This window comes from Nipponia nippon, unplaced genomic scaffold, assembly GCF_047370975.1.
Source record: "Nipponia nippon isolate SJK-2023a ecotype South Korea unplaced genomic scaffold, ASM4737097v1 scaffold_12, whole genome shotgun sequence".
Classification (NCBI taxonomy): Eukaryota; Metazoa; Chordata; class Aves; order Pelecaniformes; family Threskiornithidae; genus Nipponia; species Nipponia nippon.
In genome coordinates this window covers 15,677,874-15,785,695 of record NW_028262313.1, presented here as the reverse complement: position 1 = coordinate 15,785,695, position 107,822 = coordinate 15,677,874, and the positions used below count along the sequence as shown (strand labels likewise).

General features: G+C 46.6%; 3 protein-coding genes, 1 long non-coding RNA gene and 1 other non-coding gene across 17 annotated transcripts in view; 4 read left to right on the top strand and 1 right to left on the bottom strand.

The window, feature by feature from the left end:
• The first annotated feature begins 1,261 nt into the window (after positions 1-1,261).
• Positions 1,262-22,717, top strand: MOSPD1 (motile sperm domain containing 1). 5 transcript variants are annotated; one of them, XM_087749031.1, is made up of 7 exons: positions 1,309-1,430; positions 6,646-6,902; positions 7,077-7,152; positions 10,383-10,609; positions 12,489-12,650; positions 13,225-13,328; positions 15,059-15,597. In XM_087749031.1, exons 2-6 carry the CDS (start codon positions 6,749-6,751, stop codon positions 13,302-13,304), a joined length of 699 nt encoding a protein of 232 aa, XP_087605157.1. In that variant the 5' UTR covers positions 1,309-1,430; positions 6,646-6,748; the 3' UTR covers positions 13,305-13,328; positions 15,059-15,597. The 5 variants fall into 5 exon arrangements, with proteins under 5 accessions (XP_087605159.1, XP_087605157.1, XP_087605160.1 ...); XM_087749032.1 differs by lacking the exon at positions 1,309-1,430 and adding an exon at positions 2,197-2,368; XM_087749033.1 differs by lacking the exon at positions 6,646-6,902 and having other exon boundaries at positions 1,262-1,430.
• A 136-nt stretch (positions 22,718-22,853) lies between these two features.
• On the bottom strand, positions 22,854-40,891 carry LOC104012878 (P2R1A-PPP2R2A-interacting phosphatase regulator 1). 6 transcript variants are annotated; one of them, XM_087749027.1, is made up of 12 exons: positions 39,104-39,201; positions 37,381-37,481; positions 36,358-36,436; positions 34,050-34,178; positions 31,676-31,765; positions 29,557-29,600; positions 29,423-29,477; positions 28,871-28,963; positions 28,234-28,322; positions 27,365-27,426; positions 26,178-26,274; positions 22,854-25,007 (listed from the first exon to the last, which is right to left on the bottom strand). In XM_087749027.1, the coding sequence occupies exons 3-12, from the start codon at positions 36,373-36,375 to the stop codon at positions 24,848-24,850; spliced, it is 837 nt and encodes a 278-aa protein (XP_087605153.1). In that variant the 5' UTR covers positions 36,376-36,436; positions 37,381-37,481; positions 39,104-39,201; the 3' UTR covers positions 22,854-24,847. The 6 variants fall into 6 exon arrangements, 5 of the variants coding, with proteins under 5 accessions (XP_087605153.1, XP_087605149.1, XP_087605150.1 ...); XM_087749023.1 differs by lacking the exons at positions 37,381-37,481; positions 39,104-39,201 and adding an exon at positions 40,095-40,891; XM_087749024.1 differs by lacking the exons at positions 37,381-37,481; positions 39,104-39,201 and adding an exon at positions 40,095-40,891 and having other exon boundaries at positions 31,676-31,732.
• Positions 40,892-43,837: 2,946 nt separating this feature from the next.
• Positions 43,838-56,740, top strand: PABIR2 (PABIR family member 2). 2 transcript variants are annotated; one of them, XM_087749029.1, is made up of 10 exons: positions 43,838-44,312; positions 44,789-44,867; positions 46,191-46,247; positions 46,615-46,658; positions 46,739-46,793; positions 47,018-47,119; positions 48,446-48,534; positions 49,109-49,170; positions 51,550-51,646; positions 52,747-56,740. In XM_087749029.1, the coding sequence occupies exons 1-10, from the start codon at positions 44,197-44,199 to the stop codon at positions 52,895-52,897; spliced, it is 852 nt and encodes a 283-aa protein (XP_087605155.1). In that variant the 5' UTR covers positions 43,838-44,196; the 3' UTR covers positions 52,898-56,740. The 2 variants fall into 2 exon arrangements, with proteins under 2 accessions (XP_087605155.1, XP_087605154.1); XM_087749028.1 differs by having other exon boundaries at positions 43,844-44,312; positions 49,106-49,170.
• LOC148056723 (small nucleolar RNA U109) lies at positions 52,516-52,662 on the top strand. The gene has a single exon (XR_015702822.1). It is a non-coding gene; the product is annotated as a small nucleolar RNA U109 (small nucleolar RNA).
• A 45,008-nt stretch (positions 56,741-101,748) lies between the features above and the next one.
• Positions 101,749-107,822, top strand: part of LOC148056722 (uncharacterized) — a 6,971-nt gene continuing 897 nt past the window's right edge. Inside the window, exons 1-4 of one of the 3 annotated variants that reach the window (XR_015702694.1) lie at positions 101,749-101,847; positions 103,522-103,689; positions 106,108-106,182; positions 106,277-107,822. The exon at positions 106,277-107,822 is cut by the window's right edge and continues 897 nt beyond it. This is a non-coding gene — a long non-coding RNA (uncharacterized LOC148056722). Of the gene's footprint in view, positions 101,848-103,521; positions 103,690-103,865; positions 103,937-106,107 lie in introns of all 3 variants that reach the window. The other 2 variants (XR_015702693.1, XR_015702692.1) reach the window with 2 other exon arrangements.

Genomic DNA, 107,822 nt, shown 5'->3' with positions numbered 1-107,822 from the left:
TTTCTATATATAATAACTTTAGTACTATGATGTGATTTGTGGCTGTAAGACTGAAACTGTTGAACTACTGGCAACTATGAGACCTGCAGAAGGAAGCATTTGGAAAAAGATGAGTGCTAACACACGCGTCTTGGCTAAGTTACAAAATGAAGTTTTTGGTGGTTTTTTTTTTTTATGTAATGTCTTCCATGATTTTAAATAGCCAAAATACGTTACTTCCTGGCCTGGATTGTTTCACGATGTTATTGTGAAATACTAATGGCTGCTGTGTTTATTTCACCGTAGAAGTGCGTTCATTTCACTGGTGGGTAAAGTCTGGTAATGGGAAAAAGATTTTGTAATCCCGCAGACTGGATGGCTTAATGTAAATCTTAATTATTCACCTGACTTGGAGCAAAAATATTTTGCTGCATTAACAATCTTAAAGTTGCGAATGATCTTAGGTGGTGATTATGCTGCTGCATTTTTTTTTTATTACACAGGGCTTAAAAGCCCAAATCTGAAAAAAAAAAAGAGAGAGGTGATAGCGGATACTGCAGAAAGTGAGTTAAAAGTCCACAAATAGTTTAATTTAATAAAAACACATTAAGTAAATAATAGGAATATAGAACCAAGGTAAGAGGAAGAGGAGCGGTTTACAGAAGAGACACCGCGCACCATCGAAGCCGTGCTACGGTGTGGCGACAGGGTCGCCAACGCAGGCGGGAGCCGGTACCAGCTTTATTCTGCAGTCGGTACCAGCCTTATTCTGGAGCCGGTACCAGCTCTCTCTTTCTGCCCTCCGAGCGGGTCGGACACCCTGGTCCCGGCCGCCGGAGGATCTGAGTGACCGGCGCGATCGCTCCCAGGCCACGGCTGAGGCCGGGTTCGGGAACCCGCACGCCGCGACCCGCCGCAGCCCCCAGGTCACTGGCAATGAGAGCCAGGAGGGGCCAGGCACGCTTTCGGGAAGGGGTCCGGTCTCAGAAACCATTACATGAGGTAAATTGTTCTTAGAAAGCCCATTCCCCGTTGAGAGGAGAGCCGGGCCGGCTGCACAACGCCCCCGGGCCTCCCCTCCTCCCGCTGCCGGGGGAGCGCAGGCCGGCGGCGCCGGGATCCCCCGCAGGGCGGCCCGGCCTGGGCTGCCCGCCGGGGAAGGGAAGCCGCCCTGCCCTCTTCCCGCAGGGAGCGGGCGGCAGCGAGGACCGATCCCGCAGCCCCCCCGGCCCCTCGCCGCCCGCCTGAGGCGACATGGCGGCGCGGCGGGAGGGGCGCGCTGGCGCCCGGGGGGCGGGGCCCGCGACGCCTCGCGATGGCTGGGCGGCGGCGGGAGGGAGTCCGCCGCGATCCCGGCAGCCATAGCGACGACGCTACCTGCAGCGAGGGGAGCAGGCGGGGGGGGCGGACAAAGGCCGCCGCGCCAGCCCGCAGCACCGGCCCCGCGGGGGGTGAGTTCGGGGCGGGGGGCGCCGCGGGACACCCCCGGGACGGGGCAAGGGCGGGCAGCGAGACACCCCCGCCGCCCCGGTCACCGGGGCCGGGCAGCGAGGGGCCCTGACAGGCCGGGCCTCCCCTCCCCGCGGCGGGGAGCGCCGGGCGCTGTCCCGGCGCCGTCAGCCCTCGCCGTGCCGGCTGCGGCGCGAGCGCTGGCGGAGCGCGGCCCCCGCCGCCCTTTCCCTCGCAGGGCCGTGAGGAGGAGCGGGGCGGCGGCCGCGCTCTGAGGCCCCGGCGGCGCGGCGCCGCCTGCCCGGCCCGGGCCCCCCCTCACCCGCGGGGCTCCGGGGCGGGAGCCGGGCTGAGCCGGCCCGCGGGGGCCGGGGCCGGGCCGGGCCGGGCCGGGCGGGGAGCGCGGCCCGGCCGTCGGTGGGGACGGGGCTCCCTCGGAGCTTGCTCCGAGCTGTCGCCGGGGAAGGAGCGGGAGCCGGTGCGGAGGGGCCGGCTGCCTTATCGGGAGGGCAGGGCGCCGGCGGTGGGGAGAGGCCGTTAGAGCTGCGCAGATGCCTCGGCCTTTATCTCTGCGGCTCGTTGTTGGAGAACAAAGAGGATCAATTAAGCGTGTGCAATTATTGCTCTTTCTCTGCCTTCGCTAGGTGCGCTTTGAGAGTCAAACCGGAATGCCTTTCTCCCCGTAGCTCTCCGAGTGTTCTCCCCAGTTAATCTGTGGCATCTTGGCGTTTGGGCTGAGTACTTGAACCTGGTCTGAGACGGGGAAAAAGGCCGCGTAGCACTGACGAGCGCAATACACGTTTAAAAACCAGCCGGTTTAGTGCGTTAAACACAACCTGAAAGCGAGAAAATAGAGACTACAGCAGATGTGCCCTTGAAAGTCTTCCATAGGATTCTTTTCAGCGGTATAGTAGAATGGATCGGAAGCGATGCACAGCTGGTATTTTGTTTTGCCCTGCTTTTGCATGTCTCTCGGTTGCATTTGAATAATTGTTTTTGTTACTGTCACCTTTTCAGCATTTGAAAAAATAAAGGAAAAAAATAACGTGGCCCTAATAAATTCTGCTGTCAGTATCAGCATGATTGATGCATGTTGTAGTCATCCGTGCTAATAGGTAATGCTCTGAGACTATTTCATTTTACAGCATCCTGGAGACAGTTAGTAATTAAATTTCTCATCAGCCTGTAAAGAGGTAAACAGTAGCACGTTTCTGCCCAGGCTTTGCGAAGTGTCAGGGTAGTTCTGCCAGTTTAAATGTGACTGTCCACCTACTTAAATACTTTGCAGAGTATGTGCCTTCGTAGATTAGCAAATTGAGGTGAGGTTAACCAACTTGCTCAAGGTCATGGAGTGTCAGTGACAGAGTTAGCAATAATGGAATCCAGCCATCCTGGCTGCTGGGTCTCTGCTCTAATCATTAGATGACTCTCACAAATAATTGCAGGTAGTTTAAACATTGGTTTGCGTAAGCGCGTGTTAAGGCCTTCAGAAACTTTTGGAGAAAATAAATGTTGATAGATCTGCTTCAGTCAGATCTTAGGCTGTGTTTGCCTGCAGCTTAAAGTAATTGCGACTGCTTGACATAGGAGGGATTTTTGAATAAGACTTGGTGGCTTATTTTGTAAATATGTGCTCAAAAGGCATCAATTTTATCGAGTATATGGTGTAGAAAGGCTTATTGTGTAGATTTAGAGGGTAGATCATGAGATATAACAAAAATAGATCACACTGTAATTAAGACAATATTTAAAAGGAGAACGTGGAGACTGTGACTGTAAAGAGGTTATCTTCTGAATAAAGTGTTTACCAAATGACATTCTGTAGAGTTATTTGCAGTTGTTAGGAAAAAAAACCCACCCAACCAACAAATGCACTCGGAAGCCATGGTGATGAGGCTGTTGGAAGTTAAAATGGGAACAAAAAACTTCCTCACTTGATTTACTTTTTCAGCAGATACTTGTTAAGTAAAAACAAATCACCATCGGTGTTATTTCTGACCCTAGGGAGAAGTTATGTTTCACTTTGTGTTTTTCTCTGTCGAGTTAAATTTATGAAGAAAGGGATTTCAAAGGAAACGCTGGCAGATCTGTGCTATTGTGACACCAGCAGTATATATTTAGTAACTTCAGGGGGGAAAGATCCTTATTGTGCTAAAAAAAAATATCGGTGACAATTGTTTGTCTGGACTTCAAAGAGCATTGGAAAGCAAGCTGGCGTTGTTCAGGTGTTACGCTTTGGCCCGTGTCCTGTCGTGAGCATTACATTTGACAGATTCCTGCACCTGCGGGGGGGTTCGTTGGCGGTACTAGGAGCAGCCCATCTGCGCAGTGCAAGTCACAGACTTGAGACTGCAGTTCTTGGGTTTGTACGGATTTGTTTGTGCTTATCTTTACATTCCCCGAGTAGTCGTGGTGACTGTTGACTCTAAAATTCAGTGGCCGTGGTGAGGATCTGCTGCGCTGCAGCGCACAGCGTAGAAGAGCGGCAGCCAGCTTTCTTTTAAATGAAGTGGCTGCGGTGCCGAAGGCAGCCAGCTGCGTAGCCGCCTTCTGAACATATACAGGAGTGCTGCTTTAGGGTTAATCTGTGCGGAGAACTTCTGATGATACAGACTTTCTCTCTAAAAGTCTTAACAGTTTGTTGTTGACAAGTGCTGTGTGAAACGTATGCTGTTATTAATGCTAAACCATCAAATCTCCCCAGCGTATGTATAGTTTATAATGCGGTCTTTGGGAAAAGTACTTTTACTGATATTACTTGGTGAGATAGCCCAGCAAGGTGACTTCTAAGCCAAAGTGGTTGTCTCAAAAAGGATGCTGGTTGCTTGCTTAGAAACCCAGAAATTTATATCCTGAATGACACTGCAGTGTCAGAAAACGTGTCTACTGTAGGCCTGGGTTTGCCAGACCTACTTTTGCCAGTTTGAGCCATAACTTCTCATCCAGCCAAGTTAAATAAGAAAAGGAAGCAATAACGGGGTATACGTTTTTAAGATTGGCGGCCTTCTGCCTGCAAGTTGTGGAATCCTGGGAGGTTTGCGCACTGTGTTTTCAACGGATGCATAAGAAAAACGAGCCTGCTAATAGGCTTAGTGATCCATACCTCAACTGATGTCGTGATTTGTGGGTTTTCTGGATACCTAAGCACTTGTCACTGGCCGAGCTGAAGAAACTGGAGTTGTAGTATGATGCCAGGAATCAGAATGAAGCCTGTGCAGTGTTTAAATAAAACCCCAAAGCATCAAAATAATATTAATTATTATAAATAATATTTTAAAAATTTTATTAAATATAGTCACTTAAAAATATCTAGCCGTAGTTTGATATTGGTTGTGTGGTAGTTTAAAACATTTATTAGGGAAAAAAACATTTTGTTAACTTCAAAGACTGCCTATATTTCTGTTACACATAATGTATGCAGTATAGATATATATGAGAACCAAAGGTTCTCCCATATGCTTACTGCTTACTGCGTACTGCATTGAGCTAACTTGTGTAAGTAGAAAAAATTTAAAAAATAAAATTCTTAATTCTTAAGAAATAATGCTTACACTTGCTGCACAAAGTGATTCCGGAGTTTGTTAATTCTTCCGAAACAAAAGGGATTGACCGAAACTCTAAGAAGCACTTGGAACCCAAAGTGCCACTTACAGAGCCATTTCTTTTTCTAGACTCTTCTTAATAAGGTAGCAGAACATCAACTTGGAACACTGTCGTTGGGGATTTGTTTTCAGAATATTATTAGTAGCATTTCAGTGAAGTGGAAACAAACCTGTGCTCTGAAAAGAAACTGGATCTTGGGGAAGTACATTCCAGTAAGAGCCATGAATTTAAATTTTACAGGGATCACTTGCTATTTTAAAAAATAAATAAATTTAAAAGCTTAGTTTGTGAATAAGAATCAGAACCTGTAAATCTGAAGATGTGACAGATCTAGTAAACACCTAAACTTGTGTCATGTTTCAAGTATGAAACATGTATCTGGTGGTTGGAAATGTGAGCATCGTGATGTTTAGAATGTAAAAATAAGCATTTGTTTTTGATTGTTCATAATGCTAGGGCTGTTTCCTGCTAGAAAGTTCAGAAACTAAATTTCTCAAGGTGCAAGCAAATCAGTTTATTAGACTGGAGAACAGCTGAAATGGACGTTGTTTTATAAAGCTTCATTGGAAGTGGAAATTACAGCTAATGAGTCAGTAGGAACTTTTGTTCTTTAATATTTTCTACTACAGAATAAAGTTAAGCCTCAAGGGACACCTTCAGTTTGATAATTAACCTATAGGAGCTGCAGTAAAATATGACGTTCTTGGGGGGGGGGAAAAATGTACGTAGCTGCTTCGCTTTGTTCTGTCTGTAGTGTGTAAAGTCAATGGTATGTGTGCTGAAGAGTCTGGCCTTAATTTTATTTTATTAAATATGTTTGGGATTGTTGCTTGATTGGGTCACGGGTTCTGGTTTTAGTTCTGGAATGTCACTCAAAATAAAACAAAACTGAGGGGCAGCAGAGGGAGAATTGCGATGGTTGTACTTTGGTTAGAGACAGTGGTGGTAGAAAACCTGTCTTATTTTTTAATCAAATAGTAAATCCCAAATCTGTTTGGTATTATTCCTCCCAGTTATTTTTCAATTTGTTGTCTGCAACTACCATGCAATTGTAACAAGAGTTTAGTTTAAACAAGGCATGAAGGTGTTCCCCATTCTTTTGTTCTGAATCTCTGGGATTTGACATACCTCAGTGCCTATGTGAGCAGATACCTAAGGTGTTACACCTCATCCGGGAAGGTCAGCACTGCAGAGAGATTCCTGCCTAAATGGTGACTACTGCTGCCTTACGTCTTTGTGTTTCCTCATTTCTCTGGTTTTTTTCAAGTGTTAGTGTTCTGAGGCAAGGATGGGATATCTTTTTGTTGTTGTTTGGTTTGTGTTGCAAAGACCCAGCAGAAGCAGCCCTTGTCATGGAGTGGGACCCCAAAATGCTGCCATGATACGCTGAAGGAATGCTTATCTATTTATTTTATAGCAGTTTGTTAAATAGATGGAAACCCGATGCGAATATTTTTTCTATTTCCATATTTTTGAAAGAACTTAAGTAAAAGTAGATTCATAACCAAGCATCAAGTTCTGTATTTTTACACCTTTGTTGACTGCCTCAGTTTAGTATAGACTTATGGAAATAATCTTCTTGCCTTTTCTCTTTTTTCCCCTTTTTTCCTTTAGAATTGCCAAAATGCTTTGGAATTCTTAAACGATTCAAAAACTGAAGTCTCTGAGGATACAAAATCATAAGAACACAAGAAGCAGCAAGGAGGATTCAGTGCCAATGCAGCAACAAAAAAGACAGCCAGAGTTAGTGGAAGGAAATCTTCCTGTTTTTGTTTTTCCTACAGAACTTATATTTTATGCAGATGACCAGTCAACACACAAGCAGGTGTTGACTCTATATAACCCCTATGAGTTTGCCTTAAAATTCAAAGGTGGGTTTCTTAGGTTAAGTTTTATTTAAGGGTTAGTTGAACAGTCCAATTATAATTCATGTAACAAATCATATTTGTGACAAAACCAAACTCGTGTCTTTACATATATCTGTTGATGAAGTTGGTGAGGTATTAATTCATGATTTGTTACCACTACTGTCCTTTTCGTTGCAGTTCTTTGTACAACTCCAAATAAATATGCGGTGGTTGATGCTACTGGTGCAGTGAAGCCTCAGTGCTGTGTTGATATGTAAGTAAAAGTTTGTTGTTTTTTTTTAATAATGTATGACACTTGATTACCTTAATTTCTTTTATTATTTAAGATGTAGTAAATGACAGCATGCATGGTATCAACTAAGTTGGATAAAGATATAATATTTTCCTAATCTGTTGTATTCTTGTGGCCATCTGGTCTTTGCTATTCTTTCACTCTAGGGCAGAGATATTACAATATTGGAGATATTCCCTTCTTTAATTTTGTCTTTAGGCATAAATAAAATGCTAGGAAATGCATCCTGTAGTATAGCTTGTAAACCAGCAGTGAGAGTAATATGAGCCTCCTCTGAGTACTTTTTTGTTATTTCTAACAAGAAAAGCAAGGTCCCCAGGATTGGGGTTTCTTTGTGAGAAACATTTGTTTGCAGATGGGCAAAATGAAAATGCATGCAGTTCTACTGAGCACACTTTCCTGGGCTACGTTTTACAAAGGTGCTTTTGCCTACCTTTCACCCCAACCACCTGTCTCATTCTCAGGTATCTCGGTCTCCCCTTTACTTGTTTCTCCTGTCAGGTCCCAACCCAATAACAGAGAAAAAGATGAAGGCCAGTTAAGTGACCCCAGTAATGTATAGGGTCTGTAGGCTGCTATAATTCAACGTAGAGTAGATACATAAGCTACAATAGCTCAACTTTTTTCATCTGCCATTTGCCACATTATTTCTGTGCTGATGTACAGATACAGCTAAAGAAAGAATGAAGTACCTAAAAGAGCAGACTGAGCTTTCTGACTAGAAATTCGCAAACTGTAAAACAGCTTCTGGAATCTCTGGCTAAAAACCCTGCTTTTGAATGATCCGTCTTTTGTCAGATAAATAATACCGTGCTTGGGGAATGGCTCTTTCCTGTAGACTGTTTTCTTTAGGTGTAATTTGGAAAATTCCAAGAACTCGCCAAATAGAAAGAAATTTTAAAACACGGAACTAAAATTTTCAGTGGGCAGGGGCAACGATCCTAAAAATGGAACAAAACAGGTCAGAATATACCAGAATATCAGCGAGCTATTCCAGTCTTTAGCAGACATTTACGTAAGCCTGATTACATTTGGTTCATCTTAAACAAATGTCTTTTAATAAATAAAGGAAAATAAGACCATATGCATGTTTCCAAGGGAATTTTTTGTGCAGCAAACCCCCCATCCCATTCCCATGGTTGCTGTCTAAGGGCAGTGTTTACTGCTAGGATATGAGCAGTACTATGCGAGTATGGCCATTTGCCAGATAAACAGATATTCTACAGAGCTTCCAATTATGCAATGGTCTCTAAAAAGAAACAGGAGAATGTATCTGTTTATAAGGGTCTGCAGAAAACATCTCTTTGCTTGGCAGCAGACACATGTTCTCATAGCACAGTGTTATGTAAAGATTCTGTTTAGGTTGGTAGTTAGTACCGTGGTACTAAGAGTAGAAACAAAAATTTAAAAGGAAGTGTTAAAGGAAGAAATAAGAGTTGAATCTGCTGTTCCAATTTGCTGAGAGTTGTATGAATTAGGATTGTCAGGGGGAAAAAGCCTTTTGTTTTAGTGAAGGCAGTTGCCCAGCCAACACTCAGCTTGCTGAAAGCCTGTCATAAGCCCACTCTTTTGCCTCTAAAGTGACTTAAAACTGTGTACATTCCCGCTTGGGGGATGACTTAGTCTCTGTTTCCTTGTTGAATAGTCTGTTCAAACTAGATACCAGTTACAAGCACTGGCTATGTGTTAATGCCTATAGGTATCTTGATGTGATGTAGTTCCTTTAAATGAAGACTGAAACACAAAAATCTGTTTCTTGCAGCAGTTTAACATATATATTATCACAAAGATAGGTTTCTTGAAGCAATTTTAAGACCGCTATCCTGTATTACTAAGGGTAGAATAATTTTTTTCCCCTCAGGAGATGACAGCCTTCTTGAAGCCAAATCACTTACATGTAGGTATTTTTTCAGATTAGCTATTGTTATCTTAGAAATTTAGAATAGCCTTTCACAAAAGAAGTTTTCCACTTTGGAAAGTAATTAATATCCGTATGAACCCTGATATGACTTCAAAACCTAAATGTTACAGCTTTTTAATGCTAGATATGTATTTTCATAATGAATCATAAATGCAGAGAGGAGGCAGTTGAGCAGAGCACTGCTCAGAGGTCTGTATCGCCTTTGATCAGTGTTATTTTAAAACTGTGCTTTTTGTAGGTCCCACATACAATTTTTTCCATTAAATGCCATAAAACTAGAAGGAATGCAACAACTATCACCCCGTCTTACTGTTGAAGCCATCTTGGTCAAGGTATTCAAAACAGCAGAGCAACAGAGTGGCTGCTGGACAGTGAGAAGGCTTACTGAGAAAATAACTGACTCTCTAGCTATGATTCAGAGAGTATGTCTATGCTGCAGTCTGAGTTGTGATTGCAGCTTGTGTAGCTACACCAGGTCTAGCTCTTGGTAGCTAGTGAAGTATCTGCAGCATCATGCATTTCAGTGCAGGCTACGAAATCTGCTCGAGATAGCTAGATAGGTGAGCAAAGCTCTGGCAGCACAGAGCTTTACTATTGATACCCAGATTTACTCACTGCAAGACAGGTGAGAAATGTTTATGTAGATACATAGTTGTCATTTTTACTGCACTGCTACATGCTCTTAATGGTGGGCTTCTGATTTTGAAAATCCCTTTACATCTAGCTGAGTCTTGACTGTAGAGGGAATGAGTTTTGCTTCTGAGAAAGTACAATTGTAAAGCTCTCAGCCTGGTTTCCTCAAAAAGCTAGACTTTTGTCATCATCTGTCCAAGCGTTTGGCAGTCTTCCTTTTCTTCTTTCCTTCCCTGTCCACTCCAGACCCCCCCCATACCTTTTAAAATCATTGGCCAGCATCAAACAACTTCGATAAAGAAGGCATCTTTCAGATAATTGATGTTTCATGCAAACTGGCAGTTAGGCCGCAGATTGAGGCGAAGGTGTGCTTGAGATAAATAATTAGCTGTTCTTTTTGGCCAGCCAGTTGGAGCAGATATATTTGAGAACCAAAGCGAACAGAGGGAGAGGAGAGAGAAGGCAAGATCAAATCTTCAAGAACGTTGAGTGATGGAGGAGGGAATGGGGATCTGTACTATTGCGGTGTATCTGTGTATGGGGAAAAGAGGGGAAACATCGGGATGTAGGGCGCAATTCCACAGGAGACATGCTTTTTATTAGTTCTGCTGTCTGAAAATGTTGTTTTCCTCCACAGTGTGATTCGTCACAGAGATGTTCGGGCTTCTTACTACGGCGTGATAGATAAATTCCGTCTACAAGTGTCTGAGCAAAGCCAGAGGAAAGCATTAGGGAAAAAGGAGATTATTGCTACTCTACTTCCATCTGCAAAGGAACAACAACAACAAAAGGAAGAGGAGGAAAAACGAATAAAAGAACACCTGGCTGAAAGTGTCTTTTTTGAGCAGACTTTGTGTCAACCAGGTAGCTGAAATCTTTTACCCCTCCTGTCTTCTGAATCTCTTACGAATAGCTCGAGTGACTAGAAAGCCTAGACTAAAATAAATTTTAAAGTAATTCTTTTTACTTACCTGTAAGACTGCTGTCTTTATCACTGGGGAATGGTAGTGCTCAAGAACCCAAACTAGGGCTGTTCTGCTTATGCTGTCCTGATTAATCAAGACCCTTTGCTGCCCCAGGTTTGCATGTCATACCTCAGAGAGTACATCCCCTGTTCCTCTGGTGCAGAGTTCTGTTACAGCCAGTGGAAATTCATCTGCAAAAGGATGGTAGTTATTTTTTCCCTTGGGCTCTTTCAGAACATATGCCCCTTCCGACTTTGTTCCAAACCCTTAATCCTCCATTTCCTGATGAGCAGGAAATATTGCCAAAACATCTTCTAAAGTGCTCCTTGTTCTGCGCCATCTCGTTTGTCTGTCTCACGAGTACCGAAAGGCACAGTTGCTAGCTAAAAACTCTTTGCACGTTTCATACGTGAGGAAGTGAATCAACAGTCTTGGGCAAAACCTGGACCGAACAGTTAAATTGAAGCAGTAGGGGGAGATATAAAAAGTACCAAATTTTACTGAACTGAATCTAAACTGATTCTTGACTTCGCAGTCTACGTTCTTGTCACTTTTACTGATTTATACTGTAGTATTCTTGCCACTGTTTTATTTTTCATGACAAGAACAAAAATCAATTCCAGAAAACGGATGAACCTGCTTGAGAGTGTTCCTCTTGTTAAAACCAAACTGTTTCAGTATTTATACATAGCTTGTTGGCTGGTGAAATACCTGTTACTAAGAAAACCCTCAAGATAGGTATTAGTGGGCTACATGGCTAAAGCACACCTACAGGATCTCTGGGCTCACAGAACAAAATGTTACTATGATAGTTGTTCTGGTACACAGGGTTTGCGCCATCCTGAACAATCTGATACTGGTCTTAATCCAAATGCTATTTCTCTGCCTCAGAGCCTTGTTGACTACATTGTATGGCTTGCTTACAGAAAAACAGTAAACAAAGCACCTACAGTCTTTGCATATAACCTGCAACCTAGAAAGAACAGATTTATGGAATTAAAATAGGACACATATTGCTAGTCACTGAGGATAGAAAAACTCGATAAAAACATTGGCTAATTTCCAAGGGGCCTTAAGAATTTGGTTAGAGGTATTCAACTAACATGTTAACAGCTCTTTTCAAAGATTACACAGCCTGCCTTTGAGTAGCTTCCAGCTGTTAAACTGCAGCGCAATAAAGAGCATGAAGGACAGTTCGTCTATCATTTGCATTTCCTTATTCTGGTGATATTGGACTGTCAGAATGGTTCACTCTCACAGTTTTTAAAGTAAGATTCAAATATTACAAATTTGTGGCATATAAACTAGTTCTGGCAGGTGCAGCCCTTGAATCCTCTAAAGAAGGAAGGAGAATGCATCTGGCCTGCGAACCTTTAGGTGCTCTTTCCTAATTGATTGCTAATCACTGAAGGAAGATATCAGGGAATGGAGTCAGGATGCATGGTGAAACCTCAAGCGTTGCTGAGACATCCAGCTGTCACGAGTGTGTATATATAGCTACTGGGCCTGGCAGGCGCTGTTCCTCCAGAAGGGAGGGGTTTGGGAAGTCGTGTGAAAACAAGTTCCTGCATCAGAACAGGGAGCAGCCTCCTCCACTGCACAATGCTGCAGAAGGTTTGGGGGGGGGGGGGGGTTTAAGAGTTGTTTTCCACCCCCTCCAAAGGGAAAAGAAACTCTCAGGATATTGCAGCTCCAATGTACCGCAGACATTTTTGCAGAGTATTTAACATTCATATTGGGTAGGTATTCCTTACAACCGGTGCCATCTTGTTTTTCAGAAAACAGAACTGCCTCGTCGGGACCTAGTTTACTAACAGTCTTCCTAGGAATAGTGTGTATCGCAGCACTAATGCTACCTACGTTGGGGGAAATGGAATCCCTGGTGCCTCTCTACCTCCACTTAAGTGTGAATCAAAAGTTAGTAGCTGCTTATGTTTTAGGTAAGTATTGTGGATTTTGTAAATGTTGTCTTGCAACTTCTGTGATTTGGGAAACTTCTCCTGTGTTTGCCAGTGGCTTCAGGAAACTTGATGGAGACAGAGCACCACACTACATTTTGTTTTGCATCTCCACTTTTAGTCATAGGGATATCAGTGTAAATTAGTTACTGCAAGTATTTTAGACCAGATTGTAGTCGATATTTATTATATACAGGCCCCTACATGTTAATTTCACCTTCATTTGATGACTGGCCAACTGTAGTCCTCTGCCAACACAAGTGACTGGAGTGTGCTGTTTCTCACTCTTATATCGAAATAAGAGTTACTCTACTGCAGAACCTAGAATCTCTTCTGTTATTTTATTTCTCCAGCCCAGATGAGCTGGTCTGAAAGGCTCCATTCACTGCCTTGTTGATAAGCAGCTGAAATGCATAGAAATAAGTTGTTGTAAACCCTTCCTAAGAGACCGCTACCATCCACAATTCTTCCTGATTTGTAACTTGCTCCTAAATTAGCAAGCATAGATAAGTTGCACATTTCATTTGTTATGACTATTTTTGTATAACTATTTCAGATTTGAAGAACAGTCACTCTAAACTCAATTCTCCTGTCCCACTACCTGGCAGAAATGAGGATTTAAAGGAAACGAGCTAGGCAGCTTCAAACTGATAGCTAGAGGTGAGGTAGCGATGGGGAAAGATGCAAGTTCTTGAGGGTTAATGTGCACACTCGGTTGACTGACTGACTCATGCAAGGCAGGCTGCTGAAATGGCTTGAAAACTCCCTTGTTGCTAACCAGAAGCCTACATCTTTGTCTGAGCTGATGGTGATGTATTTTCAGATCCGGACCTTGCAGTAATCCTTGCTTTATTTTTATCTCTGCTTTCAAAAATTACTCCAGTGTCTGCTGGTGCAGCTATAGTATTAAACCATTTGCCTTCATACATTTGCAACAACTTACCTGTTGCTAGGTTCGCTGTGAAATCCTCACAGGCTTTGATTCCTTTGGTAGCAGCGTTTTTAGTGTTCATGAAAAGATTCTTCTGTATGCAACCCTTGCCCATCTAGAGAGTTGATTGCCCTTGAGGAGATGAAACCACTTTCTTCCACAACAAAGTACAACTGGATTGCGTAGCATTTGGTTGAAAAGGGAGGTTAATACCACACCAGCTGGGCTGCACGACATTTGAGAAGTATTTGCTTTACAGAAGTGAGTTAAACTGTTCTGTGGAAGTCCCTGTACGAGCAGTATAGGCTGTCCTGTAGCACCTTCCAGAAGCCTCTGTTACTACTCTGCGATGATTTAGATAATCCAAGCTAAGGCCCACAGCAGTTCTGGTAGTACTGATTGTCTAAGCTAATACAGACCTTAAGAAACAGCTGAACTATAATTCCTCTCCAGTGGATAAATTGCTTATTTATTGCAAAGCAGCATTACAACTCTGTTCTGTCATGCTTCTATCTTCAAAATCTTTATAAAGTAAATAAGTTAAATCAGTATTTAGTGTCAGGATAGTAAAATAGTCTCAGAAATGTCTTTATCCATGGTGAGATCTGTAGACTCTCTGCAGTAAAAGGCTATTATATTAACATATGAGCCTGCAAGAAAGTAAGATTACCTAAGAACTGATAAATTACTGTTTTGATGTTAGGTAAGGTGGGAATTCAAGGAGCCCTAATGTTTTTCCATATGCCTCTCTGCCTCGTGCAGTGTAACTCATGGCTAAGAACTGCAGATTTGTACTTTTACTGGTATCTGCACATAATTAAAGTGAACTTTTCAGTGTGTCATGAGTAGGTTTATTAGCACCACATTTCCTGCTTTCATCTGTTTTTAATTGTTTTTAACCTCTCTCAGAGCAGTTCTTTTTCCCCTCCCTCTTTAAAGGTCACAACAAAGAGTCTGTAGAAAGCTCCCTGCGCAGACTGACAAGGAAGCTTAACATCTTTGTCCAAAACTAGTCTTTGATCAGTTATTCTGCACAGAGCAGAAACAAAAATGTCTTCGAGCCCTGAGCTAATCTGCCTTACTGATGATTCAGCATTTGAATTACGCTGCCCGTAATTAGCCCCCACGACAACCGGTGGCTTGTGTGCTAGTGTTACACTTGCCTAAATCAAAATCTCAACGTTGAGATTTACCAGCAGCGAGATCGGTAATTGTTTGGAGTATTTATAGCTGCTTTGAAGTTCAGTTACTAGGTATGCTGCACTTCGGTGTCATTCTTACACAGATTTTGACTACATCAAAATTCAGAGCGATACTGAAGTGTATATATAAATTCACTTCCACATGTATTTATGCACTTTTACCTTATTTTCTGGTCTGTGACAGGGTAAACTGTCTTTATTTTAAATGCTTTATTCAGTGAAACGGAAGTGTTTAGTTCTTCATTCTTGTCTTTCAGGTCTCATCACCATGGTTATTTTGAGAACATGAGCAATGAGTTGATAGGATGTCAAACACTTTACTGTATATTCACATCATGAATGTGGACTGCCTTTTACTCCCATTTGGCTCATTAAGATGCTAGCAAAACTGTTGAGTGATCTAAGATACCTTCAGAAGTGTAATATATTTTAACTATGTATAATAAATGAAAGACTCAAAGCACTTTTCGGTGCTTCTGTAACAGACAGCTATGAAATGTTCAGTGATACCTGTGAAAATAATTTGAAAAACTTTTATATTTACACCTACTGTAAAAAATCCTTATTAAAGCAACATTTGTTATTTTTAGTCTATGTTCACATCAGTGCGTGATCACTATAAAAGCAAACTGTCTTATGTAAAATGTTCATTTGGTTTGTGGTTGTACATGCTGAGGCTGGTGCATAACACTTCTGTATACGTACCGGAAGGATGAGAGGCATGGCTCATCATTGAAGAAAATGAAAAATTCCATCAGTGAAACGATGAAATAAACCATGAATTTTAGGTGAAGAAGTAATTCTCAAATTTCTTACTTCATTACAGATATATGGGTGAATGCTCGGTTTCTTACCTGGGGAAATAACTTCTGCAACAGCCATTTTGTATCACAATCGTAGACAATAAAACCAAGTTCTATAACAAGGTCCTTTCATTTCTTAGGGATGCATGCAATAGGTGAACTAAGCGGCATTAACAGAAGCTGAACTCGCACAGCACACTAATATGAAAACAGGAAAAACGCAGAATGTTGAGACCAAACTAAGTACAGCAACAACGGCATTCCTCTACGCCTTCCCCCCCCAGCTAAGAGGGGGCTTCTTTGTGTCAGAAACTGCTGCTCAAATTCCAGTTTTATATTCGAGGTGAACGTTTATCTTGTTTCATCTAACAAGTGCTTCCCTTCATTTGACATTTCACTGTGGAGATGTTAAGTTTAAAAATATTTCTACTGAAGGGCTGCTAATACTGCATTTGATTCATACACACAAATCCTTACAAGAAGTCTATATAATATATAAAAAACACTTGGGAAGTTAAACTTTCTTTCCCCCTGCATGTTATGGGGTCACTTTTCTGTTTATGCACGGAAGTACAAAGAAACCATGCAGAAATGAGTGTTTAAAAAAAAAAAAAGAAGAGAAAGGTTGAATTTAAGTTGTTACCTACTGTACGTTTTTTCTTCTATATAATACAACTAAGTCTCTACGGGGCAATAAAATGTTACTTTAGTTTGATTCTCAGAAGAACTGAGATTGTGTCATCTATCAGCGTCAGATGATAAAGAAACAGTCAAACATTAACATTTAAAAAAAAAGTTTGGCTTGCAAAGTGGGCGCTGGGAGCGCGCGCCGCAGGCACAGCACCGCAGCGTTGTCCTGCCGCCGTCCCGCGGCGTTCTTGCCCCTCCGCTGCAATTCTTTAGTACCTGCGCCGTTAACTCCGATTTTCACGAGGTGGTTTCGCCTGCCTCGTCTTGAGGAAGGGCGAAGGAATCGAACCGATATCCCCACGTATCCCAGGAGCGCCCTTTGCCAGGCGCTCGCAGCAGTGCAGCGGAGAGAATCCCGCCTCCCGGAGCGGAGCCCCTACGGCCACGCGCAGGACGGCGCGCACGCGAGGCTTGGGACGCGAGCTTACAGGAGAAGAGGCCCAGGTTGCCAGCGCTCGTTTCCAAGGAATGTAAAGAGAAGCAACTGGTTTAGAAAAACACCTTGACCAAAGAAATCGGTAACAAAAAGTTATCAGCAACTACAAAGCCTGTAACATCGGACCATTTCTTTTTCAAGGGCAAGCGAGGAACAATACGCGGATAAAAAAGATTAAATGCACAGTGTAACTCAGCAGGTGCAGATAAAACTGGAGCTTGGGCAAAATAAGCATGACAAATGGGAATTTTGACTTCTTTCTACTTCGGGGAGATTACAGCGCGCTGTATAATCACAGATTTATTCCCATGTTGGGAAAACAAGACCTGAGGACGGTTTCAGTTCAGGACTGCGAGGAGGAACGCATCAACTCGTGTTACAGCGCGGTCCCGGGGAGACGCTAGCAAAATTTTACCAGGTGGATACACAAGGCCTAGAAGATATTTTCTGATGCGTACACGCGCACCCCTCTAGTACTTGCTTAACAGGGTTATGGAAAACACTGAATGCCTTTGGAAATAAGACCTGAGACAGTGGCTATGCCTCCTCTTAAAACACCAGGAAAAACAGTTAAGCGTTCACGTCATTTCCCATTCCTGACTTAACACAAACAAACCAGTCATTTCCTTGAAATGGGAAAGTATTTTGAGCAGACGGTTAGGAGAGCTTTAAGATCATCCCGCAGAAACAACCATCGTGTTTACCCAGCGCCTGCGATGGCACCGCTCTCTCACCCAGGCAGTGCTGGCAGGCGGGGAACCGAAGCGCTGCCGAGATCCCTTTCCTCAGCGCCACTCCTCGCAGCTGCAGGCTTGGTACATGATCTCCTCTAGGTGTTCGCACTTGTCTGGAACAGAAAAGGCTTAGACCTCCCTGTTTTCTCTAACGGAGCGAGTCACAGAATGCTTAAAACTACAACAGACCCAATGGAACGGTTTCAGAGCTCCAGGGACAGACGGGGCTTTTGGATAACCGGTTCCAGGCACCAGGGATCGCAGCTGGTGGAGCAGCCTGGTATGGAAACCACCTGGAAGCAGATCCAGCCCCTGCCAAGGGAAACATCGGCCGCAGCTCAGCGTTTCCCAAGAGGTGCCCCAGGAAGATAACTGGGGGTGCCGTCAGCCGGCAACGGTCACCGCTCTTGCTTCAACAGCCGAACGGTGGCACTTGCGGCAGCTCCAAGAGAAGCCCGTGCCCAGAACCGTGCCTTCAACAGCGACGCGGAGAAATCCTTCTGGGAATCAACTGGCTAAGAATTGCCAAAGCCAGTCGTACGTTATTTCATTTTATGTTCACAGGTAGCAAGTATCTGGTAACCGACAAGCCTACGCTGGAGAGAGGCTGCCAGATAGGTTTGGCAATAAATCACCGTATTTGAGCCCTCGTTTGTCAGTGTATATGTGAGATACCTGGCTTTCCTCGTAACGGCTTTCCTCCTGAATGCCAAGTTCCATCACCCCTTCCCTTTGTCAGGAGTACGAGTCTCGTACTTAAGGCCTGCACGCATTGGCAATCCATCCCCCTGGCAGGGCAAGAAGGGAACTTGCCCGAGCCCGTAAACCAGATCCAGGAATACTTTGTTTACAGGAAAGAACATTCTCAGGTGCCGAGTGCTCTGTGTTTCACAGGGCCTGTGCTGATCCAGGGCAACCTCAAAATGCAGGGACCAAGCTGTATCGGAGGTCTTAAAAGAAAAACCATCCTCTCTGCCAGGAGGGAGCTGGGGTTCTCGGTCAGAGCAGCTCCGGTCCTTTGCCATCTGACCTTGTACGAGACCCTCCTGGCCAAAAAAAGCGGTAAGGGAACAGACTGCGATACGCAGCGCGGGGCTGAGTAATCCCGGGTTTGATCCTCCTGCCTGGCTGCGCGCAGAGAGAGGGCCCGAGCGGCCGTAGCAAAACGGGTTCTCTCCTGTGTCCCGGTGAAACGGGGCCCTCGCCTCCTCCCGGCAGCGCTAGGGAGGGCACCGTCTCCTCAGAGCCCGAGGAGGGACGCCCGAAGTTAATGGTGCGGGCGACGGAGACCATCGTCCCTGCTGCCTGAGGAAATTAAATTAAGACTGAAAGCGTTGAAGGAGAGTGAAGTACGCTGTTGCCAGCAGCGTATCACTGGCTTAGTACTGCTCCACGTAAGCTAGTGAAGACTGGGAAACCATTGCTACACAGCCTAGCAAGAGCCATTTAAAGATAACGAACGTATAAATGAGTCTAGAGAACCTGGGTAGCCTCAAAAAAAAAAAAAAAAAAAAGGTACTGAAGGTGTGAACACAGGCAGTAACAACTAAAGCCCAGTAAGGAGATACACTCGCTTTTTGGTCTATTTTTGTATTCTGTAGAACACAACCTTGCAGAAGCTCTCTGCTGTAAGCTAACTAGCTGTTTACTTTAGATAATGAACTGCAGCTAATGCATATCAGCTCTTGAAAATTTGCAAAGCTGTATAACCACGCTGACAATATAATGTGGAATTACACGCAGGCAGAGTAACGCCCGCTGGGCTCTGAAACAGCAGCGACTCTGCAAAGGAATCGTTTAAGCAAGAGCACAACCACGATCACAGCGGCGCAATCAAAGCAGCGGACGTCTCCTCGCTGCGAGGAAAAAGGCTAGGATCTCCTCGCTGCAAGGAAAAAGGCTAGGATCTCCTCGCTGCGAGGAAAAAGACTAGGACGGCGGCCCGCCGGAGTCACGGGCTCCCTCCGGTACCTCTGGTGTGGCACAGAAATTCAGACACACGTAACCGCAGTCACCCTGACCCCAGCAGCACAAAAGCTACCACGAAGGAACAAAGACGACTGATAAAATGCATATGAAAGATAGGGAATAAAAGAACCAAGAGTTTGTAATGGAACTTAAATCCATGTTTACAGTTAAAAAAAGAATTAATACAATTTACAATAACAAAATACAATTTACAATACCACCACGATCATTCTTCTCTAGGAAGCTGCAGATGCTCTAGGTGGCTCGAGGTACGAACGCCAAGGCGTTAGACGAGCACGTGCTTTGACAAACACGAAACCACCGTCAAGAGACAAATCAACCTGCAGTAAGGCTCTGGAATCCTGTGTTCCATCAACATCACCGAGCCCATTAGCACCTTTCCCTCAGGAATCTGCCAGGAATCTCCAAAATCAAAACCGACTGCTGAAGTGAATGCACTTCAAATGAAAGGATCTTGATTTATTTTTAGCAGGAAGCTTCTTGCAACGATTTCAGTGCCACACAGCCCGATTTAAGCTGGCTTGAAAGACGCCGCAGCGCACTGTTTCTGTGCCACAAACACCAATGCATGATATGCACATCGTGGGTTTGATATTTCTCCACGCAAGGGGAAAAAGTAATCATGAGAACCGCATTTCCGAAGATTAGTACCTGCAGCCAAAACCGCTCCCGCTTGAGCAGCTCTTCCTACTGAAGTTGACATCCAGCAAAATCCTAAACATTTACGTTACATTAATCATGAAAGGAAGTCTTAAATAACAAGCGTTTTCCAAGGCTCTTATGAAGCAAGTAAAGGAAGAAACTGAACTATCAAGGAACTTTATATTTGATAAATACTAGATTTGTCTGAGGAATCTTCATGGGATTGGGGAAGTCTCAGCGGTTCCTTGAGAGACAGAGGGGCACCAGCATGAGGAGGCCGTGCTCGGTTTGGGTTTAAATGCACTCAACTCCTCCCCTCTCTGAAATTTCTGTTCCCGAGCCAGCTACTGAAAGTCAAACAAGGTTATTCTCCTTCAGTTGTTTGGTTTTTTTTTTTTCCCCTCCTCTCTCCGGCTTCTACCACAAAACCCCAACAGGGGAAGCAATCGCTCCCTTCCGGCACGTCCGCGGGGTCGGGGTCCCTTAGGCGCAGGGCGGCTGCCTGCGTGGAGCCCACTGCGACCGAGGAAAGGCATCCCCGGCCCAAGACCTAGGCTGGCTGTCAACTGGTCTCAAGTTTATCAAACAAACGCTCCTACCAAATATGCAGAAATGGGAAGACTCTACTGGTACAGGTAAAACAAACGAACAACCAACCATCCAAAACGTACCCTTAGGAAACGGACGTCAAATAAAAAACGTGAGGTGACAATTTTTATATCCAGTTATTGCAAAGGACTCTCACAAGCCAAGTGTTCCTCTTCGGATCAGTAAGCTTTTAATTACTGCACTGTAGCTGTAAACATTCAATTACATTTACAAATATTTTAACTTGGTGCTTCCAGGAGAAGAGGGATCAACTTAAACTCCATCTGCCAGTTGGTGATGAGAAAGGTTGCTTAAAACAGGATACGGAGAGCTCACACATTTTAATTACGACTCCTGAAGTATCTATTTTAAGTAAATGAGTTGCAACTCCAACATATGCAAGAACACAACAGCATAAAGTGAATGTTGCTGAAATGAGCGCTGCTAAGAAATGCACAAGCTGTTCTCAAGCTGGGAGCTCGCTGACGGAGCTCCAGGGGTCACTCCTGCCTTTAGTCACTTCGCTAGCAAATCATCTCACCGTAGCGGGGCCGGACTCCCAAATACAGCACTAATATGAGAACCACAACACGCATTTATAAATCAAGATATCTCGGTCTCATCAATACAAGACCTTGGAGACCCGTTTTCCTTGTATGGGTGGTGATCGTTTACACTCAAGTTTTCTGAAGAAAGGTGAGAAGAACAAATTTAGGATTAAGTTTTTACACTCATCTCAGGAGGACCGCGGGCAACTGTTGGGTATTCCGATCCACTGGCTTGCTGACAGCGCACAGAAGACCCTGGCAAGTTGATCTGGCTGATGCACAGGCTCATTTTTCCTGGCATTTGTACCTCTCTTCCAGTGCTAAGTATCTATTCCTCTGCTAAATGCAGTAACCACCGAAGCGCTCATTCCAAAAATACAGTCCCCCGAGCACTGGCACCGTTATCCATGTTCCCTCAGCAACTATGTCATTCTGGAGAAGGCGGAAGGAAGAAAAACACCTCTCGGTTGTCAGGGAAGACACGCTGGCCCAAGACCCGATTTAACTGCCAACAACTCCTACAGGATAGTTTTCACCCAGACCAACCAAGTGCCCATCACAAGCATGACTTTGGATGGGTGCCATTCCAGAGGAGCGGCAGAATCCCAGAGAGAAACAGCTGTATGCCCCGAAAGAGCTGCAGAATTAAAAAAAGTTTATGTAGAATAATATCTACTTATATATTATACTTTTTTATATATATACATATATGAATGAATGATCATACTTCCAATATGGCCTGAGACAAGAAAGCTGCCCGTTTCTTCCTGGAGGAACACAAAGGCGTAGGCACTTGTAATAGGAACTCGGATCAGTTAAGGAACGTCACATGCAATAGTCCTGTAACCGTGACACTGAATCAAGCAAACCTTCGATATTCATTGTTCGTGAGTAAATGGGGAAGCAGCAAAGCAGAGGTAATACCGACAGCGTGAGTTACTACGCGAGTACAGGCTGGATTATGTGCATTGTGTAACACCCCAATTCCCTGAATCCAGAGACATATTTTGCAGGATAATTTGGTTCCAAAACGTAACCCTTCATTTCAGTGGAAAAAACCTATCCATGTCTCCTGACTCCAGGGCGCAAAACTGCAGCTTCTTGATGACGTGGATGGACAAGAAGCTGAGATGCCTTTTTCCACAAGTTCCAAGTAACTTCTGGTTTGCAAAAGCGCGGAAAGGAACAACTGCAGATACAGAACTGTTCCTCTCTCCTCCGACAGCACTACTTGCCCTGTTAAGGCAAACCACAAAGACTCCCCACTTCTTGCCAAGAGGGAAGAGCCTCGGTACCGCCCACCAGCCCGCCGTAGCTCCCGTCCTCCAAACTATTTCACCACGACTTCCTCTAGGTATAAACTAGGGACACGTTATTGAAGTCTTTTGAAAAATGTTTGGGTTTATTCTTTGGTTTTCCTAGAGCTGTCACACAACTTTAGGATAGCATTGCACTAGGAAAACAGAAAAGTCCTCTGCAGATTTCAAAGGCCAACTTAAATGTAAACTAGACTGGGTGGAAGTGGGTTAGAATAGATATTCTGATTTAAAAAGAAAAACGTTTAATCACAGAAGCCAACAAGAATACGGTTACCTCTCTAACAAAGTGCAGAAACAGCAAAACATATTTATTTTTCCATTTATTGGCACTTATTTGAAAAATAGCATAAATATTCAACAGAAAAGAGACAAGTTGACCCACACGCAACTATGAAATCCCTCTACTGATGCATCTTTTTTAAAAGACTGGAAGAGACACCAGGAGGTTCATTCCTAAGAAAGAAGCAAGATTTAAAAAAAGTAAAAAGTCTTGCCCTCACCACAAAAGAGTGAACGCAGAGCAACTCTTTGGCACACACCTGAAATTGCGACAGGGAACTATGCCACGTTAGGCAGAGAGCAAACAGTCATTAAACACAAGCTTGTCCATCTGCCAGGGAATGAAGGGCAGTCTGGATTTAAAAAGGAACTGCAATCAGGAAGGTGACTATTACAATAATTTAAGAGGAATGAAATCAGAAATAAACCATATCATACCTTACTTGAAGCGAGTAAAACTATTAAATACATTCTATTTTCTTTCTACAATAAGGACATACGGAAACTGGTCATTGGTCTTCAGGTCACCAGGTCTTTGCACTCCAAGTCATCCATTTCTGATTTTGACTGGCTGCTGTCAATCCAAGCTTCATCCATGTGAATCTTTCACAGCAGAGTTCAGAGTGGGCTTTTCTCCTACTTGAGGAAGTTGCCATACTTTTCTCACTTTATTACACGTTACAAAGATTTAGTGTTTAAAAAATAAAACATTTTGCTTCATTATTAACCTCTCTGGAGAGAAGGCTTGAAACCACACAGTACAGATGCGTACACACGTACAAACGGGGACCCCGCTGGGGAAGTTCAACTGCGTAACAGGAGTCAACAAGCAAAATGAGGTTGCCACTGGAAAATCTGAAACAGCTGCCTATGGTGGGGCTTGCAGGTTTTTCCTCCCGTTTGGGGAATTTCAGAGTTGAGATCAGGGTGCCTCAACTCACTGACTTTTCAAATATAGTACAAGGATCCTGAAACATCTCAGATCACCAAATTCTAGGCTTCCAATCAGCATCTGAAGTTTTCAACAGCAGAAATAACTTCATGCCATTGTTTGAGGAAGCGACATCAGGAGATTAAACACAGATTAAACATGTTTGATCACCTCAGCCCGTAAAAAGGCATTCAAGATTCCTCACTGTATTTGTCCAACAAAAGTCATAGATGAGGATGAAGACTGCCTGTTAAAATAACGCACCTCTGAAGTACTAAATACTAAAACCTCAGGATTTAATGTTTTGTTCCAAACATTATTACTATTTTTCCCTATTAAAAGGCCTTTAACAGAGCATCTACCACTCTAATACATCATCTAAGTGGGAAAGAAAAAGAAAATAATACAAAAACTGAGCAGAATGTTCCACACCTAATTTGGATTTAGTCACAACAGCGGTCATGATCATGAATAAAATCCAACATATAAATTTAAGATGACAATTCACCAACTTGTTCTTTTGCCATCTATTAGAACACAGAATCGATTAACAGCCAATCATAACAGAACACAAGAATCACACACCCCCCCCCCAATATTCCCCCTTTCATATGAAGAACAAAAAATATAAGTATCTAACACTCGGGGAATAAAACCAAATTAGTAAGCTGCTTCATTGGTTTCAGACTGAGGACAAATGTGAAAGTTATCTGTTACTACGTAAGCACCACTTTATATTAGCGAGGACACTGCCTGTTGGCTGTTGGAAAGCCAAGTCTTCCACAAGCAGAATGTACGTACAGTATTCGTAACGTATGCCGACAAGACGATACCTGTTGTAAATCAACAGCTTCCTTACTGAAGTTAGCATCAAACATGTCTGCAATTCAACAGCTTACTGTGTTTTAGTAAATGTCATACAAATCACTAGAAACGTGAATTCCTCCTCAAGGAACTATTTTGGAAGTTTTCTAGAAATAATGACATTTCTGGAAGTTCCTATGAGGAACAGAATCAGTTACACACAACGGAAAGTCTTATTGATATCCAGCCTGTTTCTTGGTGTCCGTGAGCAGACTTCTGCTTCTCAATTAATAGGTAACTTAGCCGTAAGATCTACCGGTAAAAAAGGAGATCTGGAGTCAGAAAATGAGACTGGAGAGTCTGTGTTGGCGCCGACTTCAGCTGGTGAGTCACAGGAAGAGCCTGCACTGCTTCTGTTGTCATCAAGAGCGTGTGATGACAGACTGCAAAAAGAGTAACATCAAGATATGAGAAATGAGGTACTCTTTCTGATAAGTTTCAAATACTAGCTTCCAATCATCATAAAGCCATTCTAAAACCAACTGTACATCTTTGAAGGAACAGCAAGCCCTATGATTTGAAATAAATCTGCAGCTGCACACCTGGCAGTCACTTCCAAACAGACAGATAACGTTCTGCCCATCTCCTCCTTCAGCTCACCCAGCAATGGTGTACAGATCAGAAGCGCCAGGCTGAGCAATTCATTGCAAGCTTTACCCCATCTCCTACAAAGTCCCGGGCTAGCATATATCCAGAGGCCTCTTTTGTCAGGAGAGCCGATGATAAACTGTACATACTTCAGTTGTACCATTCACTACATACTTCACAGGACACAAAATTATAACTATAGGTGATCTATCATCAGTGATAGCGTCAGAGCGTTTTTAAAAATTACCATCTCCTACACCAAGATGCAGCGCCTGAACCTGCACTGCTGTGCCTACTATGAACAGGGTGTGCAAAAGAGGTTGTGTTTTTAAAGTAGCTTTAAAACATCTATTTTATTATTGCCGCTGCAATGGGCTCAAAGCTTGTGCACAGCTATGTGCATCAGCTGAGAGGCAAAAAGGACAAATGTACTGTGAATAACCCTGTCTTGATAGTTGTGGCACGCCCTACGTATTCTTAACCTCTTGACTAAAATACTAAATCAAAATCCCTTGCTATTTCAAGTCATTACAATTTTTTACGTAGCACTTTTTATCTCCTCCCGGCAGGGAGGGTCAGACAGACTAATTTTCCTATGTGACTAAGCAAGGAAAAAAAAGAAGAAAAAAAACCCCCAAAACAATCCGCCCACAAGCATTAGCATTCATATGGGACTGCAACTTGAAACCAGACTCCAGAAATTGCCAGCCATGAAGTGTCTTGTCCTAAACATGCTCATCTCCCATATACATGAAGCATGTTAACAGTCAATCCTAGAAACTGTAAAATTGTAGTGAATATTACTGCCTGTTTACTGTGATAATTTCAGTGCTTCAAAATTACGGGATGTTTGTATTAATAAATAAAAAAAAAAAACCAACAACTTCAAGCATGATCATTGCTAGATGAAAAAAGACTTGTAGCGCTTCTGATGAAATCGACACAATAAATAGCACAGCATTTACCATTCCCCAAGCTCCGCCTGATGTGAAACTTCAGGGGTAAGTATATTGGTGGATCCTTGGAATAATCTTTTTGGATGATCTTCTATCTCTGTTACACCTTTGGTAAAAGATAAGAAGTGATAAAAAATTACTACTTGCTTGAACTACAATCTACTTTCAATGTAATTCTACAGAGCAAACAGAATAGTGGTTCAAAATTATTATAATCTATTAAGTGTTATTTTATATGTAAAACATGGAAGTTCAATGCTGGAATTTTAAAGACTCTTTATTTCTTGGAAACATTCTAGTCCAAGCTTCAGGAAAGTTTAGTGAGTTATGAACTGAGGTTTAGATATCAGATATTTATTCTTCAGTAGCAGAGAACAATTTTTTTGTTCCAGTTTGTTCAGCTATCAGTTCACTAACTAGCTCTGTCAAAGTAGAGAAGCTGAGAATAACGAAAGCTTCTTTTCCTCTTGCAATCAATATAAACAAGGTCCAGGATTATCACTAAACTTGTGTATTGACTTTGATTTCCAAATATACTAGAAGAAGGGAGGACAGAGATATGCTTAAATAGACTACAACACAACTCAGATAGAAGTATTTTAAAAGTTGTCTCATGGCCAGAAGTGTTCTGTTACAAAGGTGAAGCATGAAGATATATTTAAAAACAGATGCAATAAAATAACCAGAAGTTAAACTTGCGGAAAAATGTAGGAAGAGAGAGAAACATTTCCCAATAAAGCAGTAAGGTGTTTACCAGGTCTCTGGATCAGTTTTTGGTTTTTACCATGGTTTTAAAATCATCAGAAGGATGATTTTAGATCTACAGTACCTGTGCGCTTCAGTTAGCCAGGACTTTCAAAATTTTCTATTTGTGAAGTTAAATATACCAATAGTTGTAGTTCTTGTTTTGTTAAGCAGCTTAAATTAGTTTCTTGTCAGATGTATATGACTACAGCAATGGAGAGGCATTAGATCAGAACAACTATTACTTTTACAGAATACTAAAAACTAATTTATCAATTTGTCTCTTTTATCCCTATAAGTAGTTCCATTTATTTGGTCATCTGTAGTATCCTCTATTTCTAGTCACTCTTTGAAATATCAGCCAGTTGAACAGAGTTATGAAGAAAGCTATATGGATTACTATAAAATTAAACAAGTTGACTTATTATATTAGCCAAAACCAAATACCGTACCTTTCCTTTTTATTGACCCAAGAACACTTGGTCGAATGCAGTTAATTGGACTCTGGCTTCTCCTGCAAAAAGGCGGCATACGCTATAATGACATCACCAGTAATAAAGGAAGCCCGAAAACATGTAAAAAAAAAAATCAAAAGATACTCAGATAAACTACTAAGTGGAAAACACTAAGAAAATAGGCATTAAAACAGCTTATCCAAAGTAAGTCCTCTTTTTTTTTTTTTCCCCTAAAGAAAGAGCAGGAAGCATAGACCTTAACAGAAAAAGTTGAATCACATTATATCACAGCTGGGGCAGTCTAAAAGCTCACATCTAGGCACTGACTAGATCTCAGCTGACAGGCAGTACTTTGCTGAACTGTTAGGGCCTGATAAAATTTAATCGTATGTCCGCATCACTCAAAACCAACATCCAACGCAACTAAAACCAGAATCAGTAACAAACCCTAAATCTGTTTGGTTATTCCCCCCCCCCCCCCCCCGCCTTAGAATTCAATTCAATTACTTAAGCTCTGATTAAAAGCAATATAGAGACGACACTGAGAAGACAGATGCCACAATGCAGCCCACTTTCCCAATCATAGAATCATAGAATCGTTAAGGTTGGAAAAGACCCTTAAGATCATCGAGTCCAACCGTTAACCCAGCACTGCCAAGTCCATCGCTATACCATGTCCTCGATGTTATGACATGAGAATTTTAACAAATCTTTTAAAGCACTGTAAAATCCAAAGTTTACATGAATATATAAAGTTGTATTTGTGATCAGAAATCAATTAGGTATACAACAAATTCTGGTATTTCGAAAGCCTACTGTGAACAAGCTATGCCAATTTTCTGTTATTGCTACGATCTGGTACTTACCTTGAAAATCGCCGTGTTGGACTTGGGCTAGGACTTGGAGGTAATCCACTGCTGCTTACCAAACTTTGCAAAGATGGTGAGAAACATTGCTGAGAGTAAAACAGTTTGTGTTATTTACCGATCAACACTGTATCACACTCATGGGAACAACTGATCCTTATCGCAGGTAAGCAACCCACTATCAATTTAAGTGACCAGTCAATGTGGCTGGGTATACCGAGATACCACTTTTTTACTGAGAAAAATTAAGAAAGAGTTGGATAGATTGAATTTTCATGCAGAATACATGCAAGTTGACAAGGATTTATTTCACCATTGTCTGGTTTAACAGACTATGGTTCATAAAATGAGAATGCATGCCCCTTCCTCTTATTCCAAGAGGAAGGCAAATAAAGAATAAGGTTTATTAACCACAGATTAGCAGTCAAACAACCCACAGAAATTCACATCCACAAGATTCGCAAACTGCTAGCTGGTCTTTTCCGGTTTGGGATTTCAGGGTTTTTTTGTTTACCCCCTGGTTTCTTGTTTGCAGCTGAGGTAGAAAGGAGGAGGTGGCTTAATCTTTTGCTATTAATTTGGTCGAATTTATTTAGCACTACTCAAGATAAAATCATTATTAACACATTTTGCTCACCTTCCCTATTCCTCTGGTAGGCGAAGGAGCTGGAGAAACTGGGACAAAGTCTACTTGTTTTGGTGATGATGATTTTTCAAAATCATTGTCGCTCTGTAAATAGTACATATAATTAATCTTATGAACAAGTACCTTAACATGAAAAGGACTGATTGGTGTGGACTTGAGTAAGATTCCAAAGTTATCCTCCATCATATTCATAATTTTTAGGTAGCCATTTATGAGCTAAACTTAACAAAAAAAAAAACCAAACCAAAACAAAACAAAAAAAAGCCTTAAACATTACATAGTGAGTATCAGAACATGGAAGAAAATTTGAACAGGCAGACATCCATGCAATTTTCTTTTGACATACCAGCCAAGGAACCCACATGTATCCTCAAACAACTGATAATTCTATGCCTTGTTGGTGTGAAAAATTGCTGATCAAAAGCAGTAATATACTAACACCTTAATTGTAGGTCAAACTATAAAAGAAAATGTTGACATGAGAGAGTCTCTAGTGTCCTGATACTGATAACAGAAACACAAATTAAAGCATGAATGCATTACCAGGCTCAAGCTCTCCTCCCATGAGTGGCTCATCTGCATTGCTACTTGCACTTCTCTATAAAGAAGAAAAGAAATGTATTGTCCCGGGCCCACAGAAGACTGTATTAAGTATTCTAGTTTGCCTTAATGCTTACCTTTCACGTACTGTTTCTCTGTTCATCAAATTCATTCCTTCTTCCTAAAAGATCAACAGATGAAAAATTAAGACAAAAAAAAAAGGAAAGCTTTGCTACAGCAAATCAGAAAAGCTCGTTTCATTCCACTTTGGTATGCGCAAAATTTAATTCAATTTGGTTGAGCAACAATAACCTTAAGCTCTCCCTACATGAAAAGGAGTGAGGGGGAGAGGACGGGAAAGAGATGTGATGGTTTCTCTTGCTACATAAGAAGTGCTCAGGGGAGCTGACTGTTTCTCAAACAGCTTTTTTATTTTCATTACTATCCAAGAGATAGTTACAAAACTGAACAATGATAATATGAACCAAAAATTCGGCACATGCTAGAGTATCTTTATGCAGTCTCGCATAACATTATTTCACAAAGTGGAAACTAGTACAGGTAATCATCAAAAGCATGGCTGGATTCTTACCTTATTCTATGGATTAGTAACAGCCAGCATTTCATTTGTAATACAGTGCATTGTACACAATGAATTTGGGATTTAGTGTTGTTTTTTTTTTTTCTAAAACATCCATAAAATATTATTCGAATGGATCAAAGATGTAAAATTAAACTAAACACGAACACCAAGTTAAAGTACAAACTTGACTCAATCTCCTCTTAGGTAGACACCACTCCTTAAAACTACCTGAATACTGCCCAGTCTGTTGAGTGAATGAGTAGATTCCCTAATTCAGTCCAGAATTCAGTCCAGTTCTAGAATAAAAGTTTAACTAAACATCTTCACCATCTTCATCATATGTAGGAAGAGTCTTACTAACGTAGTTCAACTGTGCGATTATTTGCTAAGATTTGAAAGAGATTAGAAGTAAATTACACAGGTTCCCGTCTCTGCCAGTAAGTATACAGGACATGGAATTTCAACTTGTGGATTTAATGATCAAATACAAAGTAGGAAATGCAATTGTTTGCTTTAATAAATTTATGGAACAAGTATGAATACAGAAGTATTTTCCAAAAAATTGAATTATCAAACTTTACTTCATCTAATATAGCAGAGCCGTGGTACTTCATTCCCTTGCTCTAATCACATTTACATATTAATCCTCAGCTTTTTTATGTTGACAAAAACAGCTCTACAACTGACCTGAGTGCTTCAGAGTCTCTTTAAGCCGGTAAATTATTTACACAATGAAAGCAAACAGTTATTTTCTTCAGGATTACTACGCGTGCACCTTAAATATCTGAGGTGGGAAGCAGAAGTGCCTTCCATCAGTTCAGACATCATACCCTGAAAATGCTGTCTGGAGCATTAAATTGTTTTCTTAACTTTTCACCCTGTAAAAATCAAGCCCATCCATTGAAAACTAGCAAGCTAAAAAAAATTATTAAAAAAAAAAATCAAACATCTTCAAGCCAATTTTATAAACATTCTACTGTCAAAAAGTCAACATATAAAATGGAGGAGCCGCAAGAGTTTGAGCCTGTTGATTTTAAAACTTGAGGCCTTAGACTGCGGTCTGTTGTCTGGGAGCAGTGCTATTTAAGCCTACTCAGATATTTGCCACCCCTCCCCTTCCTAAGTGTTTGCTCATGTGCCCTTCCCCCTCCGCTCATGCTGCGACAGCACGAGTACAGAGGTCTGGATAAGAAAATTATACAGATGAAAAATAGCCCAGCCAGAAGAGTCCAAACTATTTTTTAGCCAGAGTGCTTCCTTATCCAGTTCATTTTCTGGCTGCACAAAAGTCTTGTGCCAACACAAGTTAAGGAACACTTTGTTATTGGCCCTGAATATTTATGCTGGCACTACTGCCAAAAACTTGGTGAAACTTTACCCTAAGGGTTTACATTAAAGGTTTCCTTTCTAAAGTGTCCATTTTAAGATTTGTCTTTCTGCTCAAGTCGTCTTCTCTCTCTAAGATGCATTCTAGTTCACGAAATGTAGAACTCTGCAGACAAGGTACAGCTTTTACTTTTGAAAACACCTTGAAGTAATAGACTGCTGCAGACTCTGTCCTACAATTTCAGAAGTAAAATCTATAGCCCTTTGAAGGACATCACACATTAACTGCAAAAAACCCAACCACCTATAAAAAATTTAAAAAAACAAAAAAGAGAATCTGTGCTTACCTGTTTGATTTGATGGAGACGGCTGCTAGGAATACGGATAGGAGATGATGGCACAAACTGCAAAACAAAGCCACATACAACTGAAACACACTTACAAACCACAGGAGAAGGGAGAGAAAGGTGCAGGAATGTTAGTAACCACTCTACAGTGGTACCCCAAACTAAAAAATATATGTTGTGCTTTGTTTTGTTTTGTTTTTTTTAAAAAAAACACAGCATTCGTAACATTCTCAGTATACACAAACTACATTAATTACTTGCAAGATTATGATAACATGTATTTCCATATTATACCGCTTTGTATGCTCACAAATGCTAATTGGCATCAGCCTGCCTTTCACTTCATTTCCAGGCAACTACAATTCACAGCCTTCTCTACAGAATGAAGCTGCTTTTAACTAGCACACTGCCACCCGTAATAGTTACGGTTGCATAAATTTTTTCATTTAAGCGATCCAGAATATTTAAGTGATCCAGAAGGCTCCCCAATACTTCATTTAAAAATACAAAGCCAAACCCACATACTGTGCAAAAAGGTTTCTGGATTGTTGTCTGCCTATAAGTGAGTATTTTGACAGGTGAAAAAAATCAGCTATTAGAAGGCTAACAAAGAGCTAAATACCTTCCTTTATGGTTTCTCAAGACCTTCACCAATTCAGGTGAAATCAGAGAGGATGTCACTAAAAATGGTCTTCTGTTAATTTTGTCAGTTTTGCATTAAGATCTCACTGGAATGCTATGATCTAAAACTGCATACTCAAAACCAAGTAATTAAAAGCGATTATTTTCTCAAAATATAATTTCCTTTCACATATTTCCCATCCCTCAAATGTTTGACCCTCAGTTGACTTTTGTCATAACCGATTCAGGGATCAAAAATTCAAGCTTTGAATAGAGGTTTAACATTTTCTCTGTAAGCTGACAACTGCTCCAAAAAACAAGGTGTCTTTTTAAAATGGATGTGTGTTTAGCAGGTAAGGTTTGTACTATTACTAGGTGTTTATACACTTCATGCAGTATGAGGCTTCATCCCCTTGGCAAAACATTACTAGAGCTCTTCATTATGCTGAAGTTGGAGAACTAACAAACATTCAGTTAACCATTTACTGTACCATCGTCTAATCAGTGCCATGGAGAACACAAAGATTTTGCTGTCTTACTCAAAAGGTTATGGTTATTACAGACTACTAATGCTTCATATATCCAGAATCCTCCCTTTAAAAAAACAAACATCAAGATATCACGCCCTTTTTCTCACAGAAGATATTAGCCCATCAGACTCACACAGAGGATGTCTAAGGTTTGTGCCAGAATTTAGACATCATAATATATACTACTAAAGTCTAATGGCTATAATGCTTTGATTTGCTACTTCTTAAGTCCAGTTTAGGTCAGCTTTACTGTTATACCAGGCTCCCAAAAATCCTGTGCACCTAATAAAAAATTCCTGTAAGCCGTACCAGCCCATGTGGACCTTGAGCTGACCTTGATTCTCACACAGAGAAAAGGATCTGGACAATAGTACCTTCCTGCCTATTCACTCTGTCACTCCACAGTAGAAATGCATTTGTTCCACTCATTATATTCTAATTTTATGACTGTGATCCGCATAGTTTAAGGTTTGACATTAATAGAATATATACAAAACCAGTGGCTCGCAGTGTAAAATAAAAATTATAGAAAGACAGTCAAGTGTTCCTCTGCAGGATCTAACGCACTAAATCCGTTAACTCTGAGGATCCTACATCCCATCTCCAACAAGTCATAATCCTTGCTTTGTCAATGCTTAAAACTCACCTTTTCCCTGTTTGTAGTCCTTTGATTTACTTCTTGTGAAAATAAACTATCAGAAGCCTCAGGTATCCATTTTAAAGGATATTTGCTAAAGCAGACTGAACACATTTGTTAAAATTATGCTACTCAAATCCCAATGTTTTAAGAAAGCGCAAAGCTTAATAAAAAAAACATTACAAACTATTGCACTATCACATGGAAAAGAAACACCTTCCCCTTCCTCCCTTCTCAGGTATGTTAGATAATCTTTTTAACTGAAGGTAACGTTTCAGAAGGGCCAGTTCGGCAGGCAGCACAGCCAAAGTAGGCAGTCCCCCGCCCCGGTGCCTCTGCCCTTCCATTGCCGTCCTCCAGTGCCCCCTGCCTTCTGCCAACACAAGCATCTGTGGGGCCACACAGTGAACCGTGTAGGAGGGAACTTACCTAGCTTTAAAAAATAAAAATAAAAAAAATTAAAAAATCAACTTTTGCTGAAATAGTACCTAAACTTCTAACCACAGACTAAAACGCTTTGCTTAAACAACAAAACCAAAACCCCAACCACAAAAACAAAACAAAAAACGCCAAAACATTTACTCACTAGATGCCACTGATATCTTCTGGAAGGAAATAAACAGCGGATACTGAGCCTAGTTGACCCTTCCTTGGCAATTACATGGAGTGTCAGAAAACTGCAGATTAGGCCCCAGGCAAAATGGCATAGCTGCCCCTGTAGTCATCATTATAAAAGAGTTGGAGTCTGAGACTTGGAGAAGCCACTCAAAAAAGAAAAGATTTTAGAATTCAGCTGAGCCACTGGGACAACCACAACAGCCCTGAAGATGGAGCGAGATAGAGCATGACCTTCAGTTACCAGAGCATTTTAGCAACTCCCATTGTTCCCATGACAGTGAACACAACACAGATTAGACAAATACTAATCAATTTTTTTCCCCACAAAGTTTAACAAAACATAAAATTTTAGCTGTACTTACAATACTAAATTAACAAAGCTTCAGTCACTTACTGAATCTTTTCACTCTCTTTATTAGAGCTTACACTGCAATAAAGCTTGGATTAGCTTTCCTAAATACACAAAAGTCATTTTTGAAGTACACTTTATCACCTACTTATTGTAAAATTTAATTTACCAAAGTAGATGTCATCTAACTCCTTAGAACATCTCTAACATCATAAAACTATACTTAACCAGACAATAATTCAAAGAAATATTTCAAAGTGGACAAGGCACCAATCTAGCAGCCAATGGAGCACTTGATTTTTAGCATAAGTAAAATTTCAACTGTATTTTGTCAGCACCTGGTCAGCTGGGGGTGAAGAAGGGAGTTAACTTTCAGGATGCTTTTTAATAACCTTCAAGTGAGGTGAAGGGTTAAGAACATCGTCCCAGGAAGATGAGAACACTGGTTCCGCCCAGAAGACTGCAACATCTATTAAGGGCAGCCAGAAGAGCTAGCCCATCAGTGAACTAGCTCCTGCTTCCCAGCAAGTTCCGGGCAACGCATCCTAAATTGCATCTTTTTTGCCCAACAATTGAGGATCTTCAAGAATTAAACACAATAAACTGAGCTTTCACCTTTGTTTGTTTCTCCTTTTGCCTGACCACAAGCATAAACAAATTTACCCTAAGCCATCACCCTAAAAATATGTATGAAGGAAGAGATTGTTGTTTAAAGAAATCTTTACCATAACGTGTTCTACCAGGTTTTATATCCTAGCAGGAGAAAGGCTTTTCCACCAATCTTTCTAGACTTTTACGTAAGTATCCCAGTCCTGTTACAGATGCAAACCTTTGCTGAAGTACTTGTCCGTCCCAATTTTAAAACAGAATTTTAGCTAAGGGGCATCAGTTAACAAAACAGGAGAGTAGCATTCTTCAAGCATTAACACGGGGCTAACAAATTATTTCCAAAGCATCTTCAAAAGGTAACTAAGAAAAACAGGATAATTGCTGTTAGCATTACAGGGACTTTGTTTCCCATACTTAAAATTGATACTACTCCCCTCCCACCCCAACATAGCTTAATTTTTCCAAAACATTAATAATCAGCTGAATGCAGCTGGACGTTATCCTGTGTCTACCTGTTTCTTAAGGCCTTCTTAGGGGAAAAGTTACATTTCTGGTTATACATGGAAGTCTGACCAAAAATTCCTTTTGGTTAGGGGAAATAACTACCCCATACACCCCAACCTTTTAAGGGTTAGCAAATCACGCTGTGTGATTCTGTGCAGGTATTCTAAATCAGTCAAAGTCACACCCTTCTACCACAATTTGTAGGATACGAAAACACAAGATATGCAATATTTTCTCTGGGTTCAGACTAATATTATAAAAATTCAGATTTGGGGAGTTGCAATAACAGAATTCTGACAAAAGCTGAAATCACAAATGAACGTCTCCAAGAGATATAGAACCATTCATCCTGGAAGTCTCAAGATTCATGTTCTATCAGCCAGTTATATCTTGTTATATCAGTTGTTGATTACAACAGTCTATTCTGTCATTACTACAGAAAAGACAATTTAAGATCAGAACAACACTGCACTTTTTTTTTTAAATCAGAAATGATTAGCACACTGGTTACTGAACAATACATCTAGGTAATTAGTTTTCCTTCTGAACTACCTTTCTTACTCTACCTTAGAACATCTGCTTGCATTTTATAAACAAAGTTATGATCACAATGAAATATAAGTACTCTCCAAGGCCAAATGGTCTATAAATAACATTTCACTATAGCTACAGCGTATTAATGTCAGAGTCCAGAGCCTTGTTTCTGAAAACATGTGGTAATAGTTTCACAGACTATGATCTACTTTTCTTCTTTAATCCTGTTTGCACACTTCTGCTTTGGACCTAACGCGGTTGGGTCTAATAGTTTTCTTACCAGACTATGACGATTCATAACTGTGGTACTGTTCCTGCGGGTTCGCAAAACGTTAGCCTGGAACACCTGCGAGTTATCGCTGTGAAAAGAAACACTCGTCAAATGCAAAAGCCATTTCCTTCCTATCAAAAAGTACCTCTTAATATAAGCTCAGTTTCAAATGCTATAACAGCCATCATTGCAAGACAAAGCACTCGAGAGACACGTATGTAAGAACTCTTAGTTTGCTGGCAGAGTGGAAACCAAATTGCTCTGCCCCCAAGTCCCAGCTACTTCAATCAATGATTTTAATTAATCATACTGAGTCTCCAGAATAACTGAAAAAATTGTTAAGACTGATCATTTCTGTAGGAATTTATTACGTTTGGAATGGCTGCAGCTTGCATACTGCTTCGAATGTCATTCAACAGAACCAATTTATAAATGGCATATAACCAGTAACTGAAACCAGCTTCAATGCCATAGATAGAGAATAAAAAAAATACAGTATCTTGATAAATCTTATCACTACGAAAATTTAGTAAGTTCTGAACTTTTTTCCAGGAGAGGTTAAATTAAACATACAGTAAAACTGGTTTTTAAAGCCCTAAGACTTTTGACCACAGTCACGTTTCTAACCAGGAAGCAGCGCCTCCGTTTATATAATGCAGGATTAGTTATTTGATATGAAATGAGCTCCTTTCTCAAGGCAACTTTAGTTCTATTGATTCCTAAAGCAAGTTTCACTGGTCATCACTAGTGTTATCGTCAGCCATCGATCAGCACTTAATGAATGAGACTGCAGAAATGAAGTAAGCTTTATGGTCACCAGAATAAAAATTTTGAGCCACAATCCTACAATCCCCATGCCTAAAAATCACTGAGGAACTGCACAGGCAAACAGATCCAAATGTAAGAGTGTACTTAGATCCAAATTACAAGAAGTCACTGGGTTGTAGCTTTTTGTCTCAGCTGCTAACCTGGGATGAACAAAAGCACTACACAAATACAATTTCTTAAAACTAATCTAATCAATAGCATTACCTTGTTCTAAAGACTGATAATCATAATGCACATCACTAACAGAATCCTCCAGTTTAAAATGCACCAGTTGGACACATGAGTTTTAGATAGCTTTTACCTAGCTGTAAATAAAAAAATAAAGAAAGCTTATCTTGTGAAAGAAAAGCATATAGGAATTGGCATAAGCACTGTGCTTTGTGCCATGAAGAATGCATTGACTCTCTTTCTCTAAAACGTCAAGTACAAATGACCAGACATCATTTAGAATTTTCAAAGAAGTTTCACTCAGTTTACACCCACAAGAGATCAAACACTTGCCATTTGATAGGCGGTGGAACAGGAGAAATTTAAGGGATCCATAACGCAACGTTTAGAGATGAGATTTACTGGCTGAGGCCAACAGCTACAGTTGCTTTTTAGCGTAAGTGTACTGGTTGGTATGCAAACACAACACAAACAGTACATCCCAAAATCCAGGGTTTGCATGGAGGAAACAGTTTGGAATGATTCTGTAACACGCTACCATAGGCCGAGTCCAATATTCAGTGCTAGCTAGAAGAGAGGGAGAGAGAAAAAACCCTACAATATCCTTACCTTTAATCTCCCTTGCAAAAACACCAGAGCTGATCCCATCTCAGACTTACCTTTCAGAGAAAATTCTTACAGTTCCCATTAAAAATCAATTTTATTTGGCATGAAAACAAGAATCAAAAGTTCTGTGAAAGGTAACTTTTGTGATCTAAAATATTCTACTTAAAAATGTTCTCTGGCTCTACGGTAACTCATTCTCCAAGCTCCGTACTAAATCTGTTAATGAAGAAGTCAAAACAGGAGGCAGAGTAGAAAAAGCAAGCTGTTCAAGAGCAAGAGTTTTTGTTTCAGTTTACCCAACAAAGCCATTCTGGGAAAAACTGAAGTTTCTTGCCAAGAGCTGCAATCTTGCAAAAACAGTTTTCTGCTGGAAAATTCCTAACTAACAGGCAAACCACTGCAACCACCTCAAATTAGTTCCATGGCATTTCAGTTTAATTTGTATAAAGACCTAATGTATAGTGTATGCACAGTTTCAAGGCAAGAGCTCAGGCTTACCCTTCTACCTGCCCAGGCCCTGAAATAAATAATTTGTTTACAACATGGTTACGGGATGCTTTTTTAAAAAAAAAAAAAAAAAAAAAGTCAAGGGTCTCACAGTTCATAAGAAACAACTTACAAAAGGCCGAGATTATAAAAACACCTCATCTCAGTTATATGATTAGTTTACCTGCTCAGAAATCTCCCTGAGGAACAACTGCCATTCACAGTACTTCTCTACTGCATGGAAATGTAAACTGATAGTTGTTTCATTACAATTATGTAAAAGAATCACAATTATGTTTACCTAGTATTAAATAATGTCTGAATAGGCAAGAATTAGTATGTCTTCTGAACTGTAATGTACTGTTAACTATTTTGGTACAAAAGATTTATGAGATTTGTTTGTCACTTGATATCTAGTTCCCTATAGAAACATGAAGTTTAAGGAAAAAAAAAAAAAACAAACAGCAAGTGTTTATCATGCATTATACTATTTTTTATTAAGTTTATTGTCAATATGCTCTCCCAAACTGCAGACATACCACTCATAGCAGCATGTGGACCACCCCGAAGTTAGATGGTAGCCACACCATGTAGCAGATGGGGGCATCTCCCAACTTCACAACAGCCTCTGGGAGGCAGGAAACAGAAGTCTGAGTTATAAACTTACCCAAAGACAAAACCATCCAAGAGACCACGCCTGTCCGAGAGCTTCCCTCGAGCCCCTGCCTGGGGCTGCCACTGCCTCTGCCCTGTCAGCTGAAGGGGGCCAGACCTGGAGCACAGGGCGAACACCCGACCCCCTTGCAAATGCCACCTGCCACAGGCTGATGGCAATAGCCACAGCAACAAAATCAGTACCGGCCAGCAAAACTCCGGGACCACCGATACCTTGTTTTACGCTAAATGTAAAACTTATGTGTCTTTCAAGGTCCCATGAAATGATCTTCACCAAATTCGCCCGGTTGTTCTGAAAGCACTTACTGGTACAATCATACACGGCGCAGCGACTTTTTTGGTCAGACTTGAACCATTACAGAAAGCACAGAGATCGCTACTTTATCTACAACAACAGCCGCAACCCTGACGCTGCGTGCTGTTTCTCAGCTACAGCAACGCACAGCAGACCTAGATGAAAACAAACAGAGCGTCTTAGTAAAGCTACAGCACGCCTGCCTCGGCTTTCATAGAATCACAGAACCGTTAAGGTTGGAAAAGACCCTTAAGCTCATCGAGTCCAACCGTTAACCCAGCACTGCCAAGCCCACCACTAAACCACGTCCCTAAGCACCACATCTGCCCGTCTTTTAAATACCTCCAGGGATGGGGACTCAACCCCTTCCCCGGGCAGCCCGTGCCCGTGTTCTCGCACCCCGCCACGCTCAGAGCGGTGTCCTGCCTAAACCCCTTCCCGCTGGGGAGCCCCACGTTTCCCCACACGCCCAAGGCACCCACAACATCACCGCGGCTCGGTGAGGAGCACCCTTCCCAGGCCAAACACGGAGCGGCCCCCGGGGCTACAGCCAGGGCGGCCCCGCGCCCCGCTCCCGACACGGCGGCGGCCAAACCGCCCCCCGCCCCGTCCCGGAGCCTGACCCGGGCCGGGCCCGGCTGCCGCCGGGGCTCCGGGGCCGCCGCGGGCCGGGCCGGGCCGCGCTCACCTGAGCCCGTGGATGAGGGGGGCGCTGTTCGATCGCCTCAGGCCGCCCCCGTCGCCCGGGGCCGCGGCGCTCCCCGGCGGCAGCTCCAGGTCCAGCTCCATTTTCTCCTGAGCCATCGCGGCGGCGGCGGCGGCGGCTCCGGCTCCTCCCGCTCCGCCGCGACGCCCATTCACTGCCGGCGCCCGCCGCGGCTCCTCATGCCGCCGCTCCCCCCGGCCGAGCGCGGCGCGGCCGCCCCTACAGGCCCCGCGGGCGGCGCCGCGGGCAGAGTCCGGGGGCGCGCCGGGCCCGGCGAGGGGGGCGGCCCCAGCAGCGCCCCATGCCGGGGGCAGCCCGGGGGGCGGCCCGTTCCCCCACCCGCTGTCGCCGACGGACGAGGGCCCCGCCGCTGCCGCCGCCTCCGGAGGGGAGCGAGCGCCCGGGGACGCCCCCCCCGCCGCGCCCGCCGCCCCACAGCGCGCATGCGGCACGGGGAGCCCCCGCGGCGGCGGGACGGCGGCGGAGCGCGTGCGCAGAGCGGCCCCGCGGTCGTCGGGCTCGGGGCTGGCGGCGGGGCGGCCCGGGGCTCGCTGCGGCCCGCCGGGTGCGTGGAGGGGTGCGGCCTCGGCGCCGCCGTTCCCCCTCAGGCGAGGACAACCAGAAACCGCCGGCAGACGTGAGGCGGGACGGAGGGGCGCGGCCTCCGCCGCTGAGGTGAGGCGACCGAGGGCCCGGCGCGGCCTGCCCGCGGGACCGCCCGCCCTCGGGGCCGGGGCTCGCTTCTGCCCGGAGATGTACGGCCGCAGCTCCCAGCGGCTTCACACAGCGCTTGCCCCCTCCCGGGGCTGCCTGGCCCGGCCGCTGCCGGTGGCAGAGCCCAGGCCGGCGGCTCGGCCCGGGCCCCCCGCCAAGGCGACACGCGTGGAGCTCGGCTCCGGGGCACAGGTACTCCGTGCTACAGAAGACATCTGCACCCTTATTTTTCTATGCCGTAGCAGTTTCTGCCAAGCGCAGTCTGAACATTTGCGTAGAGAGCAATTCTGCCCTCGTCCACTTACCGTCGTATGTGTCACTGTCAGTACTTGCCTGTCGCCATGGACCCATCCATCTAACTGCAGTTAAATCGTTTTATCTAACTGTGGCTGGATATTTACAACTCGGATGTAAATATTTTAGGTGTCTAAAGGATGTTCGTTAGTACTCTCTTGCTAAGCGCTACAATGCTGACCTTTAAATACCGAAAACTAAGCATCTGAGTTAATACCTAACCATTGTCATGTCTCGGAAATGCAGTTGATGGTTCTTCTTTGCAGGCCCAGACATCTCTTCCTCAGCTTATACTCCAGGTGAGATTTTCAGGCAGTCTTTAACAACGAAAATAACCAGAGAAGAAAGGTAGATTATAGATAGCTAAACCATTTTTTTTTCATGGGTCACATGCTTACTAATTTATTTAAGGCTGATGGCATTTTGTAACCTTGAGTGGCTGTGTTTATTTGACCCACGGGGATATTTCTCTGATCCTATCAAATATCTCCCACACCCTTGCCCACGCCATAACTTCGTGCCCAGCAGTCCCTCAGTATCACTGTACCCACCTATCTCATCCTCCCAGTCTCCATTTCCCCATTTTGAATCTCCATCCTTCACCTGTATCCTCCCAAGGCTCTGTCTGACATATTCTCTCCTTTCCTAATCCCCGTTGCCACGGTCATCTGCACTGTTTCTCTAACTCAGCTCTTTGTCATTTCCTCATTTCCATCTGTCACCTCATTCTGTTCCGTAGCACAGCTCTCCCGCATCCCCTTTTCTCTGCCTCACTCCCTCCTCAGGCTTTTGAGGGTCACCTCGACAGTCCCCACTTTCTCTTGTGTCTGTGTACCCATTAAGGCTTCTGTGGTCAGAGGAAACCCCTGGTCAGGCAGTAGGTTGATGTGTTGGTGCCTGGCCCTGGAAAATTTGAGTACGTGAAACAGATGTTTTTGAGCTCTCAGCCACATTTTGGATATCGTTGACTTTTTCCATAACGGTATCCTGGTACGCAGCATTTGAAGCTCTTTGCTATCCGTAGTGGCATGGACATGATATAATAACTCCACAATAAAAATAAATAGCAAAATCCACATAGTTTGGTGATGTGGTCAGACTTTGCAGGTGGCTTTTGTGGTAGCAGAGCCAACATATGCGTGAGGAGATTTCCGTTCAGGACTAGGAGTTTTGCTAGGTGCTATCACGTGAATTGCCTTTTGGGCGCTCTCCAGCTGCCGGATGAAATGCTTGCGCTGAAGCGCTGGACCAGAAGAATGGTGCAGGTTCTGCATTAAAGCTCAGAAGCGTGGTGTTGCTTTTACTGAACAGCGGCAGAGAGGCGATTAAACAGCCTTTTCCCTCTGCAGCAAGAGATCTTAATTTTCCAGTAACTGATCATAACGATTGGAAATCGAGCAAAAGACAGTTTTAGGTTATTTACCTTGTTTATCTTTGGAGGAGATGGCAATTCTGTATCATCTCACGGAAAGGTGTCATTACTGGCTACGATATATCGAAGTGTAAGCACTGGCACGGGGCTGTGACCGGTTTTCCTCCTGCAGTAATACAAGACAAGGAATTTTGCCTCCAGGTTTTTCAATATAAAAACATACTGAAAAAATCCTGAAAATAATTAAAATGTAATCTTGTGGGGCTGTTAACTCCTCTCAGGTACCTAATAGGCACAAAGTTCTTCATTAATAGTGTCGGTGTAATGCAAGAAACGTGAGCATCAATAAAAACACTTGATGAGATATATACGCTGTCTCTGAAGGTAGAAAAATGGAATACGCTCGAGTCAGCCTCGATTAACAAAAAATGCAAGAAGTACCGTAATAAATAGCAAGCTATAGAAGCAGTAGTTCTACTCAGTTACCTGGGAACATCTACCTTCAGTCGTTTTGAAGGAAGAGAATAATTCATACAGCCATGTGCGCGCTTAAGAAAGTCGAAATGATGAAAAATCCTAACTTTTTTGTTAGCTGTTTCTGTACCTAGCGCTCTGGAAAAAGAACTGCTGTTTCCCAGAAGAAAATGAAAACCTTTTTAAATTTGGTGCTGGCAAAGACCCCGAAGACCCCCTGCGTGTAAGAGACAAACGTGTATGTCGCGATTGTTATTACAGAAAAATAGTAGAAAATAAAAATCGGTAAGCACAAACGTAGATACTTTGATCGCTTAGAATGGAATTGGAAAGGTCAGTCCAAGAGCTGATTACACCCAGGACGAGAATCACGTCTCCTAACGAACTTTATGCCCGATTTCTGGAAACGGTGCTTTGTCATTAAAAACCCGTTACATTCTTCAGCAGCAAAACAAAGCTGGGGAAAAAACTGGAAAAGGCTGCGGGATTGAAGCTGAGGAGAGCGTTTGTAACCCTGGACGCTGCTCCCGCTGCCTCCCGTCCGGGCAGGGGACGGGCCCGGTGAAGAGCGCGCCGGGGCTTATGGCCGCCGCCGGGCTCGAACCCGGGTCTTCCCGGCCAGGCCACGCCCCCGGCAGGCCACGCCCCCGCCCGACGCGCCACGGCATCTCAGCGCCCATTGTACCGTTTCAAACGCACGGCCCGCCCCGCCGGCCAGTCAGGGCGCGCTCCCGCTCCGGAGGCTCTTGGGAGGTCGAAGGCGGCCGAATCGGGGGCTCGGGCTCGACGCCGGCCGCCCGGGCATGCGCAGTGGCGGGCTGCGGCGGCGGCACGCGTGCGTCCTGGGCGGCGGGCGGTGCTGCCTCCGCCCCGCGTCCCGCGCATGCGCGCTGTGGGGCGGCGGGCGCGGGGGGGTGTCCGGACCCAGGCGCTCGCTCCCCTCCGGAGGCGGCGGCAGCGGCGGGGCCCTCGTCCGTCGGCGACAGCGGGTGGGGGAACGGGCCGCCCCCCGGGCTGCCCCCGGCATGGGGCGCTGCTGGGGCCGCCCCCCTCGCCGGGCCCGGCGCGCCCCCGGACTCTGCCTGCGGCGCCGCCCGCGGGGCCTGTAGGGGCGGCCGCGCCGCGCTTGGCCGGGGGGAGCGGCGGCATGAGGAGCCGCGGCGGGCGCCGGCAGTGAATGGGCGTCGCGGCGGAGCGGGAGGAGCCGGAGCCGCCGCCGCCGCCGCCGCGATGGCTCAGGAGAAAATGGAGCTGGACCTGGAGCTGCCGCCGGGGAGCGCCGCGGCCCCGGGCGACGGGGGCGGCCTGAGGCGATCGAACAGCGCCCCCCTCATCCACGGGCTCAGGTGAGCGCGGCCCGGCCCGGCCCGCGGCGGCCCCGGAGCCCCGGCGGCAGCCGGGCCCGGCCCGGGAGCGCCCTGCCCGGCGGGGCTCGGCTGCTCCAGCGGCATCGGCCGCGGGCGGGCGGGCCCCTTGCGCTCCCGCAGCGCGCCAGGCCCCGCCGCCGGCCGTGCTCCCTGCAGGCCCCCGGCGCCGGGGCCGGTGCGCGGAGGAGGCCTCTGAAACGTCTCGCCTGTGCCTGGGGATGCTCCGGTCGAGGCGGCGGGTCGCTTCTGATCGCTGCGGCACCGCAGCGTGGGGATCTCCGCAGGCTGGCGGGAGAAAAGCGCTCGCTGGGCTCCCTCAGTGGAAGCGCTGCTTCTGCTGAAATAAAATGGATGTTTTCGGCGCGCCGGAGACCGGCGCGTGTGTCCCAGCGCTGTGTGGTTTTATGCAACGCGCTCCTTAGAAAGTTGTTCATGAAACTTTTTTTCCCCTCCAGTGACAACTCCCAGGTTTTTCAGCCTTACGTGTTGCGAACTCGCAGGAACAGTACAACAGTTATGAGCCGTCACAGTATGGTAAGGAATCTTAAGCATGTTTGTTTACACCTAGCCAGAAATAATTGGGCTGGAGAAATGAAGTTAAACTTGATCTGTATTTGCCCTAAGCATCCTAGCGAGCTTCCAGGCTGCATAATATGCATTTTTTTTTCACCTGTAACTGCAACCTACAATGAAATAATACTGGTGTATTAACTGTGTGTCCCCAAGAAGAGAACAGTAGCTGAAGCTATGTGTGATTCCCAGTATTAAGTACAGCCTTAAAGCTGGCCATGGAAGAGAAAACTGCTGTCACAACTAAAAGTATTGAAAGGGTCTTGTAATTTGTTTGAAAAATGGAAGAGACAGGCACAGGTCTTCGTTGGCCTGTTTGTTTGACTGGGCTGCTCTTTTTTTGTGAAGGCTGCACACTAGACATCATTTAAAGAAGAGTAATTTATTTGCTGGTTGATATTCTGCCCTCTCTTATACAAGTCTGGTAGCGTACAGTACTGCAGTTCTTTAACTTTTCAAAGACGTTGCATTTCTTTTTTTCACCCTTCCCTTGTCAACTCGGGGATCTATATGCTCTTTTCCACTAAAATTGCTCTTTCTTATCTGAGGGTAGTGAAGATTAAATATTGCTTTTCTCAAAATCCCTGGAACCTGAAGTCCGGAAATATGTTTCTTCTATGTCTTCTGCTCAGAAGTGAGATGGAATTTTAGTTCAAGATCTTCTATTATGAGGTTTCTTAAGAAAAAGAATCCAAAACTTTGGAACTCAAATCAGTAGGTGTTACCAGTAGACACTTGGGCATCCTGAGTGGGAACTGTTGGCCCGTTTGTATGTGACGGTAGCCAAAGTTCCAGAGGAATTAGACGCATAAAATTGTACGCAATTTAAAAATTGCGAAAGTAAAGTTTTAGGGCGTGTTGTTCAAGACTGAGCTGAAACACTGAGATTTCTCCTTTATAATAGCCAGCTGGTTGAGTAAGTTAGTACAGGAGTTTGTCATCTTACTTTAGGCAGTAGGGAATTGTATAATGCTCGTAGTTTCATTTATAATACCTTGCTTGTCCAAATGACATATATAGCTATTTGTGTATTTGAGATGCTAGGCAGTATCTGCTTGCCAGTCTGAGATCTGTGCCACTTGCTGAGTGATAGAATGAATTTGTAAGTGGCAAAACAAGTCTTTTCTCTTGAAGGTCAGTGTTTTCTTTTTGCAACATTGAGTCATGCACATGTAGTTGTACAGCTCATTTTTAATTCGCTAAGAATGTAGATGATGGTAAATAGGATGTATGCCAGCTGTTGATGTGTGATTTGATCATTGTGACTGTCACTTTTTGTTTTTTCAGTTGTTGTCATCATCTCCTATTCGTATTCCTAGTAGCCGACTTCATCAGATCAGAAGGGTAAGTGTATTTTTATCTGTATAAAGTAACAGACTGAGAAGTGTTATGTAGTATTGAAGTACCTACATAATGGGAGTTTCTTTCCCATTGAGTTTTTCAAGTACTAGAGGAAACGGAGTCTTTTTAAGACTTAATTTCAACAAAGAAGCGTCCTTGCAAAGCTTCTTGTGGTCGTGTTTAAACTACCTTGCATTTTTGAAGTGTTGTTTCATTCAGGAGAAACGGTGAGCTGGGCTGGTAGCAGCCTCTTCTTTCTGGAGTGCTCCTACTGTTCATATGTCAATTCTGATGGCAAATTATTGAATCAAGCAAGTACCTGTGATGAATCAAATGTTATGGGAAAACTTACGACATTTATCTCCTGCAGGAGGAAGGAGTGGATTTAATGAACAGAGAAACAGCACATGAAAGGTGAGTGTTATTGAAACAAGATGATAAAATAGCCAGAGTTATCCTCTTTGTAGCTACTGATGGGATTTTTTGTATTCTAGGGAAGTGCAGACAGCAATGCAGATAAGCCAGTCATGGGAGGAAAGCTTGAGCCTGGTAATCTCTTTATAGACGTTTCCTATTTAATTCTACTTTTACACTCAACTGATGAATTTAAGGGAAAGACAGGAATTAAGTGAAAATAATTTGAGAAGAACTTAAGTTCATCTGCTGTAGCTGTTTTGTGCATTTGGCCCAGTGACCTTCCGTTAGAAGGTTGTGCCTTGGATTCTAAGGTAGCGTCCTGTGCCAGTGTTAAGTCTGAAACCTTGTATTTACAGAGTGACAATGACTTGGACAAGTCTGAGAAATCTTCCTCCCCAAAGAGAATAGACTTCATTCCAGTTTCGCCTGCACCTTCACCTACAAGAGGAATAGGAAAGGTAGGATTAAGTGAAATACCAAACTGAGAGAACATTTTTGAATTTTAGACCAAGGTGAACTGTGAAGACGTGTAACTTCACAAATTGTTTGTTAGTTTTTAAAAAATAAAAAAACACAACCAAACAACAACACCCCCCCCCAACCCAAACCCACATTTTATTGGTTTCCAAGCATCAGATGCTTCCCATCTTAGAGCCTGCAGAGTTTCAGCAACGTGCCAGTTCTGTCACACTGAGTGGTTTCAGTTGCTGCTATTTGTGCAATGTTTGGACAGGTTAGGGTTCTGGTTCTGGGGAAGCTGGAAGAGGTCATCAGAGTAATCAGATTTGGACATGATCTTCAGCTGCATAAGTGGGGGGATACTGGGGAAGAAGCACTAAAATCGGAATGTATCATATGTGTAGAGTAGGGCTGTAGGCAAAGACCAGAAGCTGCAAATCTGTGTGGTGAGGAGGATGAAAATATGTCTGTCAGTTATGGAAAGGAAGGCATAAACTCACCATGAAGAAGGACTCGGGCGTGCTGAATTTGCACTGAAGACTGATGGCACATGCTGGAAAAAGGGAAGAGGTGGATCTTAGATAAACTACTTTTTCCAGTGTGGATTGGGAGACCGAAATGTAGCACAGAGAAACTGGCAACTGTGTTTAAAGATGGGCTGCTTGACCTCGTTTTCACCTTCTTCTGTGGTTCTGCTTTTGTACTGCTATTTTATTGTGTGCCTCTGCCAGTATTGATGCATGGAGCAACCACGTACTAGTGCTGGGTAAATGTGTTCCTAGTATAACACTTACGCTGACAGCTGGTCCTGTGCCTTTGGAATCACAACTGTAAAGCAGTAAACATGGACAGAAACGTTTTTGTGCTTAGCTATGGGCTAAGTTCAGGTTACCTGCAGAACCGCAGAACTAAATACTCTGTTCTACTCTGGAATATTGTGTTAAATTTTCAGGTCAGAAGTATTTTGAGTAAACTCAACTTGTTTGTTTGACAAGCCCCTTGAAAGAAGTAAATCCTGAGTACTGTACTGCTGTTCCTAAATGTAACAGGAAGAACGGAAACAACCTGTCTCTTATTTAGAAAAGAGCGTCTATTTCAGATTTCTTGTGGGTTTGAATTTTAGGTTAATCTGAGCAGTATTGCATTAGCCAGTATATTTGCACCTGTTAAATTTCAATGCTTCTAAGATTGCGTTTGATCATCTCTGCCTTATTCTCTTACTAGGTTTTCTTTGATTTGGAGATGTTTTGTTTGGAGGGTGGGGGGAAACACCTGGGTATTTAAAAGGGAAATTCTGAAGCATCTTAACGTGACTTTTTCTGCAGCAATGTTTTTCACCATCATTGCAAATGTTTGTGAGCAGTAACGGATTACCGCCAAGTCCTATTCCCAGTCCAACGAGGCGATTCTCCAAGTAAGTAACATCTGCAAGTAACAGGTATACATTGGCTTAAATTCCAAGGCTAGCACAAAGATTAGTTAAAGCTGATGTTAAGGCGTTAAAATAAAGACTTTAGTTTTACAATAGCTGAAGTATAGCCACATAAAAATGCTCTGAAAGTTCAGCTGTTACCAATGGTAGCTTTATGTGGGTGCTCTTACAGGAGCCTGTGTCAGCTTTAAGTGAGACTTGGTAACTTGTGGGGAAATTCCTAGGTACTTCAAATGAACTTTATTAACTTTGTCAGCATATCAATTTTATATAAATATTACACACAATTTAGAAATGGATTGAAGTAAGGGTGCGATGCACTAAGGGAAGAAGACCCTAGAAAATTGACTACAGCTTTGTGTGGCAAATGATCTGCTCTAATAGGCAGCACTTCTTTGTTATCTATGTATTGGGACTCCCTAAGCCTTCCAGTTGTGCAGGCATAGTTTTAAAGAACACTTCATATGATATGGCTGTGTCGATTTGATGCTAGCTGTGGTGGTCTTCAAACCTGGAACCTTTACAGACCTGACAATCAGTATTCTCTCTCTAGCAGGAGGAGTCAAAGTCCAATCAACTGTATCAGGCCCAGTGTTCTTGGCCCCATTAAAAGAAAAGGTACGTGTATTTCCATTATCGGATGTTTTAATATGGATGTAGTTTTGCAGCTGGATACAGTTCTCTCACATCTTTTTTTGTTGTTGTTCTGTAAATATAATGCACTTGTATCCATGGTGAACTGGAATTTGCCTGTTGTAACTTATACAATATAAAGTAGCTAGGCTAAAACACAAGAATGAAACACTTTCAAAGCAGCTACTGCTTGAAAGAGGCAAACTTTATTCCACATCAAATTAAATGTTACAAATATTCGTAAGCTCTGACATTCTGAAGAGTACCACTGTACAATGCACACCCTTCAGATCATCTTAGGAATGTTGTTTATCATGCAGTATCATGCTAACCTTAGTAGTGAATGTTTGGTTTTACTCTGAAAGTTCAGAAGGTGAGTGTTTAGAGAAATGGAATAGATCAGTGCTCTTTCCTCCTGAAGGGGGAAAACTGCATTCTTTCCTGGAAGTATTCTGTCTTAAGGATATTCAAATTACATCTCAGAACAAGTCTCCGTAGCAGAACTGTGAGACTGAGGTTTACAAGTGTGCCTCTAGCTATGTTTATCCTTTTTGCATTTTTTTTTTAAACTTAGGCATTATTAACTGCACCAAAAGCATGTCCTTTTATTTTACAAGAATTATATTTAGTCTTTGAGAACAGTTACTGTTTATTGGGGTTTTTTAGGAGTGCTTTTCCTATCAAACAAAGAATGTTGTCTAATTTATATTGAATTGACAGGGGAGAGAAACAAGTTTTCTCATAGATGCCAATTCTATCTTGGCTGTTATTTTCTATGAATTTTGGAGGCATTAAAAATTGATCAAAAGTTTATCAAGCTCAACGATCAATAGGAAATAGATATTCATACTGTGTTGTTTTACTTGAAACATTTTACAATAAAAACAGTGCTGGTAAAGGGCAAGCTTTCCTCAGCCTATCCATGTGCTCTTGTGGAGCGTCTTTTACCAAGTGGAGATATGAGTTTGCCTTTTTTACTTAAAATATCAAGGAATTTTCAAAATGTTACTTAATTTTAAAATATCCATTTAAGTGAACCTAATTTCTTTTCCTAAATACGTAATCCTGTTATTTTCTGAATTTCAGCCGTGGCTTTATGGTTCATATTCTACAGATGTGACATGGTATCAGATTGACACCATGATATGTGGAGGGAAGAAAGCAATGTATTGAAGAATATTTCACTGCTCTAGGGCATTAATACTGGTAGACTGTGCAATGTGTTGTAGCAGTGCAGATTTGTCTTTGTGAAATTTCAAGTGGCAAAAGAGTTACCTAAGTTGGTGGTTTGGGTTTTCTTCATTTTTGTGTAAGACCAAGTCTTTTGTAAATGTTTTTTGCCCGTTCTGCTTGATAGAAGCTGTTATTCCTTCCCTTCAAAGAGGAGAATGTATCCCCGTGGGCTAAAGGAAATAGGAAATTTGGGGGGGGTTATCAGTCTTTTATAAAATGAGTGGTACTATAATTCTCTTGCATAACATAGTAATATATGCTGGTTTGCTATAATGCTTAACCTCTGTCAGCCTTTCAAACTGACACCACAACTGCTGTGAAGTGTAGGTAAAAAGCCAGAAAAATTATTTCCACTTCATACGTTTTTGTTGCCAAACTAAAAATTAAAATACGCTGTAGCTGGGAGGGTTTTTTTTTCTTTAAGCTTGTTATTGGCAAGTTTGTGATATTTCCAATGTGTCTATTGTACAGAAGCTATTAATGAGCTAGCTCATTCTCAGGGCAGTTTATACTAAACAGATTACATGAATTCTCCCTATCGTGTTTAATCTCTTAATGTCAGTAGATGACGACAGGTACAAAGATAGTCTGATCCATGATGAGTAAGTGGAAATGCATACACATGCCAGTTTTTTTCTATTCAGCTTTTCTGTAAAAGTGTACATATGCATCAGAATTTGTTGTACGCAGGAGGGTGAAACTGTGAACCAAGCTGGCATTCCTATTTTCATAATCACTGAGAATTTTAATGTCTGTATTTTGGCTTATGTCAGTTGCTTCATCTCAACTGCTTACTTAAAATTAAGTCACAGTAATTAGTTTGCTTTAGATTATTTTGTCTGATTGTAGTCTAACTAGCAAGTGCCTGGTTTTGTGTCTCTGAGATCGTTGTAGCCCCTCAGATACTGCAGAAGCGTTAGTTAAATTAAGGATGGACTGGATGGTTAAACAACAGCTAGCATCAAATGAATGTCTTACCCAGGTGCTTGGTTGGCTGAATTAGAGGACTTGCCATGTTACAGATGCAACCTTGCTCTATTGTGGGACAAACCTCTCTTTTACAACAGACACATATTAAATGGACGTTCCAGAGACTCAAGTGAGTTTGATTATTTGCACTGTTTTCCTTAGGTGAAATGGAAACTGAAAGTCAGCCAAAGAGACTTTTTCAAGGAACAACCAACATGCTTTCTCCAGATGTTACACATCTGACAGATCTGAGTTCATGGTAAACTATTTCATGTGCTCTGAAATGCCAAAACAGGGAATGTGCGTTTATCACAAGCTTTCTTGTTTTGTTTTGTTGTTTGTTTGTTTGTTTTTTCCAGAAACATACTTTGTGTGTAGCTTGCATATGCATATTACTGGGAACTATTCCTGTGGTAGTGTAGTGTGACAGTGTTCCTGCTCCTTTGATCAATTCTTCCTGAGCAGGCTCCAGCCTAGATTTTGTGTATCAAAACTTTCATACTGCATGTAATTGTTACAAATCCCTGTTGGTTCATAAGCAAAGTTACTTTGCCTCAAAGATGCTTCATCGTTTCAGGTTGTTGTAGGCGGTGGTCATGTAGTATCTGTGGTACTTATCTGAATACTTAGAAAACGTGTGTGTGAATAGTTCCTGCAGTTACATAGTTCATGTTGATACATTCATGATTTTTAGTGTTATAGTCTGTCTCCTTTCTGTATTATGATCGTGAAAAGCTGAGTTTTTTTGTGTCAAGAGTCAGATACTAAGTATTCCAAAATATCAACTCTGTATTGCTATAATTTCAGTTTACCTACAAACTTGAAACTGCCTAGAAATATTTTTTTTCGTCTTGCTTCCAGCTAAATTGCAAAGCATCAATTTCTGTGCCCTCTGGAATCTTGTATCAAGACTTCGAAATCCAAACACAGGAATTCTTTATTTACAAGGGTTTCAAAATCTCGCTTTGAGTAGTGCAACATTAAAGAACCTACTAGCTAATTAATGACATCTCCGCTGCATTGCGGATTAGATTCTTATCGTTCCTTTCCTATAACCTTTTAAGGCTTTATTCTTGTTAGTTGTCACCTCTTTTCTATAACTGATTAATATCAGAGTCACAATTTATTCTGCATGTTAAAAAAAAAAATAAAATTCTGCTCCTCATTCCCATAAGGAGCATGAATATATATATAACATGCTACAGAAAACAAGGAGTCTTCAGGGCTGCCAGTCTTGCAGTAAAGACTGAGTAGTAGTATAGGTCTCCTACATCGTTTCTACAATGGCAAAAGTACGTTAGCTTTGTACGCAAAGTCACCCTGCCCCTGTTACTAAATAACCTTTTTCTTTTTCCCCAGCCTGTCTTCAGATATTCTTGATGGGAGTAGCAGCAGTGTTGGCTCTTCCTCTGACTCGCTGACTAAAGGCAGCATAACCACAGAGTCTCCAGTAACATGCTCAAACTCATGCTCTTCATTCATTTTGATGGATGATCTCTCACCTAAGTGACTTAAGTTCTGAGTCAGTGTCTGGCTGTGCTGTTCCCTTACTGTACACTTGTACAGAGAAACGAACTCTGATCCTTGAACCATGAACATGTGGATTATTAAAAGGAAAAATTATTGTAACTGTAATCCTTGGCGACTTTCCAGTGATTTTGATTTATCCATTTAATGGACATTGTAGACCATATTAATGTCTGGTTTTGCGAATTTATTTTTTAAACAAGATGTCTGCTCAGATTATACTAACTTTTTGCTTTCAGGAACTTGCATACACTTTTTGATTCCAAGACTAGGTATCTACCTATTAGTGTTGCAATTTTTAGGAAAATATTTCTATCATTATCGTGGTCACTATGTCTAGGGAAATAATTTGGTTCGGAAGGATTTGAAAATACTAATTTATTCTCTGGCACTTCTACCATTGAGTATAAAACTATTCTTGCCTTTTCTTTTTTTTTTTTCTTCTCCAGTCACTAGCCTCAAATTCTCTTACAGAAGGGAGAAAAAATATCTTTTATTTTCTTAGTGCTGCTAGTCGTTTTTATTACAGAAGACCACGGTGGGTCTGGAAATCTCACTCTATTACATTAAAAAAAAAAAACAAAACACAAAACGACACAACAAAATTACGAACGACTGGCACTTTTGCCATCAGTGAAGAAATAACAATACTCTACGAACATGATTAAAATAGCTGCATAGTTCTCTCCCCAGGTCCTTTATCCTACAGATTGTATGAAATAAGGTCAATATTCAGCAAGATTTGGCCAAGGATAATTAATCCATGCCTCGATCTAAGACATACAGTGCAGATAACTAAGTTATTTAAACTACTGTGTAGGAGAACCATGTACGGCACCGTCGATGTCTCCTGTGGCATTGAGGTCATAGGTATTTTTGTGCCTTAGGGGACATTGTTACAAAATTACGGAATGTAAACCAGAGGGGTGGGTGGGAAAAGTCCTTTGTGTACAGCTTCTTTATAGAGTGCTTACCAGAATCTGTCGTCGGTGCTGCTTTCCTCAGTGTTCCTTTCCCAGGTGCGTGCTCCATCGCGAGGTGCTGTGGGCAGTCCCGACTGCTGTGAGATGGCAGCCAAAGTAACGCCCTTTGCAGCCGCTGCGTGCAGCGCTTGTACCTTTGTTGGTCGTGAGCGGGGCAAGCAGCTAAGCGAACGTTCGATTTCTAAGGAAAGACTTAAAAGTTTGGATTGAATACGAGCTCTGCAAATTGCTTGGCAAAGGAGTTATATTTGAGCTATGAGTAGTCTTGATACAGTACCTTGGTCAGTCTGAGGTAAGACAATAGATATTTTACTTTTTAAAGACTTTAACGGGGCAAAATAAATCCGTTTGTAATCTACTGTGTTATGCTATTTATTATTTATAACTATGTAAAAAGTCTGTGGTGATGAATTATAGTATTTTTTTATGATTGAATAAGTTTTTTATGTTCAGTAATTGCTGGCTGGTTTGTATTTAATACGCAACATTGTCTGCCAGAATCATAAGCTTCCATTTTTGAATGTTTGTAACATAAATGCTTTTGTTATCTGAAAGTACAACTTCTGATCTTTTTGAAAGAAAATAGCACTGAATTTAAAGTAAGATTATGTGCTTTAAAAGTGAGCACAATCTCTGGCAATACTGTCTGGCTAAAAAGGGGAGGGGGAGAACCATAGTTTTTTCTGTTCTGAAGAAGCCGTTGAGTTTCCAGAGGACGTGTACATACCAGATTATTTTTAAAAGTGTTTCCATTAAATTGTAAGAAGTACTATAATGGGCCAACAGTGGCACTATTATTTGTATTATCATTTTCACCTGTGGAGCATTAGTTCCCCACCTCAAATAAATGTGCATATTGTAAAATATTGTCCATTGGTGCCATTTTTAAATGAGCTCTACAGTATTGAATGTTAATTTTATTTGTATATGCACAGTGCTATTTCTTGAATTTTTGATGTCTTAAATCGCTTAATTATTTTTTTATTCATGCTTGTATCTTCTCTGCCTTCTTGATGCTAAAAGAAGGCTGCTTTTACATTTGCAAAATATGGATAAACAGTCTGTGAGAAAATCCAACCTATTACCTGTGCCCCCGTTTCATTATAGCGTGCTTTTATTGGTACTGTGATTTAGAAATCTGAGCAAGGGGTGGCAGAAGGGGGAAACCTATTGCATGCTTTCTTAAAACGGAGAAGAGCATAGCTATTGCTTATTTTTGGCTGACTTACCTGTACAATTGATGTATTCCAGATTTGTTTGTTAGTGGAGAGTCTTATATAAGTGCTGGCCTTTGTAAACATTAGAATGTAAGCTTCATAAAGCAAACGCACAAATATTCACTCTTGTTACAGCATTTTTTTAGTGTTCTGGCTCTTCTCCACTCCAGAAGACTCTTTTATAAAATATATACGGCATACCCCCACGCGCGCTGCGTCTGCTGTTTCAGAATGAGTGTCATTGCGCAACGTAACGAGGCCCGTCTAGGACCGAATTCTGTTTCACACACGTAGCCGTAAAACCACTTGTTCGTTTTAAAACTACGTTTTCTAATGCGCTGATAGCTGATATTTGCAGTTAACTGCATGCGAGTTGCTGCCGCTTACAGAATCGGTCTTTATTGCAGCATAAAGGCTAGTACAGCATACTCTGACTAAACCGACTCGAAGTTGCATTTCTGGATTTATTAACTGTCTTGTCTGCAATGCATTAGATGCCAGTTTGGGGAAGAAGACCAGCTGGTGCTGGTAGTCAGCTTTAATATATAACTATTGACACGCTTAACAACTGTTTTTTATGACTTCACCAGACCTATTTGTGCTGAATTGCCATGATGAGTGTCTGAGAATTCCTGTCTTTCCTCCCCCTCCTTTTTTTTTTTTTTTAAATAAGGAACCATTAATGCTTATCTATTGCTGAGAATCGCCAGCGATGACTTAATGTTGTAACTGTTGAGAAGAAAGTTAAAATACCAGCAAATACCAGTGTAATTCAAGCAGCGTTTTAGGTGGACTGTTTTTAATATGTTAATTAGCACAGCATTACGATGTTGGTCTTTGTACGGCTCATTGACTGGCACTGCCTTTAGATCAGATACGAAGCACACCGAATCCTCGTTTCGCGGGCATAAAATGCTGGAAGGATTTTACCGATGGTTTAGAAAAATGTGTGTGTCAGCTGCAGAACTCTGTATGTTTTGATAATATCAAGTGTTCTGAATCAGGAAATGGATCACAGTATGCATGTTTCATTCTCCTTCATTGAATTTCAAATTGGGGATCATGGGCCCAAAAGCCTGTATTTAAGGGGCTGTTTTTCTGACTGTATGTGATTAAATACTTTCTTCTACAATGGAAGTAATTAAACTGTCAGTGGGTGAGGATGTAAATCTGAATCCTGCAGGCTTTATTGGAAAACTCATTCTTGAAATGCATAAGGAAAGCTATACTATATAAAAACAGTAAAGCGGGATTATTTTTTAAAGTAATGATAAAAATACTCATTTTAACAACTCGGAATGCTAAAAAAAAATAAAATAATTAAATGTAAGGCTTTAACTTGGCACACTTCTTCCAACAGAACCACGTTGGGGGCTGGATGCAGAGGTTAACTTGAGCAGGCTCAGGCGGATTCGGAGCTCTCGTATTCTGGTGCGCAAACACAATAGACTAGTCTTGGGAAATGATTTTTTGCAAATACTTGCATTCTTATCTGTAAACCCTGCTAATATATTGTGCGACAACAAAGATGAGAACTTGTTTTTCCTGGAGGAATTTCATCTGCGTATAATCTTCCCGGTAACTTCATAATAAAAAAGCTTTGCATTAATACGAGTTCAAATATTTCATGAAGTCTTAGGACTGTTTCATTTGCTTTTTTGGAGTAAAGGCCAAGAAATATTTTTGGAGCTATACAAACTGCCTCTTGTATTCCAAGGCTATTATATAAATGGCAGCTGTCCATAGTAAGTGTAAAGGGACTTTGCCTACCATTCACCAGTTCAGTCTCTCTTGAGATCTGTTAAATAATCCGTAGCAAATTTGGTGATTGATGTAAGATGGGTCACCGAAGGTGCCAGGTGACCCAGCGAGAAGGATGTAGTAACTGGCTCCTTTGACTATAAATTAGAGTTGTAGACCTAGCTTATCCAACTAATCTTCCAATGAAAAATGCATTTTTCAAGCGACTGAGACTTTCACGAGGGTCTGTACTGTTCAAACGTAGAGGAAAAGACTCCTTGTGGCAAGTCTAGGACTGTTTTGCTCAATCCACCCCCAAAAGAGGGAGCTATGCTTGCCAGTCAAAATTAGAGTAGCAGTTGTCTCGGTTTTAGCCGTCTTCAGAGAGGGCAAGGAGATGGTGGTTGGGTTTCCTTAAAGGCTGGTTATCTCCTGGTCCTAGTTCATGGCTAGGACCTTTGTCATCAGGCTAAAATGAAAAGTAGATGTTGTTCTAGGGCAGGTCTGTTTTCCGAGGGAGTACCTAGGCTGCAGAGCTGGTTTAAGCATGATGGCCTGGGTTTGCTTCCTGCTGCGGATGGCGTCTTCACGTAAGCAGGTTGTAGTGACCGGGCTGCTGGCTCGGCGCTGCCCTTCCCATAAATACAAATGCACGCAACTTCCACTTCTAGCTTGTGCGTGTACCTCAAGGCTATCCTTTTTATTAGTGTACTGGGCATTTAACGGAAGTCTCTTGTTTCAATCCAAACCGTTTTGCATTAAAGCTGCTTTTTATTACTTGCTTTTAGATCTTAAAGCCTTTTGATACGGGGCCTATTGGGCCTTGGGTCTGAGTCTTGCCTCCTTTTAGCATGCCAGGGCCAACATATTCTTTTTACACCTGGAGCAATTTGTTTTGTTCTTCTTGCATTATAAGTTTGGAAATGCAGAGTAGTGACGTTCTTGCTATTAACAAAGAATGCACGTTAGCTTTGGTGATCACAAAAGACTGTGGGGTGTTAAAGGAAATAAGACCTGAAAACACAGAACAAAGAAATACCCATTTTTAGTGAACCACAGACTGGTTTGATACCAGGCTCTTTTTTAAAATGCAGGCAATAGTCTTTAGAACGTATCATTAGTACCACAGCAACAAAATCCAATATGCTTTCACCCCCAAACACTTCTTACTGTAAAGTAAGAACTTAGGACTGAAAGACCACAAGTTTTGTTCATCTCTAGCAAACAGAGGGCATGGCCTGTCTCAGTCTCTGACTACCAGTTTGCAGGAACGATCCCCTGTGACCCAGCCGCCCCGTTAGTGGTACCAGGCTGCCTCGCAGTTCCTGTCTGTCCAAAAAGCCTCATCTCACACTGTATAATAATTCTAACACCTTTAGTCTCCTTTAGCTTATTTCTGAGGGCCATGAGATTTTTACCTTTTATCCAAACGCAATCATTATTAGCTGTTAATTACTGTAGATTGACTGTCTTACCGAATAGCTGTGGTAAAATTCCCGGTGGACTTCGTGGACTTTTGCGTGGCTCTCATTTTGGGGTATAACAGAGTTTGGGATTTTTGATTATTTTTCTGATAATGCAATATGTGTCTTCTGGAAGAATTATCCATTGTGTTTTACTTCTGCAAGGCATTTGGATATAGTTTCTGCAGAAGTAGCTCCTATTTAACAACATGAGTCAAATGAATCTTGGAGACAATGACATGCGTTTGTTTTTGCAGAAGTTGACTGGTTTAACCCTCGCATCACCTAAAGAAACCTCCTGCATTCTGTTGCAGTCCCCACCGCTTTTGAACTTTCCCCAAAGTTAAGTAAGCTGGCAGAAGCGCCAGGCTATTATTTGTAGTGGGGTAGTTCATAAGGCAGATTAGGAAAACCCTATTGTGCTAGAACAAAAAGATTTTCCTTGCCCCAAATAATTTGCAATTTAAATTTGTCATGAGAACTGTCATGGTTTATCAGTGCCATGCGTGGTCAACAATTTTTTCAGTATGAAAAAGTTAGGATCTGTAATACGCAGATAGGAAGCAGGTGGTATCAAAAACTATGGGCCAAAATAAAATAAAGAATGTAACTAAAATTAACGAGTCCAGTATTTAAATGTTGGGTCTGGCCTCTGACAAAGCAAACCCTTTGCTCTACAAGCCCCTAAAATTTTGGAAAAATTCAGCTACTGCCATGAACTTAGCAGCTCAGTCTCAACCCTAGTTGCCTGGCAGAAAAGGACCTGGGCGTGTTGGTCGACAGCCGGCTGAATATGAGCCAGCAGTGTGCCCAGGTGGCCAAGAGGGCCAATGGCATCCTGGCTTGTATCAGGAATAGTGTGGCCAGCAGGACCAGGGTAGTGATCGTCCCCCTGTGCTCGGCACTGGTGAGGCCGCACCTCAAATCCTGTGTTCAGTTTTGGGCCCCTCACTCCAAGAAGGACATCGAGGTGCTGGAGCGTGGCCAGAGCAGGGCAACGAAGCTGGTGAAGGGTCTGGAGCACAAGTCTTACAAGGAGTGGCTGAGGGAGCTGGGGTTGTTTAGCCTGGAGAAGAGGAGGCTGAGGGGAGACCTCATCGCTCTCTACAACTACTTGAAAGGAGGTTGTAGAGAGGTGGGGGTCGGTCTTTTCTCCCTAGTAACAAGTGATAGGAGAGGAAACAGCCTCAAGCTGCGCCAGGGGAGGTTTAGGTTGGATATTAGGAAAAACTTTTTGACCAAAAGGGTAGTCAGGGACTGGCACAGGCTGCCCAGGGAAGGGGTTGAGTCCCCATCCCTGGAGGTATTCAAAAGACAGGTAGATGTGGTGCTTAGGGACGTGGTTTAGTGGTGGACTTGGCAGTGCTGGGTTAATGGTTGGACTTGATGATCTTAAAGGTCTTTTCCAACCTAAACCATTCTATGATTCTAAGTGTCAACACTGCTTTACTTATGACCAGAATCTCCAAGAACTTGGAAGAAAAATAAATGTGAAAGGGGGAGCTAGAATAAAAATGCCTCTGTGCCTACGATGTATGAGTATTGGTTTGAAAAATGATACAGAGAACAAAGTACAGTGAGTTGGGACAAATGTGCTTTAAATAAGAGTTGAGGATGTGCTACGTATAGTACGTGTAACATCTTGTTCGTGTGCAAGAACAGACTGTGAAAGAAACGGCTTTGTGTGGGAGAAGCGACATCAAAGAGCCTGAAAGAACTAGCACTGTAATGGGAAACATTTGCCTTTTGAGGACTGTTATTGCTGCTGGTCACTTTTTTTTTTCCTCCTGATTTTTTCCCCCCCTTCTGTATTAAAACCTGGCAGCGTGAGCACTGTGAGGCAGCATGGGTAGGGTGGGCCAGATGGGCAACGCAGGGGTGCGGAGGGCTAGCCGGATTTGTGTGTACATTCACAGCTTCCCTCCTGTCCCCTTTGCACCGAGTTTGCATCAGCCTTGAAGGTTAAAGTTGTATTTGTTGGCCAACCAAAGCAAGGCTGGATGCTCAACTCCTTGTCTTTAGCAACGTAGTTACTGAAGGGGATTGCCAGCTTCCCTGAAACATCGGGGTATGTCCTAGACATTAGTGGGCAAAGCTTTTCATGGGGGAAAAGGGGAAACGAGAGAGGAAGGTGTAGGAGTGGGACAGAGATGCCCAAATCGCTGTGGGCCCAGTGGGAGAGCATGGGGGACCTGGTGGGACAAGGGAGTGCAGAGCGAGCAGGAGGAGGAAGGAGGTGACATGGCGGGGTGGGAGGCCGGTACACCTGCGTGGTATGAGAAGGCGATGCTTTTCCTGTGAAGTGTCATGGTTAGCCCTGATGCCGACAGAAGGCTTATGCTGAGGAAGAGGGGCTGTGGTACAGGTGCATGCAGACAGCAAGTCAGCCATGCCACAGCCACATCTTACAATTTGCACTTATTGGGGTTTATCAGGTATTTTTTGGAGAGTAACTGAAGTTTTTCAACCTTGCTTTGCATTAGCAACAAGGAACATAGCGCACACGGTACTTAGGATAAGCCTAAGTGCCAGCACGCCCAACGCCTACCTGACTGCGTTGGGTGCTTTAGACCAGCTGTGAAGTTAATGGTGATCTGGATGACCACAGGATGGCGTATCGTGGCTTGCAAAGCACGGCGCGGTACTTAATCAGCAGTCTAACGCTAACTGAAGTGGGTCTAAACTGCGCTCATCCTGCAACCTCTGTTGCTAGAAATTTCTAATGTTTTCTGTCTTTTCACTCGCAGTGGAACCTCTTCCTTTCAGAGTAAATGCTAACTTTCCAGAGTGAGGTTTAGACTTCATTGTATTAATAACATTAAAACTGATAAAAAAAAAGGGTAGATGCTCTTTGGTTGTAAGAATAACACAGTCCCATGCCAGAGGAGGCTTTGATCAAATTTACTGACAACGTGAAATGAATGAAAAGGCCCTACTCACAGCAAGAGAGCTTTTCTAGGAGTATATTGCACATTGGCTGTTTTCCCAGCCCCGTGAAGTCTTTTAGAAGCACGCTGTGGCATATTTCAGTTGGTTTGAGTGAATGGCAGAGCACAAGCTGGGTTTTTTTTTCCTGAAGCACTGATGCCGCAGCGTTCCCATCAGAGAGCACGCAGGAAGCATCTTTCTGTTATTTCTCTGCGTGGGCACACACAGACCTGGATCTTGGAGAATTTACAGCGGTTTCGGCTTTGTAACCTGCAGCGCAAGGGGAACATCTGCCTGCACGGAGTGAGCGTCCGACCATGGAGCTGTGATCCAGTGTCGTGTCCAGGTGAGTGCTTGGTAAGCCTGGCTAGAACATGTCTTGGTGTCTGCTGCTGCTTTTGACATAGATTGGATTATTTACTTCAAATCGAGATGCAAAAATAAGCAAGCACCAGCCCTGGGCTGTGTGCTGAAGAGCTGCCTGCAGGGTTACAGCGTGGGTCTGGGAAGGTCCGACCGCCACCCTTCCAGCTCTGCGGTCTAACCCAGGCTACCAAGGAGGTGGGGGAAGATGGATGAGCCTGATCTTCTTCAGAAAGTGCTTTGAGATCTCTCCATGGCAAGTGCTGTGCGAGAGCTGAGTACTATCAGCGCTGCCGTTGCTGGGAATTCTGGTTCGGCCTCCGGATCAGCGACTGGTCCTGTTGTGCCTGTGCTGCACGTAGTTTTGACTTGAGTTGGGAGCGGTTTCTCTGCTCTTTCATAGTTTGCCTTCTCCTTCGCACGTCTCCAACAGGAAGTGCAGATTCAGCAGGCATTGTGTGCTTCAGCAGCCTGCCAGCTGCCGCGCTGAAGCTAATTCACCATTCAAGTCACTCCTGATAAGTTTGCAAACAATGTGCAGTGATTTCTGAGCTAGATAGCAGCTGAGCTGAACTCCTCGGTTTCCAGCCTGTCAGTTGAATGAAGCTGTGCATTTACTTTGTAAAGCTCACGGGTCAAACCTGGTCTTAACGCTTGGTGCTGCTGTGACGTTTCATAAATTTCTTCCTTGTTTAGGAATAACTTTAAGTGAGTGTCATCATTATTATTAAAACTCTCAGATGAATGTGTGGGGGCACAAAGAGGGCATATGGTTAGTGCCGGTTTAGTATGAGCTAGGAATTGAACCCAGGACTTCTGACTTGCAGTTTAATTCTTTGACCACTGGGTAATTCTGTTACCCCCTTTATAACACACTGAAATGGCCTGGGAATAACTCCAGTGAAAACAAGAGCAACATTTTTTTCTTAGGCTAACTTCATGTGGCAGCCACTGAAAGCGTGCACTGAGGAACTGGCCCAGAGGAAGCGACTCCGCGCTCATGGCTCATCAGCCCCGGCAGGAAACAGCAGGCCAAGGTTAGGAGGAACTCGCTTAAAAGCTAACGAGCGAGTGGTGCAGCAAGCAGGGAGAGAAAGCACGGTTCAATAGCCAGCAGAGGAGCTTGGGGTTCTCTATCTTGGTCCTTATTCCACTTGCCCTCTGTTGGCTCACATCTATTTAACCAGAGAGGTGCTGAGGTGATGATCTATCGGATGAGGATTTGTAGGTGAGGCTGTGCTCTCTCCTGATCTGCACGCAGTTCTCCCTGGAAAATGGGGTCAGTACAGAACACACACTACTTAATCTTATTCAGTATGTTTTTATGAAATGAAATCCTCATGACTTTATATCTCAGCTTGGCAGATACACACGTCTGAAAAAACTAGTGAGGTCAGTAGTCACAAGCGTAGCGGCCTAGAACTGCAGGATGGGTTTGACCATTCTGCGCAAAAATTGTTATAATACGGTGGCAGAAGTAGGAATATATATTGCTCCTGCCAGATGACAGCAGGGTTTTGCTCATGGGGAAGCTTGAGGAAGCTCACCTCGGTGTGCTTTCCAAAGGGCATGAGGTCACAGCATGGGCAGACTTACATTTGGAAGTGTATTTGTCACTCGGCCATATGTTGGGTTTCTTTTTTTTTTTTATACTCCTCCTTTAGTATTGGAATTGGAAATTCAAGTTGGCGAAATGTGAAAGCAATTGGGCCTAATCCATTCCTGTTGTTACTCCTCTTGTTTTCACTGGAGTTACTCCAAGGCTGAATTCAGCATATGATGAACAACTTGTTCTCCAAAGTTGGAACTTAGGGGAGAAGGTTTTAGGGATGATCACGCAACTCTGAGGCTCCTTCTCAAACAACTGAAGCTCCCAGAAGAAGGACAATATACGGTGAGTTCGGGTTATTGAATATAGCACAACAAATTTAGTCCTCTTATAAGAAGCGGCTGAGGGAGCTGGGGTTGTTTGGCCTGGAGAAGAGGAGGCTGAGGGGAGACCTTATCAGTCTCTACAACTACCTGAAAGGAGGTTGTAGCAAGGTGCAGGTCAGCCTTTTTCTGCCAAGTAACAAGCGACAGGATGAGAGGAAACGGCCTCAAGCTGCGCCAGGGGAGGTTTAGGTTGGATGTTAGGAAAAACTTCTTCACTGAAAGGGCAGTCAGGCACTGGCACAGGCTGCCCAGGGAAGTGGTTGGGTCCCCATCCCTGGAGGTATTTAAAAGATGGGTAGATGTGGTGCTTAGGGACATGGTTTAGGGGTGGGCTTGTCAGTGCTAGGTTAACGGTTGGACTTTTGATGATCTTAAAGGTCTTTTCCAACCTAAATGATTCTGTGATTCTGTGATTCTACTAATAAGCCCTCTAGTCATAATAATACATTATTATCCATTAGAACAATTACTTGAATGAAACCCAACTGCTAACTCACTTAGATTGGATGGAAAAATCCTAGCTGTTGATCTCCATTGCCAGTTAGCTAAACAGATACTAACCACGAGCAAACGGCAAATGGTTCTGAGCCTGGTAGTCCCCCTCCCGCTTCCCTTTCCTCTCACGTTTTCTGGAACAGGCTCCTCCAGCGTTGCCACTCATGAAATGTTGCCTGCTCTTCATGCATTGACCATCTCGGCTGTGGCCCAGAAAAGTCTCCAAAGAGGTTACAAGCCCTAGGTCTGTTTTGGTTAGATGGAAAAAGGAGAGTGCTATAAGCTACAGAGAAGCTTCACGTTACCAACTGAGGACTAGGTGGTGTTTGTTTGGGTTTGGTTTTTTGCAGGAGGGGGGATATTTCTGTTAAGAACCAAGACGAAGCTCTTCACAGATCTGCAAGAATGAACCAGTCCTCACTGCTGGTTAATTCCTCCTATGTTGTGTTCCTCTGTGAGCTGTCGGAGGGGTCATGGCAGACACACGATCTCCACGGTAAAATTAAGCTTTTCTTTCTTGGAGAAATAACCGTTACTGACTCTCTGGCTCACTCCATTTCATTTACTTTCTAAACTACTTAGATCACAAAGGCCTCCAGGAGGAGTGCAGCGTCTTGCAAAGAAAAGGCCTGGATGATTTTCTTCATTTAAGAGAGTTGTGAAAGTTGTGCTTCCTGCTCTTGCCCAGAGAAGACGATTTGTAACAGATGCTCCTGCAGGCTTCACTGTGTGTGATTTGGAGGGTGGAGGATTCACCAAGCTTGCCGTGCTTGGGAGGCTGGAGGAGCTTTTTGCTGAACAACATGCGTCCTGTCCAACTAATGGAAAATCTCTCTGCCCTGGAGCCCGGCTGCCACTGAGCCAGGAGATCCCCTTCTTGTATCAGCTCTCCTCGACAGCTCTGCTCAGGCAGTTTTCAATGCCACAGCCACGGTACTTCCTTGGTCTTGCTGAGCATTCACATGAAAACAAGGCAAAATTAAAGTTGAAAAAATCAGAAATAACTTCACTGTTACCCTTTGGATATCATCCTCCTCCTTCCCCTCTCCTTTGCTTCTGACCCAGGGAGTGGACGCTGGCTGCTCTCCCCACTGTTTCTCCTTCCAGAGCCTCTCTATTTGCAAGGATCCAAGCTGCAGTCAGTACCCCCACAGCCGACTGCCCTGGCTACCAAGGATGGTCCAGATCATGCTAAGAATAGAAACAGCATTACAGGAGGGGGCATCTAAAATGTTTATTACAGCTAACTGGAAATGGAGGAAACTCTTCCCTAACACCTTAGCTGATGCACAGGGCAAAATATTTTCTTCAACAGGTATATACTTAGTAAGCGGGGAGGAAGAACCCTTCATTTTTAAAACCAAAACAAAGCAACTTCAAGTCTTACTTGCCTTGACTTATGCCTCTCCATGGCAGAAAATGCACCACTAATAAGCTGGTCAGTGTAATGGTCAATGAGATGCTGCTTTGCCTAGATCTGAGGAGGTTTCAGGGAGAAGGCAGAAAATTTGATGTATTCCACACAGTTACTGACCTCAGGGGTCAGTGGAGCAAACACCAGGTAGCCAAGGAAAACAGTAGGAATAGTTAAAATCTTACAAATCACAGCACAGAGGGATTATCACACCAAACTTTGGTTAAAGTTCACATAGCAAAGAGGATCTCTGTCTTTCTGGGAACTGCAGCTCCTACTGTTTGTCAGACGTGCTGGTCCAAGACATAATCACTTTCCCAACTTTACTTGGTCATCAAGAGCGCTTTAATTTGGACCAAGAGTTTTGGAAGACTTCAACACTAAACCAAGCATGTTATTGCCTAGCTTAGGCACAAGGGAGGAGGGGGTGTGTTTTCCCTTCTGTGGCTGTAGTTCTGCAAGGAGCCCAAACATGATATAAATGTCTGGATTTATACAACATGGGTTTAACAGAGTTCAACGGTGGGACCTGCTCAGCCTCCTGGTCCGCATGCCTTGCCTTCTCTGAGAGCCCAGCACCAGGTAAGACTGTAGGCTTGTGCCTCCAGCCCTGCTGTGCTCTTATTTTGTCTCCTATTTGGGTTTTTGCTTCACTTCCCTTCAAGCATTTGGCTCTAGGAGTTGGGACATCTCATCTTTCACTTTGAAACTCTCTGTTCCTTCTAGCTATTGAGCCACCTGGGAATTGCAGATCCTAAGAGTCTGTAAACTAGAAGATTTAAAAAAAAAAAGCCATCAAAAACTGTATTGTTTTAATTCCTGGAGGAGGCAGATTGTAACTCATGTTGGTGAATGTTGTGGTTAGGTGTTCAGCCCATTTCTCCTGTAAGCTAAATTTTTTTTTGTTTGTTTTTGCCCTACGAAGTATTTGCCTAAGGACTTTCTTCTATTCCCAGGTTAGTAGTAACGCCTGTGGAAAAAGACTAACTGCTTCTTAGAAAGCTGAATCAAATCTGGGTGGAGGACACAGATAAGCAGCCTGGCGTGGAGAGTTGGTGGGGGTGTTTTGGATGACTTATTTCTCCCCAAGTGACACAAACCCACACTGTACTCGTTCGATTCAGACATGAACTTTCCCAAAACAGGGAAGTTTGTGTTCTGGGTTCAACTGTGAGAGCTGAATATCGCTTCCCAGATGGGCGTCCGTGCCCACGGTTCAGTCTTGGCCATTGAGGCACCAGATTTCTTCCTTGATGTTCTCCTTGAGCCTCATGGACGCTCCCTGTCCCCGAGGGGCTGTGCCAGCCAGTTTGGGGGCCATATGTCAGACCTGTCTGTAGAAATTGCTGGAAAAGATAGCATGGAGAGGTGCACCTCTGGGCCAGGCCCTCCCCTGGCAAGTGCTGTGGATGGTTTTTTTTTCCGCCTTGAACTTTGCTGAAATGCACAGCCATGCTCCAGGACCTTCAAGGGCTGCTTCTCTAATCTCCCCAGAAGGATTACTGCTGCTGGAAATCATGAGGGCTTGGACTAGCTATCAACTTTATCAGGAAAGCTTCTTTCCGGCCAAGCTAGTAAGAACTTTGCTAAGCGGGAATCTTGGGTTGAAGCTGCTCTTCTCATATTTCACAGATGGCCTCAATGAATGATTTACTAGGAGAGTAAAAGATTAACCAGATTCCTCCAACTGCATCTTGAGTCGTATAAAGCACTGGATTTTACTGGGGCCTAGGCAATTCCTAATTCTTTAGCCTCGTTAGACTGTTTTACAGTGACTAATTGCCCTGCTCTCCCTTCCCTGAGAATCAGGTGTCTCCCGGTGAGGAACCCACGCTCCTCACATGAGCCTCACCCATGGCTTTGAAACAGCCACGCCAGTGAAGGCTTCTCCATATGCTCAGGTACCCAAGGGTGACAAGATGTTATGTCTCTAGTTGTGTTTTATTGGAGAGGTTAAAATGCTTCTGGGAGGGAGATGGTAAAGGGAATACTTAAAATATGCAATGAGGTGTTTCCATAAAATTATCAAAAGCTTTGCAGAATCTTCCTATGGAGAAGAGCCATTGCTAGAGAGTTCACGCAAATAGTGGTTTGGGTAGGGCAAAACCTCTTGCTTTAATGTTTTAGCTAGTCTCCAGGGCTCAGATGAGCTCTTCTGGGGGAAGGGAGATTACCCCGTGTTTGCCTGTTATGGAGTTTCTCACATTTTTCTCTTTTACACTTGGCAGCCAGAACTCTGTGTCTGACTCTCTATGGCAATTCCTACAGAGTTTGGCTGTTTTAAAGGACTGCAGTACTGATTTAGATGTCCAAATTGGAAAAGCAGGGTTTAAAGTGGACCTACTTTTGCCTTTAGAGTGAGACTTGTTAAAGGTCTTTGTTAAACTATTTACCAGTGGTCTCACAAGATCAACAGATCTTTGCATTTAATCATTTGCATGACTACCATCAGGCTTTTCTCCCCTGTCCTCTAAATAAAAAAAAAAAATTATAAGATCACTAAAGGACTTGCACAGACAGGTTGCCCATCGTTATCGATATATGAAGCGCACACGCCATAAAGTGTACAGCAATATCGGCATGTGCTGATCTCATGTAAACAGTCTTTGCTTTATAGCAGTCAGAGATGAGAGCTCTGAGACTCGCTGGGGGAATCAACCCCTAGCAGAAATGTTTAAAATATTTGGGTTTTAGCCAAGAGGCTAAGAAAAGAGGTTTTGTATCTTCCTTTCTCTCTGCTGTGATCTCCCTCACATACAACACTAAAACCTACATAAGAAATAGGGATGAGAAGAAACAGCCCTGACAGACTTGTCCCCAAGGCATCAAAAGAGGTCAAAGATGCGCAGTCTGCCCCAGACATACAGGGATAAGAAAATTTGCTACTTTTCTGACTTTTGCATCACCATTTATCTGTATGAATTGGGGCTGAACCTACTCCCTGGCGGTCCCTTTCGGTTGAACCTATGGCCTAAAGGAGACAGAAGCAGCCCCTGGAGTCCCCTTGATAAAAGCTCCCCCCCCCCCCCCCCCCCCAGTTCTTCAAGGCTAAAGTTTTGCCACTAGCTATAGCAGGGTGAGGAAAGAGTTAGAAAAAGTACAGGAGTGCAAAATTCTGTCCTCTTCTCAGTGAAGGTAGAAATAAAACGTGTATGTGCGTTTCCAGGATAGAACATAATCTACCATCACTTGTGTCCAGTATAAATGAGCTGTGCATTGGCATCTGTTGTATGTACAGGTTTTCAAGCGTATCAGTTAGCAGAACAGATCCTGCATCGTTATTTTGAAATGACTATGTCCTCCCCACAAGGCAACTGACCTGTAGGAACAGAATCTTATGACTAAACCTCGCTTTCAAAGCAAATGTGATCCTTTGATGTTTAAAAAAAAAAAAAAAGACAGTATTTGTCAAGCCTGTGTTTATGAGCGTAACACCAAAAATCAGAGGATTACTCACCATGGCAATTTTTGAGGACGTTAAGTCACTCACTGAGATTTTACCCACAGACAGCCAGACCAGGGGGATCCCTGGGGTTGCCTGAGTGCGATCTCCCATCGGTGACCATCTAAGGTCTCGGAGCCCTGCAAGACCTCATCAAAGACTGTGCCTCCACTTCTCATTGCCAAGCAGATGGGACCATTGATAAGGGTTTGAAAAGGCGCAGTCAAAAGATGGAGCAATTAACCGGAAGAATTCAGAGTCATGAAAAGAGATCTAAAGTGAATTTCCTTGATTTTTGAATATCTATATATATGATCTTCTTGCCTGATGCACAAATGGACGCCTGGGATCCTGACATGTTACTCTGAAAAGGCATGGGGCTGTGATTCCAGCCTTTCGCTGTGCATCCCACCATGGCTGCGTGTTTGGAAGTCTGTGTTGGCAATGGTGGGACAGCTGTGCAATATACTGCTGTAAAACGTTCCTCTTGCAACGTTGTCTTGCTTTTTATTCTATTCTTCTGGAAACTCTTCTTGCCAATGCAACAGCAGATCTGCTCCTGCAGAAAGGGCTGTTCTCTGCGTGTCTGCCCTCATCCATGCACAGAGACTAAAGATACCCCTTTCCAAAACCAAACAGGAATTGAAAAAAGTAATGAGCTAAAAAGGAAATTAAATTGCTAATGAATTTATGAGATTACTTAAATGCTTATTTCCCACCAATTTTTATTGCACTTTGTCAGGATCCCGTCTAAGCGTGGCCGGGACTGCAGCAGTCCTGGCTCGCTCACCGGCGTGAGGGTGATCGCTCAGCGGCAGAGACAGGCAAGGGTAAGAAAGGAAACAGCTGTGATCCCTTTTTGGAGCATTTGCTCTTATTCATCCCCTTAGATGTATCCTGATGTAAATAACCTTTCATATCACTTTACAAAGTGATTGCTAAGTGGAACGGAGGAGAAGGTAGTATGTAATGTAATAATTTCTGTCTTTTCTCTTTATTTGCCTGCTTGGTCATAGAAAGGAAATCTGGCTGGTTGTTAATTTGAAAGCATTTGTAGTGGTGATGGCATAATAGATATGAAAGTTCACAGGACTCTGGCAACTACTAATGTAGTGAGATTTTCGGATGAAAAAATGAAAGCTGCCTGTAAAGGATTCCCATTTGTCTTGAAACCCCCCCAATACCATGGGACAGCTGTTTGCCTGGGATCTGTATCTCAGATGTAAGGAACCAGAACAGACATGTGCTCCATTCTACAAAGACCATAACCCCAGAGACAGGTAAATCATTCTTTATAAGGAAAAAACATCATACAGAATTAACGTTTTCTAGAAAAGATGCTTTTCAGGTTTTGCTTGCTATTCGACATAATCAAAAACATGGCTTAAAATGCATAAATTACGGTCTTTTATATTCTAGTGCTCTAGTAACTTCCTCTGGAGATGGATGTGGCGCTTGCAAGCGTGGCTGGATAGCCGACGGGGTCTGTTCTGGCAAGGAGCTCCCCTGTTGTCATACAAGAGCACGGACGTGCAGCAGGTGGCAAAAGTTTCCTGGGAGACCTTGGGTCCAGAGTCCTCCTTTACTCCCCTCAAGCCAATCTGTGCTTTGCCTTGTTCCCCATATCAAATAATTTGATGAGTTTTCATTTGAAAATCAGAATGAAAAAAAAGTCCGGGGCTGAAGCTTCACCAAGCAGCTGGAAATTAGGAAAAGCCAGGCTGTGATGCCAAGGTAACACAAGCTTCACATGAAGGGTGAGCTCCTGGAAAATCTCCCCCTGGTTGTCTTGATGTGCTTCTATTTTTCACATGGTATCTTTGCCATGGCTTCAAACACAGCATTGGCTTTAAGCGTGACCAGGTTGCTCAGGAGGCCATCCCGCAAAGGTCTTTTAACAAAACATGAAGTTTAGGGAGGAGAAATAATCCCCCGTGAGCCTCCCTGTTGCTATATTTTTAGCAATGAGTCTTTTTAGTTCATTCTGTGTCAGGAAATTCTGCACGGAGCTTCCTGCTGTGCCACGCTGTGCCGGTACGTCACAAGGGCAAAGCACATCTGTGTGGAAGAGTTTACCTAATACGAATTTCCCTAGCTTTGGCAGATCCAAAGATTACCTCCCATCCTTCCTTCTTCTCCCCACTTTTTGGTTATTGCTTTAAATGAGTAAGACAGCAAACTTTGTAAATGAGGGATGACAAAAATATGCAAATAAAACGGCAAGATTAACCCAACTGTGGGCTCAGTTAGGTGAGGTGAAGGAAGGAAGGTGAAAGAATATTGAACGAAGCTTTCAAAACTTTGTTTCTTTGCCAGAGCTCAATCTCCAGACACAAATTTAGCTGCACTAGTAATGCATTTAAGCGTGTTCCTCTGTTAAGCAATATATTCCCTGCAGAGCAGCTCTGGAGCAGCTGTTAGCTACAGGCTTTCCGCAGGCTGAGGTCTCTGGGTCAGGAACGCTCCATCCTCCACCAGCACGTCTCCCTGAACTGCTCCACACATTGGTGATCTGTCTTCAGGCAAAGCGAGTTCCAGGTTTCCGAGTGCTTTAGCTCAGTTTGCGATGCAGAGGCTGAGGTCAACTCAATGGCTTGCTGCTCCTGACAGAGAGAGCCATCATATCTGGAGACTCAGCACTGCCTCTTGTCATATCTCAGCTGAAAATAATGTCAACTTTGCTGCAAGGAGCTATGCTTGGCTGCTGCATGCTCACCGCACGTTGCATGAGCCACTGCTCCCATGCATTTGAACTCAGGCACCTTATTTTCTTTAAGGTGGTGTAAGGTCTTCCTTTTCCAGCATCTTCAGGCATGAATTCATGTGAAGTCCAACCCACGGCTTGCAGAGCACCCACGGCAGGCCGAGACACCAGGGATGAAGGACAACAATCTTGACTTTGTTGCTGCTAAAGACAGAGATTATTTTTAATGTAAAAGTTGTCTCGGGCAGCCTTCATCTCACCAGTGCACAATTTCAGAATGCTTTAAATTAAGTCTGGAGGCTAAAAGTGTGTTAGTCATTGCCCATACATCTTAGGGGAAGCAGGGCTCTCTAAAGTTATTGTTAGCATCAGGCATCTGGTTTACGTTTAGAATGATTTATTCAATGATGGGAGACAGGTAAGGAACCATCATGGAAGACAAACTAGTAAAGACTGGGGTTTTCAAAGCTCTGAAGCCATTGTTAAATCAAAGTTGTCTGACTTCAAAAGGAATATATAACTTGATCAGGTTATTTAAACAACATACAATGCTCACAAAGTTGGCAGACATTATTAGAGGCAGAGTTGGTAGTGCAGCCTGCTCTGGAGGTTGCTTGTCCCTTCTAAGTGCAAGATCCTGTTCTTACATCGTGAGTCTGGCTTTTTCTTTTTTTTTGAGAAAACTTCAGCCAAGCACTTCAACTGCCTGTGAGAGCCAGGGCAGAGAAGAATACATTGTTTTTTCAGTGTTAGAATAATTCAGGAAATCCTTTCTTTGGAAAGATCTAAAGCTTCCATACTTTGAAACAAGGACTTGAAATCCAATGGGGGAAGATAGGCTTTGTGCTAAAGATGAGTGCGTTGCCATTGCCATAAGGATCTGACCACGGTTGTTTCATTTTTATGAGCTTCTGAAAAAGTCTAGTTTGTGTATGTTGCTGTAGGGCTTTGCAAGAGCTTAGCTAAGATTAGAGAAGGGTCTCTGCTTGTGTCTCCCGGTGCCTGGCCCTCACTGGCCTGCACGAGTGGTGAAAGTGGTCTGTCCTGGTAAGGACTAGCTCTCGCTAAGAGCAGGACTTCAGGAGGGAGAAGAGAAAGCCCATCCGTTGCAACTCCCCACATGCTGGAGCAGAGATGGGGATTGCCTGGAAGCAGGAGCTGGCGGGATGGGTCAGGTTGGGAAGGGAAGGTTGAGGGGTGATGGATCCATGTCCATTTGATCCCCTCTCCCCAGCCTGATGGGGTATTGCCTTCCTCTCCTGCCAGAAAACATGGGTGACGCTCACAAGCAGTAATCCTTGTTTCCTCCAGGCGCGGATGCGGGCAGAGGGTAACACACCACTGCTGCGGCCACCCCAGGTCGTGGGGTACCCAGCCCAAGGGGGAGGAGGGCAGCCCCAGGCACTCAGCGGGACGTAGGCAAAAGCTGTATCTGGAGAACCTCAACTCTTCCTCCAGCTGAACATACGTTTGTTCATCTCACCCACTTTTTTGGATAAAAGATGCTGTCCTGCGTTGCAGCCGATGCGCTCAGCACATTCAATGCTCCACAGTGGCAATCCCAAGCTGTGGGGCAGGGACTTCTTGATTTTCCTTCTGTAGCATAGAGCAGATAAATCATTGTTATTGCTCTGTCCTCTGCCTTGTTTCAGAGCAACCTGCCTTCCCGCTGCAGAGTCACGGTGAAGGGACGCATGGGGCTGGGCAGCCAGAGGTGCCAGCTGCCAGAGCAGGCTGGAGATTTCCAGTGCCTGCACTTTTCCTGCAGGATGAAAAACAGGTCTACACAACTGTAACTGCACACAGCCACGTATTTATTTCTTTGGGATTTTTTCCTTTTTCCAAAGCGTGCCTTGACCCAAGGGATGACCCAGCTGGGGTTTAGCAGCCTGCTGAGGAAGGAGTTAAATGAAATGTTCTGGATTTCAGGTAAAATACTGCTTGTGGAGAACTTTCCAGGGATCTGCTATAAGCTCAGCATGCCTGTATCGCCAGGTTCTGCCAGCCCTGGGTAGCGTCACCTCCTGCCGTGCTGCTGAGGAGGCAGCAGCAACATGCCTTCCCCATGGGGACAGGTTGTTGGGGGTGACCAACATCTGCCAGACCTGCAGCCACCCCAAAATGGAAATAAATAACCCACATTTTGCGTTGGTGCCATTCACCTGGGGCAAACCCTATGTGCACCGACCGACCTGTTGCTCTTTGCCCTGGCCAAGGCACTGTCCGACAAACATCCCTGGCTTCGGGAAGACCACGGGGCCAGGCATGGCACATCCCAAACGGATCCGAGTGACACGCACGCAGTGTCACACGTACAGTGTGAGGACCAAACTGATGCTCGGCGTGGGAAGTTTGTGGAGCCGCTGGAAGGAAGCCAGCAGCCCATGTCTGCTCGAGTTAGAAAAACGTCCCAGCGCTGGATCCACCCAACTCAGCTAGAGCAGGGCTGCTTGGCCAGACGACAGGCCTGGCTCTTTCTCCAAAGTGGACGAGCGCCAAAGGGGATTTTTAATTTCCAGATGCTTTTAAAATAAAAATAAAGACTCTGCTGTAAACTGGCTTTGAATGGGTCCCTCTCCTTCAGCCAAATAGTTGACTGATACGGGCTAGATGACTGGGCAATAAAACCTTTCATTGCAATCTGGTGCATCGTGAGTGCTGGCGAGCCCCGCGCCAAGCCAGGCAGCCCGGCCGTGGCTCCCCGCATGGCCTGCCCTCCCCGCCGCGAGGCAGGCGGCCGCTCTCCAAGGGCCCTCTGTCTCCAGATAAAAATCTTTATGTACTTTTTGATTTCTTTTTTGTTCTTTTGGAGGGAGGGGGAAATGCTTTGGGAGAAGACAGCAATAGTGGAATGGGAATGAAAAGGTTTGGGGGAAATATTGTCCTGAACACGTGGGAGCCGGGCAGGGCTGGTGACAGGGTGACATTGCAGGACCCCTTGCTGCGCACCTTGCTTCGGACACAGACACATTTCTAAGCCAGCCCTGGGTGAATCCCTCTGCAAGCAACTTGAACCTGGCAGCTGCTGATCAGCATAAGGAGGCTGGTGAATTCATTTCCAGTGTCTGCAAGGGTGTAGCTCCCGGGACAGCCACCCAGCTCTGTGCCAGGGCCCTGGCAGCAGGGGCAATTCCTCCACAGCCCCCCATAACCCACGTTTTACCCGCACGCCAGGCATTTGGGCATCCCAAGCCTGCAGAGACAGCTGTTTCACGTAATCTCATGCCTACAGTTGCAGCTGGAGGGTGCTTTGTGAACGCAGCCTGAGATGTATGCTATGGCCATAGGAACGTAAGGGAGACGGCTCCCACCTCCGCGCCGATGCCGGTCAGGAAGGGCTGTGGCAGGGAGGGGGATGCCTGAGGTCGGCTCTGCAGGCAGAGGACCCAGCAGCCCGCTGCCTGCTCGCTCACCTCCTGCTGCCAGTCATCACCTCCCCAAACTGAAGCTCAACCCCTCCCCGGCGGCGCTGCCGTTGTTTTATCAGCACAGATCTTGATTAATTCCTTACCGCTGCAGGCACGATTGCCTTTTCTGGCTGGCTGGGTTTCTCTGCGCCGTGTTTTATCCCGTTCCCAGCACCAAGCCGGCACGCGTGTGGGAGCCAAGCGAGACTGGGGCAGCGGAGCCAGAGATGCCAGCGTGGAAGGAGTGCGGGGTGACGCGGGGTGACGCGGGGCTGGCCCAGGGCTGGAGCCCGCATGCAAGCTGCTCCCCAGCAGGTGCTCTCGGAAAAAAAGCTGGTTCTGACTGTTTCCACACCCTGTGTCTGGCTGCAGTGGGTGCAGAGCAAGGACGGGCTCATCGCGGGTAACACCAGGGCTGTGACCCCCAGCACTGGGGCTGGCTAGGCTTGCTGGTGGCCATAAGAGAACAGAGCAAGCATGAACCTGCTCCGTTATCCTGGGGCACACTGTTACCAGCAGCAATGCCCGCAATGGACAGCTTCATTTGCCCATCTCACTGACGCAGAGGAAGAAACACGGCTATTGCTGATGGCCTTCAGGGGACAGAGCCAGCCCGGTGACCCAGCAGGACCACCAAGGACCAGTCCCTCCTTCCGTCCCTCTTGTAGCTATTTTTTTTCTTGTTAAACTACTTGCATAGAGGTAACTTTCGCAGCCCGTTCTCTGTCTAACTGCTTTTATTCTGCATTTCCTATGGTGATTTTGATCCGGAGCCAAGGCAAGCTGCTCTGCTTGATGCCTGTGCACACAAGGAAGGGGTCTGTCCGCACCTCGACAGGGTCACGGCAAAACAGCCCATCACCCTGCCTCTCACCGTCGCCATCTGTGAGGCAGCCTGGGGCAACACTGCAGCCCGGGGCAGGGACCGGCCACATTTTTCCCCCTGGAGAGCAGGGAGACGTACGGAGTCATTGCAGATACTTCTTCAGCAGGAGCACCAGCATTTTTGGCATCTCTGTGGTATCTCTGTTTGGCATTACGTTTCTGTGGGCCAAAGTGTTTGCGTGGTCCTGGTGTGACCCAGGACACGTGTCCATGGCCCAGCAGCCCCGCGTGGAGCAGACACCCAGCCAGAAGCCATCCCTGAACATCCTCTCACCTGGCTAAAGGGGCTTTAGCCCCTCTCCCATGGGCTGGGGCTGCTGAACAAGCAAATCCATGCAGCTTTGCCGGGAAACCTCATGTTTCAGAGACATCTTTTCACGTGTGGGTGTGCGTCACCTCGGCCTCGCAGCATCCTCTGCAGCTCCTCCGCCCGGACATTGTGCAGCTGACACAGGGGGGTTTCTAATCCTCGCTCCTGTTTCGAATGTCATTTGATTCCTCGTGGCATCTCACAAAAGACTGAATGGGCAGCAAGCATAAAGGCAAACTAATCCTTACGCTGGGGATGCCTTTGAGCAGCCTTGACCTGACTCCGCAGGCATCTGCTGGCGTGGGGGATGCCATGCAGCTCTCGTGTGTCTAAAGTTTTGAAGATGGGAGATGGGATCCTGCCTAAAATATTTGCATCTGGATTAGACTTCTAAATGCCAGGACATGCATCTGTGTTCGTCCATGTTGCTCATGTCTTCTTGACTTAACATGCCTGGTCACTGGGTAAAAATCACAACAAATTTGCTTTTTTTTCCCCCTCTTGTTTAGCTTATTAATTACATCTCCTGCTACACTACGCTCTGGCCTCAATGGATTCATTCGGGATTCTCCGGAGATATGCGTACTGTAGCAGCAGATAGGAGCATATAATCATTTAACATATGAATGCTGTCAAACAGTTTAATCAAATCTGAAATTGCCCGCCTTTGTGCCCTGCGCTAACTCGTTGTGACTGCAGAAAGTGAGCCCAGCTCCCCTAGACAAAGAGCAATTGCAGCCTGGCTCTTTGTCTACTCTCTTTGCATAATTTCCTGAACCCTGCCCTGTTCCACCTGCTCACTAGTGTTAAGCTTATTTATGGATAGTTTATATGCATCCCACTCTGCAAATGCACCCTGGCACGGATTTTTTTGGAGGAGCTATGGAAACAAGCCTCTCGCCACGCATGTTCCCCTGTAAGACCCAAAGTCCGAATGCTCCATCAGCGCTTCCTGAGCCTTCCTTGAAACACCAGTGTGCAAAAGCACAAGTGCTCTGGTCCTCGCACCAGCAGCCCCACAGGCTGCTGGAAATCAAAAAGCTCTTTGAGGGGATGGGGAATAAGTCGCAAATCTTTTTGTTGTTGTTGTTTTTTTAATGAAGATGCCTGAAGGACAGCTCGGCGGGATGCTCACTGCTCCAGCTCGCCAGCTCTGTCGAGCACGGGGTGTTTCTGTGGCACTCGTAACCCCGACCTTGGGGCTCTCGGAGGAAGCACGCGGTTCCTGGAAAGCATTGTTCCCACGTTTGTTTGTTCCGCGTCCTCCCAGCAGCCGCTGAGAAGAAGGAGAATAGAGGGCAGCGCAGGGGAGCCGGCTCCCGCAGAGGAGACCCGGGTGGGCAAAGAGGACTGCACACCCTGACTGAGCCCCTGCGAACCTTCCTAGGCACAGCTCGCATGAGCACCCATGCCCATGCGGCAGAGCCAGCCCATCTTAATGCTGGTTCACATACAAGCCGATCCCAGCAAGCCAAATTGCCCACTGGAGAGGCCCATCCCAGTCCCCGAAATGGTCCAAACCACAGCACAGGGCTGGTAACATCAGCGCCAGGGCTGCGATGCTGCGGATGCTCACGGCAAGCGGCACCGTGGCTGCCGGGAGGGTGGGCAGGACACAGCCCTGCTCAGTGTCTTTGCAGGGGAAGGACACAACCAGGGTTCAGTTATCAACTGAAGGCAAGTCGTGTCTTACAGCCTGGAGGAGCAGATTCCTGGGTGGGCGGTGGTGTCCATCGGCCCCAAAGTCTTGCCCGCAAGGAGGACAGGCAGAGCTTTGCTGCCAGAGGGTCTCAGTATGAGCCCAGTGCAGCTGTAAAGCCAAAGTGATGCTGCTGGATTTGGAGGAACACTAACATTTCTCTCCCAAACCGCCTCTCCAGGTGTGCCTGGTTTGGTCCATCATGCTTTGAAACACGAATGCAACCTCAGGGCCAGCTGGGCTGACGCTGGTTGTGCTGCAGGAAAGCCTCTGCCCCTGCTCTCCCCTCGCACTAATTCTTCAACGTGCCCGTCACCCTCCTGGGACACCGCGGAGGAGGCTCCCAGCGGCTGCGTATTTGGCCTGTGCCCAGGGGCTGTGGGGGCGGCCGCCCCCATTCGCCTGGAGCAGAGCAAGCCCTCGCAGCTGTCCCACGGGGAGCAGCTATTTCAGGCCAGCAGTAACCAGAAGCAGGACTGCCGAGCAGGAGGCAAAGGGGTGTCTCCTGGCTCCCGTGCTCCGCTGCAGGGATGGCTAGAAATAACTTGTGCGGCCTCTGCCCGGGCCTGAGCCGCCTGCGCCAGGGCTGCCGTCGAGCCCCGGGTCACCCGGCCACGCTCCAGCCCATGGGCAGCAGGACCGTGCTCCTCCTGGCCAGGGCACGGCCTCAGAGGAGCTGTGCCAGTGTGGGCCAGCCCTGAAGTGGCGGTTACAGCCAGACGTGCTCGTTAGCAACTGTCTTTGCAATTAGCTCAGCAGTTCCCGTCAGCATGTCTGGGAACAAGCCTTGCCCCGGGATGGCTGCAGCGGAGGCGGGGGCAGCCCAGAGGCGGATGCTCACCCAGCAGCTGCCGTGGGACACCACTGGCCAGGGCTGGTGCTGGGCTGCTGCAAAGCTCTTTTCCACACCAAACTCTCTGAACCTGACTCAAGCAAACAGCTACAGCAGGTGTGGACGTTGCAGCCAGGTGAAGCATTTTGGATGCAGCAGGGTTTCCTACAAGGCAGAGCCCAACAGTCTCCACCCTCTGAGCAGTATTTCCCACCAGTTCCTCGTGTTTGCTATTGAAGAACCATTTGCTGGTTTTCAATGACCTTTTCAGCTATCCCCTCAAAAGCTGGCTTGGTAACATGCCCCATACCTTGAATGCCAATTACTTTTGCTCACAAGATTTTACAGCCCAGCAAGGAGCCGTGCAAGCAGCAGCACTGGTCCCTGCCAGGGGCTGGGCACCCCATTGTGCCCCCAGCCCTCTAGGCACCCCTCTTTGCCTGGGGGCCACAGGGCGAGAGCGAGCAGCCGGGGCACGACCCCAGCATGGCTGTGCTGGTGCCTGCCCGAGCCAGGGACTATCAGCACATCTTGGCACGCCGGGCAACGCATTGTACCAAAAATAGGGCTCCCCCACTGTATTGTTACGCAAACATGTTGTGCGAGTAAATCAGACTCCCTGGGATTTTCCAAGCTGACTGCCTGGGATTTCTTGGGGTCATTGCACCCTGGCTGGCAGGCACACCGAGACCCCAAAGCACAAAACAGCCCTGGGAAAGGGTGGCCCAGGGCGGTCTCCCTGCTTGCTCGCCTGCCCCGGCGGGCACAGGTGATGCCGTGGCTCCCACTGCCCTGCCGCCGAGGAAATTCAAGTTTCTGTTTCTGCCGCCAGCATGAGCAGGGCTGCTGGCTGCCCCCGGCACACGCATCTCCTCCTGGTCCCCAGGGCATCCCCACAACCACCCCCGGGGTTTCAACACAGCCCCACACAGGTTCTGCCAATGTTGCACCTCCTGGGATGCTTGCTTCAGGCAGGCAGAGCCAAAAGAAAAAAAAAACAGCCTGTCTGCTGAGCAAAAGGTCCAGGAGGAGGAAAAATAAACACAGGAAAAGCCACAATGTTCAAGAACGTTGCTGGATACTTAAATGATGCCAATGTCCTTAAAAGCTGCTTGTGTTTGCAGAAATGCTTCAGAAATGGCATAAATTTTTCATTAAATAAAAAATTAGCAAGCAAGACGATAGTGTCACAGATGATACTATCTGTCTCTCATACGCATAACAGCACTGCTGATGTGGTGACCTCCAGCCACAAAGCTCCCAGGTTCTCAAACGGCACAGTCACACCCACTGAGAGATGGGGAAACTGAGGCACAAGCGTGTGACGCAGCTTTTCCCACCAAGGCAGCAGCAGGTGGGAACTGCCCCTGGCCCTGTCCCCTCCCACCCCCTCCCCATCCCATCCCAACTCAACCCATCCCATCCCACTCAATCTTATCCTGCTCCATCCCAACCCATCCTAACCCATCCCATCCCACACCATCCCACTCAATCTCATCTCATTTCTCCCCATCCCAACCCATCCCAACCCATCCTATGGCTCTCCATCTCCTGGCCACATTGGACAACAACCCACCATGCTGGAGACCCTCAGGGACATCCTGCTCCCACTCCAGATGCTGCACCAAGGCCGAGGGAGGGACCGACAGCGGCTTCTGTGTGCTGGGGAGTTTTGCAGGGGAAGCCTGGACTCAGCCCAACACGGCACAGCTTCTGTGAGTGTGCACCCAAAACTTCCGTTTTCCAGTGCAAAAAAGAGCTTCTTCACGGTCTTTTATGTGTAGGGCATGAATGAGAGTACGGGGGAACTGGGAAGGACTCTTGTTCCCAGTAATTGCTGGTCTGACATGGACAAACGACTCCTTAAAATATTGCAAAGACTATTAAAAGTATTACTGATAAAAGGCAAGAAGCTGGGAAAACGGACTAGACCAGACTATTTTTAGAAGCAGTGGCATCTGGACAGCATGAGAATTGCTTCGTACAAATTTAGTACAGCTGATGTTTCAACAAAAAGTTTGCTGGCTAAGCTGAAATCACCCAGCACAGCCACCTAGAGAAACAGCGACCGGCACAAACCAGTGACTCACAGGCAAGAAAAACCTGTGGCCAAGTGTCGCTTGGGGCCACCTAAAACAGCGACACGAGGCTCCTACCCGGCAGCCAGTGCTTGGGGAGGCTCTGGCCGAGGTTTTGCTGCAATGCCACTCGTGGTGGCAGGTGGGGACGGCTCCTGTGTCCCTTGGCAGACATGCCACACCACAGCGCCCGTGCCAGTGGCCAGCTGCTCTGCTTCAGGTGGATTGGGAGGGGAGGCTGTGCGAAGCTTGTGGCTTAACAAACAAACACTGTCAGCATTTAAAATAGCCAAACTATTTAAAAACCAAGTGCTGGTGACTCCTGACCCCGGACATTTTTGCCTGCCTGCATTTCTGCAGCAGCCGGGCTTGGAAGAGGAGAAGCCCTGCAAGTGCAGTGCCGTGCTCCCCGGTAAGGGGATGTATTTGTCTCACATCAAGAGAGCTATTTAAATTGCTGAAAGAAACCAGATGTTGCCTGGGATGTATTTTCTCTCCACCCATGCAAGGAATGAATCTCTCTCATGTTGTCACTGATACACCCCTCTCGCTTTTATCTAGCAATGATTTGGATTTTAAATCAGCCTCCGACTGACTCCAGGTGTGACTGAGGGGACGTTGGCCCGAACCAGCGATGTCTGAAGAACAAGTGACACATCTCCCCCCTGCAGACTTGTCCCTGGGCAAAGCCCAGGGCAAGGGGTGAGGAATGTGGGGAGCCCCAGCCGTGCCCAGCTGGCAGATGGGCAGCTCCAGGCGCTGCAAGCCCTTGGTTTGCAGGGCAGCTGACAGCAGGATGGCCGGTGCAGTTATCCCCTGCAGCGTGTGGGACCAGGCACTATGGGTGCTGCATGAGGTCCGGGACGCCTTAGCTGCCCACCCTAAACCCAGACACCAGCCTGGACACCTCTGTGCCCTGAGAAGTGGGGTGGTCCCCGCGTGATCCCAGCAAAGTCTTTCAATAGGCCTGCGTAGTCAGGGCTGATGCTGGGGGTCTGGGGAACGGCAGATTTGCTACCGTGATCACTTCACAGGTGCTGGGCCCTGGCACGATGCATCCCCATCCCCACCAGCTCCATCACCTCCCTGCGTCCCTCTCTCCCTGCCCCATCTCCTTCCCCCTCCCTGCGGGACATGGCTCTCCGACAGGGCTCTTACCCTGCAGATCGGATCCCCTGCCCTCCCTTCTTCTCTGAAGACAGCAGCCCCTGCACCACTACTCCCAGTACAGATGTGTATGCAGAGACTGGTCCCAGCCCCAGCAGGGAAGGCGCAGGGGATGCCCCCAGTCCCTGGCCAGGGCACTGCGTGCCACCGAGCCCAGGGTGAGAGGGAGCCCAGCCCTCCGGTCACAGCGAAGGCAGCAGACACACTCCCGACGGCTGCATCACGACAGCAGTAATGAAAAAGCGCTCGAGTTAAACCCCTGCCGTCTGTCTTTGTTTTGTTAATCCACTTCTCTGGTTGGAGCTGGCAGCTCAGGACTCAGCTGGCTACAGACCCTTTCCGAAAGTTGTTGAAGGTAGCATGAGCTGTCTTGCCACGGCCGAGGGCTCCCAAGGCTATTTCTTAATGGAAAAAGCTCTGGTTGATTCCCAGACATGGCACTTGGCCACGGACAGGGTGGCTGTGTGTGGCCGGGAGCCCCTCGGAGCCAGCGCACCCGGGTTTGCAGCCCGCCAGCAGCAGAAGGGGCAGGCACGGGGAGAGGGGACCGGGAACCGGGGAGGGCTCTGGGCACAAAACACCCTTTGCGTGGCCCGGACATGCCATGGCCGCAGCATCCCTGAGGCATCTGATGAGTCCCTGTCCCCTTGCTTGGTGACAGAAAGGGGAGACAGAGCAAAGCCGGCGCTCCCCTTCCCCACACGGCGTTTGCTGTGGTTCCTGTTATTCATTGTTTGTATTTGGACAACCGCTGGGTACTGGTGAAAACACTTGGAGCCCAGACGCACAGAGTCTCATATATTTCAACACCAATGATTATTCATCCAAAAAACTCAGACCGGAGTGTGGTATTCATTATTTGCTACTCTTCAGTCTCCTGTTTAAAATGTTCCCAGTCCAGGCGCAGGGACAACCGCCCTGTGCCCAGACAGTCGGGCCCACAACACCCACGACAGAGCTCACCGGCAGCATCCTGGCAGAAAGCACTGTCCAGACCTCTCGGGGAGCACCCAGCATACGAAGGCACCCCGGTTCTGCGCAGAAACCCTTCTCTTCCCCAACGGAGACACCGTTTGCCACGGTTATCACCTCTGTCTCCATTAACAAACATTATAATAGAGTATTTATTCTCTCTTCTTCTTCTGTTTACCTTGGAGGACATGATTGTGTCCCTGGGTCAGCAGTCCAATAATTCCTGTCCCTGCACACTGGGACCCCATGAGCAGGAGCAATGGTGTCCCAAGGAGACGGCCGGCCGACGGGGAAAGCCCCTGAGGAGGGGCTGGCTCCTGCAGCCGGGGCAAGGGAGGCCAGGCTGGCTGGGAGGCAAAATGTGGAGCTGGTTTTGGGGTCGGGACTGCTCTGTTGAGCAGGAGTCAAAGCATTTTCCTGTACTTCCCTGCCTGCCCATGGGGAAAGAGCATGAAAGAGCTGGTGCAGAGCAATGGTGCATCACTTTTTAGACCCATGTTTTTTCCTATATACCCTTTGCAATGGCAGAGCTGCCACAACGTAGGTGTGACATGAGCTGACAGCAGGAGGAGATGCATCCGAGAGCAACCAAGGCTTAGCTCCGTGTCACTCACAGGCCTCCAGCATCCCTGCACACATGGCACAAAGCCACAGGAGCTGGCTCCCCACGCCTGTCCAGCCCTGCAGGTCCAGTACGAGAGAGTTGCAGCTCAGGAGCTGCACGCAGCGCTGATAGCTTGAAGAAGCCCAAAGAGAGAAAGAAGGGCAGCAGATGCCCATCCTGGTGCTACAATTGAGTTATCAGCCCAGACCCCAGCAGAGGATGCCCTGAAGAGCCCTTTGTAGGTAAGGCTGTCAGATGTGCCGCCTGGCCCTGATTTCGCATCCTTATGGATGCCTGGCATGCGGGGAAGAGCCATGCCACCCGCCTGCCTCGGGCCACTTGCGACGGCAACGCTCAGTCAGTTCCCAAGAGCACATTTGGGCTCCGAGTGGAGGGAACAGTAACACAGCTGAAATGTTACGCTAAAAATAGCCCCGCGTCTGGGTGGAAGCACGCTGTGGTTAGCTGGGGGGTTCGCATCCCGAAGAAAGCCTGCGCGGAGCTGGGTCCCTTCACTCCCGTTATTGTCCACTTTCCCCCTCTCCCTCCAGAGAGACCCTGGGGATTAACCAGCAAATAAATGGCTTAACATGGGACAACAATGGCTTCTGTGATCAATCTTCATGAAATGTGGTTTGGTAGCTCTGCAAGAATCAAGCCAGCTGCCAATATGGCCCAGAATAAGTGAGAGGCTGCGACAGGGCTGCCGGGACGGAGGGGAGAAACGCTGGGGCCAAGCAGCACAGCCCAGGCCACCTCGGGGGCACTGCAGAAACAGGGCTGCCCGGGAGGGAGCCAGGGACGGGCGGCCCTGGGGAGCTGCAGCTTTGCTCGGCTCTGAGCATGCTGCAGAGGGAGGAAAATCAAGAAAAGGCAAGTTTAGGAAAGTGCTAGTTGTGCAGGCAAAGAGAAGAGAAGCTCATCTCAGGGTGCTTAGTTTTAGCAGAGTCAGGCTACCAAGTTCATGGGTGCTTGTTCAGGAGCATCTATAACTTGCCTTGATTTGACTTGGCTGGTTTGGGTTTTCATGAAACTCCTTCCCAAGCTGCAAAAGTTAAACTCCAGATTAACCAGAGTTTGCTGCTGCTGTTGCTTATGTCAAGTTACAGCACTCGAGCTTCTGGCTGAAGCCTGCACCAGACCTCACCTGCGTGGTTTCTCCATACAGAAACTCCTGGCTTTTCACTGTCCAAGGGGAAAATAAAGATCAAGGTGGATGCAAAGTAACATGGACTGTTTGCCTAATTTCCCATCCGGACAGCCTTGCTCTCTGCCGGTACCTGTTAGCCTCCACCTGGGACCCCTCCTGCCCCACTGGTGCCCGGTGCTGGGCCGGCCCCATCGGTCTGTCCCTCCCAACACCCCAAGCAGCATCCCTGGAGCTGCCTGCAAAGCCCTCGTTACCGAGTCTCATGCAATGAAACCTGAAGGAGGTAGGTTAACATTTCACAAGCAGCAATTCAGGTGTTTCCTACCTTTCCAGCCCCATCTTTGAAATCTTACCCAGTGCAAAGGAGGGATTTCTGCACGCCGCTGAAGGTCGGGCACTCGCCCAGCGGCACGCCTGCAGTTTCGGCATCCGTTGGATCAGAGACTACTGTTTCCTAGGGATGGTGCCTCGCTGTCACAAAATATTATTGCTGGTGGAAAAAGAAGTTTGTTGCTCGCTCAAGAAAAATAAATCCTTGACCCTTTACAAGACCTGTGCAGTAGTGGCGCCGTTGACTCCTTGTGAAAGTGTGTGGGTGGGAAAATAGTCTACGCTGAGTTTTCTGCTAGCTATGTGAGCTGTGCGAGACGTACAGCCTTTCAATAGACGGCTGATAACACTCAGCTACTCCTCTACTCACAGCCTGCAAGCCCCTAAAGAAACACCGGCTGCAAGCATGGAATTAGAGTCTCCCACTCATTATTTGAGAAGGACGTGCCTTTCACAGCCAAGTGGCCTCTATTTGCTTGGAGAGAAACATGTGCTTATCTCTTATTTATGTGATTTATTTCTTGACATTAATGCATCAAATTGGCTTGCTCCCAAGCTCTCAGTAAAGTCTCGGGTTTTGTGGGACTGTCCCGAACCACGCAAATCTTCACTGCTTGTTTTCAGAAACTGAGAGGAGGATTTTTATCTCAATCGTAAAGCAGAATTTGGGGGTTTTACAGATGTAAGGCAGCCAGCATTGTGTTGATCTGCAAGCAAATGATAGCCTTCCCTGAGTTCAAGGAGGGCTATTAAATCAGCCCTGTGGAGATAGAGCAAACAAAAACAGAGGGAGCAAAAGAGTGGAGGGGGAATGTTTCTATTCATATAAGAAGGCACGAAAGCAAAGCAGGGGAGGCGAGTTAATGATCAGCTCATCTGGAGTGTTTACTTTTACATGCCACTGGGGTAAATAGAGCTATGTCATCCCTCCAGCCTGCTCTTGTTTATAAATATACAATAACATTTTCAGCTGAGCCGGCTGGACTCCCCTGGGTCCAGGCTGGAGAAGCCAGACGGGTCTTGTCTTCCACCCCTGCGTGGGACAAGCCCTTCTTCTAGGGCTCTGCTGCTGCAAATCCACCTTCCAGCTCTGCGTTTGCATTTGCCTGTGCCGAGAAGGCACAAGCCCATCTTCCAGCGCAGCCCCTGGAGATGCCCCATTGGAGACGCTCTGGCAACGTCTTTCCCACCTGATTCATGTGGGTACTTGGGGCCATCCCTTTGCATTGCTGGGTTCGGAGCAGCAGCAGGTCCCAGAGCCCTGTTGGTGCTTTACAACAGCCTGAGCACATCCAACAGGCTCATCTTCGTGGCAGCCAACCCACCACAATGACAGTCAGAGCAAGGATTTGAAGTCATTGGCATTATTGACTGCAATTCATAGTTATCCTTCAAAGAAATCATGTTTCACCTAAAAAATAAAGTTCCTATAAATGCTATATACATACATAAAGTTCATATAAATGCTATAAAGTTCCCATGAATGCTCCTATTCAGTGAGACCCAATGGAGGAAGCAGAACAGCGAGCAAATACTGGGTGATTAATTCACTGCAGCTGACGACTTGGTGCAACTTTTTTGTCCCAGATTCATTGATCACCACAGACAAATCTTAATGATCTCCCGTTTTTTCAAGTTTCTGCCCTAGCTCTTGGTGCTCACCTGGTTTGCAGTCAGCACAAAAGGTACAGCGTGCTGGGAGTTTGAAATGTGACCCTCCGCAAGGACACGCCACGCCACGCAGGGTTTGTCTGCACGCAGATTTGCATCGGCTTGAAGACACTAAGGCAGCTTCCTGTACAGACACGATCGTGGTGGTTTAAAGCAGACTTTTTTTGTGGCTTACTTAAAACCCACTCCCAAACAATTTAAGTTAGACATATTCTAGCTTAAAGTAAGACATACTGGTGCTTATATAGGTTTTTTCCCACCTTCAGTGTTGCATTTGTAGTTTAATCAGTGCAAGTCCATGTGTGTCCTTAGATCCATATCACGTGCAAAAAGATGCATTGAATCTAAACTACATTTCTATGAACAGTCACCGATTTTTATTATTTTGTTAAATAATTCTGTCGACATATTTTTGCCAGAAATTGCACAGAAGGCAAGAAGTTTTGGTTCTGTAAATGGTCAGTGTAAATACCAAGGACTATTCATCCTTATTTTCATTACCAAAACCATAATCTCATAACGATGGGAAGGAAAACTGTGGGAATAAATCGGTTTACATGGGAATACATGTTTGCAGAAAGCTTTTGTTCACAGCGTGCACAGGCCTGACAAACACCTCTCCCCATTTGCATCTGTCCCCCAAGGGGGGCTTGCGGAGCCCTTAATAAAATTAAAAATAGCCAAATGAGCATCAGTGAGTTGTATGTTTCTGAGAGAGAAGCAATTCTGGGTTGTTTGATGTTCCTGGCCTATAGAAAGCAAATAATGCCCCAGTTGGCATGGATGCTGGTCCTTGTCATCACACTGCTGGCATTTCAGGCTCATATCAAGATTAGCACAGGAGAAATGCTGGAAAAATGTAATCACTAATTATTACGCAATGAAAACGAAAATGCCAAACTTTGCACAGAACCTTATTCACATCAAATTATACAACCAGCTGTAATCAAGGTCATTTCAATCTGAAAGCATTTTCTGTTGAAATCCACAACAATATTCAGGCTCCGTTCATTGCCCAACAGCGAGAAAGCCACAATTGCTCTTGTGTGTCTGGATGCCCCGGGGTGGCAGGGCTGGGCCCCGCAAGGATGCACCCACCAGAGCCCTCTTGCCCGCCGAGGAGCCGCCGAGGAAACCAGCACAGCCTGCACATCTCAGCCTTTTTATCTTGAATGTCAGACCCAAGCATGACTCACACATTTCCAAAACTGCCATTCCCTCCCGCCGGCGTTAGCTCACTCCCTTTCCTCCTCAGCAGCTTCGGGCGGACGCGCGCTTTGCTCTGCAGCTTGTGTTTTAAGCCGAGGATGTCCTCAGGACCAGGAAGGTCCTCAGGTCAGTCTTCCTTCATGGACCTCATGCATGGTGTCACCTGCACTCACACCCCAGGGACCAGACCCCAGGGCCTGGAGCTGGGCATCGGTGCTGGGGCAAGCCAGACCCTGCCTGACTCTGCGCTGCCGCAGCTCGGCTGGGCTCTGGGAAATTTGGCTGGGGCTCAAGCTTTTGCAGCGGAGGTTCATCCATGCTGTTACCTAAGCTGGAGGGAGCGCAGGGTTTCTGGAGGGACACCCCACAGCAAGCGCAGGAAAGCTGCCTGCAAAGGGTCACGAGCAAGGAGGGGGATGCTCTGAAACCCATCGCTCGGCACACGGAAGACTGCAAGAGATGGTTTTGTAGTTAAGGCTCAGGCCAAGGCCCCCAGAGACTCGCGCTCAGCCGCCACGAGCCTCCAAGCAGAGCTCTGTGTGCCTGTGCTCGCATTTCCCACCCGCAGAATGGGACAATAACCCTCCCTTGGCGCCTGGCCGCCGGTGGGACAGTCCCCCACGGCAGCTGTGACATGGACCCACTGCCCCGCTACGAAAGGCAGCCAAAAATGTAAAAAATGCTGGCTATGCTTTCCTAAATAAATGCTGAAGCTTTGTTAGACAAGACCTAGCAGTTCTCCCCGTGGCAGCACCAGAAGTAACTGTGCGAACTCCCCAGTGTGATTTAATTCCTTTTCTGGAGTGACTAACACCTCTATTATTCCCATCTGACCTCTGCAGACATCCTGCCACGCAATTGTGTTAAATGCTGCAGCGAGAAAGATAACCGGGCCTAAAATTAAACCATCCAGCACGTTTTTAATATTAGCACAGGCAAGGAGTGAATTCCTCCTGGGTGGAATTCGCCTCTTCTTGAAGAAGCAAGCAAAACCAGCCCTCGGTACCGTACCGCCAGCAGTGATGTGCTGGAAATTATTTGTCTTTTTACCTTGTGAGCCCCTGTGATGGCCTGTTTTGATCGCCTGGGCCGGGTAGAGCCGGTTCGGTGCAGGGATCTGCCCTGCTGCCGCTGCCGGGCACAGGGTGCTGAAGGAGATCCCAGCAGAGGCATCACATTGCAAATGCAGCTGGAAACTTATTCGATGAAGACAGGCAGGCTGCAGACGCTAAACGCGAGAGCAGATACCCCCCATGTGAATAACCTGGTGTAAACCAGAGCCTTGTGGTACCTTTGGCTCTGGCAAAAAAAGTGTTGCAGCAAGAAAGGCAGCGCCAAGCCACAGCAGGGAGATCACCGGGTCCTTTGGCTGCAATTGGATGGCTGCTCTGTTTTCATTCAAATACAGTTTTCCATCAAAAATAACCCCCCAGACTTTGCCACGGTATCTTTTTCCCAGTGAACTCCAAAAGTAAGTTGGGCTCGGAGGTGCTGAAAGCTCCTTTGCACCTCCCGGAGGGCAGCATGGCTCTTTGGGGTGCAGCACGTACCCACTGCCTCGCCCCCCGGCCCCAGCGGCGTGCGGGTTGGGGCAGGAGGGGTTTGCTGGCTCCATCAGCATTCCGAGGAGAAGAACTCAATTTTGAGGGACAGAAAAACTGAACTGAAACGCAACCTGATGAGCCTGCAACGTCGCTGCAGAGCTCCAGCCGTGCCGTGCCTTACGGAGAGCTGCAGAGTGCCTGCACAGGCTGCGTCCTGAGCATGGAGCATGTTATCTCCGCTGTCTCCCAGCAGATGTGTGGCTCGGGGAGGCTGCTGATGGAGAGCCCGAGGGATGGAGGCCCCGAGGGATGGAGGCTGCCTGCGCCGCTCGGGGTTTTCCCTGCAGGTCCCCTGGCGCTCGCTGACCCTGGGAGCCCCACGGCTCCGGGATGGGGCGGCGGGTGTCTCACCCCCAGGGCAAAGCAGCCGCAGGGCCCACACTGGACCAGTGCACACCGGTGCACACCAGTGCAGCCAGAGCCCCTGTCCTGCCAGGTGGGATTTCTGCACGCTTGTGCTCCCTCTGCTGGTCCTCAGCCCGGCACGGCCGGCACCGCTCCGGCACCCCAGGCCCTCGGGCCACCCCTGCTCTCCAGAGCCAGCAGCACCCCAAAGCACGTCTCTCTGCAGCGAAGGAGAGGTCCCCGGTGGCAGCCGGGCAGAGGGGGTGCTGCTGGGATTGCCCCAAGCAGGGCATTGCAGGATCCAGACGGGATCCATGCATCCTCGGCAATAGCACAAAAACCTCCCCCAAAATAAAAGCTTTAAAAAACACTGTTGGGAGTGACACTACAGTGTATGGCTGTGATGAAGTAGGCAAATTGGACCAGTACTGCAGGGATCAGTTCATTAAATTAAGGCACACACAGGACACTGTGGATTTGTCAACCAATTTTTTACAACCACACTGGGCAGCTTTTTGCACCAACGCCTCCACAGCTTGCACTGTTTGTGTAACCTGTGCAACACGCCACCACCGTCAGAGGCGACCTGCCTCGCTTTTACATTGCACGGGTACAGCTGGCCACCAACGTGCCACCAGCGCAGAAGGAGGACACCGGCACGGAGCAAAGGCTGCAGCTCGGCTCGGTGGCCACCAGCCACTGTCCTGCCAAAGGGGACAGGGAAGCACCAAATCGGGCTAGGACTTTGCAGTGCAAGGTCTGGTTTGCAGGCTGTGCTCCATGATTGCATGCGGTTCTCCTGCGTTTTCTGTCTTGGCAATACTTGCCAGCTTTATTAGAAAGCTGGTTGTTGTTTCAAGGCTGCTTTCTAGAGGTTATTGCCAACTAGGGACGGAGGTGGAGGAGCTCCACTCTGCACGGCGTAAATGACAGCTGCCAAGACACCTTCTCCAAGGCCCCATAAAAGCCCGGTTATGGCTCAGGCTGCCTCGTCCCAGCCAGACATCTCGGAGGGTGACCCGGCGCAGCAGGCTGCCGCACAGCCAGCCCTCCCAGCTCAAAGCCCCGTGTCCCCATCCCCATCCCTGTCCACGCAGCAATGTCCATCTGCCCCACTCACTGCCGTGATTTGGTCACGCTCCTGGTGTTGCTGGGACTTGGAGAGGAGCCGCTGCTTAGCGAAAGAAGTGAAATACCTGCCCCAAGCAAGCTGAAACCCTCACTGTGTCCCAGGAGCAGCCCAGCACGATGGGGAGCTTCAAGGCAGGGGAGGAGGAAGAGGACATAAATTGAACAATGATGAAAAAAAGAATGCTGTTATCCTTTCCACACAGCCTCCTCCTCCTCCCCAGCACTGCTACGGCACCCCGGGGAGCCACAGTGACCCACTGTGCATCGCCGACTGCGGAGGCTGTGCCGGGCATGCTCTGCACCCCGGCCTCTGCCACCACCACCCCAAAATCTGGGCAGCTCCACACAGGGTCCAAATCCAGCCTTCACTGGGGGCAATGAGCAGCCTGGCAGCTCCCGATGGTGCACGCTGGTGTTTGGGGTGGGCAGACTCGGTGTTTCAGAGCTGCTTTCCAGAGCGAACAATAAATCTTTAAAACAAGTGTGGGGTTCTCTCAAAGTCGCTGAATTCAATGGCTGAGCCCTGCAACAAAGCCTCTTCCTGAGCGCGGTGGCTCCCTGCCCGCTGCCCTCCCCGGGGGGACGGCAGAGGCGGCAGAGAGGAGGTGAGCTCCGGCTCAAGTTTGTAAACTGCGACTGCTGGAGAAAACAAAACCTGTCCAGAAGTTTCGGTACGTGCAGATGCCTTCCACCCACGCGGCCGGTGCCCAGAGGTGACTGGCACCATGAGCTGTTGCTTCTCCCCAGCCCCAAGGCACCCACCTCGCTGCGGGGCAGCCCGTTGAAGCCCCCTCGGGGGGAGCTGCCGGCGCTTCTGCCGACACCAGCTGCAAGTGCTGGGTGATGCCCCACAGACATTTCTTCTCGTGCAGAGCTCACAGTCGGTTTCTGTGCATCACGGGGCTGTTCCCACCTATCCACCACCCCACAGCCCAAGTCCCTCTTAAGTGTCCTGCTCTACCTTGGCAGCGCTGGCAGGGGACAGCCACCCAGCATTGCGGGCACCCACCCATGATCCCCAAGCAGTGCCGCTAAAAGGAACCGGCTTCTTTGCATTTTGCAGACCGGTCCTTGCCTGCGAGGAGGTAAAACTCCGCATCCGACTGACCGCTGCAGAGCCATAGCAGGCTGGACGGGTGCAGCCGGTGACCCACGCCACGGGGCATTCTCCAGGTGAACCCTCATCATCAACCCTTGCGCTTTGCACAACTCATTAGGCAAAATATTTTCTGGAGAGAAATCCCTCAACTTTCAAAACTCTGCTTTCTGGGAGCATTTTTGTGGATGCAAATAAACGGTTAAACACATGTAGTTGTCTCCTGTGTTAACTTTCCTTGGTATCATCGACAGCTGATATCTTTTCAGTGCATGAAACCGCAAAGCTGAAGTAAGTGAAAGCGTAGAAGAAGCAGGGCTGGGATGGTGAAACCTTCCCAACAAGAGGCTGATAAAATGAAGCAGTAAAAGTTTTTCCATGGTCGGGAATAGCCCCGTTATCTCTCAGAGAGGCAGCAAACCTTCCTCTCCGAGGAGTAGGTGAGTCAGTAGCGCCAGGCCAGCAGCCCCGGCACGCAGGCGCTCGAGGAGAGACACTACAATATATTGCTATATACTGAGAGACACAAATAAACTCCATTAGTGTTGTTAATTCTGCAGCAAAATTATTTTTCCAAATCTTCCCCAAACCAGATGTGGAAATATTTAGCTACCTCTGCACTCCTCCAGCCCCGAGTCTGAAAAAAGTGTTTTGAAGCAGATGAGAGGCAGGGGGAGGTGGAAACTGTGACTGGTTTCAGCGAAACTCATGGATTTCCCAATTCATGGTATCATTTACTGACATCATGAAACTAATTTGGGCTTTTTTTTCTGTCTTTTTACAGTTAGGTATTTTCCCCAAGAGGCTGAAATTTCTCTTTCTTTCAAACAAAATTGGATTTCTTTCCTGTAAGGAGTACAGAAATGTAGATCCCATTCCCAGAAGCAAGATTCAGAAATGGGTTTTTTTATTACTATTAAAATATTTTATTAGATGTAGTCAGTGCAAAAGACTAAACTAAAAGGCAGCGGCTTCAGTAGACCGTCTCATCACCACCTCTCCCAAATCACATATCAAACTGGAAAACAAAAAGGAGGTCGCCTTGCTTCCCTCCTCAGCTTCACCCCGTGGGTTACACAGCCCTGCTTCCCTGCGGGTTTCCATGTCTCCTGCCTCCCGTGAAGCCGGGATGCTCAGGACCATGCAATGCACATGTCTGCCCAGGTGATGGGCTTGCCGGGAAGGGCTGAGCAGGGCTGAGCTAACCCTGGTTGAGGCGCCGGCTGCCCTGGGGATACACGATTTGCAGAGGGTATGAAGCTGTCCGGGAGAGCAAATAGCCAAGCTGGCCGTGCGAGGCGGTCACAGGCCGGGTGACGTGATGGCAGGTGAAATGCGGTGTGGGCGAGAGGGAGCCACGCTCGCAGGAGGAGCAGCCCCAGGGTGTTTGCCCCTGCCCGGGGCCAGGCGCTGGTGCTGCAGGAGGGGGTGAGGAGCACCACGGCAAAGAGGCACACCATGGACTGCTCGTGCATCCCCCGTGGGCAGGGTCCGGCCAGGGCAGGGTGCCAAGCTGCTCCGTTCCCAACCGTGCAGACAGGGAAGGTGCGTCAGCAGCCACCTCCCTGGCAGCCGATGCCTGCCACGCGGCCGTGGCTCTCCCACCGCCCTCCTGGGCTGCAACCGGGCCGCAGCGGCGGGAGCCGGCCCACGAGACACCCACCTTCACTCCTTGCCCACCACCCGCCCAGCTGACAAACCAGCCTCTAAGCGCAGAGATCGCCCTTCTGCAAACCATCACGGCAGCAATCCCACAGCCAATGGGAGCATGGCCTCATTTTTGAAGAGCTTGATTTTCCTTCTCCAAGCAGAGATCTCCCTGCCCGCCCCATTAAAAGACACTATTTATTTCTCACACTTTTCAGCATCCACTGAAATAGATAACGTTAGGTGAACTGAGACTGTACGCGCTTTTTCAATTCTGCAGCTCACATGGTGGATGGGGACTCTGCAGTACGCAGCAGCTCAGATGTAGGCGTGCATTTCTGCAGGCAGCTCTGCTCCGCCCCGTCCCACCTGGTTCTGTCCCCCCCCACTGGCACCATTAGAAACCAGACCCATTCCCAGCAGGACCGGCTTTGGAGCCGGCGTGGGGCCCGATCCTGCACCCCATCCTGAGGACAGCCTGGAGTTACTGCCTGCACCCTTTTCTCACTGCCTGCACCCTTCTCCCGTTCCCCACGAGAGCAACATGTTATCACACTCATTTGAATTGACAGCTCATGAAAGCGCAGATGAGCACTGAGAGCAGAGAGAAGCACTAATTTAGGAAAAGTACTAATTAAACATATTCTGGGTGGTCTCATTTTGGCGTTTTGCCTTTTGGGTTAGACTGATTTTCCTGCCGCTTCCTGCTCTCCCACGTTTTCTCCTCTCTCGCCTTTCCCAGCGCATTTGCACCTACAGCCGTCCCCGCAGGGGATTTCAGCGGTGGCTGGCCCCGGTGCCGGGGGTCGCAAAGCCCCGCTGGCTGCTCCCTGCCCGGGCACGGGGCAGAAGTTTACCTTCATTTCCCCGGCTGCATTTTATCCTTGCCCTGTATGCAGAGCTCCGGCCGCCTTGCAGCACAAGCCAGGGCAGGTCACAGGTACAGAGACACGGAGGCATCGCAAGCCCCAGGAATGACTGCAGCTTTCAAGAGACAGCCGTCCAGCGATGATGTTAAGTGACTATTTCCTTATACTACTTCTTTCTCTACGAATAATGCTACAGTTTGCAGTTTCGGTGGAAAGCATAAAGCTATTATTAGGTTTCACTGGAATTGAGCCAGATGTGACAGGTAAGTTTCTGGTCCTCTGTCCCAAATGGCACTATTTTAAGTGCATTTCCAAAGCGGTGGGTGGTGCAATCACTCTCCATCCCACATGCAGGTTTTGGCCTCCTGCACATGATACCTAATGCACCATCTCCTCTTTGCACCTGGGACAACACAAGAAGTACGATCTGAAGCCTGTTTTGCTGTTGCTTCTGCACTGTGCATTGCTGAATTAATTTCCATGCAGTTTTGCACAGAAAGTCAGATCCTGCATGGCTTTAAATTCCAGATTCGCCCCTGAAGCCTTATTGCAAGGGGGAGGCACCGTGAGACAGAAAGCTCTGGAAGAAGGGAAGATGAGAATAAAGTGCCTCCCCAGTGTTGATGTTCCGGTACAAGCAATGCTTCTTCATCTTCCTTCGCAGAGTGGAAAACACTCTGTTGTACAGTAGGTGCAACTCAGCGTACCGAGTAACCCAGGGTGAAAAGTATCTTTAAAGGTATATTGTGCCCTGGCCATCTAGAAACCTGATGAATGTTTATCCCCAGCACCAATGCTCATCTTCCTGTTAACACGTGCTAGAGGACAACTAGTGCAGGGTCAACCTGCGCACTCGTTGCTGCCGTTGCCTCTCCCCCGTGGGACACAGCGCAAGCAGCTGGGCTTGGGTGCCTCGGCACGGAGTTGCTGTCCCCGCTCGAAGCTGCCTTACTATAAAGCAACACTTCTCTTTGGGAAAATGAGTGTTGCCAAGGAAAACCAGGATTGGGATTTTCAAAAGCAGTGAAGACCACTATGGGAGCTGGGTCCCCCAAAAGCCCCATGAGTGAAACTTCCCCCAGGTGGGGGTCCAAGAGCCTCCAAAGCAAGTGGTCGTGGGCTGGAGGGCCACAGATCTGCTGCGTGATCCTTCCTGAAGCCTTTCCGCTCCTTCCCAGGGTGGGAAACCAGGGACACACCAGCAGTCAGAGTGCTCGGGACCCACCCACCAGGCTCTCTCCAGCATTTGGACCCTTGCTCCTGTCCTCCACAAGCCCAGCAAACCTCTGCCAGGGACCTCCAGGCCTGCTGGAAGGGCAGTGATCCCAGTGCAATGCCCAGCATGGGAACGAGCTGCCTACAGACAGCAAAGGGCAAGGTGCTCCCAAGGAAAATCATGGCGAGAGGCTTAAACTCGGCCGCAAGAGGCGGCTGCCAGCACGTGGGCAGGGGCTGCTCAGGAGCCTCCCCAGCTCCCTCCTGGTGCTCCTGGGCTGGCCGTGGACCTGCTTGCTTCGGAAATGGAGCTGGATCTCCTGGGAGCGCCTGCCCAGGAGCAGTCCATGGGGTGAGCAGAGGCTCAGGGAAACATGTTTTCCTGCTAACTTGTTGGATGACAGCTCTCAGAGATGCACGGGTTCACTACTTGGGTTTTCTTCTCACCATTTCTAGGAGCTGGCATTTAGGAATTAATACATCTTCCAGGTAAAAAGCCAGGAGCCAGACCGTGTTTCCTAGGAGGAGGGCCAAGGCATCTAAAGACAACCTCTACCCTGCCATTTCACAGACTCCTCACATGTCTAAGGGATGCCTCCTGGGGCTATTTGCCTTGAATTGTACAAAATAACTCTTGGACAGTATAATTTAATACTACGTGTCATATGGCAGAGGTCCATAGGATGACCAAGGAGCATGACACAAAAAATATTCGGCTGGAAATATCAGTTTTCCTACTGTATCAGCATAACAAGGACTTTTGCAAATGTCTGATGTCGGGACTGGTTTGTATTGCAAATGCCCCTGTCTAATCTACAGCTCTGTATTAGATAACACATTATCCTATCATGACATTTTGCTTTGCCAGGAGAACACAATATTTATATGTACATGTCCACAGGACTGCATTTTGACATAATACCATATTAATGCAAATTACAAGTTTGGTAACATAAGTCAGAAAAAGTTTTAAGCCTGCTGGCTTTGGGGAAGTAAGACAAGCTTGTTTAGACATAGAAAAGTTGCAACAGCAGACAAAGTCATCGTATGCTGTTTGAATAAATATTGATCTTCAAAACTCTTAACAGCTTTGCACGCAGATGCCTGAAAGCTGCTATAATAGATAATTTCTCAATGCTATTTCAAATGCATGAGAGCAGCTTTGCTTTCAAGATGCAAGCAGCTCTTCACTCACAGGTCAGCCCATTTTCTGCCGATGGCACTTGCTTAAGGATGAAGCCAGAAGACATCTCCATGGCCAACGCGCTGGCCGTTACCCTATAGAGAGCCATGCTTCTGCTTGCAGCGAGAGAAAACAGAGCAGAAAGTGCTCCAGCCATTTTTGGAGTGACCTTGACGTGCAACTCCCCTCCTGCCCCTCCGAGCTCTGCTTTTTGTATCCTGCCTCCATCCCCTCTCACGTTGCATCAAAACCTCCGCAGCGGTTTCAGGTCATGTCTCGCGCAGCAGCATCTCCTCCTCTGCCCTCCTTTCCGTGGTTGCTGTATTCGACGCATCCATGGGGAGAGCTCACACTCCAGCCAAGCTCTTGAACCCAAAAGGGCTGGAAATATCCAGGGAAATGTGTCTGAGCTGAGCTGGGGCTCTGCGCAGGCCCAAGTTGCAGCAGCAATGCTAAGGGTTTGCCTAGGACAGGCTGGAGTATCTCACTCTTCCCTGCCCTGAATTTAGTCAGAATATTTTACAGGCAATTTTCTATCGAGATGTCGGCCGCGCTATCAACCCACCCCCTCCCCTGCGCATAATCAAAATATTTTGATAACCAAAAAATGTCAGGCAACACAGCAAATTTTGCAGTAAATAAATAGAGCAAATAATGGCAAAGACAAGGAGGGGAGGAGCGGGGAAGCGGTGCCTCCGCAGAAGGTTTCCATCCCCAAACAACAACAAAGTCCTTTAAAATTACTGTTTTGACAAAAATAGTCATTTTCTACAAAAACAACCCCTCTCTAGTGGAAAAAGGAGGCTGATGGTAGGGAATATCATGCTGCTGGTTCACACCCCTCTGCTTTGGAGGACCAGCGCTCCCTCCGAGGGCACGGCACAGCCCCGTGGCACAACCGCATGTTGGCCCAGCAAAGGCCAAGCCGCTCTTTGCAGCAGACAAGTAGCGATTAGATGAAATCGCCTGGCAAACGAGCCCTCAGCGAGATACTAAACACATACCAAATATGTGTGACAAATTGCAATGACAAGGTTGCGCTGGCAGGCTGGATGGCGGGTAATGAAATCCCTGTCCAGACAGTGCTACGCTCTGGGCACTCTTTGAGCCAAGAGAAGGCAAGAGATGCTGCCAAAAACCCGTCGGCACGACCACCACACCCTTTTTCCACACTGCAGCGAGTGGCTGAGGCCGCTACAAACACTGACGGTGCCCAGAAAGCCAAGGCTGGGACTGCCACGCCGTGCACGAAGCTGGGGGGAATTGCAAAATGTCAGGGCTGGTGTGCAAGGTCAGATGAAGGAGACCCACAAAGAAACCAAGCGCAAACCCAACCCTTCCGTCTGGTTGCAAGGGACCGAAACACCGGAGGAAGGGTTAGTGCAGAAGCCAGAGCTCGAGATGGGCAGTTTACTGAGCTGCGTGGGGTAATGCAATAAAGAAAAGGCATGGCTCCCCGTCCTGCACACGGGGAACGACGAGGTGCTGTGGCCGTGCATGCCCACGCTTGCTCCCCATCACCGCTCCGGGCACCCCGGGCTGCCCACCCGCGCTCCCTGTGCCCCACGCAGCCCCCGCAGACACAGGGCCCCCCTTTTCCATGCCAAACCCCAGTGCTGGGATGCGGTTTGGGGCTCACCAGACACTTGCCCAGAAGCAGCCGCAGTTAATTAGCCCAGTAGCTGTGGAAAGTTTCCAGGCTGGGCAGGATGCTCCGGCAGGGAGCTGGCGGCGGGGGTGGAGCGGGGTCCGCGCAAGGCTCTGGCTACAACAGGAAAGCAAGGGCAGCACGGGCAGCACGGCGCTCAGACCCCAGGGGCTACTTTTGAAGAGACGTCTCTCTTCAGCCATTTGTCCCCTCCAATGTCTCCTGTCCCACCAACAGCGCTCCTCGAAGGGCACGTAACCTCCAAGCTTTTTCCTTCATTCTCCTTCCAGGTGCAGACGGCAAAGGTGCGTCCGGCGTTTGCGCTGGCGCTGGACAAACAGAATTGGGTCTCTTCAAAGAAAGTTTCCTACCTTTGCCACCTCACGGAAGGGGTGGCCATGGTTTGTCCCCGCTGCGAGGAGCAGAAGCGTTTCAGTGGGCCACGTTTAACACGTGCAGTGCAGGGATGTTTATTTTTTTAACTGGTTCCGTAGCTGCCACCTCTGCAAAGGCATCGCATTTTGACTATTTGACAAGCCCCAACCCGGCCAGGTGCTGCATCCCACGGGCGAGGGAAAGCCAGCGGGGCCTTGGCGCCGCTTGCCACTTTCTCTGGAGCGAAACGGCGATGCGCGGAGAGCTGGCGGGCGGCCGGGGAGGAGCGCCCGGGCAGGGGCCCCGGCAGGTGTGCCCGTGGGAGGGCAGCGCGGGGGAAAGCAGCAAACAGCTTCGCCAGGGTATTTTGGGCTTTCTGCTTTCAGCCCGAGCGATCTGCGAGGCGCATCTCTGCTTGAAGAAGGTGGCCGTAAAGCATCCATCTGCAAAAATCCCCCAGCAAACACAATCCCTCGCCCTGCCCCCCGGTTTCCGCGAGCAGCATTCATTCCTCGCTCTCGCTGTAGATCCGGCATGCCGAGTCCTTGCTCCCCAAGAGTATTCTCCCTTTACAAAGCAAGATCATAAAGCAGTGACATAATCCAAGCTTGGCAAACACTTTTGCTGATGTTAAGCCAGTGCCTTTCGTGGTTCTCGCTGCTGCTTTTGAGTCCACGATATAGATGGCGCAACCGGCTGATTAAATGTGCAGGAGCCTCCCAAGATACCATTTCATTTGAAACGCTGACATTTATATTTGACATTCCAATAAGTGTCGGGCTTTTTTTTTTTTTTTTCTTTTTTTTAATTAGTTCTCGCAAGGGTGCGGGTCAGACGCAGCTACACAATGGAGTTCTCCATAAAAGAGGTATGATTCAAACAGATGACTCCCGGCCAGACTTCCTAACCCATCTACCTTGCAGCGGAGCCTCGAAGCCAAATTAATTAGAGGCCACCCACAAGTAGATGTGAGAGGTGTAGGTGAATCTCTTCGCCCATTCATTCCCCGCCACATCTGCTGAGATCTCAACGTACAGGCTGAGGGTGAGTGGGAGGGCTTTGATGCTAAAAAAATGACTCAATTCCTTTTGTTTTGACACCAAAACGCAGTCAGCCGGCGAGGCCAAGTAGTAAACAATAGTAGTGATGCGAAAAAAAAAAAAGAGAGAAAAAAAAAAAAGCAGCAGCATATATGATGCCTCAATGAAGAGGTGTGATTGTTGGCAAAACGTGTCCTGCTTGAGTTTATGGGATGTACAGAGTCTTTTTACTAGGGATACTTTTTGTTATTAGCGTAATAAAAAAGGACCAATTGTTTCTGCCATCTGAGAAAACTCTTGGTGGAACAGGCAGAAATCCAGGAATAATTAAGAAAATAATAGTGCACACCCAACAAGAAAAACATTATTTGTTTAAAGACGAAGTCCCTCCAGAATACTTGGTAGTGATTGCGTTTCTTTCAAAAGGGGGGAAAAAACCTTTCTAAATGAAAAGCAGCAGCCATCAGCTAGTTTCTAAGATCTCGAGTGGAAAAAAGCGCGGGGCTGTAGTACCCTTCAGTGGTAAGGCTTCTTCCGTTTTCACCGCTCTTATCAGCCTTTGCAAGTTGCAAAATAATAGTGTTTTGCCCTTACATGTTTCCATCAGAGGATCAGAAGCGCTTCACAAAGCATAATTAATTGAGCTTCACTGCTCACCTGTGAGAACAGAGCAATTATTTAGCAACAGGGTTGGGTTTTTTTTTGCTGTTTGGGGTGGGGGTAGAAGTAAAAATTGCAACAGGAAGATTACGAACCCACCAAGCCAACAACAGACTTCACGGCTTTGCCGGTTCCCAACGACGGACCCGACAACCCTGGAAGTGCCTGAGCTTCTCCCTTTGGAAGGGACCACTTTGCCCCAGCATCGCTTTTCCCCAGGCCTCAGCTCTCCCGGCTTCCTACCGGCACAAATCGCCCAAGCTCTGACTCTTTAGAGTCAAAAATCTTCCAGAAAACCGCGTCTGCGAACCACCTGCTCTCCCTGCAAGTGCGTCGTGGTACCAGCCCGCGCCCAGGGTGCGTGATGGGGGCCCCAAAACCCTGCTCCCATCGCTGCTGCGCGACTGCGGGCAGGTTACAGAGCGGCGCCGGCCGCGCAGGGGAGCGCGGTGGGGAACATCTCCCGAGCCATGGGTCGGGAGAGGAAAGCTGGGAATCGGCGTTTGTGGGAGCTCGAGTCGAACAGCAATGGGGGGGAAATGATAAACCTCAGTCTGATAGCGTGTGCAGCGTGTGGGCAGGAGCACCGGCAAAGAACATCAACTTTCGCCCAACTAGGGCTGAAAAAGCATCATCGCTGCTCTCAAGGGTTTACACGAGGCCGTAAACCACGGAGGGAAGCGGCAGCGGAGCGAGGCTGTTTGCAGGACGGGAACAACCCCCGCGGCACCCTGCCCACGGGGATGCGGGATCCTGCCCACGGGGATGCGGGACCCTGCCCACGGGGATGCGGGATCCTGCCCACCGGGATGCTCATCCCCCGCCCTCCCGGCCCGGCCCGTCCCACCGAGGCCGGTATCGCGAGGCGGCCGGCACCGGGAGGCGGCCGGCGGGAGCATCGCCCCGTCCCGTCCCGTCCCGTCCCGTCCCGTCCCGCTCGGGGCCCGGCCGCCGCGGCCGCCCCGCCCCGCCCCGCCCCGCGCCCGTCCCCGTCCCCGTCCCCGTCCCGCCCCGGCGGGCGGTGCTGCCACCGCCCCCGCTTCCCAGCAGCCTTTGCAACCGCCTACAATGAAATTTGCGAAGTTTTTTCGGTTTCGGCGCCATTTTCGAGTGGACTCGGAGGTGAGGAGGGAGGGCGGGCAGGGCGGCGGGGCTGGGGCGCCGCGGGGGGTCGACCGCCGCCCCCCCTCTCCCTCCCTCCCCCGCGGGCGGGACGGCCCTGCCCGGCCCGGCTCGGCTCGGCTCGGCCCGGCCCGGCGCGGTGCGGCTCGACGGGGGCGGCGGCGGCGGGACGGGGCGCGCTGCGCTGCGCTGCGCTGCCCGCCGGCGGGGCGGGCGGGGGGGGGGGCACGGCGCGGCCCCCTCCCGCCGCCCCCCCCCCCCCCCCGCGCCGCCGTGGGCGGGGTCGCGCCGCTCCCCGGAGGTGGGGGGGGACACACGGTCCCGGGAGAAACTTGGCCGGGGGGGGCGGGGAAGGGGAAAAAACTGTACCAAAAACTGAAAAAAAAGAAACTTTTTCTGGCGGGGGGGTGGGAGCGCGGCGGCACCGAGCAGCGCCCGCCCGCGCGGCACCGCCCCGCGCGGCACAAAGGAGGCACCGGGGGGCGCGGGGGGGCGGCGGCGGCCGTGACGCAGCGGGCAGTGACAGCGCGAGCGGCCGGGACCGGGGGGGCGGGCGGGGCGGTGCCCCCCCCCCCCCGGACCGTTAGGGCGGGAGCGGCGCGCGGGGGGCCCGTTCCCACGTGGGTGCCCCGCCGCCCCCCCCCCCCCCGCCTTTTCCTCGTGGGTTTTTGATTATTAATAATTTCTTTTTTAATAATTTTTTTGCGGTGCGGGGAGCCGCGCCCGCCCCCCGCAGGTGTGGCTCGGGGCTGCTTTGCGGGGGATTTTTTAAAAATGTATTTCTTTTCCCCGTTTCCCTCTTTTTTTTTTTAAAGAAAACCCGGCGAGCCCGGGGGCTACCGGCCCCCGCTTCGTTCTGGCCTCGGGCCTGCTCGCCCCCACGACCGCCGCGCTCGCCCCCAGCTCCCCCTGCCCAGGCGGGCGCGCGTGAGAGAACAGTTTTACACATTTAAAAAAAAAAAATTACTGCTCCAACCAAAAAATAATTCGGCGAAATAATTTAAAATATTACCAAAAAAAAAAAAATTTGGCACCCAGCTTTTGCTATTTTTTACGTTTTTCCCCTCGCTGGTTACTCGCTTCGCACAGGAAATTTGAATATCCTGGCAGAGGCCGACTTCCAAGGCGCGGTGATGGGAGCGCTGCGCGCCGCGCCGGGCGTTTTTCCCTTCTTAATTTATCCTAAAGGTGATATTTTTCCCCGCGCGCGCGTCAGGTACTTAAAGACAATTTTTGTGCGTTGAGAGAGGGGGTTTGCCAAGGTTAAACCAGGAATTGCTCCCCCCCCCAAAAAAAATAAGAAATAAATTGTGCCTGTGTGTTGTACGCCCGTGTACGTGTGTAGGTGAGGGACCATCTGCCAGGTTTCGTCATCTTCTGCCCTGAAGAAATCCAAAGAACTCCGTTGCTCGCCATCAGCTGCGAAAGTCTGTATTTAGTTAATCCACTTCGGTGGGAAATACAGGAAAACTGAACTGCTAATGCAATAAACATTTATGAAATATAAGAGGGAAGCTTTAAGTAATGCTTCAGGCAAACTGACCCAAATATATAAAAAAAAAAAATAAAAAAATTACTGTGCGTTTGTTATGTTTTGAATTAATGTTCATCTGACCAAAAAAAAATGGTTTTTGTTTTTTGTTTTTTTCTGTTCTTAACAAATAAACTTTATAGGAGTCGGGCTTCCAGATCTGCCCCGTGTTGTTTAAAACTGGATGAGATGACAATGCAAAAAAATGGAAGTACCAAGAAGCATCATACTTTTCTTCTCCTCAGCAGTGTTGAGAAAAAACTCTGGATCCTGGAATTTTACTGTGGATTTTACTGGTTTTCTGGAGTACTGTAAGTTGAAGTCTCACCCCGCAGGCCTTCGCGAGCACCAGTAGCTCTCCCTCGTGTTAACAGCCCCCTCTCGATAAATGCAGTCGATCCCGCCAGTAACGATACCGGCGGCGAGTTTCAAATCGAGGAAAGTCAACGAATTAATTTTTTGCATTATTTGAATTTGCCCTTTGTAGCTGCGGTTTGGTTTCGGGTGTCCTGCCCCACCTAGGAGCGCGTTAACTTCGTGCGGTTTAACGCGCAAAAGGTACGCCGTGCTAAAATTAAAACGTAGCTCTAACCTGCTGTTATTTATGTGAAATACGCGCCGCTTCCCTGGCCTTTTTCTGGGTGAATTAGTGAGGAAAAAATTATTTTTAATCAAGTGTATGAGAAATTATCCGCTCTCATATAGCGTTGACGCACGAGCAGGGAGAAAATGTATTTTATGCGATTATTTTGTGCCAGCCAGGAGGAAGCCTTGGCCGGCTAAAGCGCGCGTGACGGCGATTTCCGCGTGACGCGCGCGCGCCGGGGAGATGCGCTGGAGGTGCCCGTGCAAATGAAAGTAACTTGGCTGCGTGCAGTTCCCACGTCTGGCCGTTCGTGCTCTTTCATAGTCATTTCTCTTCGCGCAGCCCTCGCTCGACTCCGGCAGCCTTGCGAGGCAAGTCGTATCGGAAACGTAATAGCTGGAACCATTTGGTGGGTGCCGATCAAGCATCGGGGCCGATTCTGGCTATTAGCCACATCTGTAAATATTAATACGTGGCTTTTGTTTAAATTTCATTGTTCAAAGGGAGGCAGGAATGAAAGCAGTGTGATTTTGCAGACCCGGGCAGATACGAAGTGTTTCGGTGGTGCTACTCGCCCCCGTATTTTCGTTTTGTTGCCGTAATTGTGTCTCGCTAATGAATGTCTGGGACCTTCAGCTGTAACAAGATGATTTATTTTAGTCTTTTTGTAAAATAGTAAATGCCTTTTTTTTTTTTTTTTTTTTTTTAATTCTTCTTTCAAACGAGAACAATGACTTCAGGATTTGTTTGTGCGTGCCTCCTGAAAAACTGTTCGATAGCAGAGTTGGGTTTTTTTTTTCCCTGTGATTTATATCTATAGGAAATGCTGAATATTTACTTGCCTGTGAGCTTACCTAGCCCTGAAGCGTGCGAGTCAGTGAAGGCTCTGTATGCAAATCTGTCCTGTCATGGGCTCCTATATTTATTTCCTTTCCTTTCCTTTCCCATGGTGCTCTTTCTCACTTTTTTTTTTTTCTTTCTCTTTTTTTTCTGGTTACAGCCTCGGTGAGGAGGGCCTAGGTTGTGTTTTAAGGGAACCCTCTATTTCAGGGTGAATTTGTTTTGGTTTCGTGCGGGTGTTTGGGCTTGGGGCAGGGGGGGTGTTTTTTACTTAATTGCCCAATATACTTTGGCAAGCAGAAGTTGCATTGTTTTGTGAACTACATTAATGGATTTCTGCATGTTCAAATTCCCCAGTTATTTGGGAGATTTAATTAAACCTCCGTAGGTGGCTGGCTTACGTAGATGACAGGTAGAAGTCTCGATTTCTAGAAATAACTGGCGTACACACCGCGGGTGTGGAGCTTGCGGCAGCAGAAGAGCTGTTGCGATGCCTTTGCATCGAGGTGGAGCTTTTGGGGCAATTCTCTTGCTATTTGGGGCTCCCAGCACAGCGGGGCAGCCCCCAGTTCCCAGCTTCGGTGGGGTGCTGCTCAAGGGCTGGGGGTGCTCCTGGGATGCTGCCTCCTGCGGCAGCGAGGGGCTGAGCGCCTGCCGCTGCCACCAAAAAAACCCAAACCCCCATAGCCTGCCCGCATCTTACCTGCTTGTCCTGAGGGTGGTTTATCACCTAAATCAGCAGAAATTAGATGTTTCCTTTGCTTCTGGGCTGCCAAGACCGATAGGCTGCTCTTGCTGCTACTGTTTTAACCCCTTCGGGCAGGGGAGGTGGGCTTGCTGCCGGCCGCGGTTGCGTGCGGGGGCTTTCCTGCCTGACCTCGGAGCTGCCGCTGGTGTCGGCTGGCCGGAGCTGTGTCGTCCCTCCTCGCTGTACAGCGCCTGGGTTGTGATTCGGGGTTAGCAGGGCGCCTTGGGTGCCGCTACGCGCAGCCACGCTCCCGGCGGCGGTGGTGCCAGTAGCTCCGGCTGTAGGAATGGGGAGAGGAGGGATGCGATCGCTCTTTAAGTGCTGCTTCATAGTCTGCCCTACCTGGAGGTGAAAACTTGATTTTTTTTTTTTCCCTAATTTTAAAAATATTTGTGCCTTAATACTTAAATATTTAAAAACATCGAGCCTTTGTGGTCTGCGCGTGCCGAGGGACAGGACGGTGCTGAGGCTGCCCGCCAGCCCTGGTCCCTGCTCCTGAAGCACAGCGGTGCCTCTGCGAGCAGCTCGTAAACCCTTCTGTGTGTTGCTTTCTAGTTCCCATTGAAACAGCGGTTGCCTCGTGGCCGGGGAGAGTCAAGGCAGGAGGAGCCGATGTGCCTGCATGCAAAGGTGAGTTGGGAAGGTAAGCTCATGTGCACCATCTGCATCCCTCCGGATAAACGCAGGTTCCTCTGAAATGCGTATCCCTTCTTCGGCACTGCAGGTGACACCTCGGAGAGGTCGAGATAAACTCACACCATCCCGGTCAGCTGCCATCTTTCTGGTTTAACATTGAGAATCCAAAGCTAAGTTTGAAAGAAGCTAAAGTATGAGATGGGATGATTCAAACACAGAGGTTTCTATTGCTTAAAATAACTAGGCTGTCATGTCATAAACGCACATATTTTCTCAGATACGTATTTCACTGCCTATCCCAAATTTCCACTTGCCCAATACTCGGTGTGAACGTTGATTTTTCTCCCTGTGCTAGAGAATAGGCTGGTGGAGGTGTATTGAGCCCTCACTTTGAAAAGTCCTCCTTGCTGAAGAGAGCTCTTGCACCCCTTGTCGAACTAGGCTGAAGACTGGTTTATATATATATAAAAACACTAAGTAAAACGTGAACCTCAAACACAAAATGGATTCTAGAGCTGAGCTTGTTTGCTGCTGCCTTTTTTTTCTTTTTTTGAGTCACTTGAAGAGATGAAAGAAATAAGACTCCACAGGTACAGTCAAGTAAAACATTGTTACAGAAATAATGAATGGTAAAATTACATGGGGGTTGTTTTGTTTTGGCTTGTACAGGTCTGACTTTGGGTACTTGTTGGCTTTGCAGTAAGTAGCAGTCGCTCGTTAGAGAGTTGGACCTGGTGCTGTCGGTATTGAGGACACTGAAGTGGTGAAAAAGCACGGCTTTTTTGTTGGCAAATATTTGATTTAAAATTTGCAATAATTTGGCACGGGTCACGAGAGCTTTTGAAATTCCTATTTTTAAGTTTGCTAAACAGGCAGGGAGTAGGAGGAGGCCAAACCGGACCTCGGCTGAGCGGCGCGTTTAGCGCGAGGGGAGGGCGCAAGCATTTGAACTAATGGCGTCATTTCTGACATTGTTCAGGTTTTTTTGTGATGCTGCTTTTTAAGAAAATGAATTGAAGGAAGTTGTCACATAACTGGAGAAGAAAAAAAAAACCAAAAAAAAGTCAAAAGGAAACACACAAAATGTCAGGCTATCTGCACGGCTCCCGTGCAGCTCTGGCAGCCGTGTGCTTGGGAGCTCCAGCCTCCCTCTGCCCTGCGCTGCCGCTTTCTGCTCTGCTGCAGGCAGGGGAGGCGATGAAGTGCCAGGGTAGCTTTAATTTCTGGTCGCGTAAGGTTTGTCCATTCAAATAGTAAATGAGCATAATCTAGTCTTTAAAAAAACAAGGGTCTCAAAAGTCAAACCAAGCTGAATAAAAATATTTTAAGAAAAACTTAGCAGGTTTGAACTGTTGGAATCTGGATTTATTTATCTGAAATATTAACATTGCGACTCCTGGAAAATCCTTGATGTTCAGCAGCCCCTAAGAGGAAAGTACAAGGTAACGTTTCCCCACGGACCACGTGGAAGGGCCAGGGAGGTCTGCGGGTGCTTCACAGTAGGAAAAGCAGCAGACCTGCTAGATCTGAAAGTGTAGATTCGCCAGGACCCAAATATTAAGTCTGCTTTGGGGGTGGGGGGAACAGTTAATTTCTGATTTTGTTTCTGAAACTGGTTTGTTTGCACTGTGTAA

What these genes read in the sequence shown, in the direction of transcription:
- MOSPD1 (XM_087749031.1), top strand. Translation starts at nt 6,749, where the DNA reads ATGCAGCAACAAAAAAGACAGCCAGAGTTAGTGGAAGGAAATCTTCCT. An exon ending in GTTTGCCTTAAAATTCAAAG is followed by an intron (nt 6,903 to 7,076) that starts GTGGGTTTCTTA and finishes TTTTCGTTGCAG; the next exon opens with TTCTTTGTACAACTCCAAAT. An exon ending in GCAGACTTTGTGTCAACCAG is followed by an intron (nt 10,610 to 12,488) that starts GTAGCTGAAATC and finishes CTTGTTTTTCAG; the next exon opens with AAAACAGAACTGCCTCGTCG.
- LOC104012878 (XM_087749023.1), bottom strand. Translation starts at nt 40,210, where the DNA reads ATGGCTCAGGAGAAAATGGAGCTGGACCTGGAGCTGCCGCCGGGGAGC. An exon ending in TTATGAATCGTCATAGTCTG is followed by an intron (nt 34,179 to 36,357) that starts GTAAGAAAACTA and finishes TGATGACTACAG; the next exon opens with GGGCAGCTATGCCATTTTGC. An exon ending in GAAGATATCAGTGGCATCTA is followed by an intron (nt 31,766 to 34,049) that starts GTGAGTAAATGT and finishes GTGGTTTGTAAG; the next exon opens with TGTGTTTCAGTTGTATGTGG.
- PABIR2 (XM_087749028.1), top strand. Translation starts at nt 44,197, where the DNA reads ATGGCTCAGGAGAAAATGGAGCTGGACCTGGAGCTGCCGCCGGGGAGC. An exon ending in AGAGAAACAGCACATGAAAG is followed by an intron (nt 46,659 to 46,738) that starts GTGAGTGTTATT and finishes TTTGTATTCTAG; the next exon opens with GGAAGTGCAGACAGCAATGC. An exon ending in CTACAAGAGGAATAGGAAAG is followed by an intron (nt 47,120 to 48,445) that starts GTAGGATTAAGT and finishes CTTTTTCTGCAG; the next exon opens with CAATGTTTTTCACCATCATT.